This window comes from Tenrec ecaudatus, unplaced genomic scaffold (assembly GCF_050624435.1).
Source record: "Tenrec ecaudatus isolate mTenEca1 unplaced genomic scaffold, mTenEca1.hap1 Scaffold_309, whole genome shotgun sequence".
Lineage (NCBI taxonomy): Eukaryota > Metazoa > Chordata > Mammalia > Afrosoricida > Tenrecidae > Tenrec > Tenrec ecaudatus.
Genome location: NW_027459033.1, coordinates 44,257 through 188,435, shown reverse-complemented (window position 1 = coordinate 188,435; position 144,179 = coordinate 44,257). Strand labels below are relative to the sequence as shown.

The window sequence follows — 144,179 nt, the reverse complement described above, 5'->3', positions numbered from 1 at the left end:
AAGTCATGGTGGAGTCCTGGCTCTTCATCTCGCTGCCCCTGGTTGTTCTAGTGACAAACTCACAGGACATCTTTTGCTTGTTAAAGACAGTCTTCATATTCTAAGTTTCCAGAGCTGTTCAAGAACATTTGATATTTGGTTGTGTTTAGTTTACAGTGGCCCATGTTTGTCTGAGAATTGTGCCTCATAGTGTTTTCAAAGGTTATTTTTTTTCAAAAGTCAGCCACCAGATCTATCTGTTAAAGTGTCTCTGAGGAGAAAGGAACCATCTTCTCAGTTAGCTGCTAAACATTGTAACTCTTTGTGTTATTGGGGGTTCCAAGTTTAATTTCACATTTATTCAAGAGGGAAATTGACACCTTGTGTTGTATTTATTTTGGAGGATTTAAAGAATTTTTTAAATTATGGTAAATTCTTCCTTTTAAGCTTCTTGGGTTTGCATTTGTATTTGTTTTGTTTCACTTTCTAGTAAAATTCTCTGACATTTAAGGAAAAGGCATTTCTTTTAGAATGCTGTTGTTGGTGTTGCTGAGATGACTACAAGGTGTGACATAAGTGTGGTTCAACTACAAGCCCAGGGAGATAACATAGAGCTAAATAAGAGACCGTCATAGTATTTTCACATTAGAATAGAGGCGTCTAACATACTAAGAATTGTGTAGGAAGATTTGCATTCTGGTGGTGAGAATAATTTTTATATAATTCATGAATTCTATTTATGAATCATAAAATGTCTGTTATTGACAAGGTGTTTTAGGCTGTTCATGTTGTTAAGAGATATGGAATTGGTCCAGAATCCTACATACCCTCAGCACTGACTCATAGTTAGCCTATATGAAAATGGAGGAAATACTGGAAAATCCGTGGACATCCTCAAAATTGTAATGTTGAAATGAAATGCTGCAGTTATCATCTCACTCTAGCTTAATGAATTGGTTATACTAAGAAAGTGTTTATACTACACACTGCTATAAAGTCTTTGATGTAATCATTCAAATTGTTAATTTGGTCTTCAAATACCCAATTCTTTATAGGCCATTGTCTTCCTTGCAAAATGCTGACAGAGACCTGCTCTGATCTGCCTTGCAAGATGTTGATCTTAATTACAAGATGCAGGGGGGAAACCTGCCCAGATCTTCCTTGAAAGATATCGATTATCTGACTTGTAAGATGGTGACAGAAGACCTGACAAAAGTATTTCTTGCAAGATGTTATTAAGTTTCCTTGCAAGATGGTGGGAAAACATTCTCTTATCTGTCTTACAATATGTTGCTGATACTCTTTTTAAAAGGTGCTGATAGAAGACCTGGTCTGAGCTTCACGGATCTTTTTTGGAAGATGCTGATAGAGGACTGCTCTGATCTTCCTGGCAAGATGTTGCTGGTCTTCCTTGCAAATTGTGAGAGGAGATCTGTTCTGCTCTACCTTGCAAGATTTTGCTGAACTTCCTTGCAAGAAATTGATTGAGACCTGCAATGATCTTCCTTACAAGATATCGCTGGTCTTCCTTAAAGGGTGCTGACAGAAGACCTGCTCTGGTCTTCCTTGCCAAGATGTCGCTGATCTGCTTTGCAATATAGAAGACCTGCAATGATATTTCGTGCAAGATGCTGCTGATCTTCTTCAAAGAAGCTATTAGAAGACCTGCTCTGGTCATTCTTACAAAGATGTGGGAGATATTCCTTGGAAAATGCTGTGAGGAGACCCGCTCTGATCTTTGTTGAAAGATCATTAATTTTAAAATTATTTTTAATATCAGATTTTTATTTTGAAGAATGTTATTTAAAAATACTGGCCAATTAACGTGTCGTGCAAGTCCAAATGTTGACCCGTGTGGGTGTGTGTGTATGTGTGTCTGGTCTAAACCTGAGTTAGACAGAGGAGTCATGGCCAGGCAGGGCATAACTGACAGGCAGACACACAAACTCAGATGGTCCAAAGAAAAAACAGCATAATCCGGTGGTAGGCACAACATGCCAATAATATAGACCTAGAAGCAGCTGCTGCATGAGATGACCTGGAAAGCTTTTTCGCGCAGTACTCTTCCAGAAAATTGTTCCCAGCACGACTCCCAATGCACAGAGGGGAGGATCTATTTTGTGAGTGGGATCAATCTGATGTGCCCTTCCCTGAAAACACCACTGATTTCCCTGCAAAATTCTGATAGAAGACATACTCTGATCTGCCTTGCAAAATTTTGCAGATCTATCTATCAAGATGGTGGGAGAAGACCTGCCCAGATCTGGCTTGAAATACGTCATCAATCTGGCACTCAAGATGGTAAAAAAAGACCTACTATGGTGTTCCATAACAGGTCGCTAATCTTCTTTGCAAAATGCTGGAAGAACCTACTGTGATCACTTTTTCAAGATGTCGCTGATATCTCTTAATGATGATGAGAGAAGGCCCATTCTGATATTCCCTGATCTGCCTTGCAAGATGCTGATAGAAGATCTGCCATGATTTACCGTGCAAAATGTTGCAGCTGTTCCCTGCAAGTTGCCAGAACCAACCTGCTCTGTTCTGCCTTGCAAGTTTGTGCTGATCTTCCTTGGAAGATATCCCTGGTCTTCCTTAACAGGTGCTGAGAGAAGACCTGCTCTGATCTTCCTTTCAGGATGCTTCATATCTGCCTTGCTAGATGCTGATAGAAAACCTAGTAATATCTGCCATGCAACATTTTGCAGATTTCTTACCAAGATGCTGATACAATACTTGCTTGGACCTTCCTTGCAAGATATGCCTGGGATTCTGATTTTTCATGCATCATTTTGCTGAACTTCCTTGCAAGATGTGCCTGGCCTTCTGATTTGCGATGCAAGATATTGCTGATTTTCCTTGCAAGATGCTGATACAAGACCTGCTCTGATCTTCCTCGCAAGGAATCCATAATCTTGCTTTAGTTGTGCTGAGGAAAGACCCGCTCTGATCTTTCTGGCAAGATTTTGCTGATCTGCCTTGTAAGATGCTGACAGAAGACCTGCTCTGACTTGCCTTGCAAGATGTCGCCGATCTTCATTGGAAGATGCTGAGAGATAACCTGGTTTGATAGTCCATGCAAAATATCCCTCGTCTTCCTTAAATCGTGCTGAGATAAGACTTGTTCCAATCTTCTTGCAACACGCTTCTGATCTGCCTTGCAAGAAGGTGATGGAAGACGTGCTCGGATCTTCCTTGCAGATGTGGATCATCATGTTTGCCATATAGAAGACCTGTGCTGGCCTTGCTTGCAAAATGCTGCTGATCTTCCTTGGAAAATGCTGATAGGAGAGCTTCCCTGGTTTTCCTGGCCAAATGTGACTGATATTCCTTGCAAGATGCTGGGAGGAGACCTGGTCTAATCTACCTACCAAGATATTGCAGTTTCTCCATAGAAGATGCTGATAGAAGACCTGCACTAATCAACCTTGCAAGACATCAATGATATGCGTGGCAAGATAGCAGACCTGCTCTGATCTCCCTTGGATGTGGCTACTGATCATCCTTGTAAGATGCTGAGGGCAACCTGAGGGAGATGTTCCCAAGTGCGCATGCATCTCCTTCTTCAACGTGTCTGAGCCCAGTTCAGGCTTCAGAAGGCCTACAGGTGGGTGAAAAATTATCGCTCCTACTCTCTGGAAAATTGTGGGTATGTATGGATAGGGTTCACTTCTCCTTTTACTCTTTTAGGTTTGCTTCAAAAGGTTTGTGGGAAAAATAGGACTTTTATCAATATTTCAATATTGCACAACAAGACCCTGGCATAAGCAGAATGCTACGCCCTTAGAGAGACATGTGTGGGGGGGCCCTTAATGTGTGTGTGTGCTTGCACATCATATAGGGTTGTTTGCGTAGCATGGGTTTTAGCAAACACCTCAAGAGTCTGTCAACCAGTGGTGTAGGTCATGCAACCAATGTGGTACATTCTCATGTGCTTATTTACATATGTTTGTCAAACTCACCCTGCTCATAAGGAGTTCTGCATGCTGTCGACCTGCTCTGGCTCCTCTCTGGTGAAAAAGTTCACCTCTTCTTACTGCGGAATATTATGGGTGCTCTTTCATTGTTCAAAAGTTTCATGATTTTTTAATTATTAATTTTAACATCGGGTTTATATGCAGAATAATGTTTTTTAAAGATCCTGCTGGATGTTCCTGTTGGATGTATGCAATGTTGACTCCTGTGCGTGTGTATGTGTGTGTTTGTGTGAGTGTGTGCATGGGATTGCACATCACAAAAGAGTCTTTGTGTAGCGTAGGATTTACCAAACACCTTGGAAGTCAGTCTAGGTCACGCAAACACTGTGGTACCTTCTGATATGCCAATTTACATGTCTTTATCAAATTGGTGCTGCTCCTAGGAGCAGTGCAGGCTGTCAAACAACTCAGGCTACTCAATGGCTAACAAATTCACCTCCTCCTGCTGTGCAATAATTCTGGGTCGGTTTCATATCTCACATGTCTCACGATTTTCTTTAATTATTAATTATAAAATCAGATTTTTATGTTGAAGAATGTTATTTAAAGAAATTGGCCGATTATCTTGCCGTGAAATTCCAAATGTTAACTGGTGTGTGTGTGTGTGTGTGTGTGTGTGTGTGTGTGTGTGTGTGTGTGATTGTATGCTGTAATCCTGAGTGAGACAGATGACTGACGGCCAGGCAGGGCTGTACCGACAGGCAGACATAGAAATACAGGTGGTAAAAAAAAACACAACAAAAAACAAAGCCAAATCTGATGGTAGGCACAACGTGCTGATAATACAGTCCTAGAACCAGCTGCTGCATGAGATGACCTGCAAAGCTACTTCACACAGTACCCTTTCTGGAAAATGTTTGCAGCACCACTCCCTAACCCACAGATGATAGGATCTTCCTTGTGAGATGGGATCAATCTGATGTGCCCTTCCTTGAAAACGCCACTGATCTTCCCTGCAAAATGCTGATAGAAGACCTGCTCTGATCTGCCTTGCAAAACTGCTGATCTATCTAACAAGATGCTGGGAGAAGACCTGCCCAGATCTTCCTTGAAAGATGCCATCGATCTGCCATGCAGGATAGTGACAAAAGACCTAATATGGTGTTCCTAGTAAGAGGTCGCTAATCTTCCTTGCAAGATGCTGGGAGAACTTCCTCTGAACTCTCTTTCGAGATGTCTTTCATATTTCTTAATGGTGCTGAAAGAAGTCCTACTCTGATCTTCCCTGATCTGCCTTGCAAGATACTGATAGAAGACTTGCCATGATCTCCCTTGCAAGATGCCGGAAGAAGCTGCTCTGAATTGTCTTTCAAGATGACCTTCATATTTCTTAAGGGTGCTTGTAGAAGGCCTACTCTGATCTTCCCTGATCTTCCCTGCAAGATGCTGATAGAAGACCAGACATGATATTCTTCCCAAGTTGCTGCAGCTCTTCCCTGCAGGTTGCCCATGAAAAACTGCTGTGAACTGCCTGGCAAGATATCTCTGGCCGCCCTTAACAGGTGCTGAGACAAGACCTGCTCTGATCTTCCATGCAAGTTATCCCTGGACTTCCTTTAGAGATGCTGAGGGAAAACCCGCCCTGATCTTTCTGGCAAGATTTTGTTGACCTGTCTTGCAAGATGCTGACAGAAGACCTGCTCTGATCTGCCACGCCAGATTTTACCGATCTTCTTACCAAGAGGCGGATACAACACTTGCTCTGATCTTCCTTGCAAGATATGCCTGGGCTTCTGATCTGTCGTGCAACATCTTTCTGATCTTCCTTGCAAGATGTGCCTGGCCTTCTGATCTGCCATGCAAGATATTGCTGATCTTCCTTGCAAGATGCTGATACAAGATCTGCTCTGATCTTCCTTGCAAGTAACCCCTGGCCTTCCTTTCGAGGTGCTGAGGGAAGACCCGCTCTGATCTTTCTGGCAAGATTTTTTTTGATCTGCCTTGCAAGACGCTGACAGAAGACCTGTTCTGACCTGCCCTGCAAGATGTCGCCGATCTTCCTTGGAACACGCTGATAGATGACGTGGTGTGATATTCCACGCAAAATATCCCCCGTCTTCCTTAAATCGTGCCGAGATAGGACCTGTTGCGATCTTCTTGCAACAGGTCTGCCTTGCAAGATGGTGATGGACGACGTGATCTGCCTTGCAAGATGGTGATGGAAGACGTGCTCGGATCTTCCTTGCACATGTGGATAATCATGTTTGCCATATAGAAGACCTGCTCTGGTCTTCCTTGCAAAATGCTGCTGATCTTCCTTGGAAGATGCTGATAGGAGAGCTTCTCTCGTCTTTCTTGCCAAGACGTGCCAGATATTCCTTGCAAGATGCTGGGAGGAGACCTGGTCTAATCTACCTACCAAGATATTGCAGAGTCTCCATAGAAGATGCTGATAGAAGACCTGTGCCAATCAACCTTGCAAGACATCACTGATCTGCTTGGCAAGATAGCAGATCTGGTCTGATCTCCCTTGGATGTGACTACTGATCATCCTTGTAAGATGCTGAGGGAAACCTGACGGAGACGTCCATATATGCACATCCCTCTCTGCCTTCAAAAGGTCTGAACACAGTTCAGCCATCAGGAGTCGCATATGTGGGTGAAATAATTCTTCCTCCTCCTCTCTGGAAAAATTTGGATAGGTAGGCATAGGGTTCACAACACTTTTTTCTCATCTTGTGTTTGCTTCAAAAGATTTGTAGGAAAAATGGGACTTTTATCTATATTTGATAATTGTACATCAAGACCCTGGCATACGCAGAATGCTACACCCTTAGAGAGACATGTTTGGGTGGCCCTGAATGTGTGTGTGTGTGTGTGTGTGTGTGTGTGCTTGCACATCATATACGGCTGCTTGCGTAGCATGGGTTTTACCAAACACCCCGACAGTCTGTCACCAGTGGTCTAGGCCAGGCAAACACTGGGGTGACTTCTCATGTGCTTATATACGCATGTTTGTCAAACTCACCCTGCTCATAAGGAGGTCGGCATGCGGTCGACCAGACTTGGCTCCTCTCTGGTTAAAAACTTCAACTCATCTTATTGCGGGATAGTATGAGTCCATCTTTCATTGCTGAAATCCGTTATCTGATTTTTGTAACTGTTAAATTTTAACATTGGGTTTATATATAGAATAATGTATTTTAAAGATACTGACAGATGTTCTTGTTGGGTGTGCACAAATGATGACTGCTGTGAGTCTGTGTGTGTGTGAGTGTGTGCGTGTGCTAGCACATCATACAAGAGTCTCTGTGTAGCGTAGGATTTACCAAACACCTTGGAAGTGAGTCAACCAGTGGCCTAGGTCAGGCAAACACTGTGGAACCTTCTGATGTGCCAATTTACAAATGTTTCTCAAATTGGAGCTGCTCATAAGAGCTGCACTGGCTGTCAACCACCTCAGGCTACTCAATGGCTAACAAATTCACCTCCTCCTAGGCTGCAATAATTCTGGGCCTTGTTTCATTTCTCACGTTTCAGGATTTTCTTTCATTATTAATTTTATAATCAGATTTTTACATTGAAGAATGTTATTTAAAGACACTTGTGATTTTCTTGCTGTGCAAGTCTAAATGTTAACTCCTGTGTGAGTGTGTGTGTGTGTTGTGTAAACCTGAGTAAGACAGATGACTGATGACCATGCAGGTCCCTAACCGGCAGGCATACACAGAAACTCAGGTGGTGCAAAAGACAGAGCATAATCCGGTGGTAGGCACAACATGCCAATAATATAGACCTAGAAGCAGCTGCTGCATGAGATGACCTGCAAAGCTATTATGCACAGTACCCTCTCTGAAAATTATTCCCCGTACCACTCCCTAACTCAGAGATGATAGGATCTTACTTGTGAGATGGGATCACTGTGATGTACCCTTCCTTGAAAACGCCACTGATCTTCCCTGCAAAATGCTGATAGAAGACCTGCTCTGATCTGCCTTGCAAAATTGCTGATCTATCTATCAAGATGATGGAGGAAAACCTGCCCAGATCTTCCTTGAAAAATCCAGTCGATCTGCCATGCAAGATGGTGACAGAAGATCTAATATGGTGCTCCTAATAAGACGTCGCTAATCTTCCTTGCAAGATGCTCGGGGAACTTCCTGTGAACTCTCTTTCGAGATGCTGGGAGAAGACCTGGCCACATCTTCCTTGAATGATGCTTTCACTCCGCCATACATGATGGTGAGAGAAGACCTACTATGGTGATCCTAGTAACAGGCCGCTAATCTTCCTTGCAAGATGCCGGGAGAACCTGCTCTAAGCTGTCTTTCAAGATGTCTTTCATATATCTTAACGGTGCTCAAAGAAGGCCTACTATGATCTTCCCTGATCTGCCTTGCAAGATACCAATAGATGACCAGTCATGATATTGCTCGCAAGTTGCTCCAGCTCTTCCCTGCAAGTTACCAGAGAAGAACTGCTCTTGTGTGCCTTGCAAGATATCCCTTGTTGCCATTAACAGGTGCAGCGAGAAGACCTGCCCTGATCTTCCTTTCACGATGCTTCCATCAGCCTTGCACGATGCTGACAGAAGACCTGCTCTGATCTGCCTTGCTAGATGCCGATAGACGACCAGCCATGATCTTCCTCACATGTTGCTTCCAACTCTTCCCTGCAAGGTGCCAGAGAAGAACTGCAAGATATCGCTGGTTGCCCTTAATGGGTGCTGAGAGAAGACCTGCTCTGATGAAGAGAGTACAGTTCCTCAACTGCAGCACAAAAAATTGATGTGTGCAAACCACCATCCCTGCCCAGGTCCCAGAGTGAAACCGCTGGTTGTGGGGACGGTTCCCACTCCTGATGATGAGCCGGCTCTGTTCTTCCCTGTGTGAGCAAACTGCTGCTGCATCCAATGTCTGTGTGTAAGCTTTGCTTTTGCTGGTGATCTCAGACATTGGTTTAACAGAAATTTGCTGTTGGGACGACCTTACACTGCAAAAGAAGGGAAAATACAACTGGAAGGAATAATAAGTTTATTCTTATAAATCTACCTTTTAAACTGAAACACAAACCATAAAATACATATATGAACTGAACTGAAATGAAAACCCTTAATAAGTTAATAAAGATATTATAAATAATATAATAAATGATGTCACAGAAAAATATAACATAATTAAAATAAAAACAAATCGGAAATTCGATGGATGCCAGGATAATGGCAAAATATAGCAGTTCCTGATAAGTTTATTAAAAATGATCAAACAAAACACAGATTACATAGAAAACAAACTAATGGAGATAACTACCAAAAATAGGTTACAAATTAAGAAATTCGATATTCATAACCAACAAAAACCAAATGAATTCTTAGCCATAGTAACCCTCTAGGACATAGTATAACTGCTCCTAAGAGATTAAGACCCTGTAAATCTTTTTTTAATTGAAAATTTTATTATGAAATATGTAATATAATATATCAATGTTAGATTTCTTTTTTCATGTACAACATAATGTTATAAAAATTATTTTAAAGTATTGGAATAAAAATATTTTAAAACATTTATTCAAGAATTAAGATCTCTTAACATTTTTAAAAGATTTTATTAGGACCTAATCCATTCATCATACCACTCTATAGTTCAATCATATCAAGCAGTGTTGAACAATCACTATCACAATCAATTTCAAAGTATTTCCTGCCTTCCTGAACTCCTTTATATCAATTCCCCTTTATTCCCCACCTACCATGCCATAGACCCAGGAACCCTTATTCTAGTTATTGGCTCTGTAGTTTCGCCCATTATGCTTTCATAAATTGAAAAACATAGAGACATAACAAGGAGTCAAAAAGGCTACCAACAATGACAAAATAAAACAATAACTTCTATATGGAAAAAACACAGAGAAATATTAAAAACCAGACAAGCACAGATTATATAAAAAAATGATATCAAATGATACGTTTTTAACCATTCAAGTCAGATTTATCATTTTAATCTTCTATAGACAATACTCTGATCACCAGGTTATTCCCATTTTTCAAGTATGATTAGAGGGAAATCACAAGAAGCTTATTCCCTGTGTAGCTCCTGTAAGTGGATTTTGAGCTTCCACTGTCGCCACAGTCTTCTGCACACCAGAATGTCACAATTCAAGCTCTCATACTTTCCCCTCCATGGATTTGGATTGTATGATTTCCAGTACTTGTAAATTGTTTTAGAGTCTCAACTTTCTCCTTTGGGCTGGCTAGTGGTTTTCAACTGCCAACCTAGCCATTAGCATACCAAATGTAAAATCCACTACACTACCTGGGAAAGTGGATATTTACATGATCTTTATTTGTATATATCATTTATTATTTATTTATTACTCTTTCCCCGGATTGTTTAATAGCCATGTAATTGTAAATTAATTAGGAATGATATATTTATTTAATTTTAAATGTTATAATTTTAACAGTTTCTGAATTTTTAAAACTAGAATAATATATATCTTTTTGGTAATTACAACTGGCTGACCAAAATTAAACTCAAATTTTCTGCACCTCACTTCATCAGACAAGTTGTTAAGTGCTTTTGAGTCAGTTTTGCTGATAATGGCTGTGTATACTATAGAACAAATACATAAACTTGTAAGTTTGAACCATCCCCTCTTGATGCTAACTTTGAGACCCTTTTTGCAGCCACTCTGGGTGCGCATCTAATTCAGGGTATTTCTCCATCTTGCTGACACTCTACACAGAGTGGTCCTCCTGAACACATGTGCAAAATGTGTGTGAAATCTTCCCTGTTCTCAATTCTAAAGAGCATTCTGAGCTATTAGTCTGTGATTTCATCCACTTGGGACACAATTGCTGTTTTTTGGAATCAAAGCTGTCCTTCAACTGTGAGTTCCCTTCATCGTGACTCCGGTGAATGACCTGACGAATGACTCCACCGACCAGGCAGGTCATTCAATTCACCTGTTCCCAGTGTCAGGGACCCTTCTGTGCCTAGAACCCTTGTTTCTGCATCAAGGGAGCCAATGGTGATGCTTGCTGCATCACTAAGAAAATATCACAAGTTTAGGCCCCAGAGTCACCGAAATTATTTTCTCAGAGAAGAATAGTCAATCACGACCCACAGTGCAGAGGGAGCGATGCAGAGAGACACCTTGTGAGACACCTGACCCTGGGCTGCAGTAGAGCAATGAGCTCAGGACTGTTAAAACCATGCATTACACGCATGAATCTGTACCTGCCTGTATTTCATTGTCATCAGATTTTGAGTAACAGGATGAAAATGCTGTGATACTCTGTTTCTCAAGAAGGAAACAGGTCAGATAGGATGATCATGAAGGCTCAGAATCAAATTAATTTGTTTTGCAAGCAGAGAATGTTAGTCCCTCCTTCAAAGTCTGCAGCGAGGAGAAAATTTAGAGGAGGAGAAGGAGGAGGAGGAGGAGGAGGAGGAGGAGGAGGAGGAGGAGGAAGAAGAAGAAGAAGAAGAAGATTATTATTATTATTAATATTATTATAACCTGTCCTTGGGGCGTCAGAGACACATGAAAGGAAGCCTTAGTTCCAACAGGAAATCCCTGTCATCCATCTGTGCCTGTCTAGGGCTGTGTGTCTGTGCTCAGTGGGTCCTGCGCGCCCCCTGCTGCTCAATGTCTTCCCTGCAGGGGAGGTTTGTGTTTGGGGCTCATACTGGCTTCACCTCACTGTGCCCCTTGCACAGTAATACAAGGCCATGTCCTCAGTAGTCAGGGAGCTCAGCTGCAGGGAGAACTGATTCTTCGATGTGTCTCTGGTGATGGAGAGTCGGCTTGGGAAGGACGGGTTATAATATGTACCACCATTGTAATATATCTCTTCCATCCACTGCAGCCCTTCCCCAAGGTTCTGGCGGATCGAGTTCCAGCTGTAATCACTGCTTGTGATGGAGAAACCAGAGACAGTACACGTGGGGGACAGCTTCTGGGAGGGTTTCACCAGTCCTTGGCCTGAGTCCTGAAGCTGCACTTGGGAGAGGAGGCCTGTAAATGAAGATAATTGTTCTCTTTCAGTCACTCGCAGTCACAATCATCCCTATAGATTCCCCATTGATGTCTCAGACCCTCGCCTTGGGGAACTGTCACCAGGCACAGGAGAACCCATCACAATGGCATCTTTAGACTGCAGCGGTGCTTTCCCAAGAGACCCACAGTCCTGTCAGAAGAGAACGGATAGTCTTCAGTGCTCAAGGGTGGAATTTTAACCAAATGCTTAGTGAACGATTTGCATGTCAGGGAGCCCTGACCTTATAAACAGAGAACGATAGTGAACAGACTCCCCTTTTCCTTGGACCCAAATGAAGGGTAACTCTTTGTTTGAATCTTATGCATGTTAGTCTATAATGAGAGATCATTCTCCTTAGGACGTATGTGGGGAAAGGTCAAAGGAAAGCCCAGGTTTTCTGAGCTCACTGTCTCTCCTTCCAGCCCCTCATAGCCCCTGCCCTGCCTTGGGCTCCTATAGGTTCTGTGCCCCAGAGAGAGGACAGGATATAGTGGGTTGGAAGTATCAGGTGGACACCAGAGTATCTTCATCACTCCACGCTCTGCAAATGCCTTTTCTTCTTTACACCCTGGCAGTTTCTTATCAACCTCCCCAACGTCTTCAGTGGTTTTCTTTGGGCCATTGTCATCACCAACTCCAGCACTCCTACAAATAACACAGACAGCACATCCCAGCTCCTGATAGCAGAGGTCAGTCTTGATATAAATAAGGAGATTCAAGGATCCATAGAGTCAGGGAGGATGTTTCCAACTTGAGACTTTGGGCTCTATGAAAGAAAACTTTCAACTCTGTGACTTCAAAGTCTGGGCTTTATTTTAACTCTGGGTTAAAATAAGATCCATCTAGGCAACCAGTCCTTAAAATTTATTGGACCCCATAGACACTGTTTTCAATGCCCCTTTCAAAGGGGAATCTGGTTCATCTAAAATGTGAGCATTGCCAACCCAATTCAGCCTCTTCACTTGCACCCTGGGCACAGACCTCTGATAACTGCTCTGGGATATAAACCTTGAATTGATTCTCTAGATTCTAAGATTCACTCATTTTGTAAACTGTTATATAATTGACTTGGGAAGCAATAGCACTCTCTGTAAACATGCAGTTAAAACACCCAATTCCCATTCAGACTCCTTCCTCATTTCTCTCCCTCAAAGAAAAGTCTATTTCCCCCTAGATTAGGATTGACCACACTAATTTTCTTCAAATCGGTTATAATATTTTAAATTTATACATAGGTATATATATTTAAGCACCATGAAAATTCAAGAATAATGTTACAGCCCAGAATTTTCAGAGGGGAATTTTCTGGCCCAGAATTTTCAGAGGGGAATCAGTCACCGCTTTGCAACAAAGAATCATAGATTTCACCAATATCCAAGTATACAAGCACAGGACACTGACATGATCACTTAGAGATCATTGAGTTAGTTCCGTTATCACCTAATCGTTGTCATTTCAGCCAACTCTATACTCACAGCCTCTGTTGCTGCTTGTTAGCTGAACAGTGTAAATTCCACACTGTGACGTAGCTGCACATGAGTCCAAGTCACCTTCCTGTCTGAATGTGACTGCCATGGTCACTTCATGACTGTGGTTGGTCTGGGACTTATTCTGTCCCATCTATTGACATTATCCCTCTGTACATAACTTCCCCATGAGATCTACTAAACTTATCCTGAATGAACTCATGAATACTCACTGAACTATGAAGGACCAATATTTGGAGCTCTAAACTCAGATGAACAGAAATTGTTTTCCAGTGTCCCAACCACGGGATGAGATTTGTCAGTCATTTAATCAAGGTGAACTAAGTACCTCAATATTCTGATATGTGGAAATGATAGAAAATATGACTCCAGGGAAAATCCAATCCATTTTTCTCAAGTTGTGTTCTGTTAATTGGTAAACAAGAATAAAACATTGTGGGTTAAAATTATATCTAGTTTTATTGTTTGCTTTCTTTTTAATTTCTGACTCTATGACTAAAAGATGGCATGGAGAAGAAGGTCCCATTCCAGGTCTTATCTAGTGTCCGACTGAAAATCTCACCAGCAGGATGAAGTCTCTTCTTCCAAGATGGCTTTGTCTTAAGTCTGACAAGCTTCCCTGGCTTAAACTAGGAATGCATACAGGACTGAGGGCCTGGACCTTATTCTAGAACCTGGATCTCTCCTTTGGATGGAACTTCCTCACAACATGGTGCCTGAGTGTCTCCTGAAATTCATTAGATAAAGTGAAAGTTGCATTGAACTTTATTGATTTTCATTTCTATTTAAATAAAATTAGAAAATAAAGTTATTTAAATTAATATCCTATATAAAACCTGACCTATTATAAGTACCTTGGCGGGCTATTCAATCAACACCACAAGGGAAACCGTACAGAAGAGTTTTACTCAAGAAAAAGCATCTATCCTTGCTTCAAAAACAGGAGCACACTACTCCAGGAGACACAAATATGTCCTCTGAAGCCCATCCCCTCTTCTGTCCTGACTGTCAGTCACCGGCTGAGGATGGCAGCAGGACTTAGGAAGGTTAGTTTTTAGACCTATATAACAGCTGTGATGAGCAAATGTGGCTTGAGGATCCCATTATGCTTTTGCTGGTCTATCCTAGACTGAGTAAATTTTAGAGAAATTTTAACCATCCTATATCCTCTCCTCCCAAATACCAGTTACTGGGGAGGGGTTTGCATCAGGGCTGACAAATCCTTCAGGTTTGCCTTTTCCCCTCTGCATGATGTGCCTTCATGTGTGGCTTTCTGCTCTTTGGAAGTTAAAGGACATTTCCTCATATTACAATGAAATGTTTCAAATTCAATGTTTGATACAAACCCACACTTCCAGAGAAGTCGTCAAGATAAATGGTAAGATAGAGAGGAAGCCCCGGACACTGCAGAAAGCCAGCTTTTAACTCCTCTCTGCTCTGTCTTCTTTAACTGAGTCCTGGGGCTGAGGGTCCTGAGCACTCACTGAAGTCCAGTCTCTCCCTGTAGGGAGGTTTGCATACAGATGCTTAATGATGCCCTTTCCTGCTGCTTTGTTACTCTGATCCAAGTGTGTATGCTTCACTTTCAGCCTGACCATTTGAATATGGAGGATGTTCTTGTCATTGTCTCTGGTGACTGCAATTCAACCATGCATCAAGTGTATATAGGATTTAGTACCAGTAACTGAGAGACACTGCAAGCCCTCCCCGGCACTGGCCAATGACGCTCGTGTCAAAATTGTTGGTGGTGAATGCGGAGACAGGTCAACAGAGTCTGAGAGAGGCCCTTGCCTGCCTCATGTCTCACTCAGACTCTACCAGCTGCACTTTGCCCTAGACATCTGCAAACGTAAAGACATCCTGCCCAGGAACCCAGCCTCATATCCATTGTTTATCATATTGTTTTCATTACTGTGATTGAAACAAGGGAATCTCAGGTCAGCAAACTCCACTGTTAGTTGAGTATAATCATAGCTGTTTGGTGAATGAAGGGACCTGGGCAGCCCATGCCTGTGACCTCTCTCCTAGAGTGGAGGGTTGTCCTAGGTTGGTTTTCATCAGCAGAGTAATGTGCCCTCTTGTGTATCCACCTACTGGAATGATAACTGAGGGGCAGATACACTGTCCTGAGGAAAGTAGTGGGCAATTATAATATTTGGAAATATATATGATTTCCTATTATACAAGTTACTGGTGAAACCTCATAGAGACTAAGAGGAACATGGGAACCATAAGGATTCATAAGGATTTTACCAGAATATAATCCCCCTGGTCCATAAGATATAAATGCCTAAGTATACAAGCAAATGACACTAAAACAGGAAATTATGGCTACAGGTGGTAACCTATTATATATATATATATATATATATATATATATATATATATATATATATATATATATATATATGTATGTATGTATGTATATGTATATATATATGTATATATGTATGTATATGTATATATATGTATATATATGTATATATATGTATATATATATGATAGAGAGAGACAGACAGAGACAGAGGGAGACAGAGAGTGAGAGAGAGAGATAGAGAAGCTATTTCCTAGAAGGGGTCAGCCATTTTTCCTGGGTCCATGATTGCCCCTGAGGGCATGCTTGCAAGACCACACCTCAGAAATAGGTTCAAAATGCCCCTTTAAGATGGATGCCAATTCCCGCTCAGAGCAGCTAACCCTCACCAAAGACCTTATGGCCTGCGCCCCTATGATACACGACATCCCTCACTGACCCAGAGCCCTACAGGGGACAACACTGGAGACACAGTGTGGAAATTCCACCCGATCTGATCCTACCACACTGAGGCAAAACGCTAAGGGCATGCAACAGAACAGTAAGGGGAACAGAGCAACAAAGCCCCCAGGGAATACCAAAATTAGGGCTTGGTGCCCCATCAGACTCAACCAGAATACACTCCTAAAGGCCAAAAAACAGTTCTTGAACTACCTACAAGCTTTTCTTTCTTGTAGTTGTGTTTTGTTTTTTGTCCTTGGCTTCTTGGTGGTGTTGTTGTTGTTTTATTTTTTGTTGCTTGGTTTTGCTCTGTCTTGTTTTTGTGCATGTGATTATTTCCGCAGGTCTGTCTAAATGAGATAGGCTGGGTGAACAATCTGGAGCAGAAAACAATGGGACCGACAGTTCCAGGGGAACATGGGAGAGGGGGAGGCGAGGGGAAATGTAGGGGTCTTAACAAACCCAGGGACAAGGGAACAACAAGTGATCCAAATCAGTGGTGAGGAGGGTGTACAGACGCCTGGGGTGCACGATAAAGGGTAATGTAACCAAGAGGAATTACTGAAACCTAAAGGAAGAATGAGCATGATACTGGGATAAGAATAAAGTCAAAGGAAATACAGGAAAGAGCTAGGAGGCAAAGGACATTTATAGAGGTCTAACTAAAGGCATGTAAATATATTTATATATAAGGATGGGGAAATGGATCTATGTGCATATATTATAGGTTTAGTATTAAGGTAGCAAGTGGAAATTGGGTCTCCACTCAAGTACTCCCTCAATACAACAATACTTTGTTCTATTACACTGGCATTCTATGATGCTCACCTTCCCGACACAATCACTGATTCCTGACACAATCACTGAAGACAAAGCGGGTGAATAAGCAAAATTGGTGAAGAAAGCTGATGTTGCCCGGCTATCAAAAGATCCAGCGTCAGGGGTCTTAAAGGCTTGAAGGTAGACAAGTGGCCATCTGGCTCAGAAGCAACAAAGCCCACATGAAAGAAGCACATAAGCCTGTGCAATCATGAGGTGTTGAAGGGATCAGTTATCAGGCTTCAAAGAATATAAAAATCATACAATGTGTGCTCACCTACCTGATAGGATCACTGAAGACAAATAGGTGCATAAGGAAATGTGGCGAAGAAAGCTGATGGTGCCCGGTTATCAAAAGATATAGCGTCTGGGTTCGTAAAGGCTTAAAGGTAAACAAGCGACCATCTAGCTCAGAAGCAACAAAGCACACATGGAAGAAGTGCACCAGCCTGTGCTATCATAAGGTATAGAAGGGATCAGTTATCAGGCATCATAAGAACAAAATCATATCATTGAGAATGAGGGGAAATGCAGAGTGGAGACCCAAAGCCCTTCTGTAGGTAATTGGACATCCCCTTATAGAAGGGTCACGGGGAGGAGACAAGCCAGTCAGGGTGCAGTGTAGCAAAGATAAAACATAAAACTTTCCTCTAGTTCCTAAATGCTTCTTCTGACCACCATCATGATCCCAATTTTACCTTACAAATCTGGCTAGAACAGAGGATATACACTGGTACAGAGAGGAACTGAAACACAGGGAATCCAAGGCAAATGATCCCTTTAGGACCAGTGGTGAGAGTGACGATATCAGGATGGTGGAGACAGGGTGGGGTGGAAAGGAGGAACCGATTACAAGGATCTACATACAACCTCCTCCTTGGGAGATGGACAACAGAAAATTGGGTGAAGAGAGACATCAGACAGTGTAAGATATGACAAAATAATAATTTATGAATTATCAAGGGTTTATGTGGGAGTGGGGAGCGGTGAGGGAGGGGAAAATGAGCTGATGCCAGGGGTTTAAGTGGAGAGCAAATGTTTTGAGAATTTTGAGGGCAATGAATGTACAAATGTGCTTTAAACAATTGATGTATGTATGGATTTTGATAAAAGTTGTATGAGCAGCTAAAAAGTGGGTTGGAAAGTAGGAAGGGAGACATCAGACAGTGTAAGATATGACAAAATAATAATATATAAATTATCAAGGGCTCATGAAGGAGGGGGGAGCGGTGAGGGAGGGGAAAAAAGAGGACTTGATGCAAAGGGCTTAAGTGGAGAGCAAATGCCTTGAAAATGATTAGGGAAAAGCATGTACAGATGTGCTTTATACAATTGATGTATAAATATGTATGGATTGTGATAAGAGTTCTATGAGTCCCTAATAAAATGTTAAAAAATGATTTTAAAAAGATGGGGAAAAAAGAGTTGTATTAGCCCTTAATAAAGTGATTTAAAAACAAACAATAAAACACACTAAGCACAAGGAAAGATATAACATGTTGCCAAAAGGGCTCTTGCTGAGAAAAAGACAGGGGCTGCATGAAAGTGAAGTGCTTTCCTTGGATCAGCAAGAACTGCACCAGAAGATTCCCCAAGGTAAGCTCCTGAAAAATAGTGATGAGCCAAGTTTACAGTTTTAGAAAAGTATACCAATAAGTACATGTGCAGGATATGGATATGAAACATTTCACAGGGATTAGCATGAATCTGGATTAGGACAGGGCTATAATTCTTAATAAATTATGGCTCCCTGTACTTCTTGATTCCACATCTCTATTTAGTCTGGTGATGTATCTATGGTGGCTTTTGGTTCCTTGAACAAAGTCCTTCTGTTCCATGTGACTTGTGACCTGAAGGTTGGGGATGTCTTTTGTGGACATGTTTGCCTCGCCAGATTTAGTCAAAACTGATACTCATTTGGTGTACTAGAATATTTTTTCTGGGATACATTCACTTAACAGATACAGGTTATCAGGCAGGAAAATGTGGAATAATTATGAGCAATAAAAGAGGCACTACAATATCTGTGGAAACATCTCATATCTAAGGGGAATTTTCTTGGACAGGCTGTGGAATTTACATTGTGACACAACATTAAGCAGGTTGGGCAATAATCTCAAACAGAATGTCCAATGCTCATAATGGTTCTTATAGTGTATTCTGATTCTCCTTAGCTACTATGTTATGTTCACAACAAATATAATCTTGCCACAGAAGATTAGTTATCAAAGATAACTTTTTTCCCAGAAATGGTAAATTTACTGTCATATACTATTTGTTTCCTTTCTGTCTTTTTTTTAAAGGAATTTAGAAGTAATTGGTTGACATCAATGGTCAAGAAATGTACATATGATTTCCTTTTCTGGTCCTCCTTCCAAAGACCAAATGAGAGCTTCAGTGAAAGTTAAAGAGTTTACTGAAGGGGAAAAAAAACAATGCAGGAATGGCCAATAATAATTGTAATGATTCACAAAGAACATTTTCAGAGTTTAAATGCAGAAGGATCCTGGAAATTAAAAGAAAATTCCAATCCCTTGATCTTTAATATATTGGCTGAAGTGGCCAAGGCAATATCAAGGCCAATATAAAAGACTCAGTCATGTAATATTTTTGGAATGTGTTTTGCTTTGACTTTAGCTATTGGGAGAGAGAGTGAATGCTCTTCCTGGCAGCTTGTTGTTAGAGGAGCTGGGAGGAAGGAGGGTGCTTAGAGTCTTCATGAAGTATGCTGACTTTAAAAAGTCAGCTCAAAATACAGAGTAGAATTTAAACTTTTAGTCTCCATACACACACACACACACACACACACACACACATTTTCGTCATTTTATTGGAGGCACAGGGAGCTCTTCTCACAATCCATACATTCATTCATTGTGTTGAGCACATTTGTACATTTGTTACCATGATCATTCTCAAAACATTTTCTTTCTCCTGGAGCCCTTGGTATCAGCTCATCATTTTTCCCCTCCCTCCCTGTTCTACCCTCCCTCATAAACCCTTGATAATTAATAATTTTTTTATTTTGTCATATCTTACACTGTCCAATGTCTCCCTTCACACACTTTTTGGTTGTCCATCCCAGGGATGAGGTTATATGTAGGTCCTTGTAATCGATTCCCCCTTTCCACCCCACCCTCCTTCCACCCTCACGGTATTGCCACTCTCAGCAATGGTCCTGAAGCGATCATCTGTCCTTCATTCCCTGTGTTTCTAGTTCCTATCTGTATCAGTGTACATCCTCTGGTCTAGCCAGATTTGTAAGGTATATTTGGGATCATGATAGTCGGAGAGGAGCAGGGGAGGGTGAGGAAGCATTTAGGAACCAATAGAAAGTTGTATGTTTCATCATTGCTACACCGTACCCTGACAGGCTCGTCTCGTCTTTGGGACCCTTCTGTAAGGGAATGTCCAGTTGCCTAGAGATGGTTCTTGGGGCCCTAATCTGCATTCCCCCCATTCACAATGAATTGATTTTGTGTTCTTTTATGCCTGGTACCTTATACGTTTGACACATCCTCATCCCACAGGCTGGGGTGTGTCTTCCATGTGGGCTTTGTTGCTTCTGAGCTAGATGGTCTCTTGTTTACCTCCAAACTTTTAAGACCCCAAATGCTATATCTTTTGTTAGCCAGGCACCATCAGCTTTCTTCACCAATTTTGCTTTTGCACCCATTTGTCTTCAGTGATCATGTCAGGAAGGTGAGCACACAATACTATGATATTTTGTTCTTTGATGTCTGATACATGATCCCTTCGATCACACAGTTTGGTGTGTTTCTTCATTTTGGGCTTTGTTGCTTCTGAGCTAAATGGCTGCTAGTTTACCTTCATGCCTTAAGACCCCAAACGCTATATCTTTTGTTAGCCAAGCACCATCAGCTTTCTGCACCACATTTTCTTACACACCCATTTGCCTTCAGCGATCATATCAGGAAGGTGAGCATACAATAAAAAGGGTATTTTTGGTTCTTTGATGCCTGATAACTTATCCCTTTGGCACCTCGTGATCACACAAGCTAACGTGTTACTTTCACGTGGGCGTTGTTGCTTCTGAGCTAGATGGCCGCTTGTTTACCTTCAAGTCTTTAAGAGCCTAAAAACTTTGTCTTTAGATAGTCATCAGCTTTTTCCTCCACATTTGCTTATGCATCTGCGTTGTCTTCAGCAACAGTTTCAGGAAGTTGAGCATCATGCAATATCAGTTTAACAGAACAAAGTATTCTTTCATTTAGGAAGTATTTGAGTGGAGGCCTAATGTTGATCTGCTACCTTAGTAACAAACCTACAAATATATACACATAGATCTATTTCCCCATCGTCATATAAAAATACATGTACATATGTACATGCCTTTATTTAGACCCCTATATATGTGTTTTGCCTCCTATTTATGGCCTCTATTTCCTTTTACTTTCCTCTTGTCCCACTGTAATACTCAGCTTTCATTTGGGTTTCAGTAATTCCTCTCGGAATTACGTTACCTGTGATCAAACCCTACCAAGCCTCCTACACTCCCTTCACCATCGATCTGGATCGCTTGTTGTTCCCTTGAATAAAATATATTTTTATTCTTAAACATTCTCTACTTGTGATATAAATTTGCACTAACTTTCAGAAACAAATAGCATTTATGCAAAAGTACACTTTCTGAGAAATAGTCACACTTCTGAAATTAAATGTCAAGTTAAAAACAAATAAATTTGTTTCACCTTCATCACAATACTAGCAATTTAGAAAGTCATTAATTTTCAGACAGCAGAAGATGGAAAGTTGTTAATAGACACCACACTGTGCAGTAAATAACATACAATGACTCTGGTGCCAACAGGAACCCAGTGGGACTGCCTGATCACCCCACACACTCAGCCCCTGGACTCACACATTTTCCACTATCAACAGGGCATACACTTGCCACTTTCATATCACTTATTTTGTGGACTATCTTTGTATTTTCCTTTGTGTAAAGTTGTATGTTTCATCATTTCTAGCCTGCAACCTGACTGACTCATCTCTTCCCGTGACCATTCAGTAAGGGGATGTCCAGTTCCCTACAGATGGGCTTTGGGTCTCCAACTCTGCACTCACCCTTATTTATAATGATAAGAATTTTTGTTCCTTGATACTTGACACCCAAGCCATTCAACACCTCGTGGTCACGTGGGCTGGTGTACTTCTTCCATTTGGACTTTGTGCTTCTGAGGTAGATGGCCGCTTATTTATCTTCAAAACTTTAAAATCACAGACACTATATCTTTTGATAGCTGGGTACCATCAGCTTTCTTCACCACATTTGCTCATGCATGCATTTGTCTTCAGCGATCATATCAGGAAGGTGGGCACACACTGATATGATTTTTTGTAGTTTGATGTCTGATACCTGGTTCCTTGTACACCTCGTAGTCATAAAGGCTGGTGTGCTTCTTTTATGTGGGCTTTGATGCTTCTGAGCTAGATGACAGCTTGTTTACCTTCAAGCCTTTAAGATCTCAGATGCTGTGTCTTTTGATAGCCAGGCACAATCTGCTTTCTTCACCACATTTGTTTATGCACACAGTAATCTTCAGTGATCATATAGGGAACGTGGGCACCCACTGATATGATTTTTTGTTCTTTGCTGTCTGATAACTCGTCCCTTCAACACCTCCTGGTCACACAGGCTTCCATGTGGGCTTTGATGCTTCTGCACTAGATGGCTGCTTGTTTATCTTCAAGCTTTTAAGACCTCAAATAATATATCTTCTGATAGCTGGGTACCATCAGTTTTCTTCAGAACATTTGCTTTTGCACACATTTGTCTTCAGTGATCGTGTTGGGAAGGTGTGCATCCTGGAATGCCAATTTAATAGAACAAAGTGTTCTTGCATTGAGTAAGTGCTTGAGTGGAGGCCCAATGTCCATCTGCTACCTTAATACTAAACATATATATATGCACATAGAGCTATTTCCCCATCATATATAAAATATTTACATATGTACATGCCTGTATTTAGACCTCTATAAATACCCTTTGTCTCCTAGTTCTTTCCTCTATTTCCTTTTCCTTTCCTCTTGTCCCACTATCATTCTCAGTCTTCATTCTGGTTTCAGTAATTTCTCTTGGTTACATTCCCCTTACCAGGCCTCTCACACCCCCACGTCACCAATTTTGAATCACTTGTTGCTCCCTTGTCCCTGGGTTGTTCAACATCACCTTCTTGCCCCAGCTTCCCTCTCTCCCATGTTCTCCTGGAAACATAGGTCCCGTTGTTTTCTCCTCCAGACTGTTCATCCTGCCTATCTTACGTAGATAGATCTGCAGAGATAATAATATGCACCCCAAAAAAAACATGGCATAGCAAGACAAAGTGACAAAAGATAACAGAATGATGGCAACAAAAAAGAAAACCAATGACTCAAAAAGGAGTAAATTAATTAAAACAAAAAGAAAAAAGAAAGAAAAACCTGTAAATAAATCAAGATCTGATTTTTGACATGTAGGCATTTCCTTCAATTGAGTCAAATGGGGTGCCATGCTCTGGCCTCAAATCTATCCTTTGCACCTCCTTGGGAGCTCCCTGATCTGCTCACCCTATTACTCTGCCACATGCCTTAAGTGTTTAGCCTCGGTGTCATGGGGTCAGTAAAAGTCAATCCTGACACTGAGTCTCCAGTGTTGTCCCCTGTAGGTCCATGGAGCCATGAGGGACATAGTGTTTCAAAGTAGGGCTGGCCATATGGTTCACTCTGTGCATTGGCTGTTTGGATCAGGGATATCATCCTCCAGGCTGGGTGTGCCAGGTTGTCCTCCACTCTCTCTTCCTCCCCATTCATTTGCTCCCGTGTACTCTGATCAGACATGTCCCTCTCCCCTAGCTGCAGCCTTAGTGCCGTGCTCTAAAGTGAATTCTTCTGGGTAGGAGATGCAGTTGTCCATGTAGCTGGTATTGGGACAGAGCCCTCAGGGCCCTCTCCTGGCTCCCCACTCCATGCCATCAGGGTGAATTCACATCCAAGAACACTGGATTTGAGTCTCATCCCTCTTTCCCTGTGGAGAAATAAAAATAGACTCCCCTTGGGTGGGTCTGTGCCCTATTCCCCCACCACACATCTTTTTTTTCCCCTTTCTTCCTGACCCCTCCTTGTTAGTTGGCTACCATATGTACCCCTGGATTGGAAGACCAGCCACTTCTATGCAAATACTTTTTACAGAGGTAGTTCAAGCCTGTCCTATAAGGTCACTTTAGGTAGAAAATCAACTTGTTGTCAGTGAGAGAGTCTTGTTACAATTTAGGAGACACTAGTACACGCCTGCAATTGTAAATAGAGTTTCCCCTGAATCTCTTTGAGAACGGTGGGAACAAAACCAACTCAAGACACAGCAGAAAGCCCCACCTGTGCTCAGCAATATACCTACTCCTGCATCCTGGTCTTGTTGTTTGTCTGGAGTGCTCCTTGCTGGTCGGAAAGCCCCATGCAGTCCATCCCCAGAGCTGTCCTGTAAGGGCCACACTGACTGCCCTGTCTGTGTCCACCTGCATGGAAATAGATGAGTCCTCAGTGCTCACAGAGGTCAGGGGCAGGTAGAAATGTTTCTTGCAGGGTCAAGGTCAGCACTGCACTGACCAAAAGTAGAGATCCCTGTACACCATGGTCTCTCTCTGGGTGTTGCCTGAATCTAATCAACTCAAAATGCTCTCTCCCTGACACTGACCCCATGGTAGGACCAGCATCTTCAGGAGAAAGAGGGGAAGGAAGGAGGCAAACATTTCTGAACCAAGTACATCCTGACTCAGCAGACTCGAGTCTCCTTCTGGGGAGGTCATTTTTAACCCGGAAACTATACCAAGTATTTCCCTATGAGTGTAATTGACTGATATAAGGTCTGGGATCCATGAGCAGTTTGTTAATGTCACAGCGCCAGTGCTCCACCAGGAGAGTTTTATAAAGCTCTCTCCAAATTAATTTGAATCAAGTTATAAGGCAAACAGATGAACACATGAGGTGGTTGAGGCTACTTATCAGGAAGAATTTCTAATAATACTGGGAATGGTTGGTGAGAAAAAGGCCAGGAAATATGAGCTGAGGTCTTTCTTTCCTATAAGACAATGCACCTGCTTGTTCTTCAAGGGCAGCAAATGCTGAACTCTGAGAATTTCAAACAAAACTTTATCTCATCGGCTCTATAGCACTGCTGTCACAGACTGGGCTGCTCCAGGGGAATCCAATCCAATAAAAGGCATCAGTGCTCCCCATGTGGGGAGATGCCTCCCTCTCATGTCAGTGGCTTGTGAGATGATCCCATGTTCTCAGTCTCTAGGAGACAGCAGACAGCTTTTCCTCTTCTGTTGAACTGAGAGGTACCTCTGAGACTCCTGCTCTGCAGCTGCATCAGGCTGAGGGTTTCTGCCCCTCTCAGGAAGTGGTTTCTCTCACTGTGTGTCTTGCACAGTAATACATGGCCGTGTCTGAGTCCTTCAGGCTGCTCCACTGCAGAGACATGGTGCCGATGGAGTTGTCTGTGCAGATGGTGACTTTTCCTTGGAAGGATGAGTTGTACCTGGTGTCAGCGTCACTAGGAACAATCCTTCCTATCCATTCTAAGCTTATTCCAGGTGTCTGCCTAATCCAGTGAAAATAGTAGCTAGTAAAGCTGAACCCAGATGTCTTACAGGAGATCCTCAAAGATTCTCCGGGTCTCTTCACCTCTGCCCCAGATTGCACCAGCTGTACCTGAGCACAGACACCTTTGGAGGTAGGATTCAGAGATCAGAGATTCCCTCTTCACACACACACCCTCCATTCATCTCAAACCCTGTGGTGATCTTGACCTGGGAGAAGAGCAATGAGGAGAGTTAGGGTGGCAGACCCCATTTTGCAAGGGGGGTGGAAAGGAATCACACTGTGGTCTCCAGCTGGGTGATGAGGGAGCTTCCCCTGTGGAGGTAACCTGTGGGTCTAAAATGGATGTCTTCCACTTCGCATATTTCTGCCCTGCCCTCCATGTCAGACTCCTCCAGCCTCTTAAACCTGGACACCCAATGCAGGGGAGGTGTGGGTCTTGAGAATGTTGAGTGGGACAAAACCTGATCCTAATAATATTACACAACACACACACAAAGACACAAACACACAGGCATTGGCACCTTAACCCCAGACAGTATTGAACTGTGCCTCTCCACTCAGTGCATCTCTCAGTCCACACTCAGGCGAGAGTGGTTTGAAACCTGGTGTGAGGCTGCAGCCTGGGGAGTCTGGGCCCTCACATACAGTCCCTCCTTACTGTCTTTGAGGAATTATGTCCAGGATAGAAAATACCTCTCTCTCCTTAGTGAAGACTGTGAAAAATCTGATCTCCCAAATGGTCCTTTTCTCAGTAGACTCTCAGGTGTGTCCTAGTGCCCAGTTCTGCCCCGTGCTTCCTGCTGCCTGAGAAGAGGAAACAAATCTCAGGGACTGTCAACTTTACTCGGAGTATCATCTGTGCAGATTAAAGCCAAAGATGAGTGTGTCACTCTCTGAATACTCATGGCCAACCTGGCCCTTGTTACCGTCTGTCTGACAGTGTAGCTCTGTTCAGAAGAGAAGTTAAAAGTATAACATGGGGAATATTTCACCTTCATCAGTTTCATAATCTGTCCTAAATATTTCTCTGATCTACTGTCATCTAAACTAAAGAAAACCATCAGTGTGTTAACTCTTTTACTCTGAGGAGGCCGTAGAGTTCCGGGAACATCAAAAACCGCTGATGTAACAGCCCACAAAGACAATGTCCTACATCTGGGTTTTAAGAGGAGTGACTGGGGACTTTAAGCCACATGAGGTGCAGCTAATTGTTTCTCCCTTTCCAGAGTGATGATCATTGAAAACACATGGAAACCATTCATCCAATGCTGTAATGAATCATGGATATGAGTCTCCTGAACTCTATGACCAGAAGAAAGAGGTGGTGCCTTGCTAACAGTACCCACTTCTTTGGAAAAGATAGCATTAGAAGATCTTGGGTAGAGTGGGATAAAAAGTGAAACAATACACACACGCATACACACACACACACAAAGAAAATAAAAATAAAAAGACTACGCTTAGTGGTTGGGTAGACTTGTGGAAGTCCTGAGACTATGGCTGTCAGCGTCCCTTCAGGTGTGGGACTGAACTCACCCCTTGGGAAAACTTCCAGTCAAATAATCCACAAAACTACCAGAGAGCAATAGTCCTGGGCAGATACAATTACCTTAGAATAATCAAACTTCTGCGATTAAAAGGGCAACATTTATCCAGGGGAAAATTCAGAATGTTTGGAAAGAAAAGGTAATTATAACAGGAGTTTGTGAGTATTACAGTCAATGAAATGAAACAAGAGTGTATGAAAAGTTGAATGAATATTAATCTTCTCGATACAACTTCATGCAATCCACAAGAAAGTGTAAGGATAAAAATAGAAAATAATATTAAAATGTTTCCCTTCAGTTCTCCTCTGATAGGGAGAGAACACCTCAGGTTGTGGTTTATGCACTCGGGGTCTCCCAAGAAGAAAACAAGGACCCAGAGAAGATGTCCTAATTCCATGTTCATTCTCCTCCCTCTGCTCTCTGGAGTTGATGGTTATGCTAGAAACATCTAAATCTCAGTTCTCAGAGACAGGAAGAGGACTAAAAACCATGACACAGGGGAAAATGGGGTAGGGGGTGGCCAAATGCTGCTAAGAAACGTGTATCTTGCTCCCCATGCACTGAGTCTTGAATCTGGGTCATGCGCCTGTTTGTCCTCAGACCCTGTGCAATGCATCCCAATCTTCCCTTCATGGTGTTTACAATCTGATCTCACATAGCTTCCCTGACCTACTTTTATCGGCATCACCACATGCATTAAATAAATGCTATATTCCTGTTGTGGGGACCCAGGTACTTGACATAATCTCTTGAAGAGTGAGTCATTTTTTTCTTGTTTTTTTTTTTTAAAAACAATTTATTAGGGGCTCATACAACTCTTATCACAGTTCATACATATACATACATCAATTGTATAAAGCACATCTGTACATTCTTTGCCCTAATCATTTTCCTTTTTTTCTCCTCTTTTCTTTTTTTACATTTTATTCGGAATTCATACAACTCTTATCACAATCCATACATATACATACATCAATTGTATAAAGCACATCCCCACATTCCCTGCCCCAATCATTCTCAAAGCATTTGCTCTCCACTTAAGCCCTTTGCATCAGGACCTCTCTTTTTCCCCTCCCTCCCCTCTCCCCCCTCCCTCATGTGCCCTTGGTAATTTACACATCGTTATTTTGTCATATTTTGCCCTATCCGGAGTCTCCCTTCCCCCCCTTCTCTACCGTCCCTCTCCCAGGGAAGAGGTCACATGTGGATCCTTGTAATCAGTTCCCCCTTGCCAACCCACTCACCCTCCACTCTCCCAGCATCGCCCCTCACACCCTTGGTCCTGAAGGTATCATCCACCCTGGATTCCCTGTGCCTCCAGGCCTCATATGTACCAGTGTACAGTCTCTGCCCTATCCAGCCCTGCAAGGTAGAATCATGGTAGTTGGTGGTAGGAAGCATCCAGGATCTGGGGGAAAGCTGTGTTCTTCATCGGTACTACCTCGCACCCTAATTAACCCATCTCCTCTCCTAAACCCCTCTATGAGGGGATCTCCATTGGCCGACACTTGGGCCTTGGGTCTCCACTCTGCACTTCCCCCTTCATTCATTATGGTATATAGATAGATAGATAGATAGATAGATAGATAGATAGATAGATAGATAGATAGATACACACACACACATATATACATATACACATACACATATCTACACATACATACACACACACATATCTTTTTTTTTTTTTTTGCATGATGCCTTATACCTGGTCCCTTGGCAACTCGTGATCGCACTGGTCGGTGTGCTTCTTCCATGTGGGCTTTTTTGCTTCTGAGCTAGATGGCCACTTGTTCACCTTCAAACCTTTAAGACCCCACACACTATCTCTTTTGATAGCCGGGCACCATCAGCTTTCTTCACCACATTTGCTTATGCACCCATTTGTCTTCAGCGATCCTATCATGGAGGTGAGCAGTCAATGATAGGATTTTTTGTTCTTTGATACCTGGTAACTGATCCCTTCCGGACCACTCGATCAGACAGGCTGGTGTTTTCTTCTATGTGGACTTTGTTGCTTCTGAGCTAGATGGCCGCTTGTTTATCTTCAAGCCTTTAAGACCCCAGGCACTATCTCTTTTGATAGCCGGGCACCATCAGCTTTCTTCACCACATTTACTTGTTCACCCACTTTGGCTCCAGCCATTGTGTCGGGAGAGTGAGCATCATAGAGTTCCAATTTAATAAAAGGAAGTATTCAAGCATTGAGGGAGTGTTTGAGTAGAGGCCCAAAGTCCTTCCGCCACCTTAATACTTAACCTATAAATATAGACACATAGATCTATTTCCCCATCCTCCTATATATATTTTCATGTACATGTCTTTTTCTACACCTCCACAAATGCCCTTTGACTCCTAGCTCTTTCCTCCATCTCCCTTGACTTTCCTCCTGCCCTACTACCATGCCCTACTACCATGGGCTAGTATACCTCTTCTCTAAGCAACCTTACCCTTGATCATTTCCCACCAGGCCTGCCACTCCACCCTCTCTACCATTTTGGGTCCCATGTTGTTCCCTTGTCCCTGTGTTTGTTAACACCACTTCCTTACCCCCCCTAACCCCCATCCTAAGTCCCCCCGGAACTGTCGGTCCCGTTGTTTTTCCTCCAGATAGTTCATCCAGCCTGTCCTATTCAGACAGACCTGTGGAGACACTAACATGCACGAAAACAAGACAGAGGAAAACAAAGCAACAGTATACAACCAGACAACAAAACAACAAAAACAAACCACTGACAAAGAACAAAACAAAACACTTCACAAGAGAAAAGCTTGTAGTTAGTTCAGGGATTGTTTGCTGGCCCTTAGGAGCCATGAAGTGGATTCGAGATTCATGGGAAAACATTCCAGAAGACATGGTGTGACGTGCCTTCTAGAAATGTAGTATTTGTAATGCTATGGATGGCAGTGATGACATCAGTTCGGCGCTATAGGACATGGGGAGATGTCTTTGTGTTTTTCTCAGGCTCTAACCCTTGATAAGTGTTAAAAGCCTTGTCTTTCTCCATGGAGCACCTGGTCACTGGAACTGCTGGGTTGGCAGTCCAATGGGGCTCCCACAGGGCTCCACTATGGGACAGAAAAAGTGAAGATTTCAGTGAACTTAATAGGAAAAATAAAATTTACATAGAATTACTTCAACACTCAATTTACGATGAATTATCTTTTAAAAAATTAAGCAACACAAAACAGATAATTCATCAAGCACTTAAAGAGAAACATGCAATAGCCATCCTGATTAAAGCTAAAAGCCGAACCTTGGAAAAACCAGTAGAACTACAAGAAACATTAGCTTTGAAAGATGTTTTTGTAACCTTATGTGTTAGACATAACCTGACAGTAGTGTAAGCTCTCTAATATTATGTGGCCTTTGGGATATTGCATCTTAAGTACATAGTATTTACAAATAATGACCAGGAGATATGAAACTCAGTATTAACCATCATAGGCAGTCCTATCCAGTTCTGTCTTTCTCATCCTGTCCACCCCCCACACCCCCTGCTATAAGCTCAAAAGTAACAAAAAATTGAGTGAAACAAAACAATTCAGAAGTTGTGAAATCTGTCTTATATTATAATTTTAGTCCAATTCCTAAGTTATACCACCTTTAGAGATATTTTAGTATTATATATATATATATATATATATATATATATATATATATATATATCCAATTCTCTTTATAAAAGTGAAAGCATAGCTTAAGGAGCCCTGAGTGGGATGGAGGTCAATGATCCACAGCTTCATATGTAACACAGAACCTGACAGTTCAAACTCCCCTTAAGTTGCATCATTGAAAAATACACTCACCTCATTTTACTAAGACAAGCAAGGTAACGCTATCACAGAATAAACACCCCATAGAATACAGTAGCACTACACCAGAGCATTATCTTTAAGGCTGTAAACTCTATGGAGTCTGACTGTGCCATTTCTCTCTAGGCATACCTTTCTAAGTTTCTCCAAGAAACAACTGGTGAGGTTGAACCAATGACTTTTATTTTGCATCTAAGAGCTTAAAATCATTGCCTCTCCTGATTCCATATGCATGAGAATCAGAAAATTGAAACAGAAAGCCAAACGTGTCTATGTCACAAATAATTTGCATCGTGGATGCATTTATCCTCAGTACGTGAACATTAGAGAGAGTCAAATTAAAATTTAATTATGACTTGCAATCAGAGGCAAACTATATTTCACTGAACTCAAACTAAAAGCTTTTCTTAGAGAAAACAAAAAACTGGTTACTGATGTGAAATTATATTGTTATGGTAACTGATGTGGAATTATATTGTTTTACTATTTTATTATTTGAAGGAAAAAATATCAAGGAAATGGCATTGACCTCTACTAGACTAACATATCAGTCCTTGGAAAATAACAGGCTTGGTAAATACAAGGTTCAGCGAAATTATAGGAAAATGTTCATTGATATGAATTGTCATGGTAAGTGCAGGAAGCAGCTGCAACATAACAATTGTGAGGATGACCATGAATTGGACAAAATTTATTCCATGTTGGGTGAACAAGTAAATGTGGTGAAGAAAGCTGATGGTGCCCGGCTATCAAAAGAGATAGTGACTGGGGTCTTAAAGGCTTGAAGATAAACAAGCAGCCATCTAGCTCGGAAGCAACAAAGTCCACATGGAAGAAATCACCAGCCTGTGTGATCGAGTGGTCCAGAAGGGATCAGTTACCAGGCATCAAAGAACAAAAAATCCTATCATTGACTGCTCACCTCCATGATAGGATCGCTGAAGACAAATGGGTGCATAAGCAAATGTGGTGAAGAAAGCTGATGGTGCCCGGCTATCAAAAGAGATAGTGTCTGGGGTCTTAAAGGCTTGAAGGTGAACAAGCGTCCATCTCGCTCAGAAGCAAAAAAGCCCACATGGAAGAAGCACACCGGTCAGTGCGATCACGAGGTGCCAAGGGACTAGGTATAAGGCATCATGCAAAAAAAAAAAGATATAAGTGTGTGTATGTATGTGTATATGTGTGTATATGTATATATGTATATGTATATGTATGTGTATATATATATATATATACCATATTAAATGAAGGGGGAAGTGCAGAGTGGAGAGCCAAGGCCCATGTGTCGGCCAATGGAGATCCCCTCATAGAGGGGTTTAGGAGAGGAGATGGGCTAATTAGGGTGTGAGGTAGTACCGATGAAGAATACAGCTTTCCCCCAGATCCTGGATGCTTCCTCCCCCCAACTACCATGATCCGAATTCTACCTTGCAGGGCTGGATAGGGCAGAGGCTGTACACTGGTACATATGAGGGCTGGAGGTACAGGGAATCCAGGGTGGATGATACCTTCAGGACCAAGGGTGTAAGGGACGATGCTGGGAGAGTGGAGGGTGAGTGGGTTGGAAAGGGGGAACTGATTACAAGGATCCACATGTGACCTCTTCCCTGGGAGAGGGACGGTAGAGAAGGGGGGGAAGGGAGACTCCGGATAGGGCAAGATATGACAAAATAACGATGTGTAAATTACCAAGGGCACATGAGGGAGGGGGGACAGGGGAGGGAAGGGAAAAAGAGAGGTCCTGATGCAAAGGGCTTAAGTGGAGAGCAAATGCTTTGAGAATGATTGGGGCAGGGAATGTGGGGATGTGCTTTATACAATTGATGTATGTATATGTATGGATTGTGATAAGAGTTGTATGAGTCCCTAATAAAATGTAAAAAAAGAAAAGAGGAGAAAAAAAAGAAAATGATTAGGGCAAAGAATGTACAGATGTGCTTTATACAATTGATGTATGTATATGTATGAACTGTGATAAGAATTGTATGAGCCCCAATAAATTGTTAAAAAAAGAGATAAGTGAATAAAGAATGAATGCAAAAAAATAAATAAATGTTCTATTTTAAAAGAGAAAAAAAAAACCAAAAAAATTTATTCCATGTTGATATAGACTAAGTGTGAGTCAGACCTGAGGGTGAGTATGAGTCAGAACCAATTCCAGGGCCTTTAACAGCCTACAACAGCCTGTCAAAGAAAGACATTTTAGGATCCATAAGTGTAATTTAATTCATGAATTATAAATCCCAGTGAAATATTCTCATAAAAGAAATGCAAATCTCCCAACACAATTCTCATTGGGTTAGTCCCACCCTGATTCTACCATGAAATTCCTGTTACAATCTTCCATTTATTACCAGGTCACCTCCATCCACTTACTAACTGATGTGGTCTTATGCCATATCTAGCAATCCTCTCAGAGAAACAGCAAGCTAAGAATTTTACCCAAAGCCAAGTAAAACAAAATAAACACAAACCCAAATTATCAGAAAAGTTATTTAAATACGTAAATGTGCTATAATCCCCAAAGATATAAAAACATCACAATGTGTCATTTTCCTCTATGAATAAATGTAAAGGTTATAGTAATTCTTTGAACTTGAAGTCCTTAAGAGACGCAGATAGTTAATATGGTTAGCACCTAACAGAAAATTTGTCTTCCTTGAGAGACAGGCTTTGGTGACCTACCTTAGAAAAATCAAACCTTGAAAATTCGATGAGGCTTTTTCTAGGGAGACAAAAAGAGTCTCCCTAAATTAAGATGCACTGAAAAGCAAGTGCTCTCTTAAACTTCTTCAAACCTGAATGTTAATAGTGCTTGGCTATCAAAAGACATAGCATCTGGGATCTTAAAGCAGGAGTCCTCAAACTTTTTAAATAGGGGGCCAGTTTGCTGTCCCTCAGACCATTGGAGGACCGGACTATAGTTTAAAAAAAAAAAAGAAGAACTATGAACAAATTCCTATGCACCCTGCACTTTTTTTTAAGGGTGGAGACAGACCCAGTCATGGACATGGCATCCTGCTGGGTCTCCTTGTTTATTAATTTCCAGCCAATCAGTTCAGAAAGCTGAAGAGGGTGAAGCGGGAAAGGGTGAAGCTGCCACCAGGAGCTCTGGACATACTCTTCTGGGGCAAGCTTGGCAGGTACAGACTGTCGACAAGACCTCCCAGGCCCCACCAGGGACTGGTAGGAAGACCATGGATCAGTGGCTGCTCTCTCACACAGATGGAGACCTGGAACTCAGGGGTGGTGCCATGGGCCTGCATGCTCCAGCAGGTCATAGACCATCAGTGTCCTGGTGAGCCTAGAAGGATTTGACCAGAGTGATTCATGGGGTGACTGGAATGGAGCCCCCGACTGGGACATGGCCTTGTAGTGGTTGCAACTGCTCACACAACTTAGGGGTCAGGATGGGCCCTGGTGAGGGCTGGAGCCCCTTGGGGAATTGGGGCTCATAGGGGTGAGACCAGACAGGCAGGGAGGGGCTTCCAGGCTGAGGAGAGAAGTCAAGGGTGTTATATCTTTCAAGACACAGACACCCTAAAAGCAGAGTCCCAGCCTCCAGCCTCGGAGGCCAAGATGAACTAGCGCTTGGCCCCATCCTGGCACAGGGCATAGCGTCATCAGGAAACACCGTTCCCCACCACCCCATCTAACCCTCTCTGCCTGAAGGTCTGTAGGCTGTAGTTCTAAAGGAGAGTGACCAATACCTGTGGCTGTTGGGGGTGTGTGGGGGTTGGGCTGCACATTTACTTCCTCTGGGAGGCAGATTTGTTGCCTTCAGAGATGTACTTCAGGGAGCTGCTGAATATTCAGAAGCGGGATTGCCCATGCTTGGGGCCATCATTGAGCAACTCGTGGCCAAGCCCGTGGCCAGCCTCATTTACCGCAGGGCATCTTAAAGGCATCAGGCTGATTGCACTCGGGCCGCTTGGCCACGCTATCATTGTGGATGGTCTCCGTGAAGGCTGGCCACGGCAGCAAGTGCTCCTACATGGAGCCCATGGAGAACAGCTCGTAGCTGCACTTGGCACACACATAGTGGGCTATTCTGGAAAACCTCGCCCCCAGAGAAGCTTCAGAAAGACAAAGTGCTACCAGGTTCCTATCCTGCTCCCACACTCTGACAGCTCCAAGTGCACTGACCCCATCAGACATATCTTATTTTGAAGTAAAAAAAAAAAAAACACAAACAAAAACAACAGGCAAAAACACCAGGCGGGCCAGATAAATGTCTTTGGCCGGCTGCATGTGGCCCGCGGGCCATAGTTTGAGGATCCCTGTCTGAAATGCTTGAAGGTAAACAAGTGGCCATCTAGATGAGAAGCAACAAAGCCCATGTGGAAGAAGTACACTAGCCTGTGTGATCATGAAGTGTCCATAGCATAGGATCAAGTATCAGGCATCAAAGAACAAAAAAATCTCATCTTTGTGCCTGAGGTAGGGTGGGGAGTGGAGACCCAAAGCCCATCTGTAGGCAACTGGTCATCCCCTTACAGAATGGTTGTAGAGAGATGAACCAGTCAGGGTGCAGTGTAGCAATGATGAAACATACAAATTTCCTCTAGTTCTTAAATACTTCCTCCCCCCGCCCTGCCACACACACACTATCATGATGCCAATTCTACTTTACAAATCCGGCTACACCAAGGAATTACACTGGTACAGATAGGAACTGAAAACACAGGGAATCAGGACAGATGATCCCTTTGGGACCAGTTCTGAGTGATGATATCAGGAGGGTGGAGGGAGGGTGGGGTAGAAGGGAGAACAGATTACAAGGATCTACATATATCCTCCTCCCTGGTGGATGGACAGCAGTAAAGTGGGTGAAGGGAGACATTGATGTAATATATGAAAAAATAGTTATAATTTATAAATTATCAAGGGTTCATAAGGGAGGGGGAGTGGTGAAGGGAGGGGAAAAATGAAGAGCTGATACCAAGGGCTCAAGTAGAAAGAAAATATTTTGAGAATATGATGGCAACAAATGTACAAATATGCTTGACACAATGGGTGGATGTGTGGATTGTGATAACAGGTGTACAAGGCCCAAATTTTAAAAAAAGATAGGCAGTCCCTCGGAGGCACTCCATAAACACAAATTGGTAAACACAATGACATGAATCTCTAACTGGAACAACTAGCTTTCTAAACTCTGGGATGGCAGGTAGCCAGGCTGGGATACCTATGTTCCTCTGAACAAAGAGGAAGGACAGGCTATGGGAAAGAAAACACTTCTTGGGAACTAGAAAGACTTACATCGATTCTGCCTATCAAATTTCAAACCATATGCACTCTTAAAATATGCCTGCTAATGAATGTCTTAAATCTCCCATGCTTCCCTGGACTGGCCTGAGATTACTAGATGAATAAATAAATTAAAACTCCCTGGAAACTATCCCTTGACAATGGATCATGTAGAGAAGGTTAAGAAAAGAAAATATAGGGAGGACATTTTACAGTATTGTTTTACCTCAATAATTACAGCAGGAATTGAGAAGCCTCAATGTGTTGTTTATTGTGAATTTCTATCAGTCAAACCTATGAAGCCAAACAAATTAAAACGCCATTTTGATAGCAAGCATCAGAGCTTCTCTGGCAAGGATACCAACTATTTTAAAAGCAAAGCTGATGGACTCAAGAAAGCCAGACTTGCCACTGTTGGAAAGTACCACAAAGAAAACATAGCAGCCATTGAAGTTTCCTATTTGGTGGCACACAGAATCTCCAGGCAGGACTCTGCAACCTCACACCATTGCTGAACATTTACTGTTGCTTAGCAGCCAAAGACATTGTTTGAGTTATGATGAGAGACGAATTTGTGACAAAATTGCATGCAATTTCTTTATCTAACGACACTGTCTGCAGAATAGATGTCATGTCTGCTGATATTCTTATTAGGTCTTCCAATAAATTAAATCTGCTCCACTTCCAATATTTAGCATCCAGCTTGATGAATCTACAGACGTTGCAAACTGTTCAGTTACTGGTTTACCTCAGGTATGTTAAGGATGGCAACTTTAAAGTTGACTTTCTTTTTTACAGACCTCTTGAAATGACAACTACTGCACGTGGTAGATTTGATACAGTTGGTCCATTTCTGAAAGAGCATATGATCTCTTGGGAAAAGGTTTGTAGTGTTTGCAAAGATGGTGCCTCTGTTATGCTAGGCTGTCCATCTGAACTTTATCATTTGATATTGAAGGAGCCACAAAAAGTCATCAAAACTCACTGTATGATTCATTGTCACATATTAGCAATGAAGATGCTGTCACAAGAGTTACAAGAAGCAATGAAAAACGTCATAAATTCTGTCAATTTTCTAAAGGTGAGCACTTTAAACAGTCGACTGTTTTTTCAACTGTGCAACGAGTTGGGTGTGCTGGATAATGCTCTGCTATTTCACATAGAAGTGAGGTGTTGTCAAAAGGAAAAGTTTTAAAAAGTGTTTTTGAGCTTCGTGATGAACTCAATACATTTTTTAACCAAGACCGCAGTTCAAAACACGTTTCAGCAATAAAAATGAACTGCAGAAAATAGCTTCTTTGGTTGCCATCTTTGCCATCTTGAATGAGTTAAATTTATCACTGCAAGGACCAAATGCAACATGCCTTAATTTTTCTGAAAAGATCTGATCATTCCAAATGAAACTTCAGCTTTGGAAAAAAAATGGGATGAAAATAAAATTCACACGTTGCCTACCTTAACTGCTTTCTTTGAAGAACATGTAATTGAACCAGATGAAAGGATTACGATAATTTCTGTGAAAGAACACTTGCACATGCTTGCAGATGAAATTTTCTAGTACTTTCCAAATCTACCTGACACCCCATTTACACTTCCCAGAAGCCCATTCACAGTCAAAGTTGAAGATGCTCTTGAGACAGCACAAGAGGAGTTCATTGAACTTATTAACAGTGATGCAGCAAGAACTGATTTCTCTACAATGCCAGTTATAAAATTCTGGATCATGTGTGTGCAGTCATATCCTATTCGGTCTGATACTGTGTTGCACCTTCTTCTTTCATTTCCAACATCATATCTTTGTGAAACAGGGTTTTCCAGCTTGTTGGTTATCAAGTCTAAATACATAAGTACACTTGTTATGAAAGATGGTCTTTATTGGGCTCTTGCAAAGACTGCCTGAGAATTTCTGATCTGGTGAGAGAGAAGCGATCTCAACCTTCACACTTACAGTTGGCTTTTTACACACACTGTCGCTAAATGTAACAATGTCATTTACTGTTGTTATATTAAGACTTTTACCCATGCTACACCATGCTTCAAGACAAAATTTCATTTATTTGTAATTAGAAATAAATATTTCACAATACATTAAAAAAAAGAACTTCAAACTTACACTATGAAAGCAACTGTCACTAACAAGGTAAAGTTACGGTGAAGTAAATCTATTTCTGTGCATCGAGCAATATCTTGATTCCACAGCGGACTTTTCAATCCCAGAGTGTGTATCCTGCTATCCACCAATAAAGCCTCACACCTTTAGGCTTTAGATTTCATATTCTGACAGTATTCTTGTCCAATCAGCCTTCGTGTGGTAGGATACATTGTTTCATAGAATCTGAATATGTCTTCCAGTGAGACCAGTCTTGAATAGAACATCTTGCTAGGTTAAGCATAAGACCCAAAGGAGGCGCATCCACACAGTGACTGCAACAACAGGCTAAAGCATAACCACTGTGAGGACCTTATAGCATATCTGTGTGTCCTAAAGGAGGGCCAATATTATGCAGACCAATTTGAGAGCCTCTAATAACACCAAAATAAGGGATCATGACCCCCCTCAAAAAATCATATTTTGGGGAAGAGACAAGAAACATCACAGGATTGGCATGAGAGAAGGTCCAGTAAATGTCATGAGTGGGTCATGCCTATGTCAGACAGAAAGATCATGCCCAGGAAAATAACTTACTGGGGGAAGGAAGGGATAAAAGATGTCTTGATACAAGGCATCAAGTAGAGAGATCATATTTGCAAAATAATGATGGCAGCATGTGTACAATTTTGCTTAATGTAGTTGGCTTATGGATTGTTGCAATATGTGTAAGAGCCCACATTAAATTATTTTTTTTAAAAGAAAAAGAACTTACCAGTAACAGCATTTGGCAGGTTCCAGATCCTTGAATCAGACTTCAGGGGATTCACCAGTCTAGAGTTGGCACCCTGGAAAGCAATCCGACTGCAGGACCTAAAATGATTAGAATCCAGATATGAAAACCTGTCTGGGTACAGCCTGAAGCCACGCTCTCTCAGTTACATTATGAGGCAAATTTATCAGGTTTGTAATGGGGTGTGCTACATAACAATTATATAATTATTCTAATGTAATTTTCACTGGATTTTAGAAGAAACCAATCTAGTTCTAAAGCTAATCCTGTAAATGTGGAAGATAGAAGAATCAATCCATTTGAATTGTGGTGCCAGCCAAGAATTTGAAAGTACCATAAACTGCCAATAGAACACCCACTGTCTTGAAAGTAGGAAGACCCATATGCCTTTAGAGACAAGCAAAGCCAACATGGGCATGTCGTCAAAAGAGAATAGTCTCTGGAGAGCACAGCATATTTGGCAGAGTGAAGGGTCTGGAGAAAAGTGAAAAGCTCCCAACATGATGGAATACACACACAACAAGATGGATGGACACAGTGGCTGCAACAATGGAATCAAGCAAAACAAGTGTGAGGCTGGCACAGGACTGGGCAGCATTACGTCTTGTTGTATCTGGGGTTACTATGCTTCAGAACACACTCAATGACACCTAGAAACAACACAAAGATGCATCAAGGGCCCAAGCACAAAACTGTAAAAGTGTGGACAGCTAGGAGATAGTTTATAGCCAAATTTCATGATCCGGGAATTGGGTTTCATATAATGAATTGCATATTTAAGATGAAAATAACAAGTTGAATGATTACATCAATGGTTTTATAGCACTGATTAGTATAAACATTTATTTGAGCAGGATTGACATGATAACTGCAGCAAGGATCTCCAATATAGCAACTGTGAGGATGGCCATGGATTGTGCAGTATTTCCTCCATTTTGACATAGAATAACTATGAGTCAGTTCTGAGGGTAAGTATGAGCCAGGAACAATTCCATAGCCCTTAACAACAACAGCCTAAGACTTACAGTCAAAGTCAGACATTTTAGGATCCATAAATAGAATTTATGAATTTTGCATCTAAAAGCCTCACCACAGAAAAGCAAATCTCTCAGCACAATTCTTAATGGGTTAGACCTACCCAGATTCCAATGTGAAAATCCTATCGCAGTCTCTTATTTAGGCCTGTGTTATCTCCACCCGATTTCTAATTGATCCACTCTTATACCACGCCTAGTAATCAACTCAGAAACACCAGTAGCAGCAAACTAACTGCAATGCCCCTTTTTCCTAAAAGCTTGGAGAATTTTACTAAAAAATGAAACAAAACAAATATGAATGTCAACCTAAAAATCTTAAATGGAAGAATTAGGAAAAATTCTTTAAAACCTCCAAAATAAAAACATCACCGTGTGCCATTTTTCTCCTTGAATAAGTGTGAAATTCATGGTAAATTCTTTAAAGTTGGAACTCCTAATAATTCTAACAGATAAAATGATTAGCAGCTAACTTAGAAGATAGTTGGTTTCTCCTCAGAGACACTTTAAGAGCGAGGCCTGGTGACTTACTTTTGAAAAAGCAATCTCTGAAAACACTATGAGGCACGGTTCTTCTCCGGAAAACACGGGCCACCATAAATTAAAAACAACCAATTATCAAATGTTATCTAAATACTCTTGAAACTTAGAATATGAAGACAACTGCCTCTCACAAGCAAAAGATGTCCTGTGAGATTGTCACTAGAACAACCAGGGGCAGCGAGATGAAGGGCCAGCTCTCCACCATGACTTTCAATGTCTCTCCATATATCTGGGCAACAGCTGCCAAGAACAATGGTGGGGAAATTTCTATTTCAGAGAGGCAATCGGTGAAACCTCACTTAGCAACAAACTCTGCATGGAAAACTCCAAAATACTGTGTGAGTCCCTGAGCTCATTCTGATCAATCTGCTCCAAAAGGTATCCTGGACTATGAATGATAAGTCATCTGCTCAAAGCTCAGGGAGAGCCCAGCCCTCCACAACCTTCGTCCCAGAACCCTTACTCCCTGGAAGGTTTGGAGTCAATGCTGACTCCTAGAGATCCTATAGGAAAGGGGAGAATTTCTCTTGTGGAGTTTCAAGATTATGCACTGTACTAGATTGGGAAGTCCAGTTTTTCTCCCATCCTGCCACCTGTGTCAGAAATAGTTAGGAAACCTTCTAGTCATACTACTCACCTTTTCAATTCACAGTTGTAGAGGCTGGCAAGGCTCAGATATCAGTCTGGACCCTTCTCTTGACTCAAGTAGGTCGAATGCACAATGAAATAAGAAGGGAAGGTCAGATGGTAGGCTCCTTCCTCATGGCTGTGCAGATTGATGAATCCAAGCTATATATGAAATATGTCAAGATGCTCTCTCACATCTGGAGATCCACACGTCTAGGAAGTCCCCAGAACTGGACAAAAGCTGCAGATAGAATGTACTTGAATTTATATGGGGAAAACCACACCCAACAGGATAACACCTCCCACTACTTGGCTGCTGACAGCAAATCTCTTCATGGAAGTGATGGCATTATATCGAACACTGTCACCTAAGCTCATTCGTAATTCCTAAACTTCTGAGAATCCTGGCCCAGCCAAGTCAGCATAAAACCGCAGCCATTAAACATTATCCACTGTGCCACCAACTCAAGTGATTTCAATAACAGAAAAGTGTGAAAGGGAAGGAGGAACGAGCAAAACCCTTCCAGAAATAGCTTCATCTAACTGGATCTCTTATACGCCATATGGTTTTGACATTTTGAAAAGTCAACTCTGGCTCTGGCCCTTAGCACAAATTCACTACCATGATGCCTATTGCTACTCAGAGCAGCTTTGTAGAAAATAGGGGAAGTTCCCCTTTGACTTAACAAGCAGACTCAGACTCACTGCTTTCCATTCAGTTCTCAGGCCACACAACCTCATAGGAGGAATGATGCCTGTGGGATTCTGAGACTGTAATTCTTTACAGGCTCAGATAGCATTGTCTTTCACCCTTGGGACAGCAGACTGTTGGGAACTGTAGACCTCGGGGTACACAGCCCACCTGTTAACCACTCTGCCATGAGGGCTACTGTTGGTCTTATGATATTGTAAATCATTCCAGGAGTATATGACCCCATATCTGCCCTGGGTATTGGCTGGTAAATTCAAAGCACTGACCTTGGGATTAATAACCCAATACCTAATCAACTCTGCCTTGACTGTGTATTAAAAGCCCAATACCTAATGAAAAGAGCTCCATCTCTCTATAGTACAGTAACCATTACTGCATCCCAAACCAGATGTGTTTAGATTATTGATCTCTGGAGAAGATTCCAGCACATTTCCTTAGTTATTAAGTGTGTTTATGAAGGAAGCATCATTAACTGTTTTTTTTTTCATTCAAAATTAACTTTCTTATAGATTAGGTGGGTAGAATTTCATATCTTTTGTTACATATCCCATCAGTCATAGGATAAGGCTCTCTTATTCTGTTGTGTCTGGGCAAGGTCCTTGTCTGCTTGCAATGTCTGTGGGCTTAATCTGCCCTAGACAGCACCATAGATGTATGCTTCAGCATTACCTTGAATCTGGGAGGTTCACTGCATAGAGACTGCTAGTCCACAGAGCTCTGATCCAGGTCTCCTTTCTTGCTGTAATCAGATCAGAGATGAAATGTTCTGGAGCCACACCTCAGGAAAATCCCCTGACATCTAGGTCAGAAAAGATTATGAAGGGATAAAGGATTTGCTATCATAGCCTGAATCCCTTTACCACGGAATATGATCACACATGATCCCATCCCAACTGATCCATTCTCTGAGGCCACATTATACCAGAAATGTAAAATAAACTAAAACCCAGTAATATGGTGTCCATTCTCCCTCACAGCCAACCTATGAACAGATTAGAACTGTTCCCTACAACTAGTGCTGTCAATCATATGCTCCCAAACTTAGTGGCCCTTTTGCATGCCCCCTAGCAGGAAAATGGAAAAAATTACCCACATCCTTGCTGACTATTGAAACGTTTTTACTATAGCCCATAATCCAGAATAAAGTATTACAAAAAAATCTCACTGCCCCTTGTCGGAGCATACTAATGGTGACTATTTAGGACAGGGTAGAACTGCCCTTGAGTTTCTAATTCCTTATGGGAACCACATATTTCTCCCATAAAATACACATGCACCATTCCATTTCCCCTCAAGGGGCAGTATCAGGTACTTCAGTAAACACTGCACTATGCCGTTATAGGAGCAGACTTCTTATCTTTCTCAATTAGAGACCTACTCAATTTGAAGCTGTCAACTCTGGATTAATAGACAAACTCTGCCCACTACTCGACCAGACTTCAAAATTGACACAATTACAAAACTTTCACACCACTGAGAATTATGATCCCAGCAAGTTGATACAGTTAATGTATCTCTGTAAATCAGTAAGATATTAAAACACACCGAGGACCCGGAAAAGGTACTGAGATGTGAAAGAGATAGAGGGTGAAAATGCATCCGAATCTGTTTGCCCTGTTTATATTGAATAGAGCAATAAATCCATATCTTCAAAATCCAATATAGAACACACTCAATTCATGCAAAAACAGACTTGCATATCTAATGTTACTTATGCTCATTATTCAAGAAATAAATACAACATATATAATGCTTTCACATGCAAAAAATGTCTATTCTTCCAATTTTGGTGGGTAGAAAGATAAAGTTTTACATGACTGGCTGTAAGGGATGGCATTATCTGTTTGCTGTCCCTGAGGCAAGGTCCTTGTCTCTATTTCACATTTAGAGTCTTAGTTTTCATCTTCCAGGTCCCTAAAGAAATGTGTCAAGTCCAAGATATTTCCAGAGAATCTGAGACATCTCAGAGAAACCATCTGGCCCAAGTAATGAGAATGCCGTTTGAGGTTGAGCAGATTTCAGCTGAAATCCACCATCACTTCTAGGACATACCCAATTTTTCAGATATACACATCAGTGGGAGGTTAGGAAACAATAAATTTCAGCTACCTACAACACAGGAGCAGTGTGGTTTAGAACAAACTCTGGATGGCCTTGGGAAGAATGGGCATTAGAGAACACTCCATTGCACCCAAGAGGAAACTGTCCGTGGATCAAGAGGCTGCTGTGCAAACAGAACAAGGGAATACGGAATGGTTTAAAATCAGGAAAGTATGTTACAAGAATTTTTAAAAATAACTTTATTGGCAGTTCTTACAGCTTAAAGATAATCCATACATACATCCATCGTGTCAAGCCCATTTGTGCATATGTTGCCATCTTCATTTTCAAAATATTTTCTTTCTACTGGAACCCTTGGTATCAGCTTCTCATTTCTCCTTCCCCCACCCTCCTTCCCTCATGAAACCTTGATTATTTATAAATTATTACTTTTTGCATGACTTGCACCAACCGCTGTCTCCCTTCACCCACTTTTCTGTTGGTCCTCCTCCTGGGAGAGGTTTACATGTAGATCACTGTGATCGCTTTCCCCTTTCTACTCCCACCTTCCCCTTCCCCTCCTGGTATAGCTACCATCATTATGAGTCCTAAGGGGTTATCTGCCCTGGATCCCTGTGTTTCCAGCTCTTATCTGTATCGTGTACATGCTCTTGTCTAGCTGCATTTGTAAGCTAGAATTGGGGTCAAGATAATGGGGAGGAGGAGAAGAAGCACTGAATAACTAGAGGAAAGTAGTATGTTTCATTGGTGCTATATTTCACCCTGACTGGCTCATCTCTTACTTGTGACCCTTCTGTGAGGGGGTGTCAAATTGTCTACAGATGGCCTTGGGTTTCACAGTGATATGGTTTTTTGTTCTGGGTCTTTGATGCCTGATAGTTGATCCCATTGACACAACATGATCACACAGGCTGGTGTGCTTCTTCCATGTGGTCTTTATTCCTTCTCAGCTAAATTGACGCTTTTTAAATTTTCAAGCCTTCCTGACCCTAGATGCTATATCTTTTGATATCTGGGCAGCATCAGCTTTCTTCATCACATTTTTTAATGTGCCCATTTTGGCTTCAGTGATTGAGTCAGGAAGGTGAGCACCTAAGAATGGCAAGTTATTAGAACAAACTATTTTTGCATTGAGGGAGTACTTGAATAGATCTATTTACTGATCATTATATATAAATACATACCTCTATTTAGACCTCTCTATGTGTCCTTTACCTCCTAGTTCTTTTCCCTATTTCCTTTTACTTTCCTCTTGTCCCACTATCATTTTCAACCTTCATTTGGTTTTCAGTAATTCCTCGTGGATACATTGCACTTGATCAAACGCCATCAGGCCTCCTGCGCCTTCCTCACCATCAAGTTTACATCACTTGTTGCTCTCCTATCCTGCTTTTGTTGGCTCCCCCCTTTCTTTCCCCTGCCTCCCCATCTCCTGTGTCCCTTCCGGAACCATCAGTCCTGTTATTTTCTCCTCAGGATTGTTTACCCCGCCTACCTTATCTATATAGACATGCAAGAACAATATTAAGCACAAAAAGAAAACAACAAAACAAACCAACAGCAAAAAAGAAAAGTCTATAAATAGTTCCCGGTTTGTTTGTTGACTATTATGAGTGTTTGCCAGTCGAGTCTCATGGGATGTTAAACCCTGGCTCCAAAGTCCATTTTTGGGATTCCTCAGGGACTTCATTGCTTTACTCCCCTTGTTGCTCTGTCAAACACCCTTAGTGTTTCTGCCCGGTGTGGTGGGGTCAGATTGGAGACAATTCTCACACCGTGTCTTCGGTGTTATGCCCTGTAGCGCTATGGGTCACTGATGGAAATCGTGTCTCGTGCTGAGGCCAGCCCTATGGTCCTCTCTGTGCATTGGCTGCTCCCAGCAGGAATATCATCCTTGGGCTTGGTGGACCAGGGGTGTGTTCTACTCTCTCTTTCACTCATAATTTGCTCCCATGTGCTCTGTTCAGAAGTGCCCCTCTCCCAGAGCTGTAGCTTCAGTGTTGTCCTTTGTAGTCCATTTTCCTTCAGTGCTCTCCATCAGTCACCCTGGGAACCATCAGACTGATGATTCTTCAGGCAGGGAGGCTGGACATGTAGCTGGGATTGGGGCTTCCCCTGAAGACCTCTCTATTGGACTGCTGCATCATGCCAGTATGTTGAATTCATGTCTTGGCACACCAGGTTGAGGTCTGGTCCCTCTCTCTCACTCCTGTGGAGATTTAAACAATACCCTCCCCTTGGATGTATTAGTGCCCTGTTCCCCTACTACCCATGCCTCCCCCCACTTTTCTTGCTTTTCCCCCCCTTTTTCATTGACTGTCATATGTATCCCTGGATTGGGTCTGGCCCCTGCCATACTAACCTGGACTTCACCCCAGGAATGTATTCATATAGTAACTTTCCCCCTATATCTCTTTTGCCTTTTAAGCTTACTTAAGTGGACTTATGGTTTACATCTCCTTTTACCCTTTGCTTATTTCACTTCACATAATTTCCTCCAATTTTTCCCATGCGGCAATGTGCTTCATGCATTCATCACTGCTTTTCAGGCATGTGTAGTACTCCAGTGTATGCATGTACCACAGTTTTTGAATCCATTCATCTGTTGATGGAAATTTGGGTTGTTTCCAACTTCGTGCGATTGTGAACTACGCCATGATGAGCATTGGGGCACAGATATCTGACTGTGGTTCATTTATTGCCTCTTCTGAGGATATGCCAAATAGGGGAATTGCTAGGTCCTATGGTAGCTTGATTTCCATCTCTTTTACACTTCACCAAATCTAATTCCATAATGGCTGTACATACATACAAGTCCACCAGCAGTGGACCAATGTTCACATCTCACCACAGCCACTCCAACACTTGTTACTCTCTGATTTTGTGAATTGATAGAATTCTGGCTATCTTTGAGGGTGTTAGGTGGTATCTCACAGTTGTTCTAATTGGTATTTCTCTGATGGCTAATGATCAGGAATATTTTCTCATATTTACTGGGTATTCAGATTTCTGCCCTTGTGAAATTTCTGTTCAGGTCCTTTGCCCATCTCCTCAGTGGGTAATTAGGTGGTTTTTTTTTTTAACAATTTATTGGGGCTGATACAATTCTTTTCACAGTTCATACATATACATACATCAATTGTATAAAGCACATCTGTACAGTCTTTGCCCTAATCATTTTTTTCTCTTTTCTTCTTTTACATTTTATTAGGGACTCCAACAACTCTTACCACAATCCATACATATACATACATCAATTGTATAAAGCACATCCATACATTCCCTGCCCCAATCATTCTCAAGGCATTTGCTCTCCACTTAAGCCCCTTGCATCAGGTCCTCTTTTTTTTCCCCCTCCCTCCCCTTTCCCCCCTCCCTCATATGCCCTTGGTAATTTATACCTCGTTATTTTGTCATATCTTGCCCTATTCGGGGTCTCCCTTCCCCCCTTCTCTGCTGTCCCTCTCCCAGGGAAGAGGTCACATGTGGCTCCTTGTAATCAGTTCCCCCTTTCCAACCCACTCACCCTCCACTCTCCCAGCATCGTCCCCCACGCCCTTGGTCCTGAAGGTATCATCCACCCTGGATTCCCTGTACCCCCAACCCTCATATGTACCAGTGTACAGCCTCTGTCCTATCCAGCCCTGCAAGGTAGAATTCAGATCATGGTAGTAGGGGGGAGGAAGCATCCAGGATCTGGGGGAAAGCTGTGTTCTTCATCGATACTACCTCACACCCTAATTAACCCATCTCCTCTCCTAAGCCCCTCTATGAGGGGATCTCCATTGGCCCACACTTGGGCCTTGGGTCTCCACTCTGCACTTCCCCCTTCATTTAATATAATATATATATACACATACATATATACATATACACATATATACACATACATACACACACTTATATCTTTTTTTTTGCATGATGCCTTATATCTGGTCCCTTGGGCACCTCGTGATCGCACTGGCCGGTGTGCTTCTTCCATGTGGGCTTATTTGTTTCTGAGCGAGATGGCCGCTTGTTCACCTTCAAGCCTTTAAGACCCCAGACACTATCTCTTTTGATAGCCGGGCACCATCAGCTTTCTTCACCACATTTGCTTGTGCACCCATTTGTCTTCAGCGATCCTATCATGGAGGTGTGCAGTCAATGATATGATTTTTTTTTCTTTGATGCCTGGTAACTGATCCCTTTGGGACCATTCGATCACACAGGCTGGTGTGTTCTTCCATGTGGACTTTGTTGCTTCTGAGCTAGATGGCCGCTTGTTTATCTTCAAGCCTTTAAGACCCCAGTCACTATCTCTTTTGATAGCCGGGCACCATCAGCTTTCTTCACCACATTTACTTGTTCACCCACTTTGGCTCCAGCCGTTGTGTCAGGAGAGTGAGCATCATAGAGTTCCAATTTAATAAAAGGGTTTTTTTTTAAGCAAGCAGAGTATTATAAATTTTAATAAGGCGTTTGTCTGATGTGTCATTACTAAAGATATTTTCCCAGTCTGTCAGCACTCTCGTTACTCTCTTGCTGAATTCATTCGATGTACACAGGCATTTTATCTTCGGTATACCCCTCTTGCCAATTAGTGACTCAACTGTATTTGTGTCCTTACCTATATCCGATAGCCTAGATATTCCCTGCACCAAAGTTCTCAGGTTGGTCGCAATTCCCTCATTGATTGTCCTAATAGTTTGGGGTTTTACCACAAGGTCTGTGATCCACCTTGAGTTTAATCTTGTGCGCGGAGTGAGATAAGGGTCTTGCTTCATCTTTCTGCAGGTAGATATCCATTCTTTCCAGCACCACTTGTTGAAGAGGGCATCTGCTTCCCATTTGATATCTTTTGGTCCTTGTCAAAGATCAGTTGTCTGTATGCTGATGATTTTATTTCTCGGGTTTTAGTTCTTTTCCAATGTGTGTTAGGGTCTCGTCCAGCGAGACCCTCACGCGGTGACCTGGAGAGGCAACGAACCTGGATGGCAAAAAGACACAGAGACGTGGGGCAAGACAAGTGCTGATCAAGCCCGTTTATTTTGCCAAAACTCTGGGTATATATTCACAACAGAGAAGGAAGTGGGAGGCACATATTCCAATGAAGGACACTGTGTAACAACCGCACACTGTACAACAACTAATCAGCCACATGTTCCCAATAAGGTACAAAGGGTGCGCAACAGTACTCAAAGACGTCCGTGGCGACGTCCGCATGCAAATCAAGGCTTACCGGGTGAACTTATCACGATGTTCCTAATATGGTATATCTGCAGTTCAATGGGTGCTCAGTACTTTGACTAATGGCAACAAGGTCAGTTATCGCAATTTCTCATGCTACTGAGCACGTAGTTTGGAATGTGGGGGCGAAGTTGGGCAGGAAACAAAGCCTTGCTGTTAGAAAGCGGCCAAGTTTCTCCTACGTGTCTGAGGCCTGAGTCTTAATGGCTATCGGCTCCCAACAAATGTGATAGGATTTTATCCTCTCCCCATACTTATTAAATGTATATTCTGACAAAGTAATCTGAGATGCTGGAATTTTTTGAAGGAAAACGTGGCATCAGGTTTGGGAAAAAATCATATTAACAACCTTCCATATGCAAGTGACAAAACCTTTCTTGATTGAAGATTGGCTTGAAACATTTGCTGATAAAGGTCAAATACTTCAGCCTTCAGCATGGACTACAACTCATTATAAAGAAGACCAAACTCCTCATAAGTGGACTAATAAGTAATATAATGAGAAATCAATAATATATTGGTATTGTCAATAATTTCATCTGGCTGGCATGCACAATAAGTGCTCATGGAAGTGAGACATACTAGTGTTAGCCACTGATATACCATCTTTTGACTGCTGGATGACCTGCTCCGTTCCCCTCTCATCTGGGAAAGTTCCACTAGAGAATAATTTTGGAATGCACTCATGTTCTCCGGATCAGAACATTGTAATTAATAATATTTTTGCTTTTAATGTTGTAACCAGTAGATTCCTATTTTTATGTTATTAAACAGAATGTTATAATCAGTGCTATACTGTGTAATGCTCACTAGCTTTAAAGAATAATAACATTAATATTGCTTTCTGCTTCTGTCCATGCTTGCATAAGTCCTAGACAAATGATAAATGAGTTTTTGCCTTTATAGATGGACTGAAATGTCTACTCGGGACTCCAATCAAAGAATCGCTTTTAAATTCTAGCAGTCCGGTTATAACCGAATAAAGACTCTTTTAAATTATCGTAACATTATAGTGGCTGTCATTCATTTCAAACCACAACAGAAGCAAAAGTCAAGAAATCAAGTGAACCATTGGATTGGATGAGTCTGCTGCATAAGAATTCTTGAAAGTGTTGAATAAAAGGATGTTACCTTGAAGATCATAAGGTACACCTGCCAGAGATTTGTTATTTTCTGTTTCTTGTTTACCCCCTCAAACTCTTTTATTAGGACATAATCCAGACACATCATTCAATAGTTGTCATATCATGTGACTATCACAATCAGCTTCAAGCATTTTCTTCCTTCTTTTATTTGATATCAACTCCCCACTAGCTCCCACATTCCATGTTGTGCCTTCCAGGACCCCTAATGTAGTTATAGTTTCTACAGAGTCACCCACCCTGGGTTCTATATAGCAAAACTACATAGAAAAATATATAAAAGAGTCAAGATGGCTGCTAACTATAACAACAACAAGGACAAACTGCAATTCAAAAAGCAAAAACAGAAAGTATAGAAAAACAAGATTAAGATCAAAGAGTACTGAAAGGGAGAGCAAATAATGTTTTTAATTATTCAAGTCAGAGTTTTTATTTCAATCTACTATTATCATCTCTGATTGATAGCCAGGTTATTCCTATACCTTAATTATGGTCAGACAGAAATCACAGAGACTTATTGCATGTATAAATCCTGCAAATGTGTTTTGGTCTTTGACTGTCATCCATGGCCTTCTTAAAATCAGTGTTTAAAAACTTGTTAGGGCGTGGTCAAGGGTAATGCAACCAAGAGGAATTACTGAAACCCAAATGAAGACTGAGCATGATAGTCGGACAAGAGGAAAGTCAAAGGAAATAGAGGAAAGAGCTAGGAGGCAAAGGGCATTTATAGAGGTCTAAATAAAGGCATGTAAATATTTATATATACATTTATATATGATAATGGGGAAATACATCTCTGTGCATATATGTATAGGTTTAGTATTAAGGTAGCAGATGGACATTGGGTCTCCACTCAAATACTCCCTCAATGCAAGAATATTTTGTTCTATTAAACTAACATTCAATGATCCTCACCCTTTCGACACAATCACTGAACACAAAGCGGGTGAATAAGTGAATGTGATGAAGAAAGCTGATGGTGCACAGCTATCAAAAGATACAGCGGCTGGGGTCTTAAAGGCTTGAAGGTAAATAAGCAGCCATCTAGCTCAGAAGCAACAAAGCCCACATAGAAGAAGCACACCAGTCTGCGTGATCATGAGGTGCCGAATGGATCAGTTATCAGGCATCAAAGAATAAAAAATCATATCATTCTGTGCTCACCTCCATGATATGATCACTGAAGACAAATGGGTGCATAAGCATATGTGGTAAAGAAAACTGATGGTGCCTGGCGATCAAAAGATATAGTGTCTGGGGTCATAAAGCTTGAAGGTAAACAAGCAGCCATCTAGCTCAGAAGCAACAATGCCCACATAGAAGAAGCACACCAACCTGTGCGATCATGAGGTGTTGAAGGGGTCAGTTATCAGGCATCATCAGAACAAAAAAATCATATCACTGTGAATGCCGGGGGGAGGGGAGGAGTGCAGACTGGAGACCCAAAGCCCATTTGTAGGCCACTGGACAACCCCTTACATTGTCTCAGGGAGGAGATGAACCAGACAGGATGTCGTGCAGCAACAATGGAGCATAGTTCCTAAATGATCCCCAGACCCCCAAACACTCTATCATGATCCCAATTCTACCTTACATATCTGGCTAGAACAGAGGGTGTACACTGTTACAAATAGGAACTGGAAACACAGGGAATCCAGGGTAGATTATTCCCTTCAGGACCAGTGGTGTGAGTGGTGATACTGAGAGGGTGGAGGCAGGGTGGGTTGGGAAGGGGGAACCAATTATAAGGATCTACATATAACCTCCTCCTATGGGGACGGACAACAGAAACATGCGTGAAGAGAGACGTTGGACCGTGCAAAATATGACAAAATAGTGATTTCTAAATTATCAAGGGGTCATGAGGGAGTGGACAAATGAGGGACTGATGCCAGGGGCTTAGGTGAAGAGTTAATATTTTGAGAATACTGAGGGCAATGAATGTAAAAATGTGCTTTACACAATTGATGCACGTGTGGGTTTTGATAAGAGTTGTATGAGCCCCTAATAAAATGATTTTAAAAAGAGGCACAGACAATGGTTATTAGGAAAAAAAATTGAGCTCTGATACCATTCTCTGCTGCAGAATTGGATGTTACTATTGACAATCCTTGGATCACATATGTTGATGTTATTCTTCCATGTGGGCTTAGTTGATGGTACACTTAGATCACTGCTTGTTTGAAAACAAGACTTAAGATTCGAGACACTATTGTTTCTGATAGATACCATCTAATTTCTTCACCACACTTTGCTGTAGCAACTACATCTTCTGTATTTCCTTCAAAAGGGAATTTTGTAAGAATTAACTGTTCTTAGAATGTAGCTTGGGTTAATTATGAGCTCCACATCCATCCCTTACTCTGTTTATTCTATTCACCTCTGGTTCACCTTAGAGACATCTTGTTATTTTATGGTAGATAACTTTATCAATCATCTCTTTGAAGCATAAGGTAATTTTGTTTATAGTGTCATTGATTCAGCCCAGGATAATATATTTAAAACACAATTAAGAAAAGGTAATTGAATAAATGTACAGCCTTAGTATTTTCAATTGCCTGTGAAAAGTGAATGTGAAAGTTGAACATTCTTCAATGCATACAAAGGAAGACTGAAGAAGAATCAACGTATTAGAATATAGTAAAGGCAAAAGAACATTAAAAGTACCATGGACTGCCAAAAGTTAAAACAAATGTGCCATTGAAGAAACATGGCTACAGTGCTCCTTAAAGGCAAAGATGGCGATATTTTGCTTATGTACTTTGCACATGTTATCAGGAGAGACCAGTCCCTAAAGAAAGACATCACATTGGGGAAATTAGGGCAAGTGAATGATAAAGAAATCTCCTCAATGAGATGGACTGATGCAGGAGCTGCAAAAAATGGGCTCAAACATGAGAACATTGTCAGAATGGCAAAGGACTGAGTCATGTCCCTTTTTGTTAGACGCAGGTTTGCTATGAGCTAGAACTGACTCAGTGACACCTATGAAGAATCAACTACATTTGTGACAAATTATTGGTTTACCACATAAGCTCTTCCCTGTTGGACCATTATATAAGTGTCAGAGTATATTCATAATCTATAGCAGAAATTAAACACTCGTCTTTGTGTTCTTTAATGACTTACATCTACCACACGGGACTAAGAAGACCTCTCTAGGACTTCCAATGCTCTAACTTTTAAAGGGAGGTGAGTTTTATCTTTCTCTGCTAGAGAGACCACATATTCAAACCTATCAGTTGATTGGTGGGGCTTGATGAGGTCATCCACTCCTGGAAAGATGGCCAGTCCAAAGAGGGACTTAGAAGTCCTAAGTGGGACTTCTACTCTTTTTCATAAGTTTGAAGAGGCACAGAGGGTATAAGCTTGAACTATGGAAAATGAGCTACACAGATAAATATCCACAATGACTGAACCAGATTTCATATATGAGCATCTGGGTGATAAAGTCATTTCTTAACCAATTGCTTAATTCACTCTCACCCTCCAACACATTCCTCACAATTTTTTATATTCTTTGAATCACAGTAAGGTGTGATGACTGAAACTTTGTGTATCATGGCTGAGTCAGGATTCTAAGGCATTGGTTCATGATGATGGAATCCGCCTGGTTGATAAGAGTTCATAGAATGCCATCTCTTTCATGATGAGACCTACTGTGAGCAGCCAATGAGGAGGAAGATAGCTTCCTTGTGGGTGTGGTCTTATCATTTAAAAGGATTCTCTGAATGGTCTTTAGCTTTGTTCTGGACCTGGACACTTCATCTGACCTGAAGGTTTGGGGACTTGAGACAAAATCCTGTAATTGTGTTTCTGGAAGTTGTCGGTCTCAATTTGCTTGAGAAAGAAGTCTGCCATCTTACCTCCCATCTTGCATTCATCAGCCACTGGATATACTTGATCTAGGATAAGAGTCAGGACAGGAATCTGAGCCTTGTCAGCCTCTGCAACTGTGAGCTGAAATATGCAGTAACATGAAAACTGTCTACATTAGTGGGTCTCACCCTGTGGATTGCCACCCCTTTGGGGGTAAAACGACACATTCACAGGGGTCGCCTGATTCATAACAGTAGTAAAATTATAGTTATAAAGTAGCAATGGAAATAATTGTATGGTTGGGGGAACTGTATTAAATGGTCATGGTATTAAGAAGATTGAGAACCATTGCTCTAAATGGTCCTGAGAAGCTAAGTTTGGAGGGGCCAAGAAGTTGAAGGCCTGGGTCCTTAAACTTGGCTCTCCTTGAGGCCATTGTGAATTGAGGTCACTCTATTTTGCATTATGAACATATGGATATAGTTGCTCTACTCAATATAAACAGAGTAACCAGATTAGGGTGTCCTGTTTACCCTCAATCTCTTTAACACCTCAATACCTATTCAGGGACTTGGTGTGTCTTACATCTTCTCTTTGTGTAATTCTTCATTATGTGTATCAACTTGCTGGGGTCGAGGTTATCTGTAGTGTGGCAGGCATGTAAGGATGTCAGTGTTGGAGCTGTGCTCCAGTGTGGACTTATTCCTCCATTTATCATGAGCTGGAGGCTTCAAAACCACCAGCTTCTGTGATTCAGAGAGATAACAGTCGGCTCCCCTAGAGACATACAGCAGTGTTTCCCAAGGTACATGATACTGCCCACTGAAGCAAAATGGAAATGTCCATTCAGTGTAAAAGTGATACCAATGTTTTTTAGAGGGGAGAAAGATGGGGCTTACTACTCCCATTAAGTATTGCAGTCTTGGATGATTACATAAGACTGGCTAGGTCTGTTGTGGGATACACTGTTTCTCTCTGACTCCATACTCTTGAAGAGTTCCCGGAACCCACAATGGTTGGCCAGCTGAAGATGAAGCCCAGAATGGGCAAGGGGAAGGCCATCTTCTGAAACTACACTTGTGGCCAGCTCCTGGACCTCGTCTTTGCCAGCTATAGACTCATGCACACACAGCAGGTGGTGGACTTCATCAGAGGGAAGCACGCCCACTTTGGAACCTGCTCCTCCAAGGAGATGACAGTCCTGGAGGCCATAGACCTGCTTGACCAGCTGGTGGATGAGTCGGATCCGGATGTGGACGTCCCTACCTCCTTCCATGCCTTCCAGACTGTGGAGGGCATCCGGAGGGCACATCCCCACAAGGACTGGTTGTACCTGGTGGGGATGCTGCATAATCTGGGGAAGTTGCTGCCCCTGGCCAAGGAGCCCCAGTGGGCCGTAGTTAGAAACACCTATCCTGTGGGCTGCTGGCCCCAGGCCTCTGTGGTCTTCTGCGACTCAACTTTCCAGGACAATCCAGGCCTCAGGGATCCTCTATACAGCTCTGAGCTTGGGATGTACCAGCCTCACTGCAGCCTGGGGAATGTCCTCATGTACTGGGGCCATGATGAGTATATGTACCAAGTGATGAAGTTCAACAAATTTCCTCTAGTTCCACTCCTTCTATGCGTGGCACACCGGTGGTGACTACCGGCAGTTGTGTAGCCCTGAACATGCCGCCCCGGGTTCAGGAGTTCAACAAGTTTGAACTCTACATCAAATGCCCAGACCTGCCTGATGTGGACATACTGCACCCCTATTACCAGGGGCTCATTGGCAAGTACTTCCCCAGAGTCCTCAGTTGGTGACCATCCTGCATGCCCAAGACAACCTTGTGATCATGGAGACAGGCCTGGCCCACCCCACTTCCTTGATAGACCCCACCCACCTGACTGTGCTCAGGTTTGCATCAATAAAGACCTTAAAGTGTCAAAAAAAAAGTACAATCTTGGAAACCCATAAGGGCAGTATACTCTGTCCTACATGGTTGCCATTCATCAGCATTGACAGTGACAATAAGCTATTTTTATACATCATTGGGGACTATAGGCTTTATTACAAAAGTTTTCAATTACCAGCAAGGGTGTAAGTTTTCTGTTTTTCTAAGAAGGGGCCTCAAACTAGGGACAAGAAGTGAAGAAACCAATGATATATAACCTTGAGTGACTTCGAGAGCAGTTAAAATTTATTCTACAGGATGGCAATGAGAGGAATAGGACTAAATGAAATGGGGCTTGATTTACTTCATTTTACATGACACAATGTGGCATCCTTGAATGGATCTAGTATGATGGGTCTCTTTTCAACAGTCAAGAGTGCCTGTATTTCTGGAGATCTTCATGAATCTTGGCATCCAAGTTTCACTGGGTCTAGAAGATTCCAAGGGCAGAGGTCTTGGTTTCCTAGAACATGCTTTGCTCCTGCCTGTTATGATATGAGGGTACTAGAATCCTATCTGTCTGCTGGCCTCTATTCTCATATTGTGTAGAAGAGAGAAATTAAGCTAGCAAGGGTGGATTGGGGTAAAGCTGTTGATGTCAGATGCATCCTGTAATCTTGGCCTCCAAATGGCCACATTATCATACCAAAGATAACTTCATCCTCATGAACCTAATCCAAAACAATCCCATATGCATCACAAACATGAATGTCTTAAAAATGACAGAAACACAGAAGCAGAGGTTATGAGTTAGGAAACATGGTAAAGAAGAAATGACATTAGCTACCTATGTGTGTGATGATTGCATCCCAAGGTCTATTAGGATGGCTGTGAGAAAAATGTACAGTCAGAAATATGGTGGTTGCTTATTGAATCAAATAATCAGATGGCTTACTACGCGGGATAGACAAATACAAGAGGAATGACTGTTCACTCATCAAATGGAAATGTTGAGAACTATATTGAACCACAATGCTCCCTGTGATGGAATATCTGTGCAAATACAAGAAAATCTTGCCAATACAGTGAAGAGTCAAATTTACCCACCAATCACTAATGAAGAAATTAAAGAATTCTTCCATCCACTTCAGTATGAAATTGACCTACCATGCAGTCAAGTAGCATAGATAATTATTGGTAAGTGGAATGGGAGATTAGGAAACAGAGGAAAGAAAAGCAGTTGGAAAACGGGGTCCTTCTGATAGAAATTTGGAAATCACATATACCTTTGTAAAAACCACAAATGGCTGCTATACATATAGGCTTATACCAATGTAATTCACTGAAGTAAAATCAAGTACGTCTGTGGAAAATGTTTTAGAGTACAAAAGATACCCCAGTCCCAAATATAAATTAAGGACAGCATTTACTCAGCCATAAGGACAAAAAGATGACACAAAACCACAGATACATAATGTGGATGAGGAATGCTATTAGCACAAAGTCATAAGAGCATTAAATATTCACAGTCAGGTTGTTACATCACTAAGACACAGAATACAGGAGACTTTCAAATTCATGAGTAACTGAAAGTTCATTAATCACAATAGAATGGGGGATTATAGAAGCCCAAAGAGGAGCAAAATGTCAACACATGCTTAGAAGATTAGCCCTTCCAAACAAGGCAGTCTGGGAAAGATGGCTAGGTTACAACTTTTGTGTATGCAACCTCGAGTACTGTACTATCTGTCAAGGACACACACTCAATCCGCTAAGGGACTGCTCTATAATGCCTTGACTGTATAGAGGGTAGAGGTAATCCACTCTCCAATGTACTCTACCTGAGGGCAAGATTATTTACTTCATTGTGACATTATCTCAAGGAATTCATTGATGTGAGTTTGTTTTTTTGTTGTTGACTTTGTATGTTATGTATACCCTGACCAAAGTGAAATTATAAAATGTAAGGCCAAACATAATAGAGATTTTGGAGGAGCTTGTTATCTTCAGTCAAAATGAAGCTGGGACCATGAAGCTGAAGACATGAGTCAAAGACATGAGAGCACAAATATAACCTTTGGTACATCACACATGAATGTCAAGACCATCTCACGTACAGATATGATTAATTGAACGCGAACAACAGGAAACTGGATCAGCTGTAAAATGGCATCAATAGCATTATGTATGAAGAAAGCAACATCATTCCCAAGACAGAAAAGAAAGAATGATCGAGGCGAACATCAAGGAGACTGATACCTACCACTGGTAGAAATGTAGGTAAAGCAAACGGAAGAAATGATGAAGGAAGAGCTGAACAGAACATTTTAAAGAGCAACTTAAGAAGACATTGAAGTATTGAACTGAAACACGTTACTCACGGGGAAAACCATCAAAGTTATCATAGTGAGAACAAGGAGAATTTCATTCAGTATATGTGGTAGAGAAAAGAGAGGTGGGAATAGGCTCACACCCCAAGAAAGCTTTGCCTGAAATAATCTAAAGAAAAATATTGGCAGAGCCATTTATAAACCGAATTGTTTGTGGCTTTCTTTCACCAGAGAACCTAAACATATAGTCATTTCTGCAAAGCTCTTTATTAATAGCTCTGTAATCAAGAGTGGATATTTTCATCCATCTGGTCAGAATTGAGGACAGGGGACTAAGCTCGCTCTCTTTAAATGTCTACAGGGGAACTCCCTTAAGTCTACCCTCCTTAAAATATCTTCTTTTGGGGGTTGAGATTCTACCCTCCTTAAAATCTCTTCTTTTGGGGGTTGAGATGAAAGGGTTGGGGACTAAGCCTTAAACTTGCTCTTCAGACATGCGACTTTTGGCAGAAGTGTTGTGGCATCAAATAAATGATGAACACTATAATGCCTTGATAATTTAGAAGAGACTATTTGGTTATCACTGGACTGCTAGAATCTAAAAGTGACTCTTTGATTGCAGTTCTAAGTGGATATTTCAGTCAATCTTTAAAGGCAAAAGCTCATTTATCATTTGTTTAGGGCTTAAGCCAACATGGACAAAAGCAGAAAGTAAAACTAATGTTATTCTTCTTTAAAATGAGTGAGTCCTACGGGGTACAGGATTGATGATAACATCCTGGTTAATAAAATAAAAATAGCAATATCCTGGTTACAACATCAAATTCAACAATATTATTAATTACAATTTCCTGATCTCCAGAACATAAGAGTCCATTTTAAAATCAAACACTGGTGAGACTTTCTGAGATGGGAGGGTGAAGGATGAAGATCATTCATTCAAAAAGATGGCGTGATTGTGACTAGTGATAGTCTGTCTCAGAAGAACAGATAATAATTTTAAAATGTTTAAAATTCTGTTGTGAAATAATTCTTTATTGTGACTTAGGTGTGGATTTTGTTTGGGCCGGGTCCGAGCCAAGGCAGCCACCTGTACCAGCTTCTCGAGAAGACAAATGACCTGGCTGAAATGGAAAGCATCTGCCTCCAGCAGTTCAAAAAGCTTACCTCCTGGGGCAGAGCACAGCCTCTTCTCCCCAGTGTTCCAGGAAGCAAGTTTTCTGAGAACAAGATTATTTACTCACAGACCCCATCCTGGCTCAAATCCTGCAGCTACAGCACTAAAACCTCCCTTCCCCTTATCAACGCATATGTCCTTGGCTTGGACCCTATTTAAGTCCCACTGCCTCACTACCAGGTGCTATTTCCCTGACCTAATATGTTGGGTCTCAGAACCTTCCCAGGGGCTCAAGATGCCTCCATCCCTTTCTCTGCTCTCCCTTCCCTCCTGGGAGTTCTTTCCCTGCCTCAGTAAAATCTTTCTCAACTTCACATTCCTGGCTAAATTCTATCTCTGTTCTGCACCTCTGTTAAACCTCTCATATTTATTCATCAGTTTCATATTCAGTAATTTAAGTTATTTTCCAAATCGGCAATTGCTTGCAACTATCCATAGCCTATAACCCCTCCTGAGATATTAATGTGCTACCATTAGCAGGAACGCAGGATGCTAAGGCAAGGGACTTCAAGGGGGTCAGCAAACACATGAGCAGCTGCATGCATGTATAAGTGTTCTTTCACAGAAATTATCATCGGGGTCCTTTTGGCTGGTTCATTGTAATGTTCCTCAAAGAAAGCAGATAAGGTAGGCCATACATACATTTTATTTTCAACCAATTATTATTTTTTTTGCCAAAACTGAAATATCATGTGGAATGATTGTATCTTCTCAGACAATTCGAGGCATGTTGCATTTGGTCCTTGCAGGGATCAATTGAACTCATTCATGATGACAAACACATCAACCAAGTAAGCTATATCTGCAGTTCACTTTTATCACTGAAAGGTGCTTCGAACTACGGTCTTGCTATCTGATTGAGAAACGCTTTGAGTTCATTATGAAGCTCAAAAACACGTTTTAAAATTCTTCCTCTTGACTACCATCTCACTTCAGTGGGAAATAACAGACCATAACTTGGCATATCTAACTTGTTACACAGTTGGGAAAACAGTCGACTGTTTAAAGTGCTCGTCATTACAAAATTGACAGAAATTATGACGCTTTTCATCACTTCTTGTAACCCTTGTGGCAGCATCTTCATTGCTAATATTTGCCAATGAATCATACAGTGAGTTCTGATGAATTCTGGTCACTCATTCAGTACCAAACGTTGAAATCCAGATCGACATACTAGCATAACTGGAGCCCCATCTGTGAAAACACCACAAACCTTTCCCCAAGAGATCGTATGTTCTTTCAGAAATGAACCAAATGTATCAAATACTTCAAGTGCAGCAGTTGTCATTTCAAGAGGGTTACAAAAAAGAAACGCATCTTTAAAGTTGTCATTCATACACCTCACGTAAAAGAGTAACTGTGAACAGTTTGCAAGGTCTGTAGATTCATCAAGCTGGATACTAAATATTGGAATTGGAGCAGATTTAATTTCTTGGATTATCTGATCAAAAATATCAGCAGACATGTCAGCTATTCTCTGGGGACAGTGTCATTAGGTGAGGAAATTACACTCAATTTTGTAACAAATTCATTTCCGATCAGAACCCAACAATGACTTTGGCCGCTGGCAACAGTAAATTCTCAGCAATGGTGTGAGGTTTCATAGCTCTGGCGATTCTGAGTGCCACCAAATATGAAGATTCAACGGCTGCTACTTTTTCTTTGTGGTACTTGCTACCAATATCAAGTCTGGCTTTCTTGAGTCCATCAGCTTTGCTTATAAAATAGTTGGTATCCTTGCTGGCAAAGCTCCGATGCTTGTTATCAAAAAGGCATTTTAGTTTGTTTGGCTTCATGGATTTGGCTGATAGGACTTCACAACAAATACCATATTGCGGTTTCTCAGTTCCTGCTGCAATGATTGAGGTAAAAACATACTGCAAAAAATCCCTACTATATTTTCTTAATGTTCTTTTCTACATGATCCATTGTCATGTAATGGTTTGCTAGCGAAAATAATATATAACAATAGTTTTAATAATACAAAAGATGATAGATGGCATAGTTCAGTCAATACAGTTCATTAAAGTTTCCTATGATTACGATTCTGTGTTGTTTTCTTTACATACCTGTTACCATCACAAGGGGGCAGTATTCACATCAACCACAGCTGAATATAAAAAGACCGATCAGCATCTAGATTAAGTTCCCATGGTACATATGTGTATATATTTGTAGTTGTTGGTGATTTTACATTTACCCAGTAATTATAATTCATGAAATGTTGTTTTACCTTCCATACTGCTGCTTTCAACACAGGCGATGCTTTTAACAGAGTAGCTGCTTTAAACACAGCAGCTGCTTTCTACAGAGTAACTGCTCTCTGCACAGTAGCTGCTCTCTATACATGTATGACTGATCCATATAAGTACATTATGGTGCCAAAACTGTCATATACACCTGTATTTGTACATGATGTATGTAATAGGGTTGGCATGATGATGTAATCACGCCGGGTACTGGTATGTAATCACGCCGGGTACTGGTGTATCTGCATGTGGGCAGTCCTGCCTGGAGACAGAGGAGCTGTCTCTTGGTTCCTAAGAACATTGGAAATATGTGTTTTCCAATGGTCTTAGACCACAACTGTGAAAGTGTCGTTTGATCCCCAAATAGGTCGTGTCCCACAGGTTGAGAACCACAGCTCTAGCATTATATAGGCTTCCTATTATTTATCACAGATGTAGACCAGAAATACATTCATGAATGTGAATTATATCTACAACCAAGTGCCCTATGGAGTTGAAAGCTGAAGCCATCTCCCCTGAGGAAGCATTAAGCAAGGACATTACCATCTAGGTTGCTCCTAAACCACTGATAACAGAGTGCACTCATGAAGGAGTAACTGTGGGGTTTCATTTTCCTATTGACAGTCACCTTAGGTAAGATAACATATGGGGATGGAGAGACTACTGTGGCAGCTCCAGAGCCCTCACCTTCTGGTTTACTTCCTCACAGGTGTGCATGTGCCTTCTGGTTTACTTCGTCACTGGTGTGCATGCCCAGATGCAGTTAGTGCAGTCTGGGCGTAGGGGGGAAGTTTGGAGATTGGCAAAGTTATCCTGTAAGACTTCTGGAAACACCTTCGCCAGCTACAGTATGAATAGAATTTGACAAGCTCCCATAAAAGAACGCCTTCCGTGGAAGGGCTGGATCAACACCTACACTGGGGAGTCAAAATATGTCCAGGGCTTTACACAGGGCTATGTCTTCTCCTTGAATGCCTCCATCAGCACAGCTCATCTACAGATTATCAGCCTGAAGCGTAAGGACACTGCCGCCTATTCCTGTGTGAGACACACGCTGTGAAACCCACATCCTGAGAGCGTCAGGAAACCTGGGGATATGGCAGCTGTGCTCACTGAGGCAGTGACTTCGAATATTTCGCTGAATCCTTTATTTACCAGTAATGCACTTAGAAATGACAGACAATGAAAATTACTTCCTGAGATTGACCTTACTTTCCTGTGACATTAAATCACCCCTCAAGAGAGGAGTATAAAAGTACCTTGGTATGTAGCCTTTGTTCATATCCCTGTGTAAACACTGCCTTGCAGCACTAAGAACAATGCAGACTCTGTGAAGGGCTGATTCAACATCCCCAGAGACAATGACAAGAACACAGTTCATCTGCAAATGGAAGGTTAGAAAATAGAAGACAAGACCCTCTGTTACTCTGTGAGAACTTGAGAGGAAGTCAGTATGATCCCAGACACAAACTCCCTGCTGGGAGAGAGCTGGGCAGCAGGGGGCGCTCAGGACCCACAGATCACAGGACACACTCAGGGGCAGGTGCAGAGGGACTGTTTCAGGGCTGGTTTCCTGTTGTGGTCTGGGGATGCTTCTCCATCTCGCTGTTTCCCCCAAGGGATTTCGCTATTTTTATGACATAGGAATACAATATAAGAAATATGTAAAATCAAACCTATTGCATGTGGGATGTATAATAATGGAATTGAGATCTCAACAGCAGAAAGTGCGGAGGGAGGAGCAAATTAAAATATTTTTTATTCGTATTATACATTACTTATTGATATGCTAAATTTGGCGGCAATTGCATTGTTCAAGTAATGTTTGATAATAGTTGTCTTGATTGGATTTCCTTGAAGGCAGATATAATCCTTTCAAAGATTGTAATGTGTTTCGTGATGGGTTTAGTAAGATGCTTTCTGACAATGAATGCCATGCCATTCTCTTGACTGTGCTGTTCCCGGCATAGTAAATCCTATGATTTTATGATTCACATTGGCCAATACCAGTCATTCCATTTATGCTCACTAATGCCTAGGATACCAATCAATATCATGCATCTCATTTATTTTTGACCACTTCCAAATTCCCTAAATTTGTAGCATGCAAATTCCAAGTTCTGGTCCTTAGAAGACTTTCTCAGTTGTTTCTCTCTACCTCGAGTCATGCTCCATCAGTAAATGAAGATGCTGAGGGCTCCACTCGCAGAGGATTTACCCAAATCATGTCCTCATGGCCATCTCCACTCCAAGAAATCAGCCTCTCTTTGGTCACATTTTAGGGCCCTCGAACTTGAGTAGTTAAAAAAATTTCCTACTTTCTTTGCTTAGGCTGTCAGTATTCAACAATGCTTCAAAAGTTTGCATAAGATTTTAGCAGCTTCTTCCTCTGAAGAGGGGAGAGGGGTCCTGTATTGTCTGTTCTTAGTCTGGAAGCTTTGTTGAAATCTGCTCCTTTTGGATGACCCTGCTGGCATTACATATAACACTGACGTATATTCCAGCATGCCAGCAAAGCACAGGCCACCACATTATGATGAGCTACCAGACAGGTGGAGAGAATATAACATTATTTCTTCAGAATATATAAAATAAGTTCTAGCTAATATTTTAAATACAATAAATAAGTAACAGCATAATGCAACCAAATAGTGGAGTATTTCAATTCACCATTTTCAATTATGGACTTAACACTGAAATAGACAGCCATAGTCTCAGGACTTCCACAAGTCTACCCAACCAGGAAGCCTAGTCTTTTTATTTTTCTTTTCTTTGTGTGTGTGTGTGTCCACTTTTTTATCCCACTCTACCCCAAGACCTTCTAATGCTGTCTTTTCCAAACAAGTGAGTACTAATAGCAAGGAATCGTCTATTTCTTCTGGTATTAGAATTCAGGAGACTCATATCCATGATTCATTACAGCATTGGATGAATGGTTTCCATGTGTCTTCAATGATCATCACTCTGGAAAGGGAGAGACAATTAGCTGCACCTCATGTGGTTTAAAGTCCCCAGTGACTACTCTCAAAATCCAGATGTAGGACATTGTCTTCGTGGGCTGTTATGGCAGCGGTTCTTTGTGTTTCCTGAACCTCAAAGCCTCCTCAGCGAGAGAAAAGTTAACACACTGATGGTTTTATTTAGTTTAGATCAGAGCATTTCAGAGAAACATTTAGGGACTAATTATGAAACTGCTGAAGGTGAAATATTCTCTTTATTAGATTTTTAACTTTTTTTCTGAACGGAGCTACAATGTCAGTGAGGCGGTAACAAGGGCCACGTTGACCATGAGTATTCAGAGTGATACACTCATCTTTGGCTTTAATCTGCACAGATTTGTCTGACACTCTGAGTAAAGCTGACATTCCCTGAGATTTTCCTCTCCTCAGGCAGCAGGAAGCGCAGGGCAGACCTGGGCGCTAGGACACACCTGAGAGTCTGTCAAAAGGTGACATTTGGGAGATCAGATTCTTCAAAGTCTTCACTAAGGAGACAGAGGTAATTTCTATCCTGGACATAATTCCCACAGACAATAAGGAGGGACTGTCTGTGAGGGCCCCAAGCTACTTGAGCTGCAGATTCACAATGGGTTTGAAACCATTACTCCCCGGGTGTGGATTGTCAGTGGAGAGCCACCGTTCAAAACTCTCCGTGGGGGGCTGCCAGTGTGTGTGTTGTGTTGTGTGTGTGTTGTGTGATGTTAGTAGGATCAGGTTCTGTCCTTCCTAGCAGTGCCAAGACCCGCACCTCCCCTGCCTTGGGTTTCCAGGGTTATAAGGCTGGAGGAGTCTGACATGGAGGGCAAGGCAGAAATATGCAAAGTGGAAGACATCCATTTTAGACCCACAGGCCACCTCCACAGGGGAAGCCCCCTCATCACCCAGCTGGGGGCCACAGTGTGATTGCTTTCCATTTTCCTTGCAAGATGGGGACTTTCCCCCTAGATCACCTCACTGCTCTTCTCCCAAATCAGGATTGCCACAGGGTTTGAATGCAGGGGTGGTAGGTGGTGGTGGTGGTGGCGGTGGTGTGTGTGTGTGTGTGTGTGTGTGTGTGTAATCTCTGATCTCTGAATCCTATCTTCAGAGGTGTCTGTGCTCAGGTGCAGCTGGTGCAGTCTGGGGCAGAGGTGAAGAGACCTGGGGAGTCTTTGAGAATCTCCTGTAAGATATATGAGTACAGCTTTACTGGAAGTTGGATCCACTGGATTAGGCAGCCACCTGGAAAGGGCTTGGAATGGATAGGAATGATTTATCCTAATAACGCTGACACCAAGTACAACCCATCTTTCCAAGGAAAAGTCACCATCTCCACAGACAACTCCATCAGCACCATGTCCCTGCAGTGGGGCAGCCTGAAGGACTCAGACACGGCCATGTATTACTGTGCAAGCCCACTCTGACTTCTGAATAACACTCTGGAGCAGCCCACTCTGACTTTTGAATAACAGCAGGGCTATAGAGCAGATTAGGTTAGCTTTCTTCATGAAATTCTGTGTTCAGCCCTTGCTGCCCTTGAAGAATGAGCGGGTGCGTTGTCGTAATAGGAAGATCCTCAGGTCAAATTTCCTGGCCTTTTTCTTACGAAAGACATTCCCAATATTGCTAGAAAATTTCCCCAATAAGTAGCCATGATATCCGTGTATATTCATTTGCTTCCTTTCTTACTTAACTCACCTGCCTGCATTCAACTTGATTTGGGAAACAGCTTTGTAGAAATCTCCAGGTGGAACCCTGGTGCTTTGACATGAGCAAAGTGCTCATGGGTCCCAACCTTTGACTGGTCAGTTACACTCATGAAAATGCTTGGTATAGTTTCCTGGGTAAAAGTGGCCTTACCAGGAGGAGACTCTGGAGCCTGCTGAGCTAGGGCGACTCAGTTCAGAAATGTCTATCTCCTTCCTTCCCATCTTTCTCCTGAAGGTGCTTGTTGTACCATGTGGTCAGTGTCAGAGAGAGGATAATTGGAATCGGATCAGGCAGCACCCAAGGAGAGGCCATGGTGTATGGAGATCTCCTACTATTGGTTAATGAGGTAGTGACCTTGACTCTTCCAAAAAGCAGTTCTCCCTACCTCTGACCTCTGAGGGCACTGAGGACACATTCGTGTGTTACAGTGCAGGTGGACACAGACAGGGAAGTCAGGGTGGCCCTCACATACACTATCCTGCAGGACAGCCTGGGTGCAGGGACCAGCAGGGGGCGCTCAGCACTAACAGCACAGGCCCAGGAGCAGGAGCAGGTGCAAGGCTGTGCTCAGATGCAGCTTTCTGCTTTGACTTCAGTTGCTTTTGTTCCCAAAGCTCTCAAAGGTTCTGAGGGATCGCTATTTACAACCGCAGGAAGTGTACTAGTGTCTCCTAAATTGTAACAAGAAACTCTCACCGCCATCCAGTTGCTTGTGACCCAAAGTGATCTTCTCAGACAGGCTTGAACTACTCCTGTAAAAGGGTATTTGCATGGAAGTGGTCGTTCTTACGAAATTCTGTCTTGTGATCTTCAGGGTTTTTTCTTAGTTTCAACTTAATTTCTTGAAAATATAGAAAATGTGATGTTCACCATATGAATAAACTGGCAGTTGGATTCCCTGTTCCTTTGTGACACTGCAGCTTTCTGAAATGAGGGAGCCATTCTCAGGCCAGACAGACTATTGATAGATTTTCATGAAGATAATGTGGCCTTATTTTTTTGTCTTAGCATGCACATAGATTGTTAGGATATATTTCTTCTATTGGTTATATTGATGGGCATTTCTCACCTAGAGAGATTCACAAGTGTGATAACTTTTATATTTATCGTGCATTTTGCATGAATGTTGTTTTTTTTACTCAGAAGATACCATAAGTATTTTTATTTCTTTATTTATTTTGCAATCTTCAATCTAGGATGGACAATTCTGTGTTTTCCACAGAAAGTGAGCACACTTTCTCTTAACAAACACCTTCATAATTACTTGTGTGATAGTCACACCATTCCTTATCTGTTGAAATCTATTACACCATTCCTTTTGTTTAAGAATAAATATAAATGTAATACAAGTGTATAGTGCACAAAAAAGCTGAAAATAATGAAGTAATTTTTAGGAAAGTCACAGAAAGCATGCTCATCCTTTATTACTGATTGTAGCTCAGACATGAGGTTAAAACTTCTCAGCCCCGGTTAGGAGGGTGATGGGGTTGAGAAGGGAAAACAGTTGCTTACAGTCCATCAAAAAATACTTACATGTTAATAAAATATTTTTTTTAATTTTGGTTTTTCCCTATATTTGCAGGTTATAAAATAGCAATCCCTGTGACTCAAATTTTAAGATCATGGATGGTATTTGAAAGGTGAGCCATTACCACCACCACCTGGTCCCTGTGCACACAAAAACTGACAAGCTGTGTCCACACAGATTACAGTCTAGAGAACTATCTGCGTCCAGTTCTAGTCAGTAGTAAATAGTGACCTTGAGTCAAAATGATCTCCACATACACAAAAAAAATGTGTCACCATCTATATTAAGGTTAATGTTTCCTCCAATTTTTGAAGTAAAGTTAACTATGACAATGGCAACTACCTAATAAGAAGTGTTCTGAATTAATATTGGCGGTGACTTCATTCACACTTTACACAGAATGGACTATATGCCAAACAAGTAATTCACAAAGTAGGTCTAGAGAGACTGACCTAGGTGTGCCTGGAGGTGTTGGGTCCAAGAGCAAGGAACTTCCCAGTCATTCTCAAGTAGGATGCAGTCTGGATTCTCCCTAAATAATATTACTCTCATGCCTCCTCTTTTCAGGTGCTCAGGATTCTGAATTCTAGTCTTAGTCAAATGTTTTGGATCATGACACATTTGCTCTTTATGATACTGCTTATGTATCATAAGTAATCTTCATTTTGCCTTTAAAACTTGACAGATTGTACTCAGGCATCTCCCTTCAGCTATTACTTTCATTGTATTTTGAAATAAACGAATTGTTCTTTATGTTTGCTTTATTCACTGCTCCACTGACTTACTTTCTATTAGAATGCGAGCATCTCTTTAGTCTTCTCATTCTTTGTTTGCAGATCTATAGCAATGTGTTAAAAAAAAGTTGATTGTGTGACTGACTAAAAAAATATTCAGTTCAGTTTTCAATATAAAATGAAACATGAAAACCTTCAAAAAGTTAAATTAAATTTGAGATGTCACAATGCTACACAGACTAAAAACTAACTGCTCAGAAAGGACATGATCATATGGGATTGATGTATTCAGATAAATGAGAATTTCATCTTATTTACTCTTTCTGTGAGGTAGAAACATTTATTACCCTTGGTCTCAGAGCTAAGTCTTATGAGGATTTATGCTATCCTGGCAAGAGTTACACCATATTAATGTTTGCTATTTTTTTTCCTCCTCAGAGGGGCAGATTCTTCCCTTTCTAAATCATAATCCACATTTGTTATGCTGGGAATTTGCATGGTGTTGAAGTGAGAAAACAGGGAGTTTTCTGTGTGATCTTCTGATTGAGTCTGAACATCTTATAGGACCTGGGTAGTGGGGCTCTGACCTTCATGCCTGTGCTATAGTTGATATATTCCCTGGTCCACGTTCCTTTCCTTATCAGCAGTATCCACATTCTTTAACTTTGAACTGTTTATCCCTGTTGACTATGCCTCTCACTCTCCTCCCCTACTTAAGTGTCATGGGTAAGATGTGAGATATGGATGTGTGTTTGATAGGGGAAATATTTCACCTCCAGTTATGAAAAGTTAATAAAAACGACCTTCCTGTGGTGAGAAATCTTTCAGCTTGAGAATGGTCTTCCTCTCCAGGGCCAGAAACAAGAGAACTTGTTTTGAATGTTCACTCAAAAATCTGGAGGGGTTTTACAGTTAATGTCCATAGAACATGGGGCTCCACTAATGGCCGGCCCCAATGGTTTCTCAGTCACAGTAATCAATACTCAGCCTCTAGAAATAGATCACATTTTAATTTACATATATATTTTTCAAATAAATGGTTTCAGTGGTTTCTGATCCAGGTAAGCAGATTTCTGCTGTGCCTCTCTGAATGTCCCTCTCTCTAGATTTTGGTTGGCATTTTGATATGTCCGTCCATGTCAGTTCTCTGATGCGTGCATGCAGGGACTCCCAGCACCAGTGCATCCAGGTCTCACATTGCAGAATAAGGAACTCATGCCTGACTCAGAGGAGGATGAGACAGGCCAAGACAGAGAGCGCAGGGATCCACAGTGGAAATGGAGTTGCAAGGGTTCACAGAGGACACAAAATGGGTACATAGGCACAGAGTTGTGGTAATCTTCATGTAAATAGATGTTATAGGGGGATGTGTGCAAAGGATGCCTCATGGCCCAACATCAAGAAAACTGATCTATATTTTATCACCCCTTCTGCTCTGTAACCAGATTCTTCTTGCTGAAACCGGAAAAACCAATGTCCTGGCCTTTTAAATGAAGAACATTCAAAGGTTAGTGTGTTCTCATGAGCCCTAAGCTCTTGGATAGTTATAGGACCATTCATAAACAGAAGTATTTTTATGAACATGTGTGCTCTACTCTTGATATTTTCCCAAATTTGCAGTGATATATCCTGATCTTATGGTTTCTCTCTCTCTCTCTCTCTCTCTCTCCTTCCCTCCCTCCCTCCCTCTCTCTCTCTCTCCCTCTCTCTCTCTCTTTCTCTCCCTCTCTCTTTTACAGCACTGATATTATTTTTAATTTAAGTCTACAACTTTGGTTAATCCTGTTAATGTCACTTTAATATATATTGTAAACTAAATGAATTTATGTATGGAATACTATTAGACTTATGGTGATAAAGATAATATTTTCCTATATTTTAAATATTGTATTCCTTTGATTTGGATGTTTTTTAAGCATTTACAGACTTTTATATTATAAAATTGGTTGCTTTTTCAATTTTTTCCATTGTGCTTTGTGGACTGGTTTTTATGTGAGTAGTAGAAATTAGCAAATTTTATGCCTTTAAAGTGATGTTTTTGTTTCAATTCTTTTAAACGAGTAAGAGAATATGCCTTGGAAGTTATAGGTGGCTATTTATGAAAACACACTCATTAGTGTAAGAGGGAGAATGATACAGTAACATGAGTAAGACAACCCCCCACCCCTCAGTAAATCCCTAAACCTCATCACAACCAAGAGGAATGGTCCTGGTGCAGTTACATAATTTCATGTTAACTTGATAAATAAACATAGGGGTGGAGTCTAGCCTGTCAGCCAGGTCATGGTCTGAAGATGCTTGCTTATGGTTGTGACCTTCTCATGAGGCTTCAGGAATTTCCTCTCTTTCTCCTGGGTGGCAGGCCACACACTCTCTCTGCTTCACCTTCCTGTTGAGGAGACACACTTAGAGAGCTGGCAGAACCACAGGGAGACTTGCACCAGGCCTGAGATACTTCAGTACTACTGGATCCACAAGACTTTTCACCAACATGCCTGTGAGCGTCCTACATTTGGCATCTTTGCTGCGTAAGTCTGAAAAGAAATTTATGGACTAGGATCAAACCTATGGGCTAATATGGATTTGATCTGGACTGCACTGGGATGTTTTCTCAAAATATAATTGCTCTTTGATATGAAGCTCTTTCTTACACACATATGAGTGTCAGGATTTGTTTCTCCCAGACGAACACAGCCCCCTTGAATGGTCAAAATTACTTCTTGAAAAGTTTATTTTGTCACACCTCACCTATGAAGTCAGTGAAATTATAAGAGTCATGTGTAAGTGGGTAAATCTGTACCAGCCATGACTAGCTGTCAGCTCACTTGGTGAGATGCGCCTACCATTAGGCATCAGGAGTCCAGGATACACTCGAGATCTGCAGCTGCACTATTCTCAGTGTGATTAGAGCATGCTTCTCCACCTTTCATTCCATTCCTCATGTCGTGGTGACCCCCCACCCAACCATAAAATGATTTTCGTTGCTACTGCATAGCTGTAATTTTGCTAGTTATGAATCAGGTGACCCCTGTGAAAGGGTCGTTTGGCCCCCAAAGGGGGCGCAACCCACAGATTGAGAACCCCTGCTCTAGAGTTATCTAGGTTTCCTATTATTTATTCCTAATGTAGAGCAGAACTACGTTCATGAATGTGATACTCATGCACACATAAATGTCTTAGAGAGTTGAAAGCTGAAGCCATCACCCCTCATTCAGCAATAAGCAAGGACATTGCCATATAGGTTGCACCTGACCCACTGACAACAAAGTGCACTCATCAAGGGGTGACTATGCGGCTTCATTTTCCTATTGGCAGCCGCCCTGGGTAAGATCAGACATGGGGCTGGAGAGAAGACTGTGGCAGCTCCAGAGCCCTCACCTTCTGGTTTACTTCCTCACAGGTGTGCATGCCCAGATGCAGTTAGTGCAGTCTGAGGCCAAGGTGCAGAAGCCAGGAGAGTAGGTGAAGGTGTCCTGCAGGACTTCCGGATACACCTTCTCCAGCTATGGTATGAATCAGGTGTGACAAGCACCAGGATAAAGCCTTTAGTGGATGGGCTGGATCAACACCCACGCTGGGAAGTCAACATATGTCCAGGGCTTCACACAGGGCTATGTCTTCTTGGATGGCTCAGTCAGCACAGCTTAGCTACAGATTGGCAGCCTGAAGTCCGAGGACACCGCATTGATTCCTGTGTGCGACACACGCTGTGAAAACTCACATCCTGATACTGTCAGAAAACCTGGGGGTTGGGTGAAAGCTGTGCTCAGAATATTGACCTGAATCCTTATTTACCGGTTTTGCACTTAGTGATGAGAAACCAAGACAATAACTTCCTGTCAAATGAATAAAACTTTCCTGTGAAATAAAATCATCCCCTCAAGAGGGGAGGTTAAATTACCTTGGTATGTAGTCTTTGTGTGTAAGTACTTCCATCATCATCTGCAGAGACAGTGACAAGAACACAGTTATCCGCAAATGGACAGTTACAAAACAGAATACATGGCTGTCTATTACTCTGTGAGAAAGAGAGTGAGAGGAAGTCAATGTGATCCCCAACACAAAACTCCCTGCTGGGAAAGAGTTAAGCTGCAGGGGCGCTCAGGTTCCACAGATCACAGGATACGCCCTGAAGCAGGTGCAGATGGACAGTTTCAGGACTGGTTCCGGTTGGGGTCTGGGGACACTTCTCCATGTCACTGTTTTCCCCAAGGAATTTCTCTAATTGTATGGCTCCTGGTCTACCATTGATATCTATGAAGCAAAAAGTTGTAACAGGAGAAACTATTGCCCCATGCAAAGAACCAGTGTTTGATGAACCTTAGGAAATCAGGGATACATTTCCAAACTCATCGAGGGCACCTGGAGGCACTTGATGGTGAAAACAGTGAAGCACTGGAATACTAGTTGAAAGCTAGAAAACTGTTCTGTTGACCTGCTTCGGAAATAGCAGACTCGCTGTAGAGATCTCATTGTTTTACTCCAACTAGCACACTCTTGGAGTTACTGGCGGGATTCAATAATGTCTAATTAAGGGTCTGTAAGAGGTCAGAAAAGACTGACATTCACATCTGACCCTCTTCCCTTGAACACAGATGGGTCGTTGCTGGAGTCAACTATGACCTGGCATCCCTTTTTATCCTAGTCGGGTTTCTTTCTAGTTCAGCTGTGTTATCTCGATTACGTTTGTTACACACTTTATGGTTCATGCTCTCAATGTAGACACATTCAAATTATCAAGACATCTGTACACATACACACACACACACAAATACTGTATGCTACTCTGAGTTGTTCCAGTTCAAACAGCACGGTATATTGTTTGTTTCAGTTTGTACTATTGTTGTTAGATGCCATCAAGTGGCGTCTGTGCATCAGAACAATGTACTGCCTGGACCTGGGCCATCTTCACCATCTGTGTTTGAGTCTGTTGTGGCAGCTACTGTGTCAATCCATCCCACTGGGGGCCTTATATTTCTTCACCACCATATAGTTCACCAGTCATATGACATTCTCCAGGGACTGTTCGCTCTTGATCACATGTCCAAAGTACCGTATATACTTGAGTACCAGCCAAGCTTTACAGCACATTTTCAATGCAGTTTTTGTGGTAAAATTAGGTGCATCCATGAATATTCGGGTCGGATTATACTCGAGTATATACATGGTACATTGGATGATGTCCTGCCATGCTCACCTCTACAGAGAATTCTGGCTGCACTAGTTCCAACACCAGTATGATTGTTTTTTCTTGGAATCTACTAGGTATTAAGTATTCATCACCATAATCATAATTCAAAGGTATCAAATATTTTCAGTTTTAATAATTTAAGGACAAGCAAAGACTTTTGCAGGTGTATATCATTTAAAATACTATGGCTGTGTCAGGTGCACATTATTCCTAAAGGTGACATCTTTATAATTTACACTGTAAAGATATCTTTTACAGTAGATTTACCAAATGCAATGTGCTTTCTAATTAAATTCCTTGTGGGCCACAGTAAAATCAAATATTGAAGGACTTCATGGTTTGCTTTCTAGTGGCTGCATGAGTACACATATAAGTCACTGGAAATTCTAGTGTGGGAGGTGTTCTTTACCTCATTTGTTTTATTCATTCAATCATTTACTTATATGAAAGGCCTCGGAAATACTGATTTTTACACTTCACATTATAAATCAAAACTATGTTGTGTTTTGTTATTCGTTAAAGTTGTCCAACATTTTGTTGTATTGAGAACATTTGATTCCATTTCTCATTGGGCGTTTTCATTTATATAATTTTCAATTATATTGTACATGTGCAATGATTTCATATTTTGAGCCTTATAGCCATAGAAAAGGAATTTGTAAGGCAGAGAGCATGGTGCTGTGTGCACTTATGTTGCCTTTAGGTTTACAGTCTTTGGTCACCTTAGAGTTATGTATGTTAGCATGGTGTCCCTGCCAACTTCAGAGAGTTGTCTCATACATTTTTAATAATATCATTTTTAATTTGATTTCTATTGTAAGATCCCTAAGCTTTTATTTTTATATTTCCAAAGCTAAGGCTGACTCATTATGTTGTGAAATTTTCAGTGATTTTATGAATCAAAATGTCATATTTATGCTATGGTGGTAACAAGTAGAAAGATTTTGGTACTGCAAAAAAGTGCCTATGCCTCCCCGATTGAACACCATATTTCCTAATTACTGACAGTCACTGATCGGTTTGTCATACCTGTATAGGATTCTCTTTTTAACAATTTTATTTCAAAGCCATATGATAAATTCTGTTTTTTAAGGTCTACTTCAAGTTAAGATTTATCTAAACATTTCCATGGGTTGAAAGCTCTTTAAAATAACATTATTTGTATTTATTGTATCACAGACTGTTTATTTATTTATATGCTGAAGGCCACGCTGGTCATTTCAAGCTGGGTTCACTGTGTATAGAGCTGCTATAATTCATTAGTGCACGGTTTCAGGGGGACATGTATTTTCAACTCATCGAGGCAACCACCTGGGAGCATGTTTCAGGATAAAATGGTAAAGCAATGAGAGGCTTTGTAAGAAACTGTCTGATTGTCTCTCAAAGTAGCTGAACCACTTTACATTCCAGCAATTGAGTCACGAGAATCCCTTGTCCTGTGCTCACTTGCGAGAAAATGACTTTGTAAGGTTTGGAGATGGAAAACATTTTATTTATTAGGTCAGTAAAATCATCTTCTTGTTTCATTTTGAATTTTCCAAAATGAAATTATTTGAATTTGAGTAATATGCCCATGTATTTATTTTTAGTTAAATTCTTCTTGGTTTGCATATTTGATCAGATATTCTGGATATTTTATTTTTATTTTTAAAACGTATTTACATAAAAATAATTTGCCATATTAAATTAAAGTTAATTGACATAGATTCTGCAAACCTTTACCAAGTATGTTGCATGCTTTTCATTCTCTTTTAAGGGACTTTTTTCGCCACAGTTAGAATTTTTTAAATCTTGATCTACCCTCGTGATCAATCTTTTATTATGTGTCCATGTTCTCATTGTGATGTATCTAAAAAAAACCCTCTCATTACCAAGTGTAAACTCATTCATATTTTCTAATTTTATAGTCTTATTTACATTTTGGTCAGTAGTCCATATTATTTTATTAGTATTATTGCTATTGTTATTATAGATGCTGTGAGGTATGTGCAGGACCTCATATTGTTGTTGGACTGGAAAGGGTGTGGGGCAGGCTGTCATAAGCAGAGACCAGGTTGATTTGAGACATTCTAGGTTTATTCCTGCTAGGGCTTACAGAAGGAAACGCCCAGTGGACTGCTTCACAAATCCAGTGAGAATCAAACAAGTTATAGACCCCAAACTTCCTTTCAGGTTGCAGTGGGGGTTGGTTTACAAGTTTACAGTCATCAGAGGATAAAACGGAGCAAAGTTCACAGAAAGAATTTACATTTCCCCAAGGGATTACGACAGCATCAATTTCTGTCTTCATTACTCCAGGGACTGTCACACCATTACCCTCTAAGGTTTCAGTCTCCTTGCTCCTCTAAATGGTCATGCTTCCCCTTCCTGAATTAGGAGTATCTGGAATAATGAACAGGCTTTTAACTAAGTTTAAAAGGAATTTAATGGAGGGGAAGGAGCTGTTATGTTCTTGATCCCTTTTAACAAACTAAATCTCAACCAATTATGATACATTTTCACTGTTGATTAACAACATGCTACCACTTCCCCTTTCCTATATCAAGAGGGATTTAATTGCTTCAACTGTTCCATTCAGGAGAAGATGTGGAAGAGTGCGTATGCTCATTGTGCCTCATTTTGTACCCAAACCATTATACCACAATTGCATTGAGTTCAGTGTGTATTTAGTGATAATAATGTCAACCCAGGTATTCTGTCATGACCTTACTAAGAAATTAATCCTGCTTTTAAAACACAGAACCTGTAATTCATTTTCTGATAAAGTGATATTATGCCTTTTATTATTCACCTCTATGTCATTTTAATGCTCTCCCTGGTAATTAACATATCTAAAGTGCACAAGTGAATTTGTATAGCTCAATGCATTTTAGCTCTGTATACACATAAGCTTTCTACTCCTATGAAGTGTTACAGTCTTGGAAACTCACAGGGGCAGTTCCACCTTGTCCCATTGGGTCACTATGAGACAAAATTGACTCAATGACAGAGAGTTATTTTTTTGTAAGCATGTATACAGTTCAGTACACACGGTCCCCATGCGTGTTTGACCACTCTCCACAACCTTACCCCATCCTGATTATCTTCATCTGATAATGATATTAACCAAGCTCAGGGTGGAGTTACCTCACCTTACCACCTGTGGCAATGACCAGGTCACAACCCATGGGTGGATGATCTACATGAGCACCCCTAGCTGGCCACACCGGGGGATCCCTCTTCTTACTTGTGAACTTTTGAGCAGAAGGAAGAACATTAACAAGGGTAGAAAATCGAATTAACCCAGAATTCTATTGAAGTTGAAGATGTTTGCTAATTTTCAAACACAACCTGTGATTGGAACTCAGAGTGAGCCCAACACAAAGTTCCCATGCAGACAGGGCAAGTCTGGAGGGTGTTTAGGATGCTTGAAGTATAGGAACCCACCTAACCGAGGGTGCAGATGCAAGATCACTATTATTGTTCATTGAAACAGGGTTATTCTCACATAGCGGGGATTAACATAGAGCAGTGATTCCATTCCTATTTATTCCTTGAGTTTTCATAACTTGTAATCAATGATATTGCATTCCATTTTATTAATTAAGATACCGTGCTTTCTCAAGCAAAACAATATTCTGGTTGTTAGTTTTCATTAAATCGGTTGTGAATAATAGTCTCTCTGTACAATACACTGAAACAGCGGCTTGTCCAGCACCATCCTCATAGTCTTTCCCATGTGTGAGAGCATTGTTGTAATCACAGTCAATCCATCTTGATGGCCCTGTCCTTTCCCAATATTAGTGCCTCCTGATAATATATCCAAAGTTTGTGTGACAAACTTGTCATCTTAACTTCCAATGAGAATTCCGGATGTGCTGCTTCTGAGACAGGCTTTTTTTAAATGATAGAAAATGAACTCTGATCATATGAGAAGGCTGCTTTGTAAAAAGAGGGACACACCTTGCTCCCTCCCCTGCTCCCTTCAGAAATATACTATTTAACATGCTCATTGTTGTATGAATCTTACCATACAGATTGGCGACACTTTTGAAGACATTGGAGTCTATGGTATTCTGTTTAGCATGCTAATCCAGAGACCAGAAATATGGGTTTATTTACAAGTTCAGCCCCTTTGCATGCCTGGGAATACTTAACAGTCTGACTTTAGGCGAACACAAGGGGGTGATGATTCTGCTAGCATATACATATAACTTATATTAGGTTCGTTTAAATAATAAAATTAAAAACCATGAAAGGAAGGTCATCAGATGCCCCAATACTCTCAATATATCTTCAATTCTTTTTTTTCATTCATCTACATTCCTTGTATGAATATATGGTATTATACTGTGCCAGAATTTTGTATGGATTTTTGTAAGTATAAGTTTTCCAAGATGTTGTCTCCTGGGTATTATGTGTGTTATAGTTGTTGTTTTATTGTTAGGTGCTGTTCATTCAGGTCCAACTCATAACAATCATAGACACAAAAGAACAAAACACTGCCCAATTATGTGTCATCCTCAATATAATTCTTAAGTTTGACCCCATTATTACAGCCACTATGTCAGGCCATCTCAACGAGGGCCTTACTTTTTATCACTGTCCTCTACTTTGCCAAGTATGATATGTTATCTCACTCCCTTTTCCAAGGACTGGGTTCTCTTGATATCATGTGCAAAGGGAGTGAGGTAACATATCGCCATCCTTGTTTCTAAGGAGCATTCTTGATTCATTCTTCCATGAAAGATTTATTGGTTTCTTTGGCCAAATCAAAAGCAAACTCACTGCCATCATGTTAATGCTGACTCATAGCAAGTCCCTGTGGGTCCCTGTGGATATCCAAGACTGTAACTCTTTATAGGAGTAGAAAGTCCAGTCTTTCTCTTAAGGAGCCATTGCTGGTGGTGCAGGCGCACTGGTTAAGCATTAGGCTAAGATCACATGGTCGGTTCCTTTGACAGACCATGGTAATGCCAATATTCCTTGACAGCACCACAATTCAAATGCAATGTTTATAAATCCTATTTAGTCAACGTTCAATTTTCATATGCATATGAAGCAATTGAAAATACCAAATACCATCATCTGAGTTATTCTTGGTATGATGATACCTAGCAGTAAATTTGTTTTTGGCAAAGACATGTTTACCAAATATAGTAATATTTTTGGTCATTTGGAGGTTGTGTGACAACAATGGTATATTCACATGTGTAAATATAGACTAATGTAGGTGTCATGAATCAGAAGAGTTATGGCCTGGTTTGTAGTGAATATTTTAATTTATTATCTATTTATATACCTATTTATCCTCCTGTGGGTCCTACATGGTTTGTCTATCTCTCCCTCTCTTTGGATATCTCTATCTATCACTGGAAATAAGAGTCCTTGATCTGTGGCTGCATAACGCTCCCTGAACAGAATGTATCCGGGTGAAACAAAGAGCTCAGGGAGAGGAAGTTATCATAAGGGCACTGCCAGCATCATTGTTTGAGTGAGAGGAGCAGGCCTAGGGACCTCACTTTATCCTGTAGGCCTTTATGTACAAATGCACTTCCCACATGCAAATACCTCTTAGGCAGCCAGATGAAACCACAGCATGAACACACTTAAATTCTGACTCCTTCTCACCCTGGTGCGTGTTCCCTGGGTATCATGGATCTTATGGACATGAAGGTCAATCATGTGTGGGTTCTCCTATTTATCGTGGCAACTCCGGAAGGTGAGTGCTTCAGGGACTCATACATGAAGTCTGGGGATGCAGCATCTGACACATGACTCACTGGGATTCTCTTTATCCCCAGGTGTCCTGGCCCAGGTGCAGCTACAAGAGTCAGGCCCTGGACTGGTGAAGCCCTCACAGACCCTGTCTCTCACCTCTGTTGTCTCTGGATTTTCCTTAACAAGCAATGCAGTGAACTGGATCCGCCAGGCTCCAGGAAAGGGACTGGAGTGGGTCGGTGATATATGGAGTGGTGGGAGCACACAGTATAATCCAGCTCTCCAGTCCCGAGTCAGCATCACCAGGGAAACCTCCAAAGGCCATGTTTATTTAAAACTGAGCTCCGTGGATCCTGAGGAAACAGCCATGTATTACTGTGCTAGAGACACAGTGATGGGAAGTCAGTGTGAGCCCAGACACAAACCTCCTTGCAACAGGCCATGGTTTCTGCAGATGCAGGCAAATGAAGTGTTTTCCTCAGGATGCTTTCCTCTCAGAAGCTGTGGTTTCCCCACCTTGTCAGCACCTCTCTTGGAATCCCCATGCACAGTGATTCTAGGGAACCTTCATATATCTGGACATGCCTTCTCTTCATTGGAATGGGCTTTGTCTATCTTTGAACATCTATCCAAAATCAGAGTGCACAGTAATATGGCTTGATGATATCTATTTTCAATTGACTGTATTAACCAGTATCATTTATTATCAAAGCTAAAAATATTCCAAATATCAAAACTCATTATTCCTCTGTGGGTTTCTGAGACTGTAACTGTTACAGGAGTAAAAAGCCCCTTCTTTCTTCTGTGGTGCAGCTGGTGGTTTCTAACTGCTGACATGCAGCCCTCATCCCAAAGCATAACCACTCCATCACCAGTGATCCTTGTGGAAATATTAATGCAGGAAAATATTCTCATGTGAATCCAGATTTTTCTCCAAGCCATCAGATAGCTGGCCAATGTATCATTCCAGGGAATGCTCACGAATACACATTTACGTAACAATCTTAACTTAGAACTAGATACTCTTGCCCATGTTGGTATTGTTTGGTACCCTTGAGTTGGTTTCAACTCCCAGAGAGCCTATGTACCACAGGATGAAATACTGCCCAGAAGTGCACTATCCTCACAGTCATTCCTCTGTTGCACCCATCATTGCAGCCTGAGTGACAATCCACTTCCTTGAAAGTCTCTCCCTTGTTCATTGTCATTCTGCTTTACCAAGCACAAGACCATTCTCTGGGTACCAGGTCCTCATGATGACATCCCGCAATAAGTGAGATAAAGTCTTACGTGAATGCAAGAAATATTCAAGATGTGCTTAATCCAAGACAGACCTGCTTGTGCTTTAGGCAGCCTGTGATATATTTAATATTATTCTCTAACACCATTACCCAAACGAACCAATTCTTGGATATTGCTAATAGGGTGTTTGGCCATTATTGGAGTCACTCTTATTTTCCACAACCACGGAAGGTGTTTCTGGTATTACAGACAGTGCCCTGGGTTGCTATTAAAATTTCACATCCAGGATTACTTTGAGTCTCTAACAGCCATCCTGTGCCCTAACCTTGGATGCTTACAGCTCTATAAATAGGTGACAAGACTTTTACTACCAATAATTAGCCAAGACACAGAGAACTTCAACATAAGAACGCTGATAAAAACAGTGTATTATGATATACATTTCCTTTTGCTAGGTGTGTTTCCCTCATAAAACATATACCCTAACCCCTTGCACTGTCATTCCACCTGGGAAGAATGCCATGTGTTATTTATTCATTTTTGATGGTGTTAAGTGATTCAGTTCTCGGTGATTCAATGGAGAACAGAACTAAATAATACCTAGTTCAGCCACATAATCACCATTAATATTTTGAGCTCCTTATTACAGCCACTGAGTCAATACATCTCATGATGTGCCTCCTTCGTCACTGATTCCCCTGCTTTATCGTGGATGAAGTCTTTCTCAAGGGACTGGTGTCATGATAGCATGTCCGAAGTACAGGAAACAAGATCTCACTGTCCTTAATTCTGAGGGACTCTCTGCCTCTACTCCCTTCACAACAGATCTGTGTGTTTTATTGTCAGCCCACCCAGGCACTTTCAACATTCTTTGCAAGCACCATAAGTCAAAAGCCACCATTGTTTTCTATGGCCCTTATTATTCTTATTCCAGAGTTTATATTCATATAATAATATGGAAAACATCATGATGTGGGTTCTCAAAGTTATATTAAAAAAACCTGTCATGTACGACTCTTGGTGTAGAAATAGAAAGAGACGTGATGCTGTGGCGGAAAAAGTATTATGTTGCTCAACACAAGATCCGGGATTCAATCCAGGCAATGGTTCCTCCTGAGTCAGATGAGGTTGTCTACTCCTGTAAATATTTCCAGTCAGAGAAAGCCTAAGGAGCAGTTCTAATGAGCCTTAGAGGGGTCCTGTGAGTCACAGTAGATGCACTTGCAGTGAGTTTCACTTTTGAGGATAAGACTGCCCATATTTCTATCTCAATTGCTTGATTTACTAATTTTCCCTCAGTGTTGAAGAATATGTGGTCTGTTAATAGCTCTCAGACCTCACAATGAATAAATTAATGTGTGAATTAGTGGATGCATTTGTTCAAATTAAACAATGCAGGCACACTTTAACCTTGGTGATTTTATTATTGCAAATGTTGGATTCTGGGGAGGCTACAAATTCAATGTATAACCTGTGGGTCAGACACATCACTCCCATCTTTGACATCTGAGTGTCATCAAACTTGTTCAAGTACAGTCTTTGGGGTCTCTTCCTTGTGGACCCGTGGATCATGCCCATTAACATGCTATTCAGTCCCCACCTCTTATACACCCCCTTTTGCCCCCAAATCACGGGATCAGAGCCTACTGAATCAGGGAATCTTTGCCACAGAAATGTCTGCCTCTTTTCTCCTTTACCTTCTGATGATGCCGAGTGTCCCATCTGGCTGTGTCCTAAAGTTTCAATCCATTAATTTGCAAAGGGACAATATTTTTGAAATTGTCTTCTGAGATCTTCGACCTTGGATTAATTAAGTAGACTCTGTTGTCTGACCATTGACTGTGTATATAGATAAATCCATTCTGGTATCTTCTCTTGAAACTGGCTAATTCACACCCAGAAAACCTAAAACATAAGTGAGTCTTTGTTCTGGTGGACATATCTGGAGGAGTGTCTTAGGGATTCAGAGACAAAAGTCTAGAGATAATCCACTTGAAAATATGGCTTAGGATGATTGTCCTTTGTCCCATAGATTGATCTCAGGTGCAGTTATAGGGACTTCCCTCCCATGCCACCAGTTCTCAAACATTCAACTTCCTGCTGATGAGTCGATTAAGATTCATAGCAGCCACCCAGGACAAATCATAACTGTCCCTTTGGATTTCTGAGAATACAACTTTTCAGGATAAGAAAGCTGCATCTGTCTCCAGAGGAGTAGATGGTTGTCTTGAACTGTAGAACTTGCAATTAATAGTGTACTGTGCAATCCCCTACACAACAGTATCTCCAAGATATGGAGGGGTAGTTTTGACTGTGCTTATTCTGATTCTATTTCATTTCTTTTAAAACTTGATGGGCAATTTATTTGAAAACTTAGAGAGTAATTACTATGTACTTAAAGAAAGGTGCTGGGATCTGAACCAGAATTTCATCACAATTATGGATCACTTTGGGTGTGTTTTTTTTCTCTCACAAAGTTAAGAATTCCTGTTCATGAACATGACCCCTTTTTCTAATTAGGTGTGTATCTTTTGGTATCTTATAGTACTGCTTTTTTAATAGTTCTATTTGTACAATATTCTTGCTTCTATGCTTAGGTTTATTCCTATTTATTTTACTTATAGTTGGCTATTGTAAATGGTAGCATTCTTGATATCCCTTTGAGAGCTTTCTCTATAGGTATGTGGGAATCAAACTTATTTTTCTTTTTTTTTCTTTTTTCTTTAAACAATTTATTGGGGCTGATACAATTCTTTTCACAGTTCATACATATACATACATCAATTGTATAAAGCACATCTGTACAGTCTTTGCCCTAATCATTTTTTTCTCTTTTCTTCTTTTACATTTTATTAGGGACTCAAACAACTCTTACCACAATCCATACATATACATACATCAATTGTATAAAGCACATCCATACATTCCCTGCCTCAATCATTCTCAAGGCATTTGCTCTCCACTTAAGCCCCTTGCATCAGGTCCTCTTTTTCCCCCCTCCCTCCCCTTTCCCCCCTCCCTCATATGCCCTTGGTAATTTATACCTCGTTATTTTGTCATATCTTGCCCTATCCGGAGTCTCCCTTCCCCCCTTCTCTGCTGTCCCTCTCCCAGGGAAGAGGTCACATGTGGATCCTTGTAATCAGTTCCCCCTTTCCAACCCACTCACCCTCCATTCTCCCAGCATCGTCCCTCACACCCTTGGTCCTGAAGGTATCATCCACCCTGGATTCCCTGTACCTCCAGCCCTCATATGTATCAGTGTACAGCCTCTGTCCTACCCAGCCCTGCAAGGTAGAATTCGGATCATGGTAGTTGGGGGGAGGAAGCATCCAGGATCTGGGGGAAAGCTGTGTTCTTCATCGATACTACCTCACACCCTAATTAACCCATCTCCTCTCCTAAGCCCCTCTATGAGGGGATCTCCATTGGCCGACACTTGGGCCTTGGGTCTCCACTCTGCACTTCCCCCTTTATTTAATATGATATATATGTACACATACATATATACATATACACATATATACACATACATACACACACTTATATCTTTTTTTTTGCATGATGCCTTATATCTGGTCCCTTGGGCACCTCGTGATTGCACTGGCCGGTGTGCTTCTTCCATGTGGGCTTTTTTGCTTCTGAGCGAGATGGCCGCTTGTTCACCTTCAAGCCTTTAAGACCCCAGACACTATCTCTTTTGATACCCGGAAACCATCAGCTTTCTTCACCACATTTGCTTGTGCACCCATTTATCTTCAGCGATCCTATCATGGAGGTGTGCAGTCAATGATATGATTTTTTGTTCTTTGATGGCTGGTAACTGATCCCTTTGGGACCACTCGATCACACAGGCTGGTGTGTTCTTCCATGTGGACTTTGTTGCTTCTGAGCTAGATGGCCGCTTGTTTATCTTCAAGCCTTTAAGACCCCAGTCACTATCTCTTTTGATAGCCGGGCACCATCAGCTTTCTTCACCACATTTACTTGTTCACCCACTTTGGTTCCAGCCGTTGTGTCGGGAGAGTGAGCATCATAGAGTTCCAATTTAATAAAAGAAGGTATTCATGCATTGAGGGAGTGTTTGAGTAGAGGCCCAAGGTCCTTCCGCCACCTTAATACTTGACCTATAAATATAGACACATAGATCTATTTCCCCATCCTCCTGTATATATTTGCATGAACATGTCTTTGCCTAGACCTCCATGAATGCCCTTTGACTCCTAGCTCTTTCCTCCATCTCCCTTGACCTTCCTCCTGCCCTACTACCATGCTTCATCGCCACCTGGGCTAGAGTATACCTCTTCTCTAAGCAACCTTACCCTTGATCATTTCCCACCAGGCCTGCCACTCCCCCTTCTCTACCATTTGGGGTCCCATGTTTTTCCCTTGTCCCTGGGTTTGTTAACACCACTTCCTTACCCCCCCTACCCCCCCACCCCAAGTCCCCCCGGAACTGTCGGTCCCATTGTTTTTCTTCCAGATAGTTCATCCAGCCTGTCCTATTCAGACAGACCTGTGGAGTCACTAACATGCACGAAAACTAGACAGAGGAACACAAAGCAACAGTATACAACCAGACAACAAAACAACCAAAACAAACCACTGTAAAAGAACAGAACAAAACAGTTCACAAGAGAAAAGCTTGTAGTTAGTTCAGGGATCGTTTGCTGGCCCTTAGGAGCGTTTTCCAGTCCAGTCTGTTGGGGCACCACGCCCTGGCCCCAAAGTCCACTTTCAGCATTCCCTGGGGACCTTGCCACTCCATTCCCTTGCTGTTCCGCTGCACTCCCCCAGTGATTTGCCTCGGTGTGGTGGGATCATGTCAGGTGCAATTCCCACACTGTGTCTCCGGTGCTGTCCCCTGTATCGCCCTTAGTCACTGAGGGGCATCATGTCTCATAGTAGGGCCAGCCATGTTGTTCTCTCTGTGGACTGGCTGCTCTACTCAGGAACATCATCATCACGGCCTGGTGGGCCAGGCTGTGCTCCACTCTCTCCTCCTGCCCCTTCATCTGCTCCCGTGTGCTCTGATCAAATATGTCCATCTCCTATAGCTGCAGAGTCAATGTCGTCCTTTGGAACAAATTCTTTTCGGGGGAGGGGCAGGAATCCACTTAATTTATGGTGCTGGGGCCAGCCTCCCAGACCTCTCCACCGGTTCCCTCCTCCACGCCGGGATATTGAATTCACACCTTGCGACACTGGGTTGAAGTCTGGTCCCACTTTCCCTGTGGAGATATAAACCATACCCTCCCCTTGGGTGGATTAATGCCCCATTTCTGTCATGCTGATTGTACTTACCTCAGGGGACTCATGTTGTACCTGTCCCTTTGGGTCTGGCTTACCTCGCTTAACATAATTCCTTCCAGCTCTTCCCATGAAATAACGTGTTTCATGTGCTCATCGGTGCTTTTCAGTGCTGCATAATACTCCATTGTGTGTATGTGCCAAAGTTTGCTAATCCACTCGTCTATCGATGGAAACTTAGGCTGTTTCCAAGTCTTTGCTATTGTGAATTGTGCCGCAATAAACATTGGAGCGCATATGACTGGTCGTGTTTTATTTGCTGCTTCAACCGGGTATATGCCCAGTAGAGGGATGGCTGGGTCGTAAGGTAGATCAATTTCCATTTTCTTTAGGTATCGCCAGATTGCTTTCCACAGTGTCTGTACAAATCTGCACGACCACCAGCAGTGCAGGAGGGTTCCTACTTCACCACAGCCCCTCCAACACTTGTTGCTCTCTGATTTACTGATCTGGGCTAGCCTCAGGGGTTTTAGGTGGTATCTCATGGTTGTTTTGATTTGCATTTCTCTTATGGCAAGGGACTTCAAGCACTTTCTCATATATTTATTGGCCATATTGATCTCCTCTCTAGTGAAAGTTCTTCTCATTTCTTTTGCCCACTTCCTTAGGGGGTTAACTGTTTTCCTCTTTTTGCAGGTCATGATGGTGTTGTAGATTTTAGTAATGAGCCCTTTGTCTGACGTGTCATTACTAAAAATCTTCTCCCAGTCTGTGGGTTGCCTTGTCACCCTCTTGGCAAAGTCTTTCGAGGTGCACAGGTGTTTTATTCTTATTAGATCCCATTTGTCGATTTCCAGATCACCTGTGTGTGTCCCCTTCCCTGTTGCAGTGAGCCTATGTGCTCCCTGGGCCAGTGCTCTGAGATTAGTCCCGATTCCCTCCTTAATGGTCCTGATGGTTTGGGGTTTGACTTCTAGATCTGTGATCCACCTTGAGTGTATTCTTGTGCATGGGGTGAGGTAGACGTCTTGTTTCAACTTTCTACATGTGGATATCCATTGTTTCCAGCACCACTTATTAAAGAGGGCATCTGCTTCCCACTTGATGTTTTTGGGACCCTTGTCGAAGATCAGTTGTCTATATGCTGATGATTTTACTCCTGGGCTTTCTATTCTTTTCCACTGGTCTGAGTGTCTATCATTGTGCCAGTACCATGCTGTTTTGACCACTGTAGCTGTGTAGTAGGCATTAAAATCAGGCAGGGCGAGTCCTCCAATTGTGTCCTTCTTCTTGAGGAGTTCTCTGCTAATTCTGGGTTTCTTCCCTCTCCATATGAAGTTGGTGGTCAGTTTTTCCAATTCTTTGAAGAAGGTTGATGGTAATTGGATTGGTATAGCATTGAACTTGTAGAGTGCTTTAGGAAGAACTGTCATCTTTACTATGTTCAGCCTACCTAACCATGAGCAGGGGAGCTTCATCCATTTGTGAAGGTCACTTTTGGTTTCCTGTAATAGGGTTTTATAATTATGCTTATAAAGGTCTTTAGTATTTTTTGTTAACTATATTCCTAGGTATTTCAGTTTGTTCTTGGCTACTGTGAAGGGTACTTCCCTCTTAATCGCCTCTTCCATGGCCCTGTCCGATGTGTATAGAAATCCTACCGACTTCTGTTTATTGATCTTGTATCCTGCTACTCTTCCGTATTCCTCTATTGCTGTAAGTATTCCAACTGTGGAGTTTTAGGGGTCTTCAATGTATAGGATCATGTCATCTGCAAATAACGATAGTTTCACCTCCTCCTCTCCCAACTGGATCCCTTTGATGTCCTTCCGCTGTCTTATGTTGTTAGCCAGAACCTCCAAAACGATATTGAATAGAAGAGGGGACAGGGGGCATCCTTGTCTTGTACCCTTTTTCAGTGGTATTGTTCTTGTCTTTTCTCCATTGACTATGATGTTGGCTGTTGGTCTTTCATAGATAGCTTGTATGAGCTTGAGGAACTTACCTTCCAATCCTATCTTCATGAGTGTTTTGATTAGGAATGGATGCTGGATGTTGTCAAATGCTTTTTCTGCATCTATGGATATTATCATATGGTTTTTATCCTTTTTCTTCTCGATGTGGTGTATGATATTGATGGATTTTCGGATGTTAAACCATCCCTGCATCGCTGGGATGAATCCTACTTGGTCGTGGTGAATGATATGTTTGATGTTCCTTTGTATTCTATTGGTCAATATTTTGTTAAGGATTTTTGCATCTATGTTCATTAGAGATATTGGTCTATACTTCTCTACACCTGTGGGGTCTTTTCCCTGTTTGGGTATCAAAGTAATGCTGGCTTCGTAAAATGAGTTTGGGAGCTTGCCGTTCTTTTCTATGTTATGGAATACTTTGTGGAGGATCGGTGTCAGCTCTTCCCTGAATGTTTGGTAAAATTCTGCTGTGTAGCCATCTGGCCCTGGGGCCTTTTTCCTTGGTAGGTTTTTGATGACACTCTCTATTTCTTCCTTCGCTATGGGTTTGTTGAGGTTCTTGATCTCTGTGTCAGATAATCTAGGGATAGATTGTTTTTCTAAATATTTATCCATGTCTTCCAGGTTTCTGAATTCATTAGAATACAAACCTTCATAGTACTTTGTGATTATCCTTTTTATCTCATTGGGGTCTGTTGTTATTGCCCCTGATTCATCCCTTATCCTGGCTATTGATGATTGCTCCTTTCTATCTTTGGTAAGCTTTGCCAGGGGAGTGTCAATTTTATTAATTCATTCATAAAACCAGCTTCTAGTTGCGTTAATCCTTTGCATTGTTCTTTTGTCTTCCCACTGGTTTAACTCCGCCCTGATTTTTATTATTTCTTTTCTCTTGCTATTGGAGGGGTAGTTCTGTTGACTCTGTTCTAGTTGTTGGAGGTTTTGTGTTAACATATCTGTCATACGCCTTTCTTCTTTTTTCATGTATGCATTCAGTGATATCAAGCTACCTCTGATAACTGCCTTTGCAGTGTCCCATAAGTTTTGATATGTTGTATGCTCGTTCTCATTAGTTTCTAGAAATTTCCTGATATCCTCTCTGATCTGGACCTTAACCCATTCATGTCGCAGGAGATCGTTGTTTATTCTCCAATTGGTGGCCCTTGCTTTTCTGGGTGCCTTCCTCTTAATCTCCAGCTTTATGGCATGGTGGTCTGAGAAAGACGTCTGGATAATATCTATGTGTTTGAATTTACTCAGGCTGGCCTTGTGCCCCAGCATGTGATCTATTCTTGAGAAAGATCCGTGTGGATTGGAGAAGAATGTGAAACCTTTTGCTTTTGGATGAAAGGCTCTATAGATGTCTATCAGGCCCTGTTGCCTAATTACATTGTTTAGCTCTCTGGCCTCTTTGCTGAGCTTCTTTCCCTGTGACCTGTCTTTCTCTGATAGTGGAGTGTTGAAGTCCCCCACTATTATTGTTGTTTCCGTGATTTCTTCTGTCATTTTTTTAATAGTTTGTTTGACGAAATTTGCCGCACCATTATTAGGTGCGTAAATATTCAGTATGCTTATTGCTTCCTGGTTTACTGAGCCTTTGAGCATTATGTAATGTCCCTCTTTGTCTCTTTTTATGTTTTGGATCTTGAGATCCATTTTGTCGGAGATTAAGATAGCCACTCCTGCCTTCTTGAAGTTACCATTTGCTTGGTAAACTTTCTTCCAGCCCTTTATTCTCAGCATATGCTTGTCTGCTTGCTTAAGGTGTGTCTCTTGCAGGCAGCAGATTGATGGGTTATGTTTTCTAATCCAATCCTCCAGCCGCTTTCTTTTAACATATGAATTGAGCCCATTTGTATTCAGAGTGATTATTACAATCTCTGGCTTCATGGTTGCCATATTCTGTTTTGTGTTTTGGGTCTTTACCTATCTTCCTTCATATCAGTGTACTGCGTTTGAGTGGAGGGTTTCTATCCTGTCCTCTTTTCCATCTGAGACCGTGTTGTCCTGGTACATGTTGCTGGCATGTTGGCTTCTAGATGGAGATGGGCTATATGGTGGTCTCCTGGAGGTTCTAGTTGGAGCTTGATCTTCTGGCCATAGTGAGTCAGCCAGTATGTTCTGCAGGGTCGGGTGACTTGCAGTATATTTTTTGAGTTCTTCCTTGTCCTGGAAGACCCTTATCTTACCCTCTATCTTAATGGATAACTTGGCAGGGTATAGGATTCTGGGGGAGGCATTTTTATCTTTCAGTTTTTGGAAGATGTTGCTCCATTCTCTCCTCCTCTGCATGGTTTCTGCTGATAAGTCTGAGCATATTCTTACCTGCGCTCCTTTGTATGTGACTGTCTTCCTTTCTCTTGATGCTCGTAGAATTTTCTCTTTTTCCTCTAAGTTGGATAATTTTACAATTATATGTCTTGGCGTGTTCTTCTTGGTGTTTAGCTTAGCCGGCGTCCTCTCTGCTTCCTGTATGAGAGTCGGATTCTCCTTTGTTAGGTTGGGGAAATTTTCTTCCAGGAATTCCTTTGCTATCTTGGCGGTCGATTTGTGTGTTATGTTGTGTTCCGGTAGACCGATTATTCAAATATTATTCCTCTTCATAGCATCTGTCATTGATCTCAGGCTGTCTTCTGTTTCTTTAATTTTCCTATCTGATTGTTTTTCTCGCTTGCTTCGTTTGGTTTGAGCGTCCTCGAGTTCACTGATACGGTTCTCAGCCTCCTCAAGCCTAGATATAGCTTCTGTGACCTTTTGTGTGGCCTCTGCTACCTCCTCTGTTAGTTTCTGCAGTTCCTTTTGGTGGATAGTATTCATCCCCTCTATTGTGGACTTCATCCCCTCTATTGTGCATTTCATCCCTTCTATCGTTGCATCCTTATTTTGGTTTGCTTCTCTTAGCTCCTGTATTACTGCAAGCAGAGTTCTGAAGATTTCCTTTTGTGGCTGATCTATATCTGTTTCTTCTATGAGTGACGTTAGGTCTGTTAAAGTGCCTCGTTTCTCTGATTTTTTTGTTGGGAGTGATGTGGTCTGTTGATTTTTCCTTGATCCTTTAATAGGCCCCATGCTTCTGGGAGACAGGAGTAACCTTATTGTGTGGAGGCTCAGGCCACTGTGCCATTTCCTGGGGTGGCTGGGGCGGGCTGTGGCAGGCTTAGGGCTGGCACTGGGGACCCAACAGGGCCCCAGGTGGTGAGAGCTGGCTGGAGCTCACTGACGGCTCCTCAGGGACTGCAAAGCCGAGACCCAGGCTCCACTGCAGGTGGAATGTTTGATCTGCCCGGGCTGTGAGCGGGCGCGGGGAGGCCCCTCGGATAGCTGCGCAGGCAGCTGCGCGACACTTCAGGGAACAATGGTGTTCGCTCTCCGCCCTTTTGGCGCGAAACTGCAGGGGGCAATGGCGCCCTTCCTCCGCTCAGGCTCAGAGTCGCCTCTGCCGGGGTCCCCGCAGCACCCTGGGGAGGGCACCTACTCTTGTGCCTTGCGCAGGGAGGGGCCCTTGGTGGGCAGACTCAGCAGCGTGGGGCGCGGCGCTCCGCGGAAGCTCAGGGTCCGGGACAGGCGCGGGTTGGGCTATGGCTCCTGTTGGCGGGAAGTGCTCAGCGCAGGGTCCCCACCAGGAGTGGAGCTGGCGCTAGGCTGCCAGGGGCTGGCGGGGGCGGGCGGGGGTGGGAGGCCGGCAGGCGGGGGTGGGAGGCCGGCGCACGGAGGGCAGGTGGAGAGGTCCGTGGCAGCGGTGCGGGTGGATGGTCCCCCGTGGGGGTCGCCAGACAACCCGCGGGTCCGCTCCCCTGAGCTTGGATGAATGGAGGGAGGGACGTGGGCCCGAGGGCAGATCGCTGCCCTGCGGGGAGAGGGGAACTGCGGGAGAGGAAAGCTTCTCTCCCAGTGGGGATCTGCGAGTGGGGAGTGGGCCGCTGGAGTAGGGGAGCGTGACCTGCTGCGCCTGTCTAGGCAGGGCAGGCAAGCGGCTCTGGGCTGGCGTCCGGTTTGGGGATGGAGCCTAGGCCGGTCGCCAGTCAGCTCACGGCAGCTTAGTGGCCAGAGATGTCCCACTAGTCCTGTCCTCTTTCACCTAGACCCCTGCTCAGGACAAATACGTGGGGTGCTGTCCCAGGGGGATATTTCACTCACCAGACTCTTACTATTCAGCTACCTGGTCGCCAATCCCGCTTTGTTTGGAGGAGCTCTCAGAGTATGCCGGTGTCCCTGTCGGCCATCTTCCCCAGCTCCCAAACTTATTTTTCTATGCTGACCTTATAACCTGTGAAATTGCTTAACCTTTCAATTAGTTCCAATAATTTTCTACTAGGACTTTTGGGTTTTCTATGTTTAGAGTAATATAGTCAGCAATTATAGAGAGTTTTACTTCTTTGCTGTCATTTTGAATGCCTTTATTTTACATTATATGATTGATAGCTATAGTTAAGGGATATAGCACCATGTGAAACAAGATTGGTATTAAATGGTATCCTTATATGGTTCCAATTTGAAAGGTGAATGCTTTTGTTTCCTCTCCATTGAGTGAAATGTTTGTCATTGACATTTCACTTTGCTGTTTTGAGTCCGATTAAATCTGTCTGAAATCACAGCAACACTAGATAAAACAGAAAGGAGCATAGATCTTACTTCATCCTCACAGTTGTCATGTATGAGGCCTTTGTTACAGTTACTGTGCCATTCTATGATGTTAAAGGTCATCCTTATGCATTATCAAGCACAATATCTGGAAACATGTTAAAAGTCTTGAGATGAAGTAATCACACTCTTACTAGTTAGAATTAAGCATTATAATGTCAAACATTACGCTCACTGTCATGGGATTGGAATATCATGGCTTTCACACTCAGAGATGGAGGTGAGCTGGACTAGTGTGCAGCTGCATCATGATGTGAAACTTAAATTGGTCTGCTAACCTCCAGTAATGAGATAACTTTGTTCTGGAATGATCATGCTCAAGTAATGCCATACCCATCTGCATGCAAAACTGAACTAATTCAAGGAATTCCCATGGCAAAATATTAGCTTGTCATGTGCTTGAATTCCTGGATCATATGGAAAATCAAGAATCATTTTTGAAAAAGCTTATTCTCCTCAGCAAATTCTGGCCCAGAGAGGTCAAGTGACCACCAACTTGTGCTTGAATTTCCCCATTGACATATGCAGTTTAACCATACAGTAAATGACTGGTGTCAACTCTAAGAATGGAGAAAAATGTTTGTGATCTTTGATATCAATGAGAACAAAATCTGAATGGGCATAACATTTTTAACATGTATAGCTAGAGATAGTGCTAGTGATTTTATGGACAATAATATGAAAAATATTCCAAATTCAGAAAATATGTGAGTGTTGGTAATAAATTCAAGGTTGTGATCCCTGAGCAGTTTGTGGGGAATCATAAGTAAAGCATAAATAGAGAGGAAGACTTTGGTTGTATGTGCTCAAATTTCAGGTGACCCAGAGTCCTCTGGGTAAGGGACATTTAAAAATGTCTGTGCTTATTCCACAAATTTTGAGGACCTGTATGGACTTCATTTAATCCAGAGTGCCTTTAGGTCTCAACTCAACATATTTTGGTTCAAGATATGAAATACTGTCCTTGGCTCATATCCTTACTTTGCCCTATTAAACAATTATTTCCCACTCCCTTCTCTGATGTAACTTTTTACTTTAAGTCATGGCACTTGACAGGTTTTACACTCTTTGGAATGCTCTCTGCCAAACAAAGGGTTTCTCTTCAGAATCTTGCAGTTCTTATAGAGTACAGAGTTACAACCTTGTCTTTTCTGGGGCTCAACTTTTCTGGGTAGCAGCTTCTTCTTACACTGAGGTTTTCCTTAGCCATCAGGTAGTGGGATGTAGTGATAGTGGTGCTTGTAAGAGCGGTGGTGTTTGTGATGATCATGGCCCAAATCTGGAAAAGACCGTGCTGATTCACATCAGTAGGAGGCCAATGCCTACTGGAGACATCCTGCCAGAGCCTCAGGGCATCTGTGCCTTAATAAAATACAGAGTCCGAAGTGGAGGACATCTTGTAGACCCCACATCTGGCTTATGACCACCTGACCTTAGGGATATGGACTGAAGTACACCCACCAACACTTGAGCATTTCCTCAAGCATTCAAGGGGTTTTGTTGGATGTTGTTGCAATTTACATTCAAGAAACACAAGGAAATATATGTAGGCAAGGAATAGGTGGGAAATGGTGCTGAATGACATCATGGAAGAGTTGGATATTTGAGGCATCATCAACCCCCAACTCCTTGGAATTGGTCTGGTATTAATATTACTAAAACATATTATTACCACATAGGAAAATTACCAAGGACTTTGAGGAGGTTGATTAAAAGTCATCCGTGCATAAAGAAAAATTGGGTTTTGGAGAGTGTGAGGTAATGGGAGATACTCTGGGGTGTACCTGCTGGTTCCAAGGAACCCTATACTGCCCAATCTCCAATGTACAGGATATATAAGAGCCTCAGTCAGGGCAGGAGCAATGAAGGGCTGAAGGGAGAGAATACTGGGCTCAGAAATGCTGGGCTTTCCTTTGTACATTCGCACATACCTTTTAGGTGAAGTGCTCTCTCATTGCAGACTAACACACAGATGAGTTCAAAAGAAGAATTACCCTACAATGGCTCAGAAGAAAAAAAGGAGCCTCTATTTATAAGCATAAGTCTCCCTGCTATGCAAATCATTCTTCAGGCACACGGTTAAAATCCCACAACTTGGGCACTGAAAGCTATCAGTTCTCTTCTGACAGGGCTGTCTATCTCTTGGGAAAACACAGCTGAGGCCTAAAGATGCTGTTGCTATGTGTTCTCCTGTGCCTGGTGACAGTTCCCCAAGGTGAGGGTCTCAGATGTCGGTGTTGAGTCTATGTGGATGGTTGTGACTGCAAGTGACTGACAGAGATCAATTATCTTTATTTACAGAAGTTCTATCAGAGATGCAGCTTCAGGATTCAGGTCCAGGACTGGTGAAGCCCTCCCAGAAGCTGTCCCTCATTTGCACTGTCTCTGGTGTCTCCATCACAAGTAGGAGTTATGACTCGAGCTGGATCCACCAGACTCCTGGGGAGGGGCTGCAGTGGATGGGAAGCTTATGGTACAATGGTGGTACAAAATATAACCCGTCCTTCCAAAGCTGACTCTCCATCACCAGAGACACATCGAAGAATCAGTTCTTCCTGCAGCTGAGTTCTGTGACTGCTGAGGACATGGCCCTTTATTACTGTACAAGGAACACAGTGAAGTGAAGTCAGTGTGAGCCCAAACACAAAACTCCCCTGCAGGGAAGACACTGGGCAGTAGGGGGCGTGCAGGACCCACTGAACATGGACACCCAGCCCTAGAGAAGCAGGCAGAGGTGAATGAAGGAGGATTTCCTGTTGGAATTAGGGTTTCCTCGCTCAGCTTTCAGCATCCCCAGAACAGGTTTCTCTTTTTTCCCCCTAAGTGTTCTTCTCACTGCAGGCTTCGAAAGAGGAACTAGAATTCTCTGTTTGCAGTACAAATATTAAAAGTGACAATGATCCTCCATTGTCATCCTATGTGATTCATTTTCCTTCTTGACAAGCAGATTATCGTGGTCATTCTCACCCTGTTAGTCAAAGTATGTTGACGATGAAATACAGACATTTATAGATTCATGAGTAAAATGCATGATTTTAAAAGGCCTGAGCTCATTGCTCTATTAAAACCCAGGATAACACATCTCTGGATGTGTCTCTCTGCAATGTGCACTGTGGATACTGATTGATTAATATTCTTATGTCTGAGAAAATAATTGCAGTGACTTCTGATGCTAAACTTGTGACATGACTTTTGTGAAATTGCTCTTTGGGGTCATAATGAAGCGAACTCAATGGAAGGACAACTTTGATTCCAAAATAAAATAGAAGATGTGTCACAAGAAGAGGAAATGGCAGACCAGTATCTCAGAATGCTCTTTAGAATTGAGAATAATGAGACTTCTCGCATATTTTGAATATGTTTTCAGGGCAACCAGTTCCTAGAGAAGAACATCCTCTATTGTAGAGTGTCAGCAAAATAGAAGAATACCCTGAATTAGATGCACAGACGGGGGTGGCTGCAAAAATGGTCTCAGACTTAGGATCAAATGAGGACGGTTCAGGACTTCTCAGTTTATGTATTTGTGCTATTGTACACGGAGGCACGGAGCATTAAACTTACTCAAATGTAATCAGCAACATCCCTGATAATGAGTTGCAGGAATTGAGATTAATTCTGTTAACCAAGTGTGAATACCTAAAATATTACTATAATACACCTTTTCATATTTACTATTTAACATTTGATACATATACCATTCCTTATTAAGTTTACCTATACGTAGTTTAATATTTCCATTTTGATACACTTTTGCTTATTCTGGGTTTTAATACTTTCTGGATTTTTTTTTCATGTAGGGGTTTATACCTGTTGTATTTTGTCATTGTTGGTAGCCTTTTTGATTCCCTCTTATGTCTTTTTCTGTTTTTTGATTTATGAAACCCAAGATGGGGAAATCTACAGCGATAATAACTAGAATAAGGGTTCCTGGGGCCACAGTAAGGGAAATGGTGGTAAAATGGAATGTGATTGGTAGATTTATGTGCCAACCTGGCCAATAGGAACATGTGGTATTAATAAGGTTGCAGTTTGATTGGAGAGCAAAGAGATAAATGGCTCAGAAAGGTCACTGGTATCTCTCTTGCTCTCTGATAATCAGACCAGTGTGTGGCTGCCTTAGCTTGTTCTCTTCCTCAACTCCTAAGCTACACTGCCTGTGGGGCTGACAACCTGTAGATCATGTCGCTAGAGCTTGAGTTTCCTTTGAGACTAGCTTCGCCACGTTGCTGTTGTAGACATCACTTGAGCTTGGGACTGTTGGAACTTGTCATCCTGATGATTGTTGTTCACCCACCCTGCTGTTTGCTGCCTGTGGCCAGACTGTCTGCATTGCTCTATGGAAGACTCAGCTCTCTGCTTCCTTGATCCTGGACCCAGTGGTCATTGTGAGTTAAAGGCCTTCCAGTATATTATTTTTCCCATGGAAATGAATTGAACTGAGCCCTCTAGACTGCTGTGTGGCCTAATTAACTGTTATATTCATACACACACACACAATCATAAGTATCCTGGTTTTGTTTATCTAGAGAACCCTGTCTAACACAGGAAGCTAATGTAAAGGATTTCAAGAAGAAAGAAAATGTTTTCAAACAGGTTGTGGTAGGAATTGTGAACACAGCTTGATAAGACTGAACGACAGAATGGTATGATGTCTAGATTTGATTCTAATAAAATGGTTTGAATGAGGGGAAAAAAAGAAAAGGTTTAAGGATCTTATTTGCTGACAAAATGATTTAAAAGGTTTTTATTTTGTATACTTCTGAAAATAACTTCTTAAAATATTTCATATGAAAAATGTACTTAGTATTGATAACATGCTGTTTCTAATACATATTTCATAATAAATTTTGCCAATTTCTCAGTTTAAAAAAGGCAGTGTCTGAAAATGAGGAGCAGCTCTATTCTGTCCTAGAGGGTCGCTATGAGTCAGAATTCACTTGCTGCTAGTGTGTTATGGTAATTGAGTTTCTCAATTTGTATCTTATTTTGGTTGCTGATCTCCATTAGTTTTTTTTCTGTGTATTCTGTATTTTGTCTAATCATAGTTAATATTATTGTCAGGAATTGCTCAATTCTTTCCATTATCCTGGTCTCCAAAGAAATTATTACATTCTGTTTTTATTTTAATTATGCCCTTTTTTTCTGTAACATCATTTATACTATTATGTATAATATTTTAATAACATGTTAATGGTTTTCCTTTTAAATATACATTTTATTGGTTGTTCTTCAATTTTCTATGTAACTTTATACAAATAAACTTATTTATCCTTCCAGTTGATTTATTCCTTTTTATATATCATTTTATTGGGGTCTTGAACAGCTCTTATAACAATCTATACATATATCCATTGTGTCAAGCACCTTTGTCCATATATTGCCATCATCATTTTCAAAACATATTCTTTCTACTTGAGCCTTTGGTATCAGCTCATTTCCCACCCACTCCCACCCTCCCTCATGAAAACTTGATAGTTTATAATATTTTTTCATGCCTTACACCAAACGCTGTCTCCCTTCACCCACTTTTCTGCTTTTCGTCCCCCTGGGAGGGGATTATATGTAGATCATTGTGATCATTCCCTCTTTCTCCGCCCCACCTCCCTGCTATCCTCCTTTATCCCTACTCTTATTATTGGTCCTGAGGGTTTTATCTGTCTTGGATTCCCTGTGTTGTGAGCTCTTATCTGTAGCAGTGTACATGTTTTGGTCTACCAGGATTTGTAAGGTAGAATTGGGGTCATAATAGTGGGAGGGGAGAGCATTAAATAACTAGAGGAAATTTCTGTTTCATCGGAGCTATACTGCACCCTGACTGGGTCATCTCTTCCTTGTGAACCTGTGAGGGGATGTCCAATCTGTAGACAACTGGACATTCCCTTATTTTGTAGTGTAAGGTCATCATAACATTATATTTCTGTTGAACCAATTGAGAAGTCGCCAGCAAAACACAGTTTACACAGAAGCGTTGGATGCAACAGCAGTTTGCTCTCACAGAGAAGAGATAGAGCTAGCTCCTCATCAGGAGTGGGCACAAATCTCCACAGTCAGTGGTTTCACCCTGGGGCCAGTGCGGGGATGGGGGTTTGCAAGTATCCCTCTTTTGTGCTGCAGTTGAAGAACTGTGTTCCCTCCACAACAGCAAAGATAAAGAAATGGGTTTATGCTATGAGCTCAAATCTGCAGGAAATAGTGAGTTTGTTTTGTTGTTGCTGCTGTTTTGTGTGTTCCATGTAATGTGCATAACAATCAGTTTGGGGACTGTTAGCATGGGTTCAGCCGAAGGTAGAGGGGGTAGGCTGTAGGACACCAGACACTAAGGAGTGTTTTTGAATACAGAAGCCCTGGAAAGGCAGTCATTCAGCAAGGTCATCATACCCCAGTAGCCAGACTGACAATTTGATGCTAATCATGTCTGGTTCTGTCATGGACTCCAGAGAAGGAGGCAACAGATTGTCAGCTTCCCCAATTTCCAATTCCTATTGGAGTTTATCTCGGGTATATTTTGTTGTTGCAGGTAACACTCTTGAATTTTTGTTTTATGTTTTTCTGTTTTACAGTAGATAAAACTTGGGATTGATAAACATATAGAGAAAGCAAGTAGATTAAGGGTTTCGGTGGGTGGTGGCATGGGAGGACATAAACGGGAACTGAAGTCAAGGAATTCAAGAAGGAAGATGATGTTTTGAAACTGATTGTGGTAGCAATTGTACAATACTGCTTGATGTGAGTGAACTGTGGAATGATATGATATCTCTATTAGTACCCAATAAAATGGTTAGGGGGAAAATTAAATAAAGATTATTTATTCCATTGCTAGAAGTTTTTTGTAAATTCAAGTTCCTGGCTTATATCAAAATCTCTTTTACTGTTCATTATTTAAATGTTTGTTTGTTTTTTGAATGTTGTTATACTGGGATGAATTTCCATCAGTTTATAATTATGTGTGACTATCTGTCACTTATTTTTTCATGATACATATATGTAACAAAAGGCCATTTGCAAAATTCTTCTCATGCATAATTCAGTAACATTAGATTATCATTGTGTTAAACAATTACCAATATTTGCAAAGTTCCCTATCATACGTATAACACAAACCCAGACAAAAGAATTCTGGCTTGATAATTTCCTCCTTAACATGGAATAAATAGCTATAAATCTAATACTTCAATTACTTTGAATAAAAGTCTGCTTCAAAAACTTTCGCTCCACCTTTGGAAAGAATAAAGCCTAAACTCTGTTCAATGTCTTTCAGTCAGATATATTTTTTAATGAATACTTTGTTGTGGCATATCAAATCTAATATAAATATCAATATCTATAGATCATACTTCCTTCCACTACAACCAACTCAACCAATTCAGAGTGCTTGCAACCTTCAGTCCTCCACAAAGCTTTCACTGTGTGGGAGAGTCAGTGTGAGACCGGGCCTAAAACTAACCTCAAGAAGAAAGCTGTCCTGCAGGGGTGTTAGAGACCCACCCCCTCCTGGAGCAAGTGAAGAAAGAAGTGAGGACAGGAGCCTGGGTAAGGACTGCAGTGGCTGGTCAGCGAAAACTGCTGTGCTGAGCACTTTGGTAGCTCTACTGCCCATGGCAGGAAACCAGCTGAGAGAACTCCAGGGAACACCTCTGACAATGAGCACGAATGCTTTGGATCAGAGAAAATGTTTCTCTGTGGTCCCCAAAAGGTGGAAGACAGTGTAAGCTCATCGAATACCTCTCCTGTATGTGTGATGGGATGCTGTCAGCAGGGGGCTCTCAGAACACATTGAGCCCAACATACACCTGGGTACTACCATATATACTCGTCTATAAGCTGAGATTTTCAGCACAAAAATGTGCTGAAAACCTGGAGTTCGGCATATACATGGGTCAGTGGTACCCCAGTGAGGTGTAACATTTCGCTGCACCCTTCACCCCCTGGTAACGGGATGAGCGCCCGTTATCTTGTGGGTGATTGCCGTTTGTCCACTGTTCATTCAAAGTCACGTTGACACTGCAGGTCTTTGAATGTTTGTTTACTCACATTTAACCAATCACAGCCGTCCTAAGATATGGACAGCTCCAATTGGCAGAAGCACCCATACTGATTCACTTTCGCTGGCAGCTGAACTGGTAAGGATGTTTCTGTGGCTGTGCTTTGTCTCTCCCCTCTGGTGTCTATGCTAATTTACATCCTGCATGCCCCATCTACACAGACTCCCTCCTGCCCCTCCTACCATCTAACGCATCATGTAGGGGGTGGGGGGCAATACCATGAAAAATCTTTTTCAAAGTCTTATTTTTTTATCCTATTAGATATGGATACTCTTCAACCAAAACAAAAACGCCAGTCATATGAGCCTGGTTTCAAAATGAAGGTTGTGTGAGGAGCAGAAGAGAGCAATAACAGTATTGCAAGTAGTGAATTCTATGTTGATGAAAAGCAAGTAAGGGAATGGAGGAAAATGAAGGCTGACTTGAAACAGATTCCAAAGCTAAAAAAAGCTCATTGTGGTTTAATTTCTTTTTGTGGGGCTCTAGAGAGTGAATTGCATAAATGGATTATGGAGTATCATCAAAATAGTTACTGTGTAACACGCATGGGAATCCACATACGTGTTCTACAGATGGCTAAGGATGACAAATATAAAGCACCAGGCATTGAAAAATTTGTTGCATCAGAAGGATGGTGTACCCACTTCATGAATAGGTTTGGCCTACTATGTTTGAGACAAAGAACAAAGATTTCCCAGAAATTGTCACAAGACCTTGAAGAAAAAATTATGTCATTCCAGTCATTTATTATAAAACAAAGAAGGATTTATAACTTTGACCTGGCAGATATTGGGAATGTGGATGAAACTGCCATAACTTTTTATCTTCCAAGCAACAGAACTGTGGCAAGTTTAGGAGAAAAAAAGACATTTTTCTCAAAACCACAGGAAATGAAAAAAACAAACAAACACTTTACAGTTGTTCTATCATGTTTGGCTAATGGAACTAAGCTCCACCCTGTCATTATTTTTAAAAGGAAGACTTTGCCTAAGAAGATCAATTTCCCACCAAGAATTACTGTGCATGCACATGTTAAAGGCTGGATGGATGAAGACGGAACAAAAAAAAAAATGGCTGTAAGAAATTTGGAACCGATGACCAGGAGCAGCCTTAAAGAAAAAGCCATCACTACTTGTTTGGGATATGTTCAGAGCCCAACTGTCGGATGACATTAAAAAAAAATGGCAAAATCTATTAAAGTTACTTTAGCCGTTATTCCAGGTGGGCTTACATCTGTACTGCAGCCTCTGGATGTATCTTTGAATAAGCCTTTTAAAAACCATGTGTGAAGGATGTGGCATGAATGGATGTCATCTGGCCAAACCTGACTAACAAAAGGAGGAAATCTCATGAAGCCTGACAGAGTTAAAAGCAAAGTGGTTTCTAGATGCATGGGAAGACATTCCAGAAGATATGTTGTGATGTGCCTTCCAGAAATGTAGTATTAGTAATGCTAATGGCAGTGAAGACTGTGTTTTGTGTGAAAATGACAGCAGTGATGGTGATGACGGCGATCTCAGTGAGGACAGCATCTATGATGACCTCACACCAGCTGAAGCTCTGCATTAGGATACGGATGATGATGAGGAATCCAGTTTTGAAGGATTTTACTCTTTACATTTTAGCTAGGTTGCTGATTGAACTCAGGGAATAGTACCCTTAAGGTATCATTGTTCATACCTTATTGTTTTTGTTGAACCTATTTTCCACTTACTGTGTTGGTTTACTAATGTTAAATGACTTGTTGTCCTTTTATTTGTTTTTTATTTAAAATAAATATTTGAATACATTACCCCCACTGATGTCTCAATTTTTAGTAATTTTATTTTCACTTGTTTTGATTATTGAAACTCACCAATAGCTTCTGCATTTTCCAGCCTAGGCTTATACTCGAGTCAATCAGTTTTTCTGGTTTCCCAGGTAATAATTAGGTACCTCGGCTTATACTCGGGTCAGCTTATATTCGAGTATATACAGTAATTTTTCCTTTGGGGAGGAAAAATTACTGTATTTCTGTGGTTTCTTTTAACACCATAAACAACCTTGTTGTTAGGGTTTTTTGTTTGTTTTAATTCAATCTCTAATTCTGGATGAAAACGTCGAAGTACCCTTTACTCCTTTCCAAATATTCTGCAATATCCTAGGGGAAAGGAGCTTTAGGGATGACAGATAAGTGTTTCCCTTTGTGCTCAGATGTGTGACGAGATTCAGGAAAGCCCGGCCGTGATTCCATTATGTTGTGATTATGTTAGAAAGGGTTCTCTAGATGAAAAAACAAACAAACCAGAACATATGATTATACATCAATATCTATCAATTTCTCTCTATTTATATAACATAAGAAATAAACAGTTAATCTATAAAGCAGTGCAAATGGCTCAGTGCAACTCACTTCCCTACTGGCAGTCCTTCAGGTCTTGAGGGCCACAGGGTAGTCCTCTGTAGAGCAATTCAGATTATCTTGGCACAGGCAGCAAACAGCAAGGCAGTTGACAGGATCCAACAGTCCCAAGCTCAAGCGATATTACTCCAGTAGTGTGGTGAAGCAGTTTTGAAGGAAACTCAAACTACAGCAACACAGTCCATGGGTTAGGTGTCCCACAGGTAGTGTAGTTTGTAAATTGAAGCAGAGAGCAAGCTATGGCAACCACACACTGATCTGATCATCACAAAGTAAGAGACAAGAAAGGTGAGGCTCACCAAGCCATTTACCTCTCTGCCCTTCAATTAATCCCACGTGTGTTCATTGGCCATGTTGGCACAATAAACCTACCTATCACAATGAGGATATTCTCTATAATTTCACCATAGCATCTGGGTAATTATGATAGTAATGGATGTAAAGCAACATTAAACATAAAATATGAACAAATGTTCATATGATTGGTAAAGTGAAAACCTGAGAGAGAGGACTATGTTCTCCCAAAGACAACATCCCCATCACCATGTAATTCCCAGAGCCAGGGGCCTCCATTGATCCCTTTTCAACTTTACATAACTATGTGCCTCCCACATGCAAATACATAATATGCAGCCATGTGAAACCACAGCACATGTACTTAAATTCGTATTCTTTCTCACCCTGGAGAGCATTTTCTGGGCGTCATGAATCTTATCCACATGAACATGAATTATGTGTGGACTTTCCTTTTTCTGGTGGAGACTCTGGGTGGTGAGTGCTTCAGGGATTCACACAGGAAGTCTGGGGATGCAGCATCTGAACACATGACCTACTGTTGCTCTTTTTATCTACAGTTGTCCTGGCTCAGGTCTAGTGACAAGAGTCAGACCCTGGACTGGTGAAGACTTCACAGGCACTGGCTGTCACTTGTGCTGTCTCCAGATTCTCTTTAACCAGCTCCGATGTCAGCTGGATCCGCCATGATTCAGGAAAGGGACTGGAATGGGTTGGTGATATACAGAGGGGTGCTAGCACACACTATAATCCAGCTCTCCAGTCTCAAGTCAGCATAACCAGGGACACCTCCAAAAGTAAAGTTTATTTAAAACTGAGCTCTGTGAATCCTGAGAACACAGCCGTGTATTACTGTACTAGAGGCACAGTGATGGGAATTCAGTGTGAGCCCAGACACAAACCTCCCAGCAACAGGCCATGGTTTCAGTAGATGCAAGGGCTGAGGTCAGTGATGCTTTCCTCTCAGAAGCTGTGGTTTCCCCACCTTGTCAGCACCTCTCTAGGGACACCATGCACAGACTCAAGAGAAGCTTCATGCCTCTGAACATGATTTATTTTCCTTGGAATGGGCTTTGTCTCTCTTTCACCATCTTCCAAAGACAGATTTCACAGTAATAGTAATTGATGAGATATCACTTTACAACTAGTTAGTTCAGGCAGGTGTCCTCAAACTACAGCCCGCAGGCCACATGTGGCCCACCGAGGACATTTATCTGGCCCGCCAGGTGTTTTTACCCCATTTGTTTTTGACTTCAAAATAAGATATGTGCAGTGTGCATGGGAATTTGTTCTTTTTTTTTTTTTTAAACTATGGTCCGGCCCTCCAATGGGTCTGAGGGACAGTGAACTGGCCCCCTGTTTAAAAAGTTTGAGGACTCCTGTTTCAGGGTACCAACTAGTGCCATTTGTTGTCAAAGCTATAAATATTTCATGTAGAAAAAAATTCTCATGTGGAGTCCCAAATTGTCTCTATACCCTCAGATTTATCTTGAACCTTCTTATAATAAATAATCACAAATGTAGTTTTTTTTTTCACTGCCACCAGCAGCACTTTGCAGTTTTATTAACCATTCAAGTACAGTAGCATCTGGTAAAATCGGGACAGAACTGGGATTTAAAAGCAAACAGATATTCAGCATCTAACAGTTTTGAGAAGCCACTACATACTCTTTCACAAACATGTTTCCACGGGGCCAATACAGTGCTAGCCATTCACCCAGCGCACTGAGTGCACCGAAGTAGAAAAGAGGCAACAAGAAAAATAGCTACGTTAGAAACACTCCAACACTTTAGAAAAAAAGAGTCAAACACTTTTTGTTTCTCTCCTTTAGCCCCTAAAACAACATCACATGGTCTGGATCTACCTATTTACGTCCTACGTTGGCTTCTAGTCTTTGTCAGGAGGGAAACAGTAATAGTAGTAAAATGACACTGGCCAGCACGGTCTTTGGATCTCGAGGAGGGAGGGGAGAAAGTCAGTCCTCAGGACAAGCTAGTCGGCTGCAGTCTCATCAGCGGGGTCTTTGCATTCCTTGTTCTTCCGCACTTCTTCCACGTGCTTGTCCTTTTCTCGCAAGCGCTCCAGCTTGGCCACCATTTGTGCTTCTCGGTTCTCTTTGTTGGCTTCCATTTTGTGGGTCAGCTTCTCCTCGGCCATCTTGCTGAAGTTGTTGTTCTCCTCGATTGCTTTCTGCAGCACCTCCTTCTCGTGCTCCCGCTTCCCGGCCAGCTGCTTCAGGACCTCCGCCTCATGGGACTTGCGTCTTTCTTCTGCAGCTTCTAATTTCTTCTGAATTTCCTCCAGGGAAAGGTCCTTCTTCTTTGGAGGAGAAAGAGGGAATTCTGGGACGGCCTCTTTTGAACGGGGGCTGAGTATCAGCTCAAAGACCTGGCCAGAGGCCCGCTTCTCCAGTTCTTTCACCTGGATATCAGAAGAAGCCATGGTGAACAGAAGACAAGAGACTGGCAGTGTACGCTCTGCAATCCACTGGGAAGGAAAGCCCTGCTCGGTCCGAGCCGCCTGGCCACACTCTCAAAAATGTAGTTTTATGCAATCATTTTGGCTTAGAAGGCCCTAGAAAATATTGTCTATCCAAATATTGTTGTTTGAAAGCAAATAATTATTAAGAAGATCCTCAAAAAAAGAAAATAAACTCACCCAAAAGTGAAAGACTGCATACAAAGTATATATATATATATATATATAAACATATATACACACATTCTAATATGACACAAGGATGGTGATACTTTATTCACATACTTTGGACATGTTGCCCAGAGAGGCCAGTCCCTGGAGAAGGCCATCACGAGGGCAGTGACAAGGAGGAAGGCCCTCCAGGAGATGGATTAACAATGGCTGCAACAATGAGATCAAATGTAAGAACAGTTGTGAGGACAGTGCAGGACTGGGCAGTGTTCTGTTCTTTTGTGCTTAGGGATGCTTTGAGTAGGAACCAACTTGATGGCACCTATCAACAACAAATTCATAAACTGTGCTAAGTACTCTAGAATGTCCACCTTTTTTAGATTTTAAATAGAGAGGCTATCTACAGAGAAATCCATCTACTATAAAGATCGATAGACTGTCAAAATCCTATACAGGGTTGCTATGAGTTGGAGTATACATTAGGGCAGTGGGTTAGATGTAAAAATATTGATAGACTGCCTTTTCCACTGAAAAGTAAATGTTATTTATTGAAAATCTATTAGGAGCCAGGTAATATTCTAGGCACCCTAGTCATCCAGGATGAAACAATAAGTAAGGAGTAAAAAACTTCCTTTCCTCATGGATTGCCCATTGTAAATGCTGTTTATCACACTGAATATTATCAGTCCACTATACAGCACTCTAAGCTGCATAAAGTCTTAATTTTCAACCCAAATAAATTACTCAAGTTTGAAAAACAAAACAAGAACAAATTATAAACCTAATATTTCCTGACAGTGTCCATTTATGTCTATGTAAGTCTCAAGTCAGTGTTTTCCTTTTTCGAACACTTTCTGAGGTACTCAAATCACATTCTTTTAAATGTCCTTTGCATTTGGGAGACAAAAGTAAGACTGAAGGAGTATATCAGGGGTGCAGAGTGCGTGAAGTAAGCTTTCCTTACTTGCAGTCATTGGTACTTTCAATATCCTACCCCCAAGCCATCATTTTCAGGTCATCGATTTTCCTGCAAACTTCCTACTCATTGTCTAGCTTTCACAGGCATATGAGGCAGTTGATCCTCAAGTGACATCACACAATATGTAACATAGGTTCTCAGAGCAGATGTATATATAAAGAAGACTTGGTGGTGAGTGGACTAAGCATTAGTTGCTAAACAAAAGGTTAGCGGTTCAAACCCAGCAGCTACTCCTTGGGAGTAAGTTTAAGTATTGTGTGCCGATAAATATGGAAAGCTCTGGAAACCTAAAGAACAGTTATATTCAGTTCTACGGGTTTGCTATGAGTCTGAATTGACCCAATGGCGGTAGATTTACACTTTGAGGCAGAAGTTGTGTGTTTGCTTGATTGCTTGTGTGATTCATTCAGTGATTGCTTATTTTTTCTCCAGTACAGAAAGTAATGGCATCCACCCTGATTCTCCTACCAACGATATCCCAGGTAAACACAGGCTAGAAATTGTACATTTCTACTTGGTCTAGCATTTTAACTCAAGTAAATCAACCAACAAAAATGTGTAAGAATAAAAATTAATAAATCTCCAATGTGAAATGTGAAGGCCCAAAGGTACACTAGTAGTGAATTTGCAGAAGGTCCTAAGTTGCTCTGGGTTTGGATCTTTGGTTTTCTTCTAGAATCACGTCCATGTGAAACACTGATATATGAGGTGCTAAAATCTGGAGGTCCGTGGTCTTTAAAAAGCCTGGTCTGCAAAAGCAAAGTGGAGGAGAAATTAAAAAGTTGACGAAGAACGCTGAGGTCAGATGCCAACAAAGATGAAAAAAAAAAACACACGATGAGTGAGACACATGCCAGTGGAGTGAAACAAAGAGGCAGCAGAAAGAAGGGTATGGGATGAACTGGTTTTTTTTGGAACAAAAGGCCAGGCAGGCGGGTCAGGAGGATCTGAAGCATGTACATGCAGTGAGTGTCTCATCCAGATCAGGGGTCCCACATCGCCGCTCTACAAAGTGCCTTCAGCAGGTCAGGCACTCGGTGAGCATATTTTCACCGAATGAAACAGGAAAACTATAGTCCACGTGCTTTTGTGATACTCAAGAGCTACGAAGGCATTTGGAAAGGGAGACACAGTGCCATTCCATTGCAACGTTGTAAAATGAAAAAAGAACACAGATGGTCACAGTAATGGGTGAGGGCTTGCAGGACAATATGACTTCTCTCCCGTTGTGCATGCGCATATGGCTCTAACTCTACATTTTCCACTAGAAATATCAGACTACAGTGGATCTGATGCCACCCATCAATGCTGCATTTTCTGGAATCCAATGAAGCTCCCACTGTCGTTATTCCATGTCAATGCAGAAAAACACATAGTGCCACTGATAAACTTTCCATCAGATTTATTATGTTGCACTTTTATTTTTCAACTTTTAGAAGGTAGAAAACAAAAATACACAGATGCTGCATTAGGCCAACTTGGGTTCAGGTGTTGTACTGTGGGTACACACCTTGTAAAGGGAGAGCAGCTATGACAGAAGGTACTTGCTGACCAGATGTGTTGCCTCAACACACAACTGTGTCTACCTCTCTGGCTCAGCTGGTTCATTCCCATGACCTCTTACCACCACGTTAGTGAGGTAGCATGACTTCTTCACTCTCACTGCTCCCTTCAAAAACCCAGAACCCCTGAAAGTGCTCTCTTTCTGAAAGACATCTGCCTCAAGGACACATGGTCCAAAGAGTTACAAATTATTGCAACGAGGAGAACTTGGAGTAACTAAAGTCACCTTACAGTATTTATAAACACAAAGGGCACATCAGTTACTTATGTTATAATTGTAGTGATTGCCTACTACCCCCTGAATCCTCTTCATTGTCATCCGATGAGTCATCCGATGAGCCACCAGTTAGGCTGCTGTAACTGGTCCTACTGCGCCACAGCAGGTTGCACTGCTCCCATGCAGCAGCCTCTTGGTTCTTTCCATGTGTTTTTGATTCCAATGACTTTAACCTTGTTAACTTGGCCAATGTATTTGTTACTGGACTGCCAATATCCGGGCCAGCCAGGTGAAGGAAGATCATGCAGTGGTTGGTGGAGTCACTCTCATACACTTGGCCTGTGGTTGGCTTTTTACTCTCCGTGGATACTAACTGAAACTCAGAAGAACCCCTTCTCGGTTCCATCAATGAGTAAGGCATTGAAGAAAGAACTGTACAGTCTACAACACCATCTTTTGGAACTCAGGGGCTCAGTTTTACAGAGCCATCTCCCTCCTTTACTATCTCTTGTTTGGATGATCTGAGTAGCACTTCAGATTCCAGGAAGTCTTGGACTTTCCTGCACTGCCTCCTCCATCTTCACTTCAGAATTGAGTTACATCGTAGAGCAGAGTCCAGGGAACTACAAAAAAGATGCAACAGGAAAGCCACCTGCTCTTTGCTCTGGCATTGCCCTGTCTCTTCTGCACAGAACTGCCCCTTTGGGGTAAGAACTACCGCTCTGGTCTCAATTCTCTTGGCTACAGTGACCAGAGACTGGACTTGGAGGCCACCTTTACGTTCTCTTCCTTTGCAGATTCCCCTGTAGTGAGCGAGGAACACCATCGGAGCCTGCCAAAGAAAATCCTGCCACCTCCACTGACTTCACCACCACCAAGTCTCTTCACTCATCCACTCCGTCTTGAGAAATGTTCGTCATGGATTTTGTCTTCCTTGTATCCACAATCAAAGCTCATGGAAGCAGCAGTCAAGAGATCAAAAGATATATTAAATGTGGTGAATATTCAATATTCTTCAGAGTATTGAAGAGCCAGAACCTCACTTTAAAGACTAGGTCCACCTGAACTCCCCCAAAAGATTAGATAAAATAACTAATTCAGCATTCTATTGAAGTTGAAGTACATGTGATAATTCTTCAAACACCACTAGTGAATATTATTCAGGGTGAACCTAATACTCACCTTCCATGAAGAAGGGCCAAGTCTGTAGGGAGTTTTTAGGCTATTAGAAGAAAAAGGAAACCATCTAGCCTCAGGTGCAGTGAACAATTGTTGATTGCTCATGGAAAGTCATGGTAACCACTCACATAACAAGGGTTGACCTAGAGCAGTGATTCAATTCAATTGCTCCTCCAGGACTTCATTTCTGAATCTTCTTCTTTTTTTTTTCTTCAAAATACCTACCAGTAACCTTTCATGACAGTCTTATTGATTAGGACTCACATTTCCTCAATACAAATGCTATTGTTACTATTGCCAGGTTTCATTGGTTTGGTCTTAAATCATCGTGTTGCCATGTACAATAGAACAACACACTGCCTATTCCTGTGTCATCCTCACAGTCCTTGCTATACTCGATCTCATTGCTGCAATCACGGTGACAAGCCATCTAACAGTTAGAATCTGTATGCTACAGAGCAGGCTGGGTTTTTCTGTGTGCATTTGTCTATTGGTGTTAGAGCCTCCCGTGGGTTTCTCAAAATAGCCTGTTACGAATGGGTGTCTACTCTTTGTCCTCACTGCCTGTTTACTATTTCCCTGTCCCTAGTTGTTCTGCTCCATTCCAGCTGCAGGAAGCCCTCTGAGGAGTGGCGAAACCTCCCAGATCCTCTCCCTAACCTGTACCGACTTCTCCACACACACCACGATCACTTAGTATTACTGGAGCTGGACCAGCCAATACCTTTTGAAGGAGTCAGACTGACTGTTAACAATAGACCTTGGTTGTCGGAAGAAACTTCACTTCATTCCTGAAGAATTGACCTTCGATCTCCAGAAGTGAGCCCACAAACTCCTTCTCTCTATAGTTAAAGTCTGTGACCACTGAAGACAAGACACTTTTACTGTATGGGATAGCGGAAGTCAGTGGTATCCAGACACAGACTACTGTAAGGAATAGGGCAGGGCTGTACCAGAAAGGTGTGTGTACAACGCACAGGACAAGTGACTCCCCTATGGCAGAAATAAGAGAGGAGATGTCACTTTGTAGTGAATGGGTGACTGGGTGCTAAAAAGTTAAAGATGACATTCTTTTTTTTTAACATTTTATTAGGGGCTCATACAACTCTTATCACAGTCCATACATATATATACATCAATTGTATAAAGCACATCTGTACAGTCTTTGCCCTAATCATTTTAAAGATGGCATTCTTAATGAACAACTCTGTAAAAAAATTCATCAATGTCAAATAAAGGAGGACATATCTTGGAAGACAATGATAAGGATAATAATGTTCACCAACAAGAAACAGACACCAGAGCTATCTATCATCATGTTCACATGAGGAGTAACCATCTGTGCGTCCACACTGAGGATGAAGGATACATTCTGAACTCTCATGCCACAGAGGTTCTCTTTTATGTATAATAGTGTTTAAAAATTTAAAACATTGATATCAAACATTGATAGCTTTTAACTATAGCAGCAGCAGTGCTTCTGTATCACGTGTATAAGCAGCCTTTATAAAAACCTCCATTTTCCTGTGAGGGTGTGTCTGTTTCTTGGGTCATAAGGAGAACCCCAACACAGGTAGTCCACTCCTCTGCTACTAAGTGGAGGGCCACATGCTAATACAGCTCTCTCTGTGTGCCAGTGAAACCTGTCCTGCTCCTTTCCTGGGAGCTCTGGGCATGAAGCCCCAGTACATTGGGCCTCAGCTATTTCCATTTTCAGCTAACTCAGAGGACACATCATGAATTTTGGACAAAGTTGTGTTTATGTTTTGGCCATTCTACGTGGTAATAATTGAGGAAAATGCTGTGTGGTTGTGTGTACAATATTGGATGGGGTAGGCAGGGCAGTGACCTTATCACACTGTCTTTGTGATTGCAGGTGTCCAGTGTAAAGTGCAGCTGGTGAAATCTGGAGGTGACCTGAGAAAGCCTGGGGAATCTCTGAGACGCTCCTGTGCAACTTCTAGATTCACCTTCAGTGACTATTATATTAGTTGGATCCAGCAGTGTCCAGGACAGAGACTGGAACAGGTTGGTTTTATTAAAACTGCAACCAATGGTCAAACAACGGAGGATGCTTCATCTGTGAAAGGCAGATGATTCACTGTTTCTCCCCCCGCTCCCCCCCCCCCCCGATGATAGCATGTGCACCTCAGCCTCACTTGGTCTTCCACAGGGAGAGAGAGAGACCAGAGTTAAGGAGAGAAGGGAGGGGAAGGATGAAAAGGGGAAGGGGAACAGGGGAGTGAGGACCAGGGGAGGGGAAGGGGGAGCAGAGAGAGCTTTTTTATTGCTAATCAAGTCTTATATATCTTTGGGGACATGCAAGCCTCCTAATTGCAGGTAAAGACATATGTCACAGGAAGGGATTGCACTAATTGGACTACAGTAATGAATCGGGGGGACGATCTAGGGGTAGCCACAAAATACGACAGGGAGGTATTGGGAGTACACATGTGACAAGATGGGTGGATCTTAGATTCAGAGAACCAGCTTAATTTTGGTTATCACTGAGCCAGTTTGACCTGTTCTCTTGCTCACTATTGAAACCATTATCAGTGGGGTGTGAACCCCACCAACAATGGAGCAGACTGCCTTCAGGGGGAATATCTCTGAGCATCTGACCTCCCACCATATGCTGGAAAATAGCCTCTAATGTTTGGCTTTCCAACTGAAGAGAATAAATGACAATTTATGAAAATGATACTTATGACACACTACCTTGACCAAATCAAACTAGAACCCTTAACATTTTATAAATACATAGATGGTATTAATAAATGCACAGTTGTATTTGTCCACACATTCATACATATTTTAGTGTAGCCAAGAAGAGGTATAGTTTATACAAGTGTTAGTAAAATAAATTCCACATTCATGTGTTTATTCCAAATAAAACATGCTTAAACATGTTTCTGCTATCACTGGCTGTCTGTTGGCCATATTTTCTCAGTAACACACTTAACTTGGTTTCATTGGGTTGACTTAAAATACATCTGTTTCTGTGAGTCAGGAAACAAAGAAAGAAAGAGAAAGAAAGAATGTAGGCCAACAGAAATTCTCTCTTCTGCACACTAGACATTTTTTAATTGGATCAAGCATCATAAAGAATATACTGAAAACTTCACAGGTGAGTCAAAGAGGGGGAAAAGTCAACTGGTACAAATGAAGAATCTGGATGACATGAAGTACTGGTGGAAGAAGTCTGTCGAGTTGCCATTGAGGAGATAACTAAGGAAGTTGGAATTTCACATGGTTCAGCATTTTCAAATATTATGTCACAATTTTGGTTTCTTGATTGGTGCCAAAAAGCAATGCACAGGGATTGATGAGCTAAAAAATTGCTCCTGAAGAGCTGCTTTGTAGGAAATTGAAGTTAATAAAGCCAGTTTTGTGGAATGAAACTTAAGTATTGATAATTCTTGAATGTATCAAAATGATCCAGAGAGAGAGATCCAATGAAAACAGTTAGATCTGTAGGAATCATCTAGGTTGATATTCAAAGAATAATGGTCAATTCAGAATGTATGAAAGTGATTTTGTGGATTCTAAATGGCTAGTCTGGAATGAAATTCTCATAGGACAGAGAAAATCAAAAAGTATTATTATGAATAAGCTTCAAGAAAATGTAACATGGTATTAGTGAGAAAATGTCCTAGAATGTTGCACAAAGGATCTGTTTTTCTCTCTATCATGACAATACACCAGCTCATTCTTCAAGAGTAAGAATGGTTGTCCATTGAGGATTTTGTTTAGAAACCTTAACAGTGGTTCTCAACTTTCTTAATGCCATGACCCTTTAATATAGTTCCTCACATTGTAGTGATCCCCCAACCATAAAATTATTTTCGTTTTTACTTCATAACTATAACTTTGCTACTCTTATGAATCGGCTGACCCCTATGAAAGGTCGCCCAACCCCAAAGGGATCCCGACACACAGCTTGAGAAATGCTGCCTTACACCATCCACATTAAAGAGCTGATCTTCCCCCTGCATATTTCTGTATTTTCCCATAAGTCAGAGAACATCCCTTGAGTATTGTGGAATTTTCAGTCTGACGTTCTGTAAATCAAGGAGCATAGAATATTTGGGGGAAGGTTCATAACAATAGCTTTACATTTTGATTATTTTTTGTTTAGTGAAAACATCTAAGACAGTGGAGAAATGTATTTAACTACATTTGTATATATGCATATATATGTATGCAATACCTATATCTTGGAGGAAGAACAAGATGGTGACCAAGCAGTACACATGGGAAGGACTCCACAAAGACCAGCGGAAAAGAACCAGGAGAGGGATATGCTACACTTCCAGAATGCAGGATTTTCAGCAGAAAGTCACATAACACAAATTTAATAAAATATCAGCAACATTTGCTGATAGACTCCCCTTTGTCACCGGCCCTCAACAATAACCAACTGTTTGAAGATTCCCAAATTGCTAGACTTAATTTTCCTAGTCCAGGAGCTAGCTAGGATGGTGGAACTGCTGAGCTTCAGAAACATAGCTCTATGGAACTAGCTTGAGACCAACATAAGCACAAGTAGACTTGGCTTTCAACACAAGTCAATGGAGGTCTAGCCGGATGCCCTAGAAGCCCTAAATCCCCAATAACCAAGATAGCACAACCTAACAGTGTAGTTACATAATCTGGTGTCACCTGTAGTCTAATAAGAGGAAAGAGGTGGAATTTAGCTTGTCAAATATGTCTCAGTTTGATGTCCTCATTTGGAGGGGCTATGGAGATAAACAGCTCACTAGAGGCCAGACACACTCTCTGCTTTGTCTTCTTGCAAGCAAGACATATGGAACCATGCTGATGGAGCAAGAGCGCTGAAGCTGGAGAAGCCACGTGGAGACCCATGCCAGTGCTGAGATACTTCCACCACCACTGGATCCACAAGAATTTCCACCCACTGGCCTGGGATCTTCCTGCATTCAGTAACATTGCATGGATTCATAAGTCTAAAGAGGAATTTATGGACTAGTACTAAAATATGGGTTAATATCAGACTTATGGACATGTTCTGAACTGGGCGGGAATGTTTTCTTAATGTACAATTGCTCTTTGATATAAAATTCTCTCTTACATGCATAGGAATGCCTCTGGATTTGTTTCTCTAGTCAACCCGGACTAACACAATACCCAAGAAGTGTGGCAATAACTCTACAGGGCAGCCTGCAATAGTCATAGATAGTGAATAGACTAACTCTCAGAAGCTGGGGAAGTTACAACTATTCCTCTTTCCAGGAGATACAGCTCTGCCCCTCCCTCCCCATCTTAAGATGCCGACCAAAAAAGCATGGATTAAAAAAAATATTTCTATAGCAGTTAATACACACCTGGTTGATTAACAAGGTATTGTCCTCACAATACAAACAGAAATTGCAACAGTGGGTTTTAAAAGTATGGGCAGGGAATTTGGGCATATGACAAAGACTAAAAGGTTTAGGGCCAAGAAACTTCTCCTTGTTCACATACCAAGCTATTCATCAGTTGTCCCATAACTCCATCCCTGGTCAGCACCCCAAGCCACTCAGATAAACAACCTGCCCTTTGATTCGGTGTGGTAGTTATATAACCTGGTGTCAATTTTGTACTTGAGAGTATTAAGAGGGAAGGGTGGATTCTAGTCTGCCTAACATTTCATAGCCAATGAGGCCTCTGTGTGGGCAAGGCCTTCTCCTGAGGATTCTGGGAACTCCTGGATTTCATCTTTGAAGATGGGAGACATTCTCTCTCTCTTCACTCCCTGGGAAACAGCAACTGACAAGATACATGGAACTATGCTAGTGCCCTATGCTGCAGAAGCCGTGTGGACACTCGTGCCAGTTCAGAGATTCTCACAATGTCATTGAACCCACAAGATTTCACACCCACTGGCCTGTGATCTTCTTGCATTCGGCATCATTACATGTGTTTCCCGAGTCTGAAGAGGACGTTATAGACTGGTATCTGACATATGGGCTAATGTTGGACTTATGTACTTATTCTGAACTGGGTTAAACCTCTCTCTTATACACATATGAGTGTCTATAAATTTGTTTCTTTAGTCTACCTGGATGAAAACAGTAGGCTATTGCTTCATTCCTCCCTACTAGACCAGCTAAGCAGGTGGAGGGTATAAAAGGCCCCCAAATGGATTTTTTAAGCTATGTATTTAATTTTAAAAATTTTTACAAAACAACCTTATCACCTTCAAACTACTTGCCATTACACTTAATATATTTGTCAAATCTGTGATTCCATTTTTGGAAATACTTTTCAAATTTGTCCGTTGGGATTTCTGATACACCTCCCTCATTTTTTTCTTCACCTCTTCTATGTCATCAAATCGCTGCCCTCCTCAACTACCAACTAGGATTTTTTCCCCTTGGGATCACATGTTATGCAATCTTTTCAAAACCTCTAAATAGAAAAGGTAATTAAAGTCTGACCTGTTGGAATGAACTCCAAATGCACTATCCGCCTCACAGTAAACAACAACAACAAATTTGATTTCACTTGATGAGCATTCTTTGGTGTCTTCCACTGGTTCATATATCCTGATCAGGAAACATAATTTCAAAGCCACACACTGTACTCTTAAATTGGCCATCACAAATTCGAGGTTCAAGCAAAATTGCTTTCACGACAAAACTCACTGTGATCAGAAGGAATCTTCCCAGGAGACATCACTGGGTGAACTAACTCAATGCTTGCCTAATGGGAAAAAAAAGTGCATATTACAAAAACTTTTCCCAGTGGAGCTTTTCCCGTTTCTTTTGGTTGTGTTTTGGGTTTTTTTGGGGGGGGAGGTACCCCCACAGACCCGTTCTTCCAGTCCTATTTAGTCACGTCCATCATCCAGAAAAGAGAGAACCCCAACTCCTCTGACCTTGTTTACTAGAGGTCTGTCATCTTTAGATATTTAACCTAAATCATAAAAATTCAGGAGTCTCAGCCATACCAGGTACCAAAACCATTCCACTAGTCTTAATATCAACCCTACTCTTACATGTTATAAAATCATCACACTACCAGACACTGTCCCCAACTGCTCAAAAACTCCTGATCCACACACCCTTAGCTTCCCCAAGGACAAGGTTTAGACAGCAGATGTTCTTTTGCTGGCATTGTTGTTGCTCTGTGTTCTATCATTCCTATAATCCCTCCATATCTAAAACAAATTGTGCACTCTTCTTATAATTCATCCTTAATCAGGACTTCATTATGTGCTGGTATACGTAAGAACTGGGGGGTGGGGGGTAATGTTAATTTACTTTTTTTGCATTCACTTAAATTTGTTTTCCAGTTTTTGAACCCATCATCAATCCAGAAGTTAGCACCCACATCAGAGACAATGCTCCTGGGCAAAACTTAGAGCCAAAACAAACATATATAAAGAGCTCTCACGATTCTTACTCTAGTATCATTTTTTCTATTATTTTTTAAAACTTTACGTTTACCCTTTCCTTCTTTAATATTTAAAGGTTGATTTCTTATCCCTTTTAACCTATCTTTTATTTGTCCCCTTCTTTTATTCTCTTCCAACATTTTCTTTCTATCTCATTCTAATGAAAATAAAATCTAACACTATTCTTAAAATTTATTATCTTTTCCCCTGATCTATTAGCATTACCCATTTTCTGGTCATAGCAACAAGTACATTTGGGAGACGTAATTTCCTTTCATTTAACCTACAAAATAACACTACAGGATCTCTCACTTTTTTTGCTTACTTTTTCTTTGTTTCTCCCTCCTCCAACACTTCGTCTTCTACTTTTTAATCTACCCAAATAAAACCTAATCTAACACTCTCCCTCATACAGTTCATACTGTCCACTGCCCCCTCTACTGTACTATCTAACAGAGTTAAACACACACACACACACACACACACACACAAGAAAGAGAAACAAACAACCAAATTCCAAACAGAACTAAATGCAATGTCTGAAACTGAACAGGCTATGGAATTACCAGAGAAATATATTAAAAGAATAATGATAGCACTCATACAACAGATGAAGGGAGAGACTGAGAGGAAAAGTAAAACAATAGAAAAAAGCTGGTAAGTTCACTATATGCCACAGAATAAAAAATTAAACAATACAATAGCAGCATTACAAAACACTCTAAAAAGGAAGCAGAAGAGAAGAGAGAGAAACCTGAGTTAGTGGGCTTGAAGATAAATCTGTCGACTCCAAGTAAAATAAAATGCAAAAGAGAAAGAAAAACTTTAAGAACAATGTAGGATGCAATCAAGAGGAACAACATATCTAATGGGAATCCAGAACAGGAAGGAAAAAAATACATACAAACAAGGAATAGTATTAGAATTCTCTTAAGAAAAATTTCCTCAATGTCTAAGGATGAAATGATAATTATTCAGGAAGCCAAAAGAATTACAATCAGGAGAAACCCCAAATGGAAAACTACCCTGCACAACGTATTCACTATGTCTAATATCAATTGGTAAGGGAAGAAAATGTAAGTGAAGATAGCAACAACAACAAAAAAGAACAATTATATACAATGGGTCAAAATAGCATAACTTCAGATTTCTCAATGGAAACTATGCAGGCAAGAAGAAAATAGAGTGAATTACACAGAACACTGGAAGAAAAAACTGTGAACTTACAATATTTTACCAGCAAAAATATCACTCAAAGATGATGGAGAAATAAAAGCATTGTAAGAGAAGAAGAAATTCAAAAATTCACATATAGATTGTGATAAGAGTTGTATGAATCCCTAATAAAATGATTTTTAACAGAATTTAAAAGAATTCACAAGAACAAGACCACCACTCTGTTAAAAAAAAAACAAACCCAAAATCCAGTGAAATACTATGGCCATCAATAACACCATCACATTTATTTGAAACCAACATAAAGACAATTCCTAAGAAAAATAAACATACCCAGAGCGACACTGAAAGCAATAAATTAATATAGGAAAAACAATGAAACTATGAAAATACACATTAAAGACTCACACAAAACATTAACAAATGTAAAGAAAAATGTCGGTAACAAATATATACCTGTCAAGAATCTCACTGAATGTCAATGGACTAAATTCACCCATAAATGCATGTAAAACCCAAAGCTATCCACATCATCGATGAGAAAGCTGTAACAAATATAAGTATTCTATCGCAGCTCATGCAGAGACCACTAAGTACAATGAAAGAGGAACACACAGAGGAAGACAAGATAGATGACTAGAACATCTAGAATTACATCACTTATGCAAAGTGAAATATTTTATCAGCAGATTAAAATGAGAGCCCACAAACTGGCATGGGGGTAGGGGGTTACCAACAACATATCACACAAAGATCTAATCTTCAAAATGTACAGAACTCTACAACAACTCAATAAGAAAATGACAAACTAACTAATTAAGAAGAGGGGAAAAGACATAAGCAAACATTTCTCCAAAATGAAGCACAGATGCTAACAAACATAAAAAATGGTTGTGATGACTAGTCATCAGGAAGATGCAAATTAAAACCTCAACAAGATAGCACTTCATACCCATAATACTAGCCCAATTAAACAACAACAAAACAAAACCCACAGGAAACAACAAATGCTGGAGAAGATGTGTAGACGTTGGAACTAGTATTCAGTATAGTGGACTAGTAAATAAAGCACCATGGAAAATGATATGGCAGTACATACACAACTGGGAACAGAAATTCCATATGCCCCATCAATACTACTATTAAGTTTATACCCCAACGAAATGAGACACAATATGTGTAATTGTATGCTTTCCCATATTCAAAGCAGCACAATTCACAATAGCAAAAACTGGAAGCAGACAAATGTCCCATAGTGGAAGCATGAATTAAGAAACTATGGTGTGTACACATAATGGAAAACAATGCATTCCTAAAAACAACAAAAACCATGAACCATGCATCATCTCCCTTGTGTGCACTTTGTAAGAATCACCTCAAACAAGGAGACCTCACATTGGCTGGGTCACTCTGTCAAGAAAGGGGAAAAGGGGAAAGACTTTCCATTTGATGCTGTACAACAGTGAGAGAAGGCTCTGACAAATGAGCAGCCCCCCCCCCCACAGGAATGAAGGGAGAACCTTACTGGAACATCAAAGTAAGACCAGGGGACGGGGGCAACTACATTTGAAAGGAGGTGTTGATATTTTTGTTGCTGGGTTTGGTTGGTAAATGAGGAGGAGCAACCTCACTTCGTGAGGGATGCTAAACAATAATTGTTGGGAACCTAAGTGGTCAATAAGCTGATTTTATGTTCCAGGGTTGACACTAATAATATGTTTCTACCCAACCCTGGATGAACTATGCTATGGAGTAAACACTATGATGACTGTAGATGTTGGCCTTACAGGCCAAGGGCCACATCAGGAGGACACAGAGTAGAAGCCCTACTGAATGCACTGAGCAATACACCAAATCTACCTGTACCCTTGATTAAGGATTGAACTATTTTTAAGGCAGGGGAGGGAAAAACTGTGGAAATGTTGGTCATTGGACATCCCTGGCTTAGTGGGTGTCCAATGCAGTGACACTGAGAACCACCAAATATTTAATACCTCAATGCATTCCTTGCAATAATATGAACAGTTTTAATCTGATAGGCAAGTACCTGCACTTGTAACAACTGATAAAAGTAAATTTTCCCTAACACCAAGAACCATGCTCAGTGTAAGCAGAGGTCATTCAATTAAGAAATCTTTCTGTACAAAGCAACAACTCGTGGATTGCACCTCAAAGTTATATACTTGCATAAACCCCTCATATCAACAGTATCTTAAATTCTATGTCATTGGATAAATTATTGATGCTATCAATGCAATCACATCTGAGGGGGCTTTGTTTTACGCCTTTTTGTTGTTGCTGCTGCTGTTGTTGTTGTTGTTGTTGTTGGTGGTGGTGGTGGTCTTTTTGTCATAATATGACCACCAAAGTAAACCAGAGCAGATGGATTATAGGCTCCCACTTAACTCTATTCCCAATCCAAGAACAGTTAGTTCTGATAACAGGGCCTGCTCAATACTGACCTTAATGAAACAATCACTGAAGGTAAGGGAGCTACAGCAGTGTGGTGAAGAAAGCACATGGCGCCCCGCTAACAATTGGAATAGTGTCTGGGGTCTTAACGGTTTGTATTCAAACAGTCACTAATCTAAGTGAGGTGTCAACTAAGTCCACATGGATGAAGCACATGTGTGATGCAAAGATAACAAAATCCAAATATGGTGAGGGAAAAATAGCAAAGTTTAATTGTGAAAAACAAAACAAAAAAATTTATAGGAAAGTATGTAGGACAGTGGGGACCCCAAATCCATCTGGAAACCATCTAGTGAGAGTAAATCTCTGGCATATCCTCTTTAAACACAGGAAAGGGTCTAGAACAGCTTTACTATCAGCCAGAGATCATTGTAATCCTGATTATGTTCAATCACACCATAGTATAATATGATACTTTTTCAGTTAACCTCTCTCTTGACTCAACATGAATTTGCTGTAGCTTCAAGTATTCCTCACTTTATCCACTACAGTAATTTCTTCTCTGGCTTTTAAGATTTTTTTGGGGGGGGAGGGGCTTTTAAGATATTGTTTGTGGTATTTTCTTTATTAATCTTTATTTTTATCTTTATATTCTTATTTTCTTCTTCTTGCCGGTTTGTTTTGGTTTCTGTTGGGTTTCCCAGACTGTGAAGCACAGGAGTAGATGCATAGAAACAATAGGTAAGGCAATGATTTAGGGGGGATGTGTGAAGGGGAGGCGGGGACAGTGAGGGAATTGGGGGAGCATACAGTAAGTACAGGAGGGGGAAGAAGCACTTGTAATGATTGTGATGATGTCTATGCAACTCATTTTAAAAGCAATTTATCTCTACATAGAAGCGTGTGATATTTGAATACTGTATGAAGAATATTGCTACTAAAACAAACAAATAGAAGCCAAAGTTGACCAATGATTACCGTGGTTGAAGGAGAAAGCACTGTTGCTTAGGGATCATTGAGTTTGATGGTTGTGGATGAATTTGGAAAAGGATACGAATAATCATTGTACAACATGAAACATTTTAATTAATGGCACTGAATTATACATGTAGAAGTTGTGTAATTGGAGAATGTTTTGTTGTGTATATTTTTTGCTACAATTACAAAACTTAATTCATGAATAATAATGACTACAAGGAAGAAGAAAATGTTCTAAAATTGAAAACGGTGATAACTTCACAACTATTCTTGACATGATTGAATTATTGAATTGTATGACATGTGGATGACATACTAATAAAACTGTTAGAATATTTATCCCTATCAATATCTGTCATATCTATCTATCTATCATTTATCTATCACTATCAGTATGGTAGTTACACAATTTCAGGTCAAATTGAAAATATATAATGTGGTAAAATCTAGCCTGTCACTGAGGTCACAGATTGATGGTACCTCCTTGTGGGCATGGTTTTCTCATAAGGAGGAACATTGGAACCCACTCCCACCCCCAACTCTGTGTCTTCATCTTTATGCTGTAGAGACATTGGATCCACAAGAGTTTGTACCTACCATCATGTGATATTCCTGCATTCGGCATCATTGCATGTGGCTTCATGAGTCCAAAGAAGAACTATGGAATAGTATCGTACTCATGGACTTGAGTTGGACTGGGCTGGGATGTTTCTGTCAATATGTAATTACTTCTTCATATAAAGCTATTTCTTACACATATTTGAGTGACTGGTTTGAATTCTCTAGACAACCAGGCCTAACACAAGCAATCTCTCTGTCAATCTGTCAATCTATCGTCTATCTACCTAGCACTTATGCCTTAACAGAAAAAACAAGTGTGCACCATACTGTTAGAGATTACGGGAATCAAGAACATTACAAAGATTATAAATGATAGGTAATCATCACAGCAACCAAATAGCTTCCACATTAAAAATAGTACCTAAAAACAAGTAGTCTCCTGTCACTTTTATTTATTGAGTTTTAAGAACTTGGTTCATATTTTGTATATAAGGCCATTATCTCAGTTGGTTTCTACAAATATACCCTTTCCATGACTTTTGCTTTATATTTCTTAGAAGTGTCTTTCATAGAGCCCATAACAAAATGTCATTGAGTCTCTCCTGACTCATAGCCATGCTCTACAAATTTTTTGACTGTAAATATTTATGGGAAGAGAACAGAAAAACTTGATTAATTCACACGGACAGTTTTTCAGTTAGCAGTCCAATGACTATGACACACAGATGACACCAATATGTAGAGATATTGAGCACTCACTGATGGATACAAATGATTAGAGCCTTCAATGTGGTTTATATTTCATTATATAGAAATATTTAGTCCTCTCAAGTGGTTCCAAAAAATGTCATGAAAAAAACAAGAAAATACTGCAGTCACAGAATTCATTTCACCTAAATTCACAATCAATATCAATATAAGAAGCAGGCAATAAATACAAGGTAAAAGAAATTTCTTTAAAAAATCATTAAATATTTTAATGTCATTGTTGGGACTACGGTATGGCTTACCCCAGCCATGTCATTCTCTATCACCTAATATGGAAAAGAAATCTTGACAATGAATTTAAAAAGACCAATGAAAACTTAATGTATATTTGAATGATGGTATAGGCAAAGATTACTGAATACACCATAAGTTTCAAGAACTAACAAATCTGTTTTGTACTCCTGAGAATTTCCATAGAAGTAAAGATGAAGATAATTTGTTTGGTTTACTTTTGTTTTAGAGGAATAGGGTCCCCAATTTTTTTTACATAATTTATAGACCTGTGGAGATAAAACTATCTGCTTTTATGACTCCCATGTTCACAGCTCAAGATGGTGAATTTAGGTCACATAGTTCAACAACTAATCGTTTCCCTTATGTCAATAGTTCTATCATTTTAAGTAGATTATAAAGGTATAGAGAGTATATATACACAGGCACACACACTTAGTCTAATTCTTCGGAAATCTTCTGGTATGTGACATTTCTTAATAGTTCATCAGCTTCTATTGCAAGTTGGCACTTCAGAGAACACAAAGGTCAGTTTGAGAAACTATTTAAACACTGAAATTCGTGCGTGTAGTATAGTTTAAATGAAATATATATCATTTAAACAATGTATATAATTTAAACTAACTTTCATTTTGTTCCTTGGCTTTCTCAAGGAGCACAGAAGCTACATTGGGAGGACACTCAGGAGAAAAAGCAGTGATCCAGGTGTGCTGGAACAAGATTTTTGGCTTTAGTTATCACTTAGCTCTCATGCTACAGCCTCGAGTAGCAAGAGAGGTGAATGTATGAGAGTACCATCTTCACTCACCCATTAGATTCCCATGGAGACATTGAATGTGGACACGGATGAGACTGTCTTCTTCACATAATGTCTTAATCACAGTCATGAAATAACTAAGCAGGTATAATTTTAAGCTGTAAAGAATTATTTATGATTTCTCTACAATAGTAGAAAAGTGGAATAAATATGATTGCCCTTTCATTGGGCCCATATTACTCTACAAATTCCAAATTGGAAAGTACTGAGAGCAACTGGATTAAATGACTGACCAAATATCACCCTGTGGCTTGGGACATGGGAAAGAAATCCATGCCATTGAGTGTAAAGCTCAAGGTGTTGATTTCCATAGTCCGGGGAGAACTTTTCAGCTTATTAAGAATATTTGTAGCCCCCAGAGTAATTCATTTCAGTGGACAGCACTGAAGCTGCAGCTCAAGAAGGACATGTCTGAGTAGAGAACATAGGAGCAAATTAAGGGGGAGGAAGAGAGATAGTGGAACACATCCTGGCCCACCAGGACTGGAGGACAATATTCCCGTTCAGAGCAGCCAATCCACAGAGAAGACCATATGTCTGGCCCCATTATGAGACACAACATCCCGCACAGACTCATAGCCCTACAGGGGACAACACTGGAGACACAGTGTGGGAATTTCACCCAATCTGGTCCCCCAACAAACGGAGGCAAAAAACAAGAAGGTTGTGCAACAGAACAGCAAGGGGAACAGAGCAACAAAGTGCCCAGGGAATACCAAAAACAGACTTTGGGGTCAGGGCTTGGCACCCCATCAGACTTGACCAGAAAATACTCCTAAAGGCCAACAAACAGTCCTTGAATTAACCATAGGCTTTCCTTTGTTGTTGTTTTGTCATTGGATATTTTATTGTTGTTGTTGTTGTTTGTTTTTTTGTTACTTTGTTTTGCTTTGTCTTGTTTTTGTGCACATGTGTGTCTAAATAAGATAGGCAGGATGAACAATCTGGTGGAGAAAACAATGGGACTGACAGTTCTGGGGGGACATGGAAGACGTGGAGGTGGGGGGAAAGGTATTGGGGTTAACAAATCCAGGGCAAAGGGAACAACAAAGTGATCCAAATTGGTGGTGAGGAGGGTGTCGGAAGCCTGGTAAGGCATGATTAAGGGTAATGTGGCTGAGAGGAATTACTGAAACCCAAATGAAGGCTGAGCATGATAGTGGGACAGGAGGAAAGTTAAAGAAAATAGAGGAAAGAGCTAGGAGGCCACTTAGAGGTCTAAATAAAGGCACATGCATATGTAAATATATTTTTATATGAGGATAGGAAATTACATCTATGTGCATATATTTATAGGTTTAGTATTAAGGTAGCAGATGGACATTGGGGCCTACACTCAAGTACTTCCTCACTGCAAGAATACTATGTTCTGTTAAACTGGCATTCCGTGATGCTCACCTTCTTGATATGATCACTGAAGACAAAGCAGGTGAATAAAAAAATGTGGTGAAGAAAGCTGATGGAGCACGGCTATAAAAACATATAGCATCCAGGGTCTTAAAGACTTGGAGGTAAACAATCAGCCATCAATATCAGAAGCAACAAAGCCCACATGTAAGAAGCACCTCAGCCTGTATGATCATGAAGTGCCAAAGGGATCAGGTATCAGATATCAAAGAACAAAAAATCATACCACTGGGTGCTTACCTTCCCAGTATGATCACTGAAGACAAATGGGTGCATAAGCAAAAGTGGTGAAGAAAGATGATGGTGTCCATTTATCACAAGACACAGAATCTAGGCTCTTAAAGGCTTGAAAGTAAACAAGCTGCCATCTAGCTCAAAAGCAACAAAGCCCACATACAAGAAGCACACAAGCCTGTGTTATCACTAGGTGTCGAAGGGATCAGTTATCAGGCATCATCGGAACAAAAAAATCATATCATTATGAATGAGGGGGAGAGCGGAGTGGAAACCCAAAACCTATCTGTAGGCAATTGAACATCCCCTTATGGAAGGGTCACAGGGAGGAGATGAGCCAGTCAGGGTGCAGTGTAGTAACGATGAAACATACAACTTTCCTCTAGTTCCTAAAAGCTTCCTTCCCCTACTCCCCTACCCCCACTATCATGATTCCAATTCTACCTTACAAATCTGGCTAGACCAGAGGATATACACTGGTACAGATAGGAATTACAAACACAGGGAATCCAGGACAGTTAATCCCTTCAGGACCAGTGTTGAGAGGTGATACTGGGAGGGTGGAGGGAAGGTGGGATGGAAAGGATTACAAGGATCTACATGTAACCTCCTCCCTGGTGACTAACAACCCTAACATAGGGAGATATCAGACAGTGTAATATATGACTAAATAATTATAATTTACAAATTATTAAGGGTTCATGAGGGAGGGGGTAGCAGAGAGGGAGGGGAACAAAATGAGGAGCTGATACCAAGGGCTCAAGCAGAAAGCAAATGTCTTGAGAATGATGATGGCAACATATGTACAATGTGATTGAAACAATGGATAGATGTATGGGTTGCTATAAGAGTTGTATTAGCCCCCAATAAAATGACTAAAATAAATAAATTAAATGTAATTAGGAAAAAAAGAGTATTTTTAGCATGCGTAATAAAAACATTCAATTCAGAGGGATACTGTCATTAGATTTACACTTCAGATTTCATGATCTCTGTCATGAACTTATCTGAGACAATCATGATCATCACATTTAGAGATGAAGGTGACCTGGACTAGTCGGCAGATACACATACTCTGGGATTTAAGGTGGTCAGACAACCCCCAGCAGCAGATGGCATAAGATGGCACTTTGTTGAAAAGACCAGTATCAAGTGATGCCATTCCAGCCTATATGTGAAAAAAGAACCAAGCCTGCAATGTCTAAATGACACACACAAATATGACTGTGTTTAAGTATCTGGAAATTGATAAAATCTATGGCTCTTTCTGTCAAAGCAGTTACTTATTCCCCTCAACAGCATCTGGCTCAGAGAAGTCCAGGTGAATTTGGTTTAAATTTGGTTAGTTGTGATATAATACAGTGGTTATAACCAAGCAGAAAACGAGTTAGGGAGACCAACTCTAACTCTAGACCATTTTTGAGACCTAGGATATGAAAAAGAGAAATGAAAAGGGAACCACTGTTGGAAATTAGCTTTAAAACGCTTGTTTTGAGTTGCTACTTCTTAATTGTCAATAATATGAACAATTTTCCATAAAGCTCAATCTGTGAGTTTGGGTAAGCAGCAATTAGAGTGCTGTGTCCAGAGCATAAATGGAGATACTGAATTTGGGGATGCTGACATTTCAGATGTACCAGCGTCACTTGGGTAAAGGGCATTTAAAACAGTTTCCACAGTCATTCTCCAAATGCTGAGGCCCTGTTGCCTGTGGGAAGCGCAGGCCTACATTAGAATCCAGAGTCTCTATTCAGTCTTTAGCAGGTGTCTTTCCATTGAAGATGTGACTTACTGCTTTGGGTCCTCATTCCTACTCTGCCCCTTCTGAGAGAGATGCTGGCCGCAGTACCCTCCTCCTATGAAGGCATGAAAGGGCTGGGGTCACACAGGGTGCTGACGGAGATTCCAGCTGGAACACCTGCCTCCTATGCTGGCTACAAGGGCTGGGGGGGGCAGGCTTAAAAGCTGGCACTGGCGACCGCACAGGGCACCCCAATGCTGAGATTGGAGAGATGGCTCTTGTGGGGATCCCAAAGCCGTGTCCTAGTCTCCCTAGGAGGAGGGAACAGTGATCTTTTGAGCTGCAGGCACTGTGAACAGCACAGGCTCCACAGCAATGTGGGGCTAGCCTGAAAGGGCAGCAGTGGCTCCAACAGGACACAGAGGGCAATGGTGCCCACCTTCCACACTGGGAGTAGAGCGCTGCAGCAGGCAGGCTCAGAGTTCCCAGCTGCTGGCACTGCAAACCCCACAGTGCACAGGGGTGGACAAAGTCGGCTCTGCTGGGAACACAAAGTCATGTAGCTACCCGTCCTAATAGGCAGGAACTTTGGCCAGCACTATGAACAGTGTAGGGTCCGGGCTCAGAGGAACACGCCTTGGTGGGCAGGTTTAGCACTCCCAGGGGTTGGTACTGGATACCCCATGGTGCACCATGGCAGAAAGGGCTGGCTCTGACACAGGGTCCGGGCTATGGTGGCAGCCCACTGTACTGGGAGGAATGCACTGAGGTGAGGCAGGCTTAGCGCTCCAGGACAGAGGCACAAGGCTCTGCAGTGCTGGGAGCCAGCCTGAAGTAGCTCCCCTGGAAAGGCAATGCAGTAAGCAGAAGTGAGATTGCCTCCAGCCATGGGCTCATACCTGCGGGAAGTGCTTCCCAAGCAGGGAGTGGAGAGACAGTTAAGTTGATGGATGGGCAAATGGGGTGCTGGTGGAGAGGTTTAAGGCAGCAATGGGGATGAATCATCCACTGCGGAGGTTGTCCAGGCAGCCATTGGAAGAATGCAGGTGAATTAAGGGCCTTGGGTGAATGGAGGGAGGGACCCCAGCTCAAGGGCAAATCACTGCCACATGGAGAGAGGGAAACTGTGGGAAAGGCAAACTTCTCTCCTAGTGGGGTCCCATGAGTAGGCAACTGCTATAGGGGGTCCCACCACAGCTGTGTGTCTTGGCAGAGCAGCCAAGCGATTCTAGGTGTGGAGTCCAGTTCTGGGGGTGGAGTGAGGCTACAGCTGGTCTCTGCCACTGTGGAGGAGCCCTGATGACTTGAGATGTCCCAAGAATGGAATGCTGACTAACCGAGGCCCTGGCTCAGAACAAATGCATGGGTTGGGGGTACAGTTCTGTACCAGGGGGATCTTTCACTCACCTACACTTTCCACTCGGCTACCTGGAAAACAAACCCACCTTTTTCAAAAGAGCCCTCAGAGTGTGTGGCTCACCTGGTCCGCCATCATCCCTCTCCTAATCATGTACATTTGAGAAGCAGAAATGAGGTGACGTTCACAGCATGAAAACAAAGAAAAGCATTAAACAAAGGCAACAGGTAACTGTGGAACCAGAAATGCTTTGTCACGTTGGTTCTTTCAATGTGTTGGCAATGCTCCAAAAGCAATTGGCAAGTAAATTCAACCTTAAGATTAAAAGGAGCAGTATCACATGTACCATAACTTGTAATACGAAAATCAAATTTAAAAGGAAGTAGACACAAGACCGATATAACATTAATAATTTGATGGATTTTCTTTTTCTTTAATCCTTCATGAACATAGGTTTATTATGCCTACAAGTAACAAATAATCAAGGGCAGGCATGCAGAATTGTCTTCTTAGTTAAATGAGACTTTTTCTAACAAATGTATCAAATGCAGTTTCTTCCATAACAGTGGAATGTGTGCAATGCTTTCTGGACACAGTGGGCCTGGATGACTGTTCTGCACTCTCCCGCGGCATTTCTCTTACTACTCTGAGAGAACGAAATAGGTCTTACCAACATTGCACCCATAACAGACAAAAAGAAAGCCTAGTGAACATTTTCCTGACACTGATTAAATACTTTGATTATCAAGATCTCTGAATTATTTGCAGGCATGAATTATTTTCAAAATAACTATTTCCCTGAAATGTTTAGTTAACACAGTACGGCCCTGTGACATAGATGGTACACATTGCGCCGCGGACTGCAACATCAGCAGTTTGATATCAATCCAGCTTAGCGGGAGAAAGAAGAGGCTTTGAATATCTTTTAATCATCAAGACTCTTCTCCTGGCACTATATTAGATAACACTCCATTATGATTCACATTTGTCAGTTTATATTCCGGAAGTGGGAAAAATCTTCATTACTGCTAATCTGCTGAGTTTTAAAGTTCCACAGATACCTGTTCACCAGGGGGTAATACTGGTAGTAATTGAAATACTTGTTGGGTAGACTGTAATATGTAAAAATTTGTGATCATGGGAAACCTACAATATAATTGTCCCAGAGAGAAAATTAACTGAATTGTCATATTTAACGAGGTATTCCTCCTATCCCTTTTCCTATTGACTGGACAACAACTGGGTATATTTGGTAAATAAGGAATTTATTTGGAATAATGAAGCTTTTCTTAGCAACTATAGCTAAGTTTGTGAAGGTCTCCACCATCACATCTCTGTAGAGTTGCTTCTGAGAATCATCCAGCAATGCTCATTCTTCTGGGGTAAAATCCACAGCCACATTCTCAACAGTCACTGAATCCTAAAGTAACCCACAGGATCTCCTTCATTTGAGGAATAAGCAGTCAAATATGTGTGAACAGAAAAATGAGGCATCTAATCCTGAGAAATTTTCTTTATATTGTGATTTGACACATGGTTATGGGTTCTATAATGTCTACCGTAGGGTTTACCCATTATTCTAGCCATATATATTCACTTCTCCAAAAGTTTCATCTCATCCCATAGACTTATCAATATGAAGAACCTTCAATATTTTAATGAAAACCTTACATTACCTTTAATTCCATTTTTTCATACTCACTGTGTAAAGTCTCAAGTTTTTAAAATAATAAGCTTATCACTGCTCACATGGACTTCTCAAATCCAGGCTACAACCTAACTTTAAGAGTTTATAATATTTCAGCAATTCTCCACTATAAACAACATATTCCATAACATCTCTCTCTTTCTATTTCTCTCCATCTCTCTCTGTGGTATGTGGGTATATGAGAGATGGGTGGGGGTATATTTATGGAGAGGAGGTGAAACACCTTCCACAGTGATATCTCTCTCTATTTATATATATCTATATACATATATTTATATAAAATAAGTGAATGTTGAAATATTAACAATTAATAAATACTTCAAGACTGGTATCTTATGGGTTTGCCAGTTTTTTTGGTTTTTTTTTTTTTTGCTTCCCATTAACCACTTCATGAAATAGCATATGATTAACAACTGAAAGACTTCAATATATAATTCAAATGTGCTCTGAAGTATTCCAGATAAACATGTCTTGAGTAATTGCCTGAATACCAATGAATATGTTTAATCAAACACATGCAAATCTTGAAATGGTCTATGCTCTCAAATTTGGGAAACAAGTGTTTGTCCATAGATTGCTGGTTATCCATATTGTTGTGCATTCAAAAAAAGGAGATATTTAAATAGACGTGAAATTTTTCAAACAATATTTTATGATACACATGCAAAATTCTGCTGAAACTAATACAAAATAGAGCTGCAATACTCGATCAACAGAACTGCTTGGCACTCAAGTAAATGGAAAATAACTTCTGGAATTAGAACTTCTGATATTATGGGTGATATCAAATGGTTCCAGTAAAAGATTGGATTAAGAGAGTACCATAACAATATTCCCCTGTCTTCTTGTCTTTATGGTAATTGTTGCAGTAGGGAAAAAAGGAAGCTATTCAAACAGAAAAATGGGATGCTTCAAATTTTAAAATCATGAAATGTACAGTATATGTTTAATATATTTTTGGGAAAAAAATCATCTGAAACATTAAACATATGGATAGGAGAAAATCATTTTAAAAAGCTGTGAAGTAGAAACTGATCTTTCTGGTTGAAAGTGAGGAGAATCTGAAGAAATAACTAATGAAGATCAAAGATTATAACATTGAGCATCACTATAACAACACACACAATTGAATTAATCAGCAACCCCAGCAGAGTTTGAGCATGATTTGAAATCAAGATTTATATATTACTGAATCCATCATCATTATCCTTGGAACCAGCTATCAAGAACTCAAAGCACCTATTAAATTGGGCAATCTTCTGCCAAGGGCCTACTTAAAGTGCAGAAAGCAAAGGTGCCATTTTAGGACTAAGGTGAGCTTGGCTCAATCCATGATATTTTCATCACCCCATATGCATGTTTTCAAATGGGCAATCAATCAGAAAAAATGTAAATTAATTCATGTGATTTTTATGATATTGGTGCAGAATGTTGAGTATACCACAGACAGCAAGAAGAATAAACAAACCTATCATGGACAATGGAGCAATGGTAGTACAGTGAGCTAACTGCTGGGTCAGTCCTTTGAAAGTATCAGTCATTTCACTGGAGGAAGTCAAAGTTTCTATGCCCATACATAGTTACAGTGCAAGAAACCTCCAGGGCAGTTCTGCCCACAATTTTAAAGCTACTCTGTTTTGGAATCACTTTTTTGGCAGTGAGTTTGTATTTTTTTATTTTGGTCTCTAGGAATAAGTACAGGACAAATGCTATTAAAAATCAAAGATGATGAGGTATCATCCTCAATACATGGGACATGTTATGAATGGGATCCTCTGAAGAAAGAGACACAATTGTTTAATTTTTGAAAACAGTCAAGAAAAATAAAATCACCTTCAGTGGCTGTGTTTTTAATAATAGCCCAATAATGGTGTTAATTATGTAAGGCAAGGTAAAGACACTGCAAGCCTAGGCAGGATTTCATTCTGTTGTACAAAGGGGCATTACCAGTGAGGAATGTTTTTACAGGGCTTACAATCACCATACATAAATATAAAGAATAGGAATTCTGGCTTATTGACCAAATGGACACATTTCATTCAGACTCATTCTTTTGATGAGGCTATGAGAAGATATGTGCAACAGTGTAAGAGCCAAATCTACCATCTCTAAAAAATCTAAAGAAAATATTTCACTGACTGATGGAGAAAAGAAAACTATAGTGAAGAAGCAATGGTGACTTTAAATGTGCTAAGAAAGCATGTCTTTGGTCGACCTGTATATCTAGACTTACTCAGGAAGTTTATCATCACTGTTATCCAGTGTTTGGAACCACATATGCATTTGATAGCAATAGACTGCATCATACAGCTCCATCCCTTGTCCCCCACCCATCACACTTTTGCCTTTGAATCTAACCTCGGGTTTCAGTGATTCTTATCTGACCTTACTCTGTATAATGAAAATAACCTAGGTTTCTGTAGTACTCACCATTTTGTAGTACAGCTCCTGGAAGAAAAATCAATGCACTCTCTAAATAGCAAGCAGAGACACTAGGAAATTTGGAGTCAGGTGAATGGATTTGGTTCACAGCCATCCAGAAGTTCAAATCCTTGTGATGCTTAAGTGTGCAAGACAGCAGTCCCACGTTTCTGGCTCCCTAGACTGGACTGTATTTTGTTATGTGTGGCCAATCTGCAACCTGAAACTGAAGAGGAGTGATCACTTAGGTATGTCAGTGTTGGCCTGAACTTCTTGCCCTAAGAGAGACCACCCTGAGCCACTGAGCTGAAGATTAGAATCCAAACAGAAGTATTTGTTGTAAAGACAGGGCCCACGCTATGCTAATAAAGTCCATTCTTCTCTTCATCAGGTCCCCTTCATTGACATTTCTGTAATAGAAGCAGGTATTTCCTAGTCTCAGAGGATTAATGGATTCCAGGTGTTCCCGAAAGGCAATTATGACCCTGGATTACTGTATAGCCTTGGGAGTTCAATGCTTAAGTTGAGTGTTGACCTAGGTTTTGAATGGTTGACTTCGAAGAGGAACCCTTCACACTTTAATTTGTTATCAAAATAGGTGAATTTTCAGGAAGAATCTGTTTTCAAGCCAAGTCAATATACTCATTGCTACAATATTCTTATGCTAGTTTTATTGCTATAAAAATATTTACACAACTTCCGGGAAGATGGCGATGGAGTGACACACACCAGAGGGACTCCACAGAATCCAGGCCAGGAGAGTTGCTCAGAGTGAAATTCAACACCACTGGATCGCAGGAGGTGCATCATAAAGATAAATAGGCACAGATCCACGGGGTTTGAGGGGCTGGGGGCTTTTGGCTTACCTCAGTGGAAGCCGGCTGGGCCTCGACCCTAGTCAAGCTGCCGGATCTGCCCAAGCTGGGACCATTTGGAGCCTGTAGCAGGGCTTGGTCTCAGCACAGCCACAGTTTTCCCCTACCTGCCTCAGGGCAGGGACAGGACGCTTGCGGCTCCACTGGCAGGGATCGGGGTTCAACTACATTGTTGCTTCTGTTTGCTTGTCTGCTCTATATTCCCACACAGCCTTGGAGGGCTGTGCAGGGGCTTTTTCAAGGCACAGCCGCAGCCGCGCCGCGTGGTCTGAGCAGGGACTAAACCCAAACCCCCACAGCTCCATAGGCAGGGATTAAGCTTCAGCTACACTGTGGCGTCTGTTAACATCTCTGCTCTCTGTCCCCCCACTTCTCTGGGGGCTGCTCAACAGTTTTCTTGTGACCCTTCTTGGGGCTCAGCTGCAGACTACCGCTGTGGCTTGGGGCAGGGAGTAAGCCCTTTAAGATCCACAGGCAGGGAATGGGACTCAGCTACATAGTTTCTTTTGCTTATCTCGCTTCCCTGTACCCTTGCACAGTCTAGTATCACTTTTTGATTTTTCTCCCCCCACCCTTGTTCCTGCCCTGCTCTCTCACACTCCATTGCGGACTTACGGGGCACTCCCATTGCCCTAGGGCATTTGCGCCTGGGTCACACCCAGCTAAGTGAGCTCCACCCTGCATAGATATCCCAAGGCTAGGGTAAGGCCTGCTTGCTCTCCACGGGATACTCCTCAGACTTCTCACCAGGTAGTTCCTGCCTGTGTACCTGGGGACATAAGGCAGCTCAGGCAACACTTATCAATATTCAAACCAATAGCGGGAACTTCAGCCCAGCCTCTGCATCACTGGGGCAGGCACTTGACCTGACATCTGGGGCACTCCCCTGATAGGGAAGCCACAGGAAGATAAAGTGGTAGGTTAATCCCGTAGCAAAAACAGCTGTAGGTTAATCCCATAGCAAAATCAGCTGTAGGCAAATCGAAGAAGCATTCCTATAAGTCTTCCAGAGAGAGACTAGAAAATGGCACCTGGTCCCTAAAAACAACTCAACGCAAACAGCCATCACCCACAACGACCTCAATGAAAAAACAGGAGAAACAAAAGACCAACGCAGAAGATGTCCTGAACATAGCAACCTACATAGAAGAAGCAGACATTGGGATGCCATACAAAGACACTCTCAGAATGCTGCTTGGAGCCATGCAGGATATGAAGGAAATAATACAGAAAAAGGATGAACGGATAGAGGAGATAAAAGACATACAACAAAGGGAAATACAGGAGCTTAAGGAGCAGATAACGAAAAACAATAGCAGAATCGTGTTCCTTGAGAATCGATTGGAGGAATCAGAGAACCGCATCAGTGTTGTGGAGGACAGCCAAGCAGACTGTAATAAACGTGAACAAAAATCTAATAAGAGCATCAGAGAAGCCGAAGAAAACCTAAGAGCTATGTCTGATGCTATGAAGCGGAACAACATTAGAATAATTGGCCTACCGGAGGAAGACACAACAAAGAAGTCATCTGAAACAATAGCGAGAGAATTCTTGGAGGAAAACTTCCCCAGCCTAATGAATGAAAACCAAGCAACCATCCAGGAGGCTGAAAGAACACCAGCACGACGGGACCCCAAGAAGAAATCACCAAGGCACATAATAGTTAAAGTATCCAACTTTGAGGAAAAGGAGAAAATCATGAGAGCAGCTAGGGAAAAGCAAGCAATCACATATAAAGGTTCCCACATAAGGATATGCTCAGACCTATCAGCAGAAACTATGAAAAAAAGGAGAGAGTGGAGTAACATATTCCAAAAATTGAAAGAAAACAACGCAAATCCAAGAATATTCTACCCAGCCAAATTATCGATCAAGATCTATGGAGAAGTAAAAGTCTTCCCAGACAAGGAAAAACTCAAAAAAATATGTTACAACAAACGCAGCCTTACAAAAGATCCTCGCCGACAAGGTATGGGCAGAAGAACAACACTCACCAAGCACAAATAAGAGACCAACACATAGAACAACCTCACCCAGAGCACAACAAAGAGAAAACAGACCCCAAGATAGCAATGGCTTAAAGATGGAAAGAAGTCAAGAATGATACACACACACTAATGAGAAAGGAAAGTAGGAAAACTCCCAACACAAAAGGTATAAAATGGCATCACAGAGTCTGCACATTGAGATAATAACCCTGAATATCAATGGCCTGAACTCAGGCATTAAAAGACTGGGACTAGCATAATGGCTTAGAAAACACAACCCATCAATTTGCTGCCTACAGGAGACACATCTCAAGGCTACAGACAAAAACAGGCTGAGAATCAAAGGCTGGAGAAGGACCTACCAAGCAAACAGCAATACAAAAAAAGCAGGGGTTGCAATCCTTATCTCGGATAAAATTGACCTCAAAGTGCAAACCATAAAAAGAGATAAGGAGGGACACTATATAATGCTCAAGGGAATGATAGACAATGAACCACTAAGCATTGTAAACATATATTCCCGGAATGAGAGACCAGCTCAATACGTCAACCAAACATTCCAAAAGATTAAGAAAGAAATCACAGACTCAACAATTATACTGGGCGACTTCAACTCACCACTCACTGAGAAAGATAGATCACAGGGAAAGAAACTCAACAAGGAGACTAGAGAACTAAACTCCACAATTAGACAATTTGACCTAATAGATATTTACAGAGCTTTTCATTCAAATAAAAAAAATTTCACATTCTTTTCAAGTCTATTCGAAGATAGACCACATGCTGGGGCATAAGGCAAATCTACATAAATTTAAGCACATTGAAATAATACAGACCTCTCTCTCTGACCACCGTGCCATAAGACTGGAAATCAGCAAAAGGAAGACAAAGAAAATAAGAGCAAATAATTGGAGGATGAATAACACTCTACTGCAAAAGGAGAGCATACTGGTGCAGATCAGAGACGAAATCAGGAAATTTCTAGAAACCAACGAAAATGAGCACACGACATACCAAAACTTATGGGACACAGCAAAGGCAGTCATCAGAGGAAGGTTCATAGCAATACAAGCACACCTAAGAAAAGAAGAGAGACTCATGACGGATACACTGATGCGAAATTTACAAAAACTAGAGCTGAGTCAGCAGGACAACCCTACTAATAGCAAAAGAAAAGAAATTACAAAAATCAGGGCTGAGATTCAGGAGAGGGAAAATAAAAAAACTATGGAAAAAATTAATATCGCTAAAAGTTGGTTCTTTGAAAGGATAAACAGGATCGATAGACCATTGGCAAACCTAACCAAAGAAAGGAGGGAACAAATCTCAATAGCAAGAATAAGGGATGAAAGAGGGGTCATTACAACAGACCCTAATGAAATCAAAAGGATAGTTACACAATACTATGAAGGATTGTACTCCAATGAATTCAACAATTTGGAAGACATGGACAAATTCCTGGAAAAACAATCCCTCCCTAGACTATCCTCGGTGGACATCAAGAATCTCAACAGACCCATAGCAATAGAAGAAATAGAAAAGGTTATCAAGGGATTACCAACAAAAAAATCCCCTGGACCAGATGAATACACTGGAGAATTCTATCAAGCATTCAGGGAAGAACTAATACCAATCCTACACAAACTTTTCCAGAACATAGAAAAAGACGGCAAACTCCCAAACTCCTTCTATGAAGCTAGTATAACTCTGATACCCAAACCGGGCAAGAATCCCACAAGAATCGAGAACTACAGACCGATATCCCTAATGAACATTGTTGCAAAATTCCTTAACAAAATACTAGCCAACAGAATACAAAAGTATATAAAACAAATAATTCACCATGACCAAGTGGGATTCATACCAGGGATGCAGGGATGGTTCAACATACGAAAGACCATTAGTATTATTCGTCACATTGACATGAAAAAGTATAAGAATCACATGATTATATCAATAGACGCAGAAAAAGCATTCGACAACATCCAACACCAATTCCTGTTTAAGACACTAGCGAAGATAGGAATGGAAGGAAAGTTCCTCAAGACAATACAAGCTATATATGAAAAACCAACAGCCAAAGTCATAGTCAATGGAGAAAAGACTAACACAATCCCACTGAAAAAGGGGACCAGACAAGGATGCCTTGTCTCCACTCCTATTTAATATTGTGCTGGAGGTTTTAGCTAACAGCATAAGGCAAAGTAGTGACATCAAAGGTATTCGTCTGGGGAAGGAAGAGGTGAAACTATCGTTATTTGCAGATGATATGATTTTATATATGGAAATTCCCAAAAGTTCCACAAGGGGAGTACTAGAAGCAATAGAGGAGTTTGGCAGAGTGGCAGGATACAAGATCAACAAACAGAAGTCCATCGGACTGTTATACACATCAGATAAGACCAGAAGAAGAGATCAAAAAGGTGGTACTCTTCACAATAGCCAAACACAAATTGAAATATCTAGGGATACACCTGACTGACAAAAAAAAAAAAAGATCTATATAGGGAAAACTATGGACACTATTACAAGAAACTAAGAGTGACCTCAACAAATGGAAGAATATTCCATGCTCTTGGATTGGGAGACTTAATATAGTTAAGATGTCAGTTCTGCCAAAAGCACTATATAAGTTTAATGCTATCCCGATACAATTACCATCATCTTTCTTCAAAGAAATGGAAAAACTCATTACCAACTTCATATGGAGAGGGAAGAAGCCCAGAAGTAGCAGAGAACTCCTCAAGAACAAGGACACCATGGGAGGGCTTGCTTTACCTGACTTTGGCGCATACTATGCAGCCACAGTTCTCAAAACTGCATGGTATTGGTACAATGACAGATACTCAGACCAATGGAAGAGAACTGAAAATCCAGAAATAAAAGCATCAGCATACACACAGCTGATCTTTGACAAGGGCCCCAAAAATATCAAATGGGAAGCAGATGCCCTCTTTAACAAGTGGTGCTGGAAAAAATGGATATCAACATGCAGAAAAATGAAGCAAGACCCTTATCTCACTCCATGCACAAGAATAAACTCAAGGTGGATCACAGACCTTGAAGTTAAACCCCAAACTATTAGGGCCATCAATGAGGGATTTGGGACCAACTTGAGAACTTTGGCGCAGGGAATACACAGGCTATCAGAAATAGGGAAGGACACAAACACAGAGGAGGCACAAATTGACAAATGGGATATACTGAAGATAAAACACTTGTGTACATCCAAAGAATTCACCAAGAGAGTAATAAGAGAGTCCACAGACTGGGAAAACATCTTTAGCAATGACACATCAGACAAAGGCCTTATTACTAAAATTTATAATATTCTGCTAGATTCCAAAAAGAAAAAAACCAATAGCCCACTTGAAAGGTGGGCAAAAGACTTGAACCGAAATTTTACAGGGACAGAAATCTGAATGGCCAACAAGCATATGAGAAAATGTTCCCGATCTTTAGCCATAAGAGAAATGCAAATTAAAACAACAATGAGGTACCACCTGACACCCTCAAAGGTAGCCCAATTCAAAAAATCAGAAAGCAACAAGTGTTGGAGGGGCTGTGGGGAGACAGTAACTCTCATCCACTGCTGGTGGGACTGTAAGTATGTACAGCCACTATGGAAATCAATGTGGCGATACCTAAAACAGATGGAAATAGAGTTACCATATGACCCAGCAATCCCCCTACTGGGCATATACCCAGAAGAGGCAAGAAACAAACCAAGACCAGACATCTGTGCTCCAATGTTCATTGCAGCACAGTTCACAATTGCAAGGAGTTGGAAGCAACCCAAATTTCCATCAACTGACGATTGGATTAAAAGACTGTGGTATATACTTACAATGGAGTACTACGCATCACTAAAAAGCAGTAATGAATGTATGAGGCATATAGTGGAATGGGAAGAACTGGAGGAAATCATGCTAAGCAAGGTAAGTCAGGCACAAAAGCACAAGTACAACATGAGCCCGCTGAGGTGAGAATTAAAATTTTTTTTAAAAAGCAAAAGTGGCATAGGGGAAAAAATACTGTATACAAACATTTTAGGGGTGAAGACTGTGTAGTATGGAAGGGACCAGACCAAAACCAGGGATGTACATGGTAGACAATGGTGGAGGAAGGGGGGAGAGGAAAACAAAAGGATGAATATAAGGAAGAAAAGGGTAGCAGGGGCATGGCCATTAATCCACCCAAGGGGAGGGTATTGTTTATATCTCCACAGGGAAAGTGGGACCAGACTTCAACCCAGTGCCACAAGGTGTGAATGCAATATCCCGGCGTGGAGTAGGGAACCAGTGGAGAGGTCTGGGAGGCTGGCCTCAGCACCATAAATTTAGTGGATTCCTGCCCCTCCCCCCAAAATAATTTGTTCCAAAGGATGACATTGACTCTGCAGCTCCGGGAGATGAACATATCTGATCAGAGCACACGGGAGCAGATGAAGGGGCAGGAGGAGAGAGTGGAGCACAACCTGGCCCACCAGGCCATGAGGATGATGTTCCTGAGTAGAGCAGCCAGTCCATAGAGAGAACAACATGGCTGGCCCCACTATGAGAAATGATGCCCCTCATTGGCTAAGGGCAATACAGGGGACTGTACCAGAGACACAGTGTGGGAATTGCACCTGACCTGATCCCACCACACCGAGGCAAATCAATGGGGGAGTGCAGCAGAACAGCAAGGGAATGGAGTGGCAAGGTCCCCAGGGAATGCTGAAAGTGGACTTTGGGGCCAGGGCGTGATGCCCCAACAGACTGGACTGGAAAACGCTCCTAAGGGCCAGCAAACAATCCCTGAACTAACTACAAGCTTTTCTCTTGTGAACTGTTTTGTTCTGTTCTTTGTCAGTGGTTTGTTTTTGTTGTTTTGTTGTCTGGTTGTATACTGTTGCTTTGTTTTCCTCTGTCTTGTTTTCGTGCATGTTAGTGTCTCCACAGGTCTGTCTGAATAGGACAGGCTGGATGAACTATCTGGAGGAAAAACAACGGGACCGACAGTTCCGGGGAACTTGTGGTGGGGGGTTAGGGGGGGTAAGGAAGTGGTGTTAACAAACACAGGGACAAGGGAAAAACATGGGACCCCAAATGGTAGAGAGGGGGGAGTGGCAGGTCTGGTGGGGAATGATCAAGGGTAAGGTTGCTTAGAGAAGAGGTATACTCTAGCCCAGGTGGCGACAAAGCATGGTAGTAGGGCAGTAGGAAAGTCAAGGGAGATGGAGGAAAGAGCTAGGAGTCAAAGGGCATTTATGGAGGTATAGACAAAGACATGTACATGCAAATATTTATATAGGAGGATGGGGAAATAGATCTATGTGTCTATATTTATAGATTAAGTATTAAGGTGGCGGAAGGACCTTGGGCCTCTACTCAATCAAGAGAAACAACATTGCATTCATCATCAAAAGGACATTTTAAGATCTATTTTAATGTACAATGTTATCTTTGATAGGATGCTATCTAGCCCCCTTCAAGGAGAACCAGTCAATACAACTATTGTTCAAATTTATGCACCAACCACCCAAAGCCGGTGATGCAGAAATTGAATAATTCTACCACCATATTCAGTCCCAAATTTGTCAGACTTGCTATCAAAATGCTATTGGAATGCAAAAGTTGAAAACAAAGAGGAAGGATCAGTAGTTGAAAAATATGGTCTTGGTGATAGAAACCAAGCTGGAGATCGCATGACAGAGTTTGCAAGACCAATAAATTGCTGATAGCATATACTATATTTTCTAACTTCTGTTCTTTCCTCTTTGGTTCCAACATTTGCACTCCAATCACCAATAATTACCAATTTATCTTGATTGTATGTTAGAATTTTGCATGATTAATGATTTCTTCAAACATTTGATCAACAACAAAAAAGGTGACCATAAATGTGGACTTCTCCAGATGGAATACACGGAAATCAAATTGACTACACCTGTGGGAAGAGACAATAAAAGAAGCTCAATATCAGCAACTGAAACCAGTCCAGGGACTGATTGTGGAACAGATCAGCAATTGTTCATATGTGAGCTCAAGTTGAAGTTCAAGAAAATGCAAACAAGTACACGAGAGTCAATATACAACCTTGATAATAACCCACCAAATTTTGAGAACATCTCTGAATAAAGCACAGTGTCATTTAAAAAAATGGAAATAAAGAAAAGATACAAGTGCATGTCAGAAGAGACTCTGAAACTTACTCTTAATCAGAGAGTAGCTAAGGCAAATGGAAGAAATGATGAAGTAAAGAGCTAAATAGAAAATTTCAAAGGACAACTCGAGGATACAAAGTAAAATATTATCACAAAATGTGCAAAGGCCTAGAGTTAGAAAACCAAAGCAGATCATATTCAGCATATCTTAAACTGAAAGAACTGAAGAAAAATGTCAAGTCTCGAGGTGCAATATTAAAAAATTCTATGGGCAAAATATTGAATGATGAAGGAAACATCTGAGGAAGATGGAAACAATATGGAGTCACTGTATCAAAAAGAATAGACCAACATTCAACCATTTCAGGAGGTAACATATGAGCAAGAACCAATGGTCAGGAAAGAAGAAATTCAAGATGCATGGAAAGCACTAGCCCAAAACAAGATGCCAGGAATTGCTGGAATATCTATTGAAATGTTTCCACAAGCTGATAAAGCACTGGCAGCACTCACACATCTATGTCAGGAAATTTGGAATACAGCTACTTGGCTAACAGACTGGAAGAGATCCATATGTGTATACATACCAAAGAAGGGAGACCAACCGAATGGTCAAATTATGTAACACTATCATTGGCATCACATGTGAGTCAAATTGTACTGAAGCTAATACAACAACAGTTGCATTAATTCATTGACAGAAAGTTACCATATTCAGCATTCAAGAGCCATCGTGGCACAGTGGTTACAGGTTGGATTGCAAACCCCAAGGTCAGAAGTTCAAAACCACCAGTCACTCCGTGGGAGAAAGGCAAGGTTTTCTACTCCCATAATGAGTTACAGTCTCAGAAACTCACAGGGGCAGTTAGTTCTACCCTATACTATAGGGTCAGGATGAGTTGTCATCAACTACAAGGCAGTGAGTTTGGTTTCCCAGAGATTTAAGCCAGATTCAGAAGAGGATGTGGAACAAAGGATATCAGATATCAGATGGATCTTGCCTGAAAGCAGTGAATACCCAAAAGATGTTTACTTATGTTTTATTAACACCCAAGGTATCTGACTGTGTGGATCATAACAAAACATGGATAGTTTTGAGAAGGGAAATCCAGATCACTTTGTCTTGCTCATGTGAAACTTGTACATGGATTAAGAAGCAGTAGCACAAATAGAACAAGGGTAGATTGCATGGTTTAAGAATCAAGAAAGGTGTGCATCCAGGTTGCACCCACTTATTATACTTTTTCAATCTGTATGGTGAGCAAATAATCAGAGAAGCCAAATTATATGAAGAAGAACACAGAATCAGATTTGGAGGAAATATTATTAACAACTTGCTATATGCAGACGACACAGTTTGGCTTGGTGACAAGGATGGGGGACTTGAAGCACTTGCTGGTGAAGATCAAGGATTGCAGCCTTCAATGTGGGATACAACTCAACACAAAGAAAACCAAAATACTCACAACTGAACCAATAGGTAACATGATGATAAATCGAGAAAAACTTGAAGTTGTCAAGGATTTTGTCTTGTCTGAATCCACAAGCAATGCTCCTGGAAGCAGCAGTCAAGAGATGAAAAGATACATTGCACTGGGCAGATCTGCTGCATAAGAGCTCTTTAGAATGTTGAAAAGTTAGGATGTTACTTTAAGCAGGAAGTGCACCTGATCCAAACCATGGTATTTTCATTGGCCTCATCTGCATGTGAAAAGCTTGCCATAGAGTGAAGAAGACCCAGGTAAACTGTATGAATTTGAACCATGGTACTGGCAAAGAATATTGA

The 144,179-nt window shown here is 41.4% G+C and overlaps 1 pseudogene; it reads right to left on the bottom strand.

The window, feature by feature from the left end:
• Positions 1-105,177: 105,177 nt before the first annotated feature.
• Positions 105,178-106,112, bottom strand: LOC142436464 (stathmin pseudogene; annotated as a pseudogene).
• Between the last annotated feature and the right edge of the window lie 38,067 nt (positions 106,113-144,179).